At 44.5% G+C, this 118,889-nt stretch overlaps 3 protein-coding genes, 1 long non-coding RNA gene and 1 other non-coding gene across 17 annotated transcripts; 3 read left to right on the top strand and 2 right to left on the bottom strand.

Moving 5' to 3' along the window:
• Nucleotides 1–1,865: 1,865 nt before the first annotated feature.
• LOC747998 (high mobility group protein B3-like) lies at nt 1,866–3,435 on the top strand. Its single transcript, XM_054658037.2, has 2 exons — nt 1,866–1,959; nt 2,761–3,435. Exons 1-2 carry the CDS (start codon nt 1,887–1,889, stop codon nt 3,315–3,317), a joined length of 630 nt encoding a protein of 209 aa, XP_054514012.2. The 5' UTR covers nt 1,866–1,886; the 3' UTR covers nt 3,318–3,435.
• CLTA (clathrin light chain A) lies at nt 1,994–115,609 on the bottom strand. 9 transcript variants are annotated; one of them, XR_010148937.1, is made up of 10 exons: nt 115,192–115,572; nt 108,872–108,909; nt 107,364–107,481; nt 102,278–102,389; nt 41,203–41,356; nt 13,344–14,008; nt 12,258–12,350; nt 7,908–8,072; nt 6,042–6,157; nt 1,994–2,744 (listed from the first exon to the last, which is right to left on the bottom strand). XR_010148937.1 is itself a non-coding variant. In XM_001168687.7 (7 exons), exons 1-7 carry the CDS (start codon nt 115,406–115,408, stop codon nt 94,708–94,710), a joined length of 747 nt encoding a protein of 248 aa, XP_001168687.4. In that variant the 5' UTR covers nt 115,409–115,572; the 3' UTR covers nt 94,423–94,707. The 9 variants fall into 9 exon arrangements, 6 of the variants coding, with proteins under 6 accessions (XP_063644671.1, XP_001168687.4, XP_009454890.4 ...); XR_008537027.2 differs by lacking the exons at nt 1,994–2,744; nt 12,258–12,350; nt 13,344–14,008; XR_010148938.1 differs by lacking the exons at nt 1,994–2,744; nt 6,042–6,157; nt 7,908–8,072; nt 12,258–12,350 and adding an exon at nt 18,558–18,722 and having other exon boundaries at nt 13,513–14,008.
• On the top strand, nt 29,814–92,038 carry GNE (glucosamine (UDP-N-acetyl)-2-epimerase/N-acetylmannosamine kinase). 5 transcript variants are annotated; one of them, XM_063788598.1, is made up of 13 exons: nt 48,291–48,449; nt 56,633–56,713; nt 57,364–57,569; nt 60,291–60,742; nt 69,806–69,958; nt 72,658–72,870; nt 77,677–77,764; nt 79,328–79,538; nt 83,287–83,416; nt 83,791–84,012; nt 86,462–86,644; nt 88,183–88,299; nt 88,882–92,038. In XM_063788598.1, exons 2-13 carry the CDS (start codon nt 56,711–56,713, stop codon nt 89,115–89,117), a joined length of 2,214 nt encoding a protein of 737 aa, XP_063644668.1. In that variant the 5' UTR covers nt 48,291–48,449; nt 56,633–56,710; the 3' UTR covers nt 89,118–92,038. The 5 variants fall into 5 exon arrangements, with proteins under 5 accessions (XP_003312121.1, XP_063644670.1, XP_520577.2 ...); XM_003312073.5 differs by lacking the exons at nt 48,291–48,449; nt 56,633–56,713 and adding an exon at nt 29,814–29,902; XM_520577.8 differs by lacking the exon at nt 56,633–56,713 and having other exon boundaries at nt 48,264–48,449.
• On the bottom strand, nt 38,848–38,987 carry LOC112204508 (U4 spliceosomal RNA). The gene has a single exon (XR_002938141.1). It is a non-coding gene; the product is annotated as a U4 spliceosomal RNA (small nuclear RNA).
• On the top strand, nt 93,079–102,265 carry LOC134807743 (uncharacterized). The gene is made up of 3 exons (XR_010148939.1): nt 93,079–93,194; nt 97,923–98,030; nt 100,139–102,265. It is a non-coding gene; the product is annotated as an uncharacterized LOC134807743 (long non-coding RNA).
• Nucleotides 115,610–118,889: the final 3,280 nt, after the last annotated feature.

The following is a 118,889-nucleotide window of genomic DNA, read 5'->3' on the forward strand; positions in this document are numbered from 1 at the left end:
AGAAGTGACTTGCTCAAGGTCACATAACTTGCTAGTGATAATGTACCTACTGTTCAGCTTAGGGCTTTCGTTGATGGCGGGGGGGGGGGACAAAAACCATCTGTGTGAATTTTAGGAGGCACAATAAACTGACTATCAAGTTACTATTTTGATTTAACACCCAGAAAACAAATATACCAACGATGATTTATGTAGGAAAAATCCTGGTGCTATAGATTTCAGGCCTGTCCAAACATTACACTTCAAACAGATGCTTGACCCTGCAAAATAAAAGCTCATTTCATAGGCTTGGTGGTTTGTCAAAAAATCCTTCAACATGATATTTTGGCACACACACAAAAAAATTCCACATATCATGAGCAGAAAGTCTGAGCAGAGTTTTGCTCTTGTTGCCCAGGCTGGAGTGCAATGGCGGGATCTCAGCTCACCGCAACCTCTGCCTCCCAGGTTCAAGCAATTCTCCTGCCTCAGCCTCCCTGGTAGCTGGGATCACAGGCGTGTGCCACCACACCCAGCTAATTTTGTATTTTTAGTAGAGATGGGGTTTTTCCATGTTGGTCAGGCTGGTCTCAAACTCCCGACCTCAGGTGATCCGCCTGCTTTGGCCTCCCAAAGTGCTGAGATTACGGGCATGAGCCACCAAGCCCAGCCTGAATTTTTTTTTTTTTTTTTTTTTTTTGAGATGGAGCCTTGCTCTGTTGCCCAGGCTGGAGTGCAGTGGAGTGATCTTGGCTCACCACAACCTCTGCCTCCTGGGTTCAAGTGATTCTCCTGCCTCAGCCTCCTGAGTAGCTGGGACTACAGGCGCATGCCACCATGCCTGGCTAAATTTTTTTGTATTTTTAGTAGAAACAGGGTTTCACTATGTTGGCCAGGCTGGTCTCAAACTCCTGAACTTGTGATCTGCCCGCCTCAGCCTCCCAAAGTGCTGGGATTACAGGCATGAGCCACCGCACCCAGCTAGTCTGATTTTTTATTAAGATTTGTTTACTGAGAACCAAGGCTCCAATTACCCATTCACTCATTCTTAAATTTGTTCATTCATTCGCAAATGTTCCCTAAACATCCCTTAAGGAGCTTACTTCAGTGAAGGAGACAGAAACGTAAAAAGTGAATAAAATATATATGAGACTGATAAACTTAGTGTAAGAGTATAAATATATGTAAACGGATGAACTAATTATTATAAGTATAATAGGGTTGGGCACAGTAGCTCCTGTCTATAATCCCAGCACTTTGGGAGGCTAAGGCAGGAAGATCGCTTAAGTCCAGGAGTTCGAGACCAGCCTGGAAAACCTAATGAAGCCTTGTCTCTACAACAAAAGAAAAAGTAAAAAGTGGCCAGGCACAGTGGCTTATGCCTGTAATCCCAGCTCTTTGGGAGGCCAAGGTGGGCAGATCATTTGAGGTCAGGAGTTTGAGATCAGCCTGGCCAACATGATGAAACCTCGTCTCTACTGAAAATATAAAAATTAGCCAGACTGGGCACAGTGGCTCATGCCTGTAATCCCAGCACTTTGGGAGGCCGAGGTGGGTGGATCATGAGGTCAAGAGTTCAAGACCAGCCTGATCAACATGGTGAAACCTCGTCTCTACTAAAAATACAAAAATTAGCCAAGCATGGTGGCAGGCACCTGTAATCCCAGCTACTCAGCAGGCTGAGGCAGGAGAATCGCTTGAACCTGGGAGGAGGAGGTTGCAGTGAGCCAAGATCGTGCTACTGCACTCCAGCCTGGGTGACACAGCAAGACTCCGTCTCAAAAAAAAAAAAAAAAATTAGCCAGGCATGGAGGTGGCTCTCATGGAGGCAGCTAGCATGAGGCTAGGGAGCGCCGAGCCACGCGTCATGCCCTGCGCTACCCAGACTAGTGAACAATACAGTCAGGATGGCTAAAGGTGACCCCAAGAAACCAAAGGGCAAGATGTCTGCTTATGCCTTCTCTGTGCAGACATGCTGCAGTGGGATAATTAAGGAATCAGAAAGACTGAGGGGTTGAGGAGGAATTATTTAATTATTTAGGTGCACCGACCCAGTCGGATTAACATCCAAAGGACTGAGCCATGAACAAAGAGTCAAGCTACCTTTTAAGCATTTTGTGGGGCGGGGGGAGATCTGTGCAGGGGGAAGCATATTACAGAAGCAAGAAACAAAGACAGTTATTTAATTAAGACATGCATTACATCATTTCTTACTTTCCAAGGAACAACATGTTTTGCGACTTGAGATTATCTGCCTAGTGACCTTGCAGCTACACTGCTAGAGAAACAGAGTCTTCACAATGCCTGGGAAAGGGAGAGATACGGCTCACTAGCCACAGAAAAACAGGCAGTCAATTTTTAAAGGACTTTAGCTTTTTTTCTTTCTCAGGGAGAATTGGGTTTTCTTACATACAACTGAGTTTTTGCTTACACATTCTTTAATTTCTTTTTTTTTTCTTTTGAGACGGAGTTTCGCTCTTGTTGCCCAGGCTGGAGTGCAAAGGTGCGATCTCGGCTCACAGCAACCTCCGCCTCCCAGGTTCAAGCCATTCTCCTGCCTCAGCCTCTGGAGTAGCTGGGATTACAGGCATGCACCACCACGCCTGGCTAATTTTTTGTATTTTTAGTAGAGACAGGGTTTCTCTATGTTGGTCAAGCTGGTCTTGAACTCCGGACCTCAGGTGATCCGCCCGCCTTGGCCTCCCAAATTACTGGGATTACAGGCGTGAGCCACTGCGCCCGGCCTCTTTAATTTCTTTTAATTCCTGTTCCAATGCAGAGAAGAACATAAGAAGAAAAACCCAGAAGTCCCCGTCAATTTTGCAGAATTTTCCAAGAAATGCTCTGGGAGGTGGAAGACAATGTCCAGGAAAGAGAAATTTAAATTTGGTGAAATGGCAAAGGCGGATGAAATGTGCTATGATCGGGAAATGAAGGATTATGGACCAGCTAAGGGAGGCAAGAAGAAGAAGGATCCTAATGCCCCCAAAAGGCCACCATCTGGATTCTTCCTGTTCTGTTCAGAATTCCGCCCCAAGATCAAATCCACAAACCCCGGCATCTCTATTGGAGACGTGGCAAAAAAGTTGGGTGAGATGTGGAATAACTTAAATGACAGTGAAAAGCAGCCTTACGTCACTAAGGCAGAAAAGCTGAAGGAGAAGTATGAGAAGGATGTTGTTGACTGTAAGTTGAAAGGAAAGTTTTATGGCGCAAAGCGTCCTGCTAAAGTTGCCCGGAAAAAGGTGGAAGAGGAAGATGAAGAAGACGAGGAGGAAGAAGAGAAGGAGGAGGACGAGGAGGATGAACAAAGAAACTGTTTATCTGTCTCCTTGTGAATACTTAGAGTAGGGGAGCGCCGTAACTGACACATCTCTTATTTAATGTCTGTTGCCCTCATTAGGTTTAATTACAAAATTTGATCACCATCGTATTGTAGTCTCTCAAAGTGCTCTAGAAATTGTCAGTGGTTTACATGAAGTGGCCATGGGTGTCTGGAGCACCCTGAAACTGCACCAAAGTTGTACATATTTCCAAACATTTTTAAAATGAAAAGGCATTCTCGTGTTCTCCTCACTCTGTGCACTTTGCCGTTGGTGTGACAAGGCATTTAAAGATGTTTCTGGCATTTTCTTTTTATTTGTCAGGTGGTGTTAACTATATGGTTATTGGCTAGAAATCCTGGGTTATCAACTGTATATCTCTATAGTTTGTAAAAAGAACAAAACAACCGAGACAAACTCTTGATGCTCCCTGCTCGGCGTTGAGGCTGTGGGGAAGATGCCTTTTGGAGGGCCTGTAGCTCAGGGCGTGCACTGTGAGGCTGGACCTGTTGACTATGCAGTGGGCATCCATTTAGCTTTAGGTCGTCTTGTTTCTCTATATAGTGACATAGCATTCTGCTGCCATCTTAGTTGTGGACAAAGCGGGGTCAGCTGGCATGAGAAGTTTTTATTGTGTGTTTTTTTTTTTTTTTTGAGTAAAGTGGGGTAGTTTTTAAACAAACTGTAGAACTCTTCATTGTCAGCAAAGTGAAGAGCCACGGCATCAATGAAAGTTCAAGAACCTCCTGTACTTAAACACGATTTGCAACATTTTTTTTGTATGTTTAGAATGCTGAAATGTTTTTGAAGTTAAATAAACAGTATTACATTAAAAAAAAAAAATAGCCAGGCATGGTGGTGGGTGTCTGTAATCCCAGCTACTCGGGAGGCTGAGGTGGGAGGATTGCTTGAGCCCAGGAAATCGAGGCTGTAGTGAGCCAAGATCATGCCACTGTACTGCAGCCTGGGTGACAGAATGAGACCCTGTCTCAAAAACAAGCAAGCAAACAAACAAAAACTCTGAAAGAAGCACTAGCAAAGAATTATGAGAGCATCTGAAAGGAATAATAATAACTTTTTTTTTTTGAGACGGAGTTTCGCTGTTGTTGCCCAGGCTGGAGTTGCAATGGCGCGATCTTGGCTCGCCGCAACCTCCGCCTCCCGGGTTCAAGCGATTCTCCTGCCTCAGCCTCCCGAGTAGCTGGGATTACAGGCATGTGCCACCACTCCTGGTTAATTTTTCATATTTTTAGTAGAGACAGGGTTTCTCCATGTTGGCCAGGCTGGTCTTGAACTCCCGACCTCAGGTAATCCACCCGCCTAGGCCTCCCAAAGTTCTGGGATTACAGGCGTGAGCCACCATGCCCGGCCACAATAATAACTAACTTTTATTGGGCACTCACTATGTTCTAGGCATCTTCTAAATGCTTTACATGTATTAATTTATTTAATCTTTACAAAAACCCTATGATGTGAGTGGGTAGCACTCTTTTTAAAAAACTCAGGCACAGAGTGGTTTAATATTGAAGAGGGGGAAAAATAACTTTTTTTCCTGCCCTTCATAGTTCTTAGACAGGATGGACCTCTGTAACACAGGACACATAACAAGAGAAAAACAGGCCGGGAACAGTGGCTCACACCTGTAATCCCAGTACTTTGGGAGGCCTAGGCGGGAGGATTGCTTGAGCTCAGAAGTTTGAGACCAGCCTTGGCAACATGGCTGAGATGCTGCTGTCTCTACAAAAAATACAAAATAAAATTAACTGGGCAGTGGCAGGTGACTTAGTCTTAGCTACCTGGGAGGCTGAGGTAATAGGATCACCTGAGCCCAGGAGGTTGAGGCTGCAGTGAGCTGAGATTGTGCCACTACACTCCAGCCTGGGCAACAGAGCAAGATCCTGTCTCGAAACAAAACAAAACTCCAGAAGTTTAACAACATGTATACCTCCTATGTATCCATAGGAGATAAACAGAGAAAGGAGTAAACCTCAAAGAGGTGGCTTTGAATTCAGGGTTCAATACCATCATTTGCTGGACAGAGAAAGAAGGCTGTGGAGAAGGCTGATAATGAGGGAGCCGCCAGGAAAAGCAGAGTAAACAAGACTGAGGTTTGCTGCGCAGATTTAAGCCAGAGCCATCTCTACTGATGAGTTCCTAGTGATTTAGAATCATCCTGCTTTTCCTGGTACAGAAAGGAAGACAACTCTTACAAATGGAGACTTCCGGCCAGGCGTGGTGGCTCATGCCTGGAATCCCAGCAATTTGGGAGGCCAAGGCGGGTGGATCACCTGAGGTCACTAGTTCGAGACCAGCCTGGTCAACATGGTAAAACCCCATTTCTGCTAAAAACACAAAAATTAGCTGGGTGTGGTGTCATGCACCTATAGTCCCAGCTACTTGGGAGGCCGAGGCAGGAGATTGCTTGAACCCAGGAGGCGGAGATTGCCATGAGCTGAGATCACGCCACTGCACTCCAGCCTGGTGACAGAGAAAGACTGTCTCAAAAAACAAAACAAAACAAAAAAAAACAAATGGAGACTTCCTTTATGGATTAAATTTCCCTTACAAAAGGGTAATTTCTACTGTTTTCAGAGCTTCTCCTGTATCTGTAGCTTCTCAAAATCATCAGCTCAAAATAGTCCTTATGCTAAGGAGGCATATTTTGTGCTGGCATATGCTGGTCTCCTACAATAACTCGCCAAAGATCACAAAACTAATAAGCGAATTCTGGCTCCATACCTGTGTCCTGCGTCATCTCACTGCAGATCTTTACAGGACAAGGCAAGTCACTTGGTAACTTCTAATTAGAGGGATCAAGGAAGACTTCATGGAAGAGGCAGCATTTGAATGAAGCCCTGAAAGTAAAGTAAAAGAGCATTCCAAGTTGGGAGCGTAGATACAGAGATGCAAAAAGAAATGTTTGGGGGTAAGCATTTGGCCTGGCACAAGAAGGTGGAAAATATTGAGGGGGAGCTTGGACTCTCTGCTAAGTGTCTACACACTATTAGGAAGGTATTGAGAAGTCAAAGATTTTTTCTGAGCCCTTTTTTCTAGCCCTTTAATATAAAATAGCTAACACCTACGCCAGGCATGGTGGCTCAAGCCTGTAATCCCAGCACTTTCAGAGACCAAGGCTGGAGGACTGTTTGAAGCCAGGAGTTCAAGACCACCCTTGCCAACATAATGAGACCCCCATCTGTATATATATTAAAAAAATCAGGGCCGGGCGTGGTGCTCGCGCCTGTAATCCCAGCACTTTGGGAGGCCAAGGTGGGCGGATCACAAGGTCAGAAGTTCAAGACCAGCCTGCCTAATATGGTGATACCCTGTCTCTACTAAAAATACAAAAATTAGCCAGGCATGGTGGCAGGCACCTGTAGTCCCAGCTACTCGGGAGGCCGAGGCAGGAGAATCGCTTGAACCTGGGAGACAGAGGTTGTAGTGAGCCGAGATCACACCACTGCACTCCAGCCTGGTGACAGAGCGAGACTCCGTCTAAAAAACAAACAAACAAACAAACAAAAACACTAATGTCTAATATGGGGTGGTGGTAGAGGAGAAAAATTTCTGGTATCTATTCTAGAAGTGCAACTTCATTGAAAACACAAGACATAAGAACACTCAAAAAAATGATAGACAAGGTTAAAAATGTGATACAAGAGATGTTTCAAGGTTGTGCATGGCCAGGCGCGGTGGCTCACACCTGTAATCCCAGCACTTTGGGAGGCCGAGGCAGGTGGATCACGAGGTCAGGGGTTTGAGACCAGCCTGATCAACATGGTGAAACCCCGTCTCTACTAAAAATACAAAAATTAGCTGGGCATGGTGGCGGGTGCCTATAATCCCAGCTACTCAGGAGGCTGAGGCAGGAGAATTGCTTGAACCCAGGAGGCGGAGGTTGCAGTGAGCCGAGATTGTGCCACTGCACTCCAGCCTGGGCGACAGAGCGAGACTCTGTCTCAAAAAAAAAGGTCGTATGTGATTAATTGTTTAACAAACCACATGGTTTTGTAAATTTAAGGTTATATTAATTGTTTCTTTGGTTTGAATAGAGGGTTTGCAAGTAGAAGAAGAGTCTGGAAAAGGCTTTGGGCAGTTGAGACAGGTTTTGGAAGGAAGCTGCTATGGTTTGAATGTGTCCTCCAAAACTCATGTGTTGGAAACTTAATCCCCAATGCAACAGTGTTAGGAGGTGGGGCCTAATAAGGTGATTAGGTCATAAGCGTTCTGCTCTCGTGAATGGATTAATGTCATTTTTGAGGGAGTGGGTTAGTTATCTCTAGAGTGGGCTGTTTTAAAAGTGAGTTTGGCCTCCTTTTGCTCACTTGCCCTCGCTCTCTCTTGCTCTTTTGGCTTCCGCCATGGGATGACTCAGCAAGAAGGCCCTTGTCAGATGCTGGCACTTTGATATTGAACTTCCAGACTCCAGAACTGTGAGAAATAAATTGATTTTCTTCATAAATTTCCCAGTCTGTGGTATCGTGTTATAGCAATACAGAACAGATTAAGACAGAGGCCATAAATAATGGACGGCAAGCCCTATTGCCAAATGTGGGAATAAAACGGTTAATGCTGAAACTGACTGCCCAAGAACCCTCTCCTTACCTTCATAACGCCCCAGGGAGAGGAGAATCCCAGTAATGAGTGACTGGAAATAATAAACTGGCTCTGACAGGAGCCTAGGTGTCCAGATGTAGGCAGCTCCAGGCTGACTTTGTGGTTCCACAATCCAGAGTGAGAAAATTCCAAGGCTTCCTCCTAGACCACATCCTAAATGCATAAGAATTGCCAGAGAAAATTATCCAAGATATGGAAATGGGCAAAGGAGATTACTAGGTTTCCTTTCAATGGAATTGTTATTACTGCCTATTGGAATTTCTGGAATTTTTGGATTTTATAGGGTTGTGCAATTTAACTGATTTCTTATTGACCAGGTTATTTTATAATTTTGTAGGAAATGAAGTAAAATTGTAAAAAAAATCTGATGGTAAGGCAAATTCTTTTTTTTTTTTTTTTTTTTTTTTTTGAGACGGAGTCTCACTCTGTCACCTAGGCTGGAGTGCAGTGGCACGATCTCCGCTCACTGCAAGTTCCGCCTCCCGGGTTCATGCCATTCTCCTGCCTCAGCCTCCCGAGTAGCTGGGACTACAGGCGCCTGCCAGCACGCCCGGCTAATTTTTTTTTTGTATTTTTAGTAGAGACAGGGTTTCACCATGTTAGCCAGGATGGTCTCGATCTCCTGACCTCATGATCCACTGGCCTCGGCCTCCCAAAATGCTGGGATTACAGGCATGAGCCACCGCGCCTGGCTTGGTAAGGCAAATTCTTATCCATAGCAATGCAAATAAATTTTGTCTGATAAAGATACAATTGATTTCTCCTCTGCAGAAGAGAGAACACCAAACATTACATTTTATTGCACTGTAGGATATTAACCAGTTTTGCATCTATTTGCAAAACCATTTTATCTTTTCTCTTTGCCTCTCTGTTCCTCAAATTCCCTTTGAAATAATCTTAACATCTTACCAGTGCCCTCATTAATTGAATTGAATAAAATATTTGACCTGTGTTCATTGTAAATTTGCACAAAACTATGTTTTTGAATTTTTTTTTTTTTTTTTTTTGAGACAGCGTCTTACTCTGTCACCCAGGCTGGAATGCAGTGGCAGAATCTTGGCTCACTGCAGCCTCAACTTCCCAGGCTTAAGCAATCCTCCCACCTCAGCCTCCCTGGTAGCTGGGACCACAGGCTCATACCACCACATCTGGCTAATTTCTTGTATGTTTTGTAGAGATGAGATTTCACTATGTTGCCCAGGCTGGTCTCGAACTCCTGGCCTTAAGAGATCAGCCCGCCTCAGCCTCCCAAAGTGCTGGGATTAAAGGTGTGAGCCGTGGTGGCTCACGCCTATAATCCCAGCACTTTGGGAGGCTGAGTCGGGCAGATCACAAGGTCAGGAGATTGAGACCATCCTGGCTAACACGGTGAAACCCTGTCTCTACTAAAAATAGAAAAATTAGCTGGGCGTGATGGCAGGCTCCTGTAGTCCCAGCTACTCAGGAGGCTGAGGCAGGAGAATGGCGTGAACCCGGGAGGTGGAGCTTGCAGTGAGCTGAGATCATTCCACTGCACTCCAGCCTGGGTGACAGAGCCAGATTCCATATCAAAAAACAAACAAACTAACAAAAAAGGTGTGAGCCACTGCGACTGGCCCTTGTTTTTACATCTTAAAATATTATACTTTACATTGTTAATTCCTGCAGGTTTTCCAATATCTAGGCTAATCAGAAGAAAGTAAATGCCACAATTTTCACAAATGGACCAAAAGTAGTTTCCAGAAACTCTATCTGCAGTGCTTGTTGGCAACTCTGATAATTGTAATGGAGTTTTAAACAGACATTTTATGAGAATTAGAAAAGAGGGGGAAAAGCATTTACTAGGAACTGTATATTGCCAATTACTGTGCTAAATACACAGACGTTATCTCACTTATTCCTCAGAAAATCTTTGAGATCTTTGTCCTAATTTTGCAGGAATAAGCAGGAAATATTTGAGTAAGTATGGTAACACCCAACTGCAGATCAAGTCACATAAGTGGAAAATTACAATAATGGTTCATGAACCCTGGTGGTTAAAAGGGCATATCATAAAAAGGGTGGACAATTCAGTAAACATGTGAATGAAAGGACAACCAGCAAGATTAAAGTCATAAACAAGAAAAACTGGTGCCAGTGCTTGGGCGGGTGCTCTTAATTACATAGGCACAGCTTGAAGGCGTCTTTGTTTCTTTAGACCTCAGTTAGCAACAGATCTTCCCTCACACACCCACCTTCCACCCTCTGCTTCCCTTCCTGAGCAAGAGAGGGAATTTAGCATTCACTTCAGTGCCTGCCTTCCTACATCAAGACCTATGTACATACCAGGCAAAATGAACTCTTTAAGAATAAAAGAAAAAAAACCTATGTACTGTGATTCTCAAAAGGATTTGTACTCCATGGCCAGAAGGCAGCAAGAGTGACTAGAAGCTGATAGAAATGAGGTAGCCTCTTAGAAACAGAAAGAGAGTACGTCCCTCCACTGTATCTGTGATACTATCTAAAACACAAGATCTAGCCAGGAGTGGTGGCTCACACCTGTAATCCCAGCACTTTGGGAGGCCAAGGCAGGCAGATCACTTGAGGTCAGGAGTTCGAGACCACACTGGCCAACATGGTGAAGCCCTGTCTCTATTAAAAATACAAAAATTAGCCAGGCATGGTGACACACACCTGTAATCCCAGCTACTCGGGAGGCTGAGACAGGAGCATCACTTGAACCTGGGAGGTAGAGATTACAGTGAGCTGAGATTGCACCACTGCACTCCAGCCTGGGCGAGAGAGTGAGACTCTGTCTTAAAAAATAATAATAAATAAATAAGATCTGATGCAAAATGGAATAATGCTAACTTTTTTATTTTTTGAGACGGATCTGGCTCTGTTGTTCAGACTGGAGTGTGGTAGTGTGATCACAGCTCACTGAAACCTCAACCTCCTGGACTAAAGCAATTCTCCCACCTCAGCCTCCTGAATAGCTGGGACCACAGGTATGTGCCACCACACCTGGCTAATTTTTTATTTTTTGTAGAGATGGGGGTCTCACTATGTTGCTCAGGCTGGTCTTGAACTCCTGGCCTCAAGTGATTCTCCTGCCTTGGCCTCCTAAAGTGCTGAGATTAAAGGTGTGAGATGCCATGCTCAGCCAGCATAATGCTAATATTTAAAAGATTGGTTGTTATATTTTTCTCTATTTTTGCCTCTATACTTGATATATTTTATGAAAAATAAGTTTATTGTCAAGAAAAAGAAAATCTGGAGGAAAAAATATTTAAATTATTTAATTATTTGTCTTGATTTTGAACCCCCACCCCATAACAGAAGAGAGATGGGAAGGTAGCAAGGTGCCGGCTGCTTTTTTTCTTTTTCTTTTTTTGAGACAGGGTCTCACTTTGTCACCCAGGCTGGAGTGCAGGGGCACAATCTCGGCTTACTGCAGCCTTGGCCTCCTGGGTTCAAGGGATCCTCCTGCCTCACCCCACCAAGTAGCTGAGACCTGGGGCACCACCACACCCGGCTAATATCTGTTTGTTTTTGTAGAGAAGAGATTTCACCCAAGCTGGTTTCAAACTCCTGGACTCAAGCGATTCTCCTGCCCTGGCCTCCTAAAGTGCTGGGATTATAGGTATGAGCCACCACACCCAGCCTCCAGCTGCTTTTCTTTTCTTTTCTTTGTATTTTTTGTTTTGTTTTGTTTTTGAGATGGAATCTTGCTCTGTTGCCCCAGACTGGAGTGCAGTGGTGCAATCTTGGCTCACTGCAACCTCTGCCTCTGGAGTTCAAGTGATTCTCCTGCCTTGGCCTCCCAAGTTTAGCTGGGATTACAGGTATGTGCCACCATGCCCGACTAATTTTTTTGTATTTTTAGTAGAGACGTGGTTTCACCATGTTGGCCAGGCTGGTTTCAAACTCCTGACCTCAAGTGACCCACCCTCCTCGGCCTCCCAAAGTGCTGGGATTACAGGCATGAACCACCATGCCCAGCCTCCAGCTGCTCTTTTTTTGTTTGAGACAGAGTCTCGCTCTTGTCACCCAGGCTAGAGTGCAATGGTACGATCTCGGCTCACTGCAACCTCTGCCTCCTGGGTTCAAGCAATTCTCCTGCCTCAGCCTCCCAAGTAGCTGGGATTACAGGTACCCACCACCACACCCAGCTAATTTTTGTATTTTTAGTAAAGATGGGGTTTCGCCATGTTGGCCAGACTGGTCTCGAACTCCTGACCTCAAGTGATCCGCCTGCCTCGGCCTCCCAAAGTGCTGGGATTACAAGCATGAGCCACTATGCCCGGTCACCAGCTGCTCTTAACCACCCCTCAGGGACCTTGTGCTGCTCTTGCTTCTCCAGTCATGGGCTCTACCTACCAGCATCCGGCCTCCCTGGTCAGCATCCCTTTTTGTCTTCTACTTGACGGATGTCTTCTTCTCTTGGAAATTTTAGGACAGTTCATGGAGATCCTACATATACAAGATTTGCTGGCTTCAGCCACAAAGTTTCTTCAGGCCTGATTTCCTCCTCCAGCTCCTCAGTCCTGACTTCAGTTCTCACTCTACCCCTGCCACCTGTATCTTCTACTTCTCCTGTGTTTGCACGTTTTATTTTATATTCTCATAAACAGATTCCCCATCCATACACATACTGCCCAGACCAGTGCCTAATGGTTCTACAATTTATCAAAGAATATCTGCGGTTACCAAATCAGACCCTGGGGATGCCCGCATGGTTTCCCCAAGCAGCCAACTTGTTTCTGTTGTCACACTGCATTCCGGCAGGGCTGCCCAGGTCATTTGAAGGAATCTGGGCCTCCAGCAGCACTTGAGGGTGGCTCTGGGAAAGCAGCCTTCACTCTGCAGGGCGCCTGCTTGCTGAACAGGAAAGCCGGGGGCCTTCTGAGGCTGCAGTCAGAACCTGCTGGTGTGTTTTTTGTTTGTTTGTTGTTTTTTGAAATGGGGTCTTGCTTTGGTGCAGTGGTGCAATCATAGCTCACTGCAGCCTCGACCTCCCAGGCTCAAACAATCCTCCCACCGCAGCCTCCCAAGTAGCTGGGACTACAGGCATGCACCATCAAGCCTGGCTGATTTTTGTATTTTTTGTAGAGAAGGGGTTTCGAACTCCTGGCCTCAAGTGATCCTCCTGCATTGCCCTCCCAAAGTGCTGGGATTACAGGCATGAGCCACTGCGCCCGGCCTTGCTGATGTTGAACAGGTTTTGCCACTGCCTGGTACCATACTCGTGATGAGGGTGGCTGTTTTAGGGGAGCCCTGAATCAGCAGAGGGGACCAGTGCCTGCGCACAGAAGTCTTAGGGCACGTCCCAGCCCTTTCTTTTCCCTCAACATCTCCTGAGGAGCCTATAGTCACTCTGACACTGTCACAGTGCCTCTGGAGCCCCTCCTTTCCCTAAGTCCCATCCACAACTCCTTGGGACAAATGGTTTTGCATCACTCTCACCTGGCCCAGGTCTCCTTCTTGTCCATAGGGCTGTTATGACAGCCTTTGACGGACACCTCTCTGAGACCAGGTGCCATGCTTGACCTTTTCCTGAGCAGCTGATTTGCTTCCTGTCAATGGAAAGCAACGCAGCTGGTCTGGTATGTCTCATTCTTGATAAATCTCTTCGTTCTTTTGAACCCGCTGGCTCCAGGGATCACACTTCTTTCTGAAAACCTGAGTTGTTCCCATTGAACTTGCCAGCGGCCTTGTCAGGAGGTTTCTCTGTTTCAATTTTTAGTTCTCGGCTCCGTGAGGGATAAGACTGGAACACGATGCTGCAGCCCTGCTCTCTCCTCAGTGAAGGCTGAAGGTGTGTGACATGGAAGGTGAGAAGGTGGCACAGACGGGGTCGCTCCATGAGAGGAGGAGTGCAAGGAGAGAGGAGAGGCGGCCAGAGGGCTCAGACCTCCAGGACCCTCAGGGGAGGGGGCACAAAGATGAGCCAGGAAAAACCTTGAGAAGGAACAGCGCAAGGCCGGCTGGGGCCAGAGCCAAAGAGAGGGTCATCGGTCGCAGAGGTGGGTGACGGTCCTGAGCGCTCACTGCTGACTCTTAGGCGCCGCTGAGGGTATTGCACTCTCACCATTCAATGCCATGAAAGGGAGGGAGGAGGCAGCACTGACCTGCAGAGGGCAGGAGGGCAGAAAGAACTGGTTTGCGCTGGTTGTTTTTGTTTTTGCCACGGAGGAACATGTTGGTCCACAGAGGGGAAGCCTCGGGAAGAAAGGAAAACACTGAACATGCAAAAGGCGAAGGAAATGATTGACCAAGCCAAGTCCCCCTTGAAGGAGGGGCATGCGAAGGTGGGAAGTCGTTGTGTTAATTGAAGCAGAGGGTGATACCCCAGGGTGCACAGTCTGATCAAGTCTGATAAAGGTGGACAGAAGCTCCCAGCTCAGCCTAAAGGTGGCATCTCCTCAACTCCCATCCCCCAGTCTGAATCTTGGGATCTTAGCAGTGCATGGGCCTGGAGACCAAAGCAATGTTAGGAGAAGGATGAAGGCCTGTAGGGAAAATAAAAAGTGTGAGCGTGGCTGGCTTGCCCTGAGCCAATTTACTCATGGAGGTGCCTGGAAAGAGAACATGAAGGAAGAGAAAGAAAGAGAATACACACACACACACACACACACACGCTAGCCAAACCCACAGGGCAGGCTTTAGTCCATTTTTCCTGCAGTCACCTATAAGGGAGAATGAGATGAGAAAGCGAACACAAGAAGCCAGGCCCTAACATAGGTCCCTCCATGCCTTCTGACTTCCCTCCTGCCCACTGCACGGAGGCAAATGAAGAGTAGAAGAAAGCTTCCAGCGCCAGGCCTGGGATTGAGTGCACCTGACTTGGGTCCTCGGTAAATACACCTCAGAACTTCCTAAGTCATCGCTCTTCTCAGTCATGGGAGCAACTGGGGTCTGGGATCAGCACAAGTGCTCAAGAGCTTAGAACTGTGCCAGGCTGTTCTAACATAAAAAGGCACCCTCCATAGCTGCTGAATGCATGACTACTTGAATGTATTCATTATAATGTATATTTGTTATATATTTTTGAGACGGAATGTCTTCCTGTCACCCAGGCTAGCGTGCAGTGACATGATCTTGGCTCACTCCAACCCCCGCCTCCTGGGTTCAAACGATTCTCCTGCCTCAGCCTCCTGAGTAGCTGGGATTACAGGCACCTGCCACCATGCATGGCTGATTTTTGTATTTTTAGTAGAGACAGGGTTTCACCATGTTGGCCAGGCTGGCCTTGAACTCCTGACCTCAGGTGATCCACCCGCCTCAGCCTCCAGAAGTGCTGGGATTACAGGTGCGAGCCACTGCACCCAGCCCTAAATATCTCTTGAATGAATGACTAAATGTATTCACCGTGCATTGGAAAAAAAATATATGATTGGCATGTTAAACCCATGATTTCACAAATAATATTGGTTAGAAAAGGCTAAGTTTAAAAAAATGAATTGACTTAAAGTTGATTTCAAGAAAGATATAAATAGAACCTGGGAGGTTAAGTCTGCAGTGAGCCAGGCTCACACCACTGCACTCCAGCCTGGGTGATAGAGTAAGACCCTGTCTCGAAAGGAAAAAGAAAGAAGAAAGAAAGAAAAAAGAAAAGAAAGAAAGAGAGAGGGAGACAGAAAGAGAGAGAAAAAAGAGAGAGAAAGAAAGGAGAGAAAGAGAGAGATGGAGATAAAGAGGGGGGAAAATAAAGAGAAGAAAGAGAGAGAGAAAGAAGAAGAAAGGAGAAAGATAAAAAAGAGAGGGAGAGAGAGAGAGAGAAAAAGAAGGAAGAGAAAGAAAGAAAGAGAAAGGGGGAGAAAGAAGAAAGAGAAAGAAAAGAAAGAAAGAGAAAGAAGGAAAGAAAGAAGGAAGGAAGAAATAAGTAAAATAATATTACAAGCTGTGCTTGGTGCAGCATTGAGCCCGAGGTGCACTGTCTCCCCTCCTGCCTGCGTCACCCACAAGGGCCTACATCACCTTCTGCCTGGCTGGCAGAGAGGAAGGAAACTCGTTAAGTGTCAGATGGTGGATGTGCACTTTGCCTAGGTATCTCCTTCACCTGCTCCCAGCCCTCTGAAATTTATTCCTCCGGAAGTACTATCAACCTTAGAGAAGTTAACTTGTCCAAGATCAATCAACTGTAAATGGCAGAGACAGAATTCAAACTAAGCTCTGCTGACTTTAAAGCTTGCTCCTTTCACTGTCTTCCAGCCGAGTAGAAGAGAGCAGTCAGTGTATACAGCATTGTTCAGCTTGGGAGAGGAAGGACGAGGGAGTTTGCCTAGGAGTTTCCCTGTCTTTATGAAGTCAGTGGCTAGACCTTCTGCTGAGCTACTGTGGGGGAATTTGATAAGAAATCACCCTGATTGAAGCTTTTATCCTGTTCTGATAGAAAATTCAAAGAAATAAAAGCACTGGAAAGGGGAGACCCTTGGGGAGTAAATGTACCACCATCCATGACATTTTATGTTGGGACCAATCGATTTATCCATTGGGTATGTACTTTTACACTTATCCTCATATTTGAGGAAGGGACAAATTTTTATGACTTTCCCTTACTATAGAGATCTCTAACTCCTTGATACTCAAAGTATGGTTTGTGGACCAGCAGTAGGGTGACCAACCATCCCGATTTGCCTGGAGCTCTGAGATTTTCTGGGACAAGGGACTTTCAGTGCTAAAACTGAGGTAGTCCCGGGATGAGTTGGTCACTCTAACCAGCAGCACCAGCATCCCCTGGGAGCTTGTTAGAAATGGAGAATTCCAGGCTTACTGTATCAGAATCTGCACTTGAACAAGACCATATACACATTCAGGTCAGAAAAGCATTTCTCTAGGTTAAATATTGGTAGAGTGGGTTGAATGGTGGATGGGCTTTATCTAATCAGTTGAAGGCCTCAATAGAACAACCCCCTATATTAGTCAGGGTTTTCTATAGAAACAGAATCTATAAACTTAGTTTAAGGAATTGGGTCACACAATTGTGGGAGCTCGATGAATTCAAAATCTGATGGGGGAGACCCAGGAAGCAGCTGCGGTTCAAGTCCAAAGGCAGTTAGGCTGGAGACCCAGATGAGGTCCAAAGCCATATGCTGGCAGAATTCCCTTTTGCTTGGGGGAGGTCAGCCTTTTGTTTAATTCAGGCCTTCAACTGATTAGATAGAGCCCACTCACATTATGGAGGGCAATTCACTTTACTCAAAGTCCATCAATCTAAAGGCAAATCTCACCCCAAAACACCCTCACAGAAACATCCAGAGCAATGTTTGACCAAATATCTGGGTATCATGGCCCAGGTAATCTGACATAAAAAATTAACCGTCACAGAAATCCCTGGAACCTGTGTTATCTTATCTGAAAAAAGAGTCTTTGAAGATGTTAGAAAGGATCTTGAAATGAGGAGATTATCCTGGATTCTCCAAGAAAGCCCCCAACTTAATGACAAGTGTCCTTATAAAAGACACACAGGGCCGGGTGTGGTGGTTCACACCTGTAATCCCAGCACTTTGGGAGGCCGAGGCGGGTGGATCACCTGAAGTCAGGAGTTTGAGACCAGCCTGGCCAACACGGTGAAACCCTGTCTCTACTAAAAAAATACAAAAATTAGCTGGGCGTGGTGATGGGAGCCTGTAATCCCAGCTACTCAGGAGGCTGAGGCAGGAGAATTGCTCGAGCCTGGGAGGCGGAGGTTGCAGTGAGCTGAGATCGGGCCTCTGCACTCCAGCTTGGGTGACAAGAGTGAAATTCCATCTCAAAAAAAAAAAAAAAAAAAGACACACAGGCTGCCATGGTGGCTCACACTGGATCGCTGGAGGCTAGGAGTTCAAGGCCAGCCTGGGCAACATAACAAGACCCCCATCTCTATTTTATAAAAAGAGAGAGAGAGAGAAAGAAAGGAGAGACATATCAAAGAGATGAAGGCTGTGTGAAGGTGGAGAAGAGACTGGGGTAATGTGGCCACAAACCAAGGAAGCCAAGGAATGCCTCCAGCCACCAGAAACTGGAAGAGGCAAAGAAGAATCCTCCCCAAGAGCCTCCAGAGGGAGCATGGCCTGCCAACACCTTGATTTTGGACTTTTGGCCTCCAGAACTGTGAGAGAATGAATGTCTACTGTTTCAAGACACCGGTTCGTGGCAACTGGCTATGGGAGCCACAGGAAGCTAATACGACTGGGAAATGGCAAGAAGCTTGTCTACCTGACTTCTCTGCAGGGCAGTGGGTCCACACCACGCACTTGCACACATACTAGGAGGGAGGCCAGAGGCAGTCCTCGCTTCCTCAGGGACCCCTTCCTGCTGGTCTCCTCCCACCTCCTGCCCGGGTTCTGCTCTGCCACAGTAGCTCAGCTCTGTGTCCCCACCGCTAGCCGGCATCTCCTCCCTGCTCTGCACCACAGTCCTGTGTGCTTCACTCCGCAGACCCCAGGCTCCAAATATGTCATCTTTATTCTCTCTCTCACCCCAGGCTCCAAATATGTCATCTTTATTCTCTCTCTCAGATGTAGGAGGCCTTCATCCCTCACCTCAGCCCTGGGCCCACCTGCTGCCACTGTCTCTCAAGTCACAAGCATTTATTGTGCATCTGCTAGGAGTTGGGCACTTGAAGTGCTGGGGGCCCCTAGAAGTTCCTGCCCTTCAGAAGTTCACTGTCTGCTCAGTAATTTTCCATCGTCTCACCTCTCTGAAAACATCGCCTCTGGCCATTGATTTCCAGGAATCTGCTTAGTGCCTGCACCTCCTCCCCCTCACAGGATGCAAGGATACCTGTGTGTGGGATATTAGAGCTGAAATGTAACTGCAGAGTCTCTTTCAAAGGTGCACAGTTTCATTTGTTGGTCGTCACTGTGGAAAAAACCATATGCCAAATGAAAGTAAAGCAAGGGTCTGGGCGTGGTGGCTCATGTCTGTAATCCTAGCACTTTGGGGGGCCGAGGTGGGTTGATCACTTGAGGTCAGGAGTTTGAGATCAGCCTGGCCAACATGGTGAAACCCCCTCTCTACTAAAAACACAAAAATTAGCCGGGCATGGTGATGTGCCCCTGTAGTCCCAGCTGCTGAGGAGGCTGAGGCAGGAGAATTGCTTGAACCCAGGAGGTGGAGGTTGTAGTGAGCCAAGATTGAGCTACTGCACTCCAGCCTGGGCAACACAGTGAGACTCTGTCTCAAAAAAAAAAAAAAAAAAGAAAAGAAAAGAAAGTAAAGCAGGGGCTGAATTTGACATAAATAATGACAAATTATTATTTCATTAAAGCCACAGACCTAAGGCCTAGTCTTATTTGTATAAGAAAAGATAAGGAACAATGATGTTACATTTTCTAATCTAGAGTAGCTAAAAGTTTACATAAATGTTAACCCAGTACTAGAAAATGTGAGGATAGGTCTGATTCCATATCTTGCATCTTAAAAAAGTCATACTGTAAAATCTACTTCAATAATCAACATGTTTAATCAGTATAGATTTGTGCGTGTTTATCCCCGTGTTATGCTCTGTGAGTCCAAGAATAACTCATTCTATTGTGCTTTGCTTTATCACACCTTGCAGATACTGCACGTTTTACAAATGGAAGGTTTATGGCAACCCTGCCTGGAGCAAGGCTATCGGTGCCATTTTTCCAACAGCGTGTGCTCACTTCACGTCTGTGTCACATTTTCATCATTCTTACAGCATTTCAAACTTTTTCATTATTATAATTATGACTGTGATTATTATTTCGAGACAGGGTCTCGCTCTGTTGCCCAGGCTGGAGTGCCGTGGTGCGACCACTGTAGCCTCAACCTCCTGGGCTCAAACAATCCTCCCACCTCAGCCCCTTGAGTAGCTGGGACTACAGACGCATGCCACTAGTTTTTTAAATTTTTTTGTAGAGACAGGGTCTCATTATGTTGCCCAGGCTGGTCTTGAGCTCCTGGACTCAAGTGATCCTCCAACCTCAGCCTCCCGAAGTGCTAGGTTTACAGGCATGATCAGTGACCTTTGATGTTACTATTCTAATTGTTTTGAGGTGCCACAAATCGCACCCATATAAGACAGCAAACTTAATAAGTGTGCATGTTCCGATTGCTCAACTGACCAACCGGCTATTTCCCCATCTCTCTCCCCTCTTCTGTGGGCCTCCCTATTCCCTAAGACACAATAACATTGAAGTTAAGCCAACTAATAATCCTACAATAGCCTCTAAGTGTTCAAGTGAAAGGAAGAGTCGCACGACTCTCACTTTAAATCAAAAGCTACAAATGATTAAGCTTAGTGAGGAAGGCATGTCGAAAGCTGAGATCGGCCAAAAGCTACGCCTCTTGTGCCAGTTAGTCAAGTTGTGAATGCAAGGGAAAAGCTGTTGAAGGATGTTGAAAGTGTCACTCCAGTGAACATACAAATGATAAGAAAGCAAAACATCCTTATTGCTGATACGGGGAAAGTTTGAGTAGTCTGGATAGAAGATCAAACCAGCCACAACATTCCCTTTAGCCAAAGCCTAATCCAGACCAAGGCCATAACTCTTCAATTCTGTGGAGGCTGAGAGAGGTGAGGTTATCTATAGAAGAAAACTTGGAAGCTAACAGAGGCTGGTTCATCAGATTGAAGGAAAGAAGCCAGCTCTATAACATAAAAGTGCAAGGTGAAGCAGCAAGTGCTGATGTAGAAGCTGCAGCAAGTTATCCAGAAAATCTGGCTAAGATCACTGACGAAGGCGGCTGCGTTAAACAACAGATTTTCAATGTAGATAAAACAAACAGCTTTCTCTTGGATGAAGAGGCCATGTAGGACCCTCATAGCTAGAGAGGAGAAGTCAGTGCCTGGCTTCAAACTTTAAAGAACAGGCTGGCTCTCTTATCAGGAGCTAATGCAGCTGGTGGCTTTAAGTTGAAGTCAGTGCTCATTTGCCATTCTGAAAATTCTAGGACCTTTAAGAGTTATGCTAAAGCTGGCCAGGCGTGGTGGCTCATGCCTGTAATCCCAGCATTTTGGGAGGCCGAGGGGGGTGGATCACCTGAGGTCAGGAGTTTGAGACCAGCCCGGCCAACATGGCAAAACCCCATCTTTACTAAAAATACAAAAATTAGCCAGGCGTGGTGGTGCATGCCTGTGATCCCAGCTACTCAGGAGGCTGAGACAGTAGTATCACTTGAACCCAGGAGGCACCCGGGAGGCGGAGGTTGCCGTAAGCTGGGATCACACCACTGCACTCAAGCCTAGGCAACACAGCGAGACTCTGTCTCAAAAAAAAAAAAAAAAAAACATGCTAAAGCTACTCTTCTTGTGCTCTATAAATGGAATAGCAAAGCCTGGATGACAGCATATCTGGTAATTAGCATGGTTTACTGAATATTTTAAGCCCACTATTGACATTTACTGCTCAGAAAAAGAAGAAAAGATTCCTTTCAGAAAATTACCACCCACTGACAGTTCACCTGGTCACCCAAGGGCTCTGATGAAGATGTGCAAGGAGATGAATGTTATTTTCATGCCTGCTAACACAACATCCAGTCCATAGCCCATGGATCAAAGAGTAATTTTGACTTTCAAGTCCTATTACTTAAGAAATACATTGGCCGGGCACGGGGGCTCACGCCTGCAATCCCAGCACTTTGGGAGGCTGAGGCGGGCGGATCATGAGGTCAAGAGATCGAGACCATCCTGGCTAACATGGTGAAACACTGTCTCTACTAAAAGTACAAAAATTAGCTGGGCTGGGTGGCACACGCCTGTAGTCCCAGATACTTGGGAGGCTGAGGCAGGAGAATCGCTTGAACCTGGGAGGCGGAGGTTGCAGTGAGCCAAGATTGCGCTACTGTACTCCAGCCTGGGTGACAGAGCAAGACTCCATCTCAAAAAAAAAAAAAAAAAAAAAAAAAAGAGAAAGAAAGAAATACATTTTGTTGGGCCACAGCTGCCATTGATCTTGATTCCTCTAATGGATCTGGGCAAAGTAAATTGAAAGACTTTGGAAAGAATTAATCATTAATCATTCTAGATGCCATTAAGAACATTCATAGGAGAAGGCCAAAATATCCACATTAACAGGATTTGGGAGAAGTTGATTCCAACGCTCATAGTTGACTTTAGGGGGCTCAAGACTTCTGTGGAGGAAGTAACTGCAGATGTGGTAGACACAGCAAGAGAAGTACAGTTAGAAGTGGAGCCTGAAGATGTGACTGAATTGCTGCCATCTCACAATCAAACTTGAATGAAGGAGGTGTTGTTTCTTCTGAATGAGCCAAGAACGTCTTTTCTTGATGTGGATTCTACTCCTGATGAAGACGCTGTGGACATTGTTGAAATGACAACAGAGGATTTAGAATATTACATAACGCAGTTCATAAAGCAGTGGCATGGTTTGATAGGATTGATTCCAGTATTGAAGGAAGTTCTACTGTGGGTAAATGCTATCAAATAGTATCTCATGCTACAGAGAAATCTTTGGTGAAAGAGTCAATCGATGTAGCAAACTTCATCATTGTTTTATTTCAGGAAATTGCCACAGGCATTCCGATCTTCAGCAGCCACCACCCTGATCAGTCACCAGCCACAAAACTGAGGCAAGACCCTCCAGCAGCAAAAAGATGACTCACTGAAGGCTCAGGTGATCATTAGCATTTTTCAGTAATAAAGTATTTTACAAGACCAGTGCTCTAACCCATTAGCTATGGAGCCGTAATAAAGTATTTTAAAATTCCAGCGGGCACGGTGGCTCACGCCTATAATCCCAGCACTTTGGGAGGCTGAGGAGGGTGGATCACCTGAGGTCAACAGTTCCAGACCAGCCTGGCCAACATGGAGAAACCCCGTCTCTACTAAAAATACAAAAATTAGCCGGGCGTGGTAGCGGGGGCCTGTAATCCCAGCTATTCATTAGGCTGGGGCAGGAGAATCGCTTGAACTCATGAGACAGAGGTTGCAGTGAGCCGAGATCACGCTACTGTACTCCAGCCTGGGTGACACGGTGAAACTCTGTCTCAAAATAAATAAATAAATAAATAAGGTATATATGTTGTGCTGGGTGCAATGGTGGATGCCTGTAATCCTAGCACTTTGGGAGGTCAAGGCAGGTGGACTGCTTGAGCCCAGGAGTTTGAGACCAGCCTGAGCAACATAGTGAGACCCCATCTCTAAAAAAATACAAAAAATTAGCTGGGTGTGGTGACTCATGCCTGTACTCCCAGCTACTCAGGAGGCTGAGGTGGGAGGTTCGCTTGAGCCCTGAAGGCAGAGGTTGCAGTGAGCCGAGATTGTGCCACTGCACTCCAGCCTCGGCAACAGAGTGAGCCCTGTCATTAAGAAAAAAAAAACAAAAACAAAAAACGGCCGGGCGCAGTGGCTCATGCCTGTAATCCCAGCACTTTGGGAGGCCGAGATGGGCGGATCACGAGGTCAGGAGATCGAGACCATCCTGATGAACACGGTGAAACCCCATCTCTACTAAAAATACAAAAAATTAGCTGGGCGTGGCAAGCGCCTGTAGTCCCAGCTACTCAGGAGGCTGAGGCAGGAGAATGGCATGAACCCAGGAGGCGGAGCTTGCAGTGAGCCGAGATCGCGCCACTGCACTCCAGCCTGGGCGACAAAGCGAGACTCCGTCTCAAAAACAACAACGACAACAACAACATCAAGGCTGAACTGACCTTTAGCACCAAAGAGACCACTCTGTCTCTCCTCTCTCAGGTTTAACTTTCTCATAAAAATCTTACCCCCAGCCCATTTAAACTTAACTCACAATATATGCCTGGCACTATGCAAGACTCTGGAAATGTGAAGAGGAACAAAATAGCTATGGCTGACCCCTAGTTGGCCACAGTTTATAGTCTACCAGAAATAGTTATCAAAGTGTGGTCTGGGGACCTCGGAGGAGGGAGGGAGAGTCTTGGAGCCCTTTTGGGGCTGTGTGTGAAGCCCAAACTACATTCCTGTATTCATAATAATATAGCCAGTTCTCTTTCTTCATGGTAGTTATGTTCTATAAAGTTGCTGTGAATGCTGAATAAGTGAATACTGAATTATTACTCTTAAGGGAAATACAGGGTTAGGTTCCTAAAGCCTCTGGTCATTTTTGTCAACCAACCAATATGTAACTTTGTTTTCTGTGTATTTCTATTTAAAGATACCTTAACATGAGAGGATGGTGGCATGTATGCCATCTCCCATTCATGTTCCTACTTCCCTGGAAGGCTGAGATGATTTCTTATGCCTTCCAGGTTCTGATGAGATTAGGGCTTTATGCTGTGGCCCCCTCAGAATAGAGCTGCAGAATACTAAAGCCCTTAGCTGCAGCTAAGAATGAGCTTCTCGAAAGGGCGTCCCATGGCTTGCCTTGCAGTTATCTGACCCCTCTTGTTTTGGTGTTGTCCTTTTGGCGAGTAGGACAAAGACCATAGGAGCTGGCACCTTGAGCCACTCTTCCTTTTGCTGTTTACGTAAGTGCCAAACAGTCTGATCTAAAAGTAGCCTATTGTACCTTTCCAGTTCAACCAGGCAGGCCTTGTCCTTGCCCTCGTGTGTGCTCAACAGATAGGAAAGACCAAGAGGCAGGTATTAGATCAGCGTATTGCCTAGGCATTCTGCTCATTACTAGCCCATCTGACCCCTACATCTGCAGCCTGAAACCCAGTGATGAGAAAATTCTCCACGTTACAACCCTCATAAATGGCATTAATCTCTTCTAGAAGAAGATGGATTGCAAATGATTTTTAGATGTTCTTGTGGATAATACTTGCAGTATCTACACATTTAACGTTTGTTCATATTACCATCATTGCAGAACACGGGGGTAAAAAAGCTGCAAGTTGGAGAAGGAGTCTTTGCTTCTCCAAAGGAGACTTCTCTCCTCTTTTGCTCTCTCAGGAAAGAGGGGACTCTAAAGTAGTTCACTTACGGGTGGACCATGCAACATGGCTAAAAATGAGGCCTGCCCAGAGACCAAGGCTTTTCACAACTTCCTCTGTCATTCTGTGAAACTTAGTCTTAAACAGATCAGGGTTTTGCCTGGCTAAAAACTGTATTCTCTGCTTTATCTGAAGTGAAATGTATTTCTCCTGTTCCAGCCAGTGACCAATCCAACCATCTTATCCTGGAAAAAAAAAAATAAATTGTAAGCATCCTCAAGATGCATTCACTTTTGAAGTTTTATTATTTACTGGCTCACAAAGTAATAATGTACACTGTAAAAAAGTGTGCAAGGCCGGGCTTGTGGTGGCTCACGCCTGTAATCCCAGCACTTTGGGAGGCCAAGGTGGGTGGATCACGAGGTCAGGAGATCGAGACCATCCTGGCTAACATGGTGAAACCCTGACTCTACTAAAAATACAAAAATTAACAGGGCATGGTGGTGCGCACCTGTAGTCCCAGCCCAGCTACTCAGGAGGCTGAGGCAGGAGAATCACTTGAACCTGAGAAGCAGAGGTTACAGTGAGCCAAGACTGCGCCACTGCACTCCAGCCTGGCAACAGAGCGAGACTCCGTCTCAGAAAAACAAAACAAAAAAAAGTGCAAAATACAAAAAGTAGAAATAAGCACACAGAAAAATCAGTCTCGCATCTACAAGGAGGCAACAACTGTTAATATTCTAAGATACTTCCCTTAAGTCCTTTATGTATTTTTTTCCTTTACACAAGCACAACTCTATATGCGATCTTGTGCTTAGCCTTTTGATTCACATCATTTCATATTTCTCCATGATTTCACATTGTAAATATCATGTTGACTAACTGCATAGCGATTTGTGGATGCATCAAAATTTACCTAACTCTTCCTCAAACATGTGGCACGTAGGTTAAGAAGCTTGTCACTCTTGACACAAGCTATCTGAATGAGTGACAGACGGTACGGTGTGGTTAAAATAGCAGTGACTTTGCAGTCACATTTTTTGACCCATGTTTGAGATCTGGGTCAGCCACTTGTAACTTGTTTGTGTGACTTTAGGCAAACCACTTAATTTCTCTGAGCCTCAATTCCTTTCCCGGTCTATAAAATAGGACAGGTAACTTCTACTTCACTGAGTTGTTCTAAGTCAGGAGTGGACAGACTGTAGCTCAGCGGCCAATTCCAGGCCACTATCTGTTTTTGTAAAAAAAAGTCTCAAAGGCACACAGCCATCTCCATTCCTTTATACATCGTGTATGGCTGCTTTTGTACCACAAGGGCAAAGCAGAGAAGTTGTGACAGAGACATGGCCTGCAAAAATATCTGGCCCTCTATAGAAAAGATTTGATGACCCCTATTCTAAATAATGGACATGAAAGTAATTCTGTAGACAGAAAAAAGCCTAACCAAATGTGAAAGATTATTCATGGCAGAGCCTACAGTAGGTGCTCATTAAACATTTGTTCTAAGGATGTGTAGCTCAATGGAGAATTTTATTCACCAGAATCCCTGCAGAATGAGTTTGTGTTTGGGAGAAGCATGAAGGAGGAGGTGATTCAGAAGAGCATCAGGATGGGGTGAGAACCCTGTGCAGAGGGACAGAAAAGGAGATTTTTAACACCTGGGAAACTACAGGGACAAGGAGAACTGTGTGAAGATGTTTAGAAGCTTTCTGGATGATGCTCTGAATAAAACTCCTGTGCAGCCCAATTAAAGTAATCTACGGTAAACATCAACATGGTTCTTTAAGACTTTCAGAGCAAGACCAGTGTTTATTTAACTTCAACTCAATGTAGGGATTGGATCACAAGGAGTATAGCTTTCAAATAGATTATCAAATGGACAGAATAAAAATAACAGCTCAGGCTGGGCATGGCAGCTCACGCCTGTAATTCCAGCTCTTTGGGAGCCCAGGAGTTTGAGACCAACCTGGGCAACACAGTGAGACTTCATCTTTATATTTTAAAATAAGCTAATTAATTAAATAAAAATAAAAATGTCTCTGGGCATGGTGGCTCACGCCTCTAATCCCAGCACTTTGGGAGGTTGAGGCAGGCACATCACTTGAGGTCAGGAGTTTAAGACCAGCCTGGCCAACATGGTGAAACTCCATCTCTACTAAAAATACAAAAATTAGCTGGGCACAGTGGCATGTGCCTGTAGTCCCAGCTACTCAGGAGGCTGAGGCAGGAGAATCACTTGAACCCAGGAGGTGGAGGTTGCAATGAGCCAAGATAACGCGCCACTGCACTCCAGCCTGGGCAACAGAGCAAGACCTCCGTTTAAAAAAAGAAAAAAAAAATCAGCCCTAATATTGAATTTATAATACAAAATTTTAATTATTAGCACTCTCCCATAAAGCACAATGAAGAACATCTTATTTAATAAAAAGAGGATAATATTTCACTGAGCAAGCTGGGCACAGTGGCTCATGCCTGTAATCTCAGCCCTTTGGGAGGCCAAGGAGGGCAGATTGCTTGAGCTCAGGAACCTGAGCAACATGGCAAAACCTCATCTCTACAAAAAATACAAAAATTAACCGGGCATGATGGTGGGCTCCTTTAATCCCGGTTACTCAGGAGGCTGAAGCACGAGAATTACTTCAAACCGGGAGGTGGAGGTTGCTGAGCTGAGATCGTGCCATTGCGCTCCAGCCTGGGCGACAGAGCAAGACTCTGTCTTAAAAAAACAAAAAACAGGCTGAGCAAGGTGGCTCATGCCTGTAATCCCAGCACTTTGGGAGGCTGAGGTGGGAGGATCACCTGAGGTCAGGAGTTCGAGACCAGCCTGGCCAACATGGCGAAACCCTGTCTCTACTAAAAATACGAAAATTAGCTGGGGTGGTGGTGCACGCCTGTGATCCCAGCTACTCGGGAGGCTGAGGCTGGAGAATCACTTGAACCTGGGAGGCGGGGGTTGCAGTGAGCTGAGATCGTGCCACTCTACTCCAGTCTGGGTGACAGAGTGAGACTCTGTCTCAAAAAAATAAGCAAAAATAAATAAATAAAAACAAAAAACAATTTTAAAAAATGGTAGTAAGGTCAGACTTTTGATCATATATTTTTTTGAGTTCCCTAGTGCTATTCTGCCAATTTTTTCTATTGGACAGCTTTTTCTCCCCCATTGCTGATTTGTAAGCTCTCAAGTGAGGTCCTATAGGCAGTCTATGGACAGTATATTAAATACTGGATATTTTTGTTTATTTATTTATTGAGACAGTGTCTTGCCGTGTGGCCCAGGCTGCAGAGCAGTGGCAAGATCACAGTTCATTGCAGCCTCAAACTCCTGGACTCAAAGCAGTCCTCCCAGTTCAGCCTCCTGAGCAGCTGGGACTATAAGCATGTGCCACCAAGACCAGCTAATTAAAAAAAAATTCTTTTTGTAGAGATGGGTGTCTAACTATGTTGCCCAGGCTGGTCTTGAATTCCTGGCCTCAAGTGATCCACCTGCCTTGGCCTTCCAAAGTGCTGGGACTATAGGTGTGAGCCACCATGCCTGGATATTTTTATTGGGAGGAGGGGGTGTCTGTCAAGATTAACCAAGAGGAAGTGGAAAAGCATAACAATCATCCATGAAAACTGGCCAAGTGTTGCACACTTTTAGTTCCAGCTACTTGGGAGGCTGAGGCAGGAGGATCACTTGAGTCCAGGTCTAGCCTGGACAATACAGCAAGACCCCACCTCTAAAAAATACTATCCATGGATCCACTCCTTTATCTGCCTGAAAAAAGAAGGTCCTGCCCTGGCACACTTAGAAGTGCTCCCTCCTGCCTCTCTATAAAGATGGAGGAAGCAGAGAAGACAACTTTTTTTTTTTTTTTTTTTTTTTAACAGAGTTTTTAGTTAAGAGAGAAAAAAGAGCAGACTGGATGTGAGGAAACAGATGGGAACAAAGAGCAGAGATTTAACAAAAAATGTTGTTGAGGGTTATGTATACCTTTAACATATTTGAAAAATATAAGGGCCAGGAGTGGTGGCTCATGCCTGTAATCCCAGCACTCTGGGAGGCCAAGGCGGGTGGATCACCTGAGGTCAACAGTTCAACACCAGCCTGGCCAACATGGCAAAACCCCGTCTCTACTAAAAAATACAAAAACTAGCTGGGCGTGGTGGCACACACCTGTAATCCCAGCTACTCGGGAGGCTGAGGCTGGAGAATCGCTTGAACCCTGGAGGCGAAGGTTGTAGTGAGCTGAGATTGTGCCACTGCACTCCAGGCTGGGCGACAAGAGCAAGACACTGTCTCAAGAAGAAAAAAAAATAAAGAAAAATATAAGAAAAAAATGAGTTATTTTAGCATGGTGGCTCACACCTGTATTCCCAGCACTTTGGGAGGCCGAGGTGAGAGGATTGCTTGAACCCAGGAGTTCGAGATCGGCCTGAGCAACATAGTGAGACCCAGTCTCTTTCAAATAAAATAAAATAAAATAAAGTAGACTTCAGACCATGGTTGACTTCAAAATCTATAAACATACACTGGTTAACTAAGAATTTCTGTGCCTGTGGGGGATACCTTTTAGTATAGTTTCTCTTAAGTGGAATGTGAAGTTGTGTGGTAGATAAGGCTAGGCTGTTCCTGTGGTCAAATGAGCATTTACCAGTGAAATGGAGAGTTGTTTGATAAGTAGATCATCGGTCAGTATCCCTTGCTACCAATCTGGCTGTGAGAGTCCCTAAGCACCAAAAGCAAGATAAGAGCAAGACTCCATCTCAAAAAAAGAAAAGAAAAAAAAAGTTTAGAATTATGTATGTGTGAAAACAATGTGAAAAAAGACTTTTGTAGATTTTTGAACTACAAAAAAGACTTTTGTAGATTTTAAGAAACTCAGAAGAAAACTTTTTCTAGTGGAAAGTAAAATTATTGGATGGAATGGGAAATCCAAAACAGGGAAGTAACACTCAGACGCTGACTGACCACCTACTTTCGAGCTACTGTCCAGGAATATGAGAAGAATTCAGAGCCACATTTTTTTCTTCCTTTTCAGAGAGGTGGGGCTTAAGATTTAGTCTGGAATTCAGATGCCTATTGGTGACTGCTCCGTGGCAGCTAAACCAAGAAAACAGCTGCTCTGCTCATTATTTCAAACCACACTAGGGTACAGAGCTTGTGCTTCGGGATGGAAACCTATGGTTATCCGCAGAGGGAGTCATGCTTTCAAGGACCTCATGTAAGTAATTCGGAATTCAATAGAGCTTTATTATTGAAATTGCAATCAGAAAAAAAGGGGGGGAAAAGGAAAATTACAAAGAGGAAGAGGAAAGCTTTGGTTTTAAATCTATCAAATCCATCATTTTTAAAGACTTTTTTACTGCTAACTCAGTTTAGTCATTCTGTGGCTGCTACTTGCTTCTTAGTTACTGTGCCAAAATTCAGGGTCTTTCTGCGTCTCCAAACTGAAAGCTGAAATTGAACTCTTTTCTCCAGATTCCTGGCACTTTCATCAGATAAAGTGGGGTTCCTTTTACTTTTTGAGATCTCTGTTTCATAAATACAGTTTATTTCCAAAACATGCAATGTTTAACTATTTTGTTTCCTTCCCTTTTGAAACATGGCATGTAGAGCTGCCTGATTTGTACTTCTTTTCCCTCAGTTATTTAACTATTGACTGATCACATGATTGGGGTGGGTGCATTTACTCCAAGTTAATTAGTATCTAAGTCAAATAAAAAGGAAATTATCATGTTTATCAATATATAAATGCGACATATAGTGTGCTATACTATAGTGTAGTTTATTACACCTAATTTTTCATTGAGGCATATGGAAATCCAAATGTTTTAGGAAATCATCATCACAGTTCAATTAGGTGATTAAAATATATATTCAATTTAAAGATCATCTATAGTTAAGGAATGGCTTATACAAACGTGTGTGTGTGTGTGTTTAAAGACAGGATCTTGCTCTGTCACCCAGGCTGGATTGTAGTGGCATAATCATAGCTCACTGCAGCTTTCAACTCCTGGGCTCAAGGGATCCTCCTGCCTCAGCCTCCCAAGTAGCCAGGACTACAGACACAGACTACCATACCCGGCAAACTTTTAAATTTTTTGTAGAGACAAGGTCTTGCTACGCTGCCCAGGCTGATCTCGAACTCCTGGGCTCAAGTGATGCTCCTGGCTTGGCCTTTCAAAGTGCTGAGATTACAGGCGTTGAGCCCCTGTACCTGGCCTTATAAAAACTTTTCAATCAGATGATATTATTCCTGCAATTATTGCCAACACAGTTTACTCCTAGCTGTATCACCAATGCATACTTTCTATTTGCCTTCTTCAATGAGAATTTATTATTTTTATTTTTTATTAGCACACTTAAATTGAAATTCAAGGTCAGACTTTCTGAGCTTCTAGCTGGAACTTGTAAGTTTTTTTCCTCGTGTCATCAATAAAATCTGCTTAGAAATGGTTGTTTCTAGTTATGAAAGTAATAGTTGTTCTACTCATCTCTCCATCCATTTTTTTTGTATAACTGACTTTAAAAATATGACCTGAAATAATCATTTCATTCATTTGCCTAATGTTTGGTGGTTTCTATGGCCACACAAGCTCTGAAATACTCTATATGGCCTTTAAGTTATCTTCCAAGTTACTCTGCCACTTAATAATTCAATTATCTTTTCCAATATTCCTCAGTAAAACCTTTCTCCTGTCAGGCTGGTCTCCCCTGTATGTTATTCTCATGCCCATTTTATTGTCTTCAATCACATCATGTTCTCTCTTCCAGGAAATACTCTTTTAAAATGTAAAACTGATAGGGTTTTGTGGCACACTGAATGTGAGACAGAAAGGAGGTGCAGAGGTCAAGAATGCCTCCTAAGATCCTAGTAGGTGATAATACTATTCACTGAGAATGAGGACGGAAGAGAAAGCCCAGGTTTATAAGGAAGAAGAAAGCTCAATTTTGGACAAGCGGATTTGAAGTGCTTGTAGAACACATCCAAATAAAGATGTCCTATAAGTAGTTGAATATTTGGGTTTGGACCGAGAAGACTGGGATAGAAATTCACATCTAGGAATCATTTTAAATGATTGTGAAACCGGCCGGGTGCGGTGGCTCACGCCTGTAATCTCAGCACTTTGGGAGGCCGAGTCCGGCGGATCACGAGGTCAGGAGATCAAGACCATCCTGGCTAACACAGTGAAACCCCGTCTCTACTAAAAATACAAAAAAAATTAGCCGGGCATGATGGCGGGTGCCTGTAGTCCCAGCTACGCGGGAGGCTGAGGCAGGAGAATGGCGTGAACCCGGGAGGCGGAGCTTGCAGTGAAGCAAGATCGCGCCAGGGCACTCCAGCCTGGGCGACAGAGCGAGACTCCGTCTCAAGAGGAAAAAAAAAAAAAAAAAAGAATGTGAAACCATGCAAGTGGTTGAAGTCATGCTGGAGATACACTAAAATGAGATATAAGGAAGACTACAGAATTCTAGAAAATACTTTTATTTAGGAGTTTGAGAAAGTATGAGTCAGAGAAGTTGGAAGTAGGCAGGAAATCAGGTGTCTTGCAAGCCCAGGATGTAAAATATCTCAAGAATAAGGCAGTGACCAACAGTGTGAAAAAGAAGGGGTTAAGAGAAGAGAAGCCAGAGGGCAGAGAAGACTAGGTACATGGGCAGCTGGAAAAAGAGGGTACGTGGCCAGGAAAGCACCGCTAAATATTTAACAAAGGTGTAAGAGCCTGACACAATGGCTCACATCTCTAACCCCAGCACTTCAGTAGGTTGAGGCAGGAGGATTGCTTGAGGCCAGGAGTTCAAGATCAGCCTGGGCAACATAGTGAGACCCTAGTTCTAAAAAAATTACAAAAATTAGCCGGACATGGTGGCACATGCCTGTAGTCCTAGCTACTCAGGTGGCTGAGGGGAGAGAATAGCTTGAACCTAGGAAGTTGAGGCTGCAGTGAGCCATGATCCTGCCACTGCACTCCAGCCTGGGTGATAGAGTAAGACCCTGTCTCACACACACACACACACACAGTACCATAGACCGAAGCACCTGGGTTTCCGCAGAATTTTATGCCCCATTAAATTTAGTGATGTCTAACAGTCATTCAGTTGTCTAAGATTTAGACAGCTATTATGTGAAAAATATCATTAAAGAGTTCCAAATTGGCCGGACGCGATGGCTCACACCTGTAATCCCAGCACTTTGGGGGGCCGAGGCGGGTGGATCGACATCAGGAGTTCAAGACCAGCCTGGCCAAGATGGTGAGACGCTGTCTCTACCAAAACTACAAAAGTTAGCCAGGTGCGGTGGCAGGTGCCTGTAATTCCAGCTACTCGGGAGGCTGAGGCAGGAGAATCACCTGAACCTAAGCCGAAATCACACCATTGCGCTCCAGCCTGGGCAACAGAGTGAGACTCTGTCTCAAAAAAAAAAAAAAAAAAAAGAGTTCCAAATTGGCCAAGAGTGACAGTAGAACAGAGTCAGGGGCAGAAAAATCTGGTGAAACAGGTAGGGTAAGAAATGTCATTGGGTGCTTTGGGCTAAGAGTAAACAGTGTATTTCAAAACACGTAAAGTTTATGGAGTGTGGCCAGGCGCAGTGGCTCATGCCTGTAATCCTAGCACTTTGGGAGGCTGAGGTGGGTGGATCATCTGAGATCAGGAGTTCGAGACCAGCCTGGCCAACATGTCGAAACCCCGTCTCTACTAAAAATACAAAAATTAGCTGGGTGTGGTGGCGGGTGCCTGTAGTCCCAGCTATTTGGGAGGCTGAGGCAGAAGAATTGCTTGAACCCAGGAGGCGGAGGTTGCAGTGAGCCGAGATCGCACCACTGCACTCTGCCTGAGCCACAGAGTGAGACCTTGTCTCAAAAAAAAAAAAAAAAATTTATGGAGTGCATAATGTCTAGCACAAATTTGTGTCTCCAATGTATATCTTCCTCCAGATCCTCAATCTCATGGAAATGTTCTGTAGGTGCTACAAATTCAACATATCCAAAATTAAAGCTCATTATCTTCTCACCTACTCCAGCCCATCTCCAAATCTGCTTCTCTAAGTGCAGTGGTGCAATCTTGGCTCACTGCAACCTCCACCTCCTGCACTCAAGCAATTCTCCTGCCTCAGCCTCCTGAGTAGCTGGGACTACAGGTGCACGCCACCATGCCCAGCTTTTTTTTTTTTTTTTTTTTTTTTTGTATTTTTACTAGATGAGGTTTCACCACCACGTTGGCCAGGCTGGTCTTGAACTCCTGACCTCAGGTGATCTACCCGCCTTGGCCTCCCAAAGTGCTGGGCTTACAGATGTGAGCCACTGGGTCCGGCCCCTTCTCCACATTCTTATGATTCCAATCCTCTCATTCTCTATTTCCATTATTACCACTTTAGTTGAGGTCCTGAAATATTATTCCTAACTGGTTTCCCTTCTTCCAGTCCTTCCTCCTCTTCCCAATCCATCTTCTGTAGTTTTTTTTTTTTTTGAGGCGGAGTCTCGCTCTGTCGCCCAGGCTGGAGTGCAATGGCGCGATCTTGGCTCACTGCAAGCTCCGCCTCCCGGGTTCACACCATTCTCCTGCCTCAGCCTCCCTAGTAGCTGGGACTACAGGGGCCCACCACCACGCCCAGATAATTTTTTGTATTTTTAGTAGAGACAGGGTTTCACTGTGTTAGCCAGGATGGTCTCGATCTCCTGAACTCGTGATCCACCTGCCTCGGCCTCCCAAAGTGCTGGGATTACAGGCTTGAGCCACCACACCCAGCCATCTTCTGTAGCTCTAATTAAGCAAATCTGATCATGCCATTTCCCTAATTAAAAACTCTCCCGATTATAGTGAGGGAAAGTCTAACCTCCTTAGCATAACATCATGCAAGGCCCTTGCTGAACTGACCTTGCTCACATCTTGTCTGCATCTCCCAGTTACTTTCTGCCTCCACACATCTATCTCATAAGACCGCCAAATTTCCCACCTTGTTTTTAAATTCACCATGCTGTTTTATGCTTGACTTATTATAAAGATTGAGCAAGAGTGTTGTGTTACTACTATCATGAGCCTAGATGGTGGAGGATGACCGGTGCAGGCAGTTGAGTAGAAGCAATTTGGCCTAGCCAGAGAGAAAAGAACAAGGATGGCTAGGAATCTTTGGTAGAAGATGTGATCCTCCTTTGACTGAATGTTTATTGACTGTGTTTCTCACATAAGGTATGATTCAAGGAACTATGAGGGAGACAAGCATACCAAACAGGGCTAACTTCAAGGAATTTATGATCTGATTTTAAAAACATAGGTCATATATAGTGAGGTGACTAATATGACTGATTTTTCTCGGGTTCCTTATAATACATCAGATGTCTAATATTACAGTCACAAACATATACATTCAAAGATACCAGGTAATTCATCATAAGTATAACTAATAATAAGTTTGAGGTCAGGCATGGTGGCTCACGCCTGTAATCCCAGCACTTTGGGAGGCCGAGGCAGGCAGATCACCTGAGGTCAGGAGTTCGAGACTAGCCTAGACAACATGGTGAAACCCCGTCTCTAGTAAAAATACAGAAATTAGCCAGGTGTGATGGCAGGCGCCTGTAGTCCCAGCTACTTGGGAGGCTGAGGCAGGAGAATCGCTTGAACCCGGGAGGTGGAGGTTTCAGTGAGCTGAGATCGTGCCACTGCACTCCAGCCTGGGCAACAGAGCAAGACTCGGTCTCAAAACAAAATGAAACAAAAAGTTTGAGATGAGTAAAGACAAGTGCTCCAAGAATTCAGAGAAGGAACAGATTATTTTGGGATAGGGTGTTCATATTAGGTTTCACAATAGAGATGGCGTTTGAAACCTGATTGGGTGTAAGCAGCAGACAAGGAAGAGCCTTCTAACTTTGAGGAATGATACAAAGGTAGAGAAAGAACTCTTTGGGGCAGAAGGATCCAGGAGGGGAATAATGTTGGTAAGATCAGCAAAAGGTCAGGACCCTTAAATTGTGGAGGACCTTAAATGACAAACTTGTTCCCCTAGGCATACTTTATCTAGCAGGGAATGGGGGACCACTGAAGTTTTTCTTAAAGACTTAACGAGATGAAAGCAGCCTTTTAAGAAGATTTAATCAGGCAATAATGTGCAAGATAGATGAAAGGAGCGAGGGAATGCAGGCAGGAAGGACAAGAAGAAATAGAGTAATCCAGGTCTTTCTTAATTCCACTTATTTATTTTATTATTAAGAGATGGGGCCTTACAATGTTGCCCAGGCTGGACTCAAACTCCTGGGCTCAAGAAATCCTCCTGTCAGGCCGGGCATGGTGGCTCACACCTGTAATCCCAGCACTTTGGGAGGCTGAGGTGGGCGGATCACGAGGTCAGGAGATCAAGACCATCCTGGCTAACATGGTGAAACCCCGTCTCTACTAAAAATACAAAAAATTAGCCGGGCGCGGTGGCGGGCGCCTGTAGTCCCAGCTACTCGGGAGGCTGAGGTAGGAGAATGGTGTGAACCCAGGAGGCGGAGCTTGCAGTGAGCCGAGATTGCGCCACTGCAGTCCGGCCTGGGCGAAAGAGTGAGACTCCGTCTCAAAAAAAAAAAAAAAAAAAAAAAGAAAGAAAGAAATCCTCCTGTCTCAGCCTCCCAAGTAGGGATTACAGGCGTGCATGCACTACTGCACCCAGGTTAATAGTGGGCTTTGATGCCCAATTTTCTTGATTCTAAAACACTATTGATATAATAGTTTTTATAATAAAAAACTCTACATTAAATATTTACATTGATTATAAATATTGATTTTAGGTATATAAAATCATTAAACATCTCAGAATTAAGGAAATAAGATGATAAGATCTGAACTAAGGCCAGGTGCAGTGGCTTATGTCTGTAATACCAACACTTTGGAAGGCAGAGGCAGGAGGATCACTTGAGGCCAGGAGTTCGAGACCAGCCTGGGCAACAAAGCAAAACCCTGTCTCTACAAAAGTTTTGATAAATTAGCTAGGCATGGTGGCATGTGCTTTAAGTCCCAGCTACTTGGGAGGCTGGGGTCACAGGATCGCTTGAGCCCAGGAGTTTGAGGCTGCAGTGAGCCACAACCATACCACTGCACTACAAGCTGGGCTAGAGAGCAAGACCCTGTCTCTAAGAAAACCCAACAACCGGCCAGGCGCGGTGGCTCATGCCTATAATCCCAACACTTTGGGAGGCCAAGATGGGAGGATCACCTGAGGTCAGGAGTTCAAGACCAGCCTGGCCAATATGGTGAAACCCCGTCTCTACTAAAAATACAAAAATTAGCTGGGTGTGGTGGTGGGCGCCTGTAATCCCAGATACTCAGGAAGCTGAGGCAGGAGAATCGCTTGAACCTGGGAAGCAGAGGTTGCAGTGAGCTAAGATCACACCACTGCACTCCAGCCTGGGCGACAGAGTGAGACTCCGTCTCAGAAAAAAAAAAAAAAGAAAGAAGAAAGAAAACCCAACAACATAACTGAGATAACATTTTGAATTATTTGAAAGATTGAATGTTAAAGTCAGAGAGAGCGAAGATTAAAATATGACTCCATGATTTTGAGTCTGAATGAAAGTGTCAAGTTAGTACCATTAAAAGAAATAGCAAAGTCAACAGGATAAAATGAACTTTCATATATTGAGTTTGAAGTGAGGAACTATCTAGTAGGCAATTGAACATAGGGGCCTCAAGCTGGGAAGAAAGGCCAGGCTGGAGTATGTATCCTAGGAATTACCTACATGGAAGTGATAATGGAAGGCTTGAGAGTGAGCCAATTTCTGAAAGAATGAGTACGCAGAGGGGCAGGGGCAGGAGCTAATCATAAGAGAGTGTTCATGTTAAGGGGCAAGAGGAGGAGTAGGGACAAAAAACAAATAATTTGAAAGGTAGAATTATATTCATTCCAGAATAGGGGCATGAAAAACATGAGGAGAGAGAGAGGTTGAGGCCTTATGTTCATGCTTAGGCTTTTTTTTTTTTTTTTTTGAGACAGAGTCTCGCTCTGTTGCCCAGGCTGGAGTGCAGTGGCAAGAACTTGGCTCACTGCAACCTCCGACTTCCAGGTTCAAGCGATTCTCCTGTCTCAGCCTCCCAAGTAGCTGGGATTACAGGCACACAGCACCACACCCAGCTAATTTTTATATTTTTAGTAGAGATAGGGTTTCGCCATGTTGGCCAGGCTGGTCTTGAACTCCTGACCTCAGGTAATCCACCCACTTTGGCCTCCCAAAGTGCTGGGATTATAGGTATGAGCCACCACGCCCGGCCTGTGGGCTATTCTTCAGTTCCAGGAGTTCTGGACCAGTACCTTGGCTGTTTCCTTAGCTTATGTTGGGAAATAATAAAATTTCCCCAGAAGCGTGTTACTGATATTCAGCGCTGTTGATCTTAGCTAGTTCCTTTAAAGTCCAGAAGAACATACTTCCCACATAACTTTGTTTGTTTTTGAGATGGGGGTCTCACTCTGTCCCCCAGGCTGAGATGCAGTGGCATGATCATGGCTCACTGCAGCCTCAGCCTCCCAGGCTCAGGTGATCCTCCCACCTCAGCCTCCCGAGTAGCTAGTTACTCCAGGTGCATGCCACGATACCCAGCTAATTTTCTGTATTTTTTGTAGACATTGGGTTTCACCATATTGCCCATGCTGGTCTTGAACTCCTGGGCTAAAGCAATCCACCCGACTCAGCCTCCTAAAGTGCTGGGATTATAGGTATGAACCACCACACCCGGCTTCCCACATAACTTTTAATGAGAAGTTTAGAGCATAATTGTGTTGATCCAACATTTTATAAGAGAGTCAAAGTTAAAGGCAAACTAGTTTTTAACACATTTCCAGTTCTTCTGGAATGGCTGTGCCAATTAAACTTTCTGAATTTCTATTAGTCAGGGATGATTGAGCATTCTCTGACTCACTTCATTTCCCAAGCAGCCAAATAAGAAATAATTTATTAGTTTACAATATGATACTTTTTTTTTGAGATGGGGTCTCACTCTGTTGCCCAGGCTGGAGTGCAGTGGTGTGATCATGACTCACTGCGGCCTGGACCTCCCAGGCTCAGGCGATCCTCCCCCTTCAGCTTCCTGGGTAGCTGGGACTACAGGCAAGCACCACCATGCCCAGCTAAATTTTTAAAATATTTTTTGTAGAGACAGGGTCTTGCCATGTTGCCTAGGCTGGTCTCGAACTCCTAGACTCAAATGATCACAAAAGTGTTGGGAAGACAGGCGTGAGCCACTGCACTCAGCCTGGTTTACAGTATGATACTTTCAATTAGCAATAATCGCACCTTGGATAAACCTCATTGGCTACGATACTGCCACTGCACAAAGCTACAGTATGATACTTTCATAGCCCATAAAGAAAAAAAAATATATGTAATGTTCATATATATATATATTTTGTTTCTTTGTTTGTTTGTTTGAGACAGAGTCTCACTCTGTCACCCAGGCTGGAGTGCAGTGGTGTGATCTCAGCTCACTGCAACCTCTGCCTCCTGCATTCAAGCGATTCTCATGCATAAGCTTCCCGAGTAGCTAGGATTACAGGCACCTGCCACCACGCCTGACTAATTTTTGTATTTTAGTAGAGATGGGCTTTCACCATGTTGGCCAGGCTGGTCTCAAACTCCTGACCTCAGGTGATCCACCTGCCTCGGCCTCCCAAAGTGTTGGGATTACAGGCATGAGCCACCGCACTCAGCCAAAAAATATATTTTAAAATCCTGAGAAAAGGCAATATTTCACAAAAACAAAGTCATTATGTTAATTTGTACCTTTCTTCTATGATTGGCAAAGGAGCATAGGGATGGCTCACCACCACAGGTGCTCTAAAAAGCTGACTGGTCGGCATGATAAACTGATTCGTAATTGGGGCTACAAATAGTGATTAAATGGTCCTGAAATATAAATTTCAAAAAGATTATCTTCCAGTTATAAGTATCTTAATCAGTACATTTGTAAGTATCTTTCAATGTTATGCTCTTGCAAAGCTTAAGCTGATAAAGTTTAGGATATTGCTGAATTATTTTCAGCCAATATAATCTCTTTTTTTGAGACTGAGTCTCACTCTGTTGCCCAGGCTGCAATGCAGTGGCACGATCTCAGCTCACTGTAACCTTCGCCTCCCAGGTTCAAGCAATTATCCTGCCTCAGCCTCCCGAGTAGCTGAGATTACAGGCGGGGGCCACCACCCGGTTAATTTTTGTTTTTTTTTTTTTTTTGAGACGGAGTCTCACTCTGTCACCCAGGCTGGCGCCATCTCGGCTCACTGCAAGCTCCGCCTCCCGGGTTCACCCCATTCTCCTGCCTCAGCCTCCTGAGTAGCTGGGACTACAGGCGCCCGCCACCACGCCCGGCTAATTTTTTGTACTTTTAGTAGAGACGGGGTTTCACTGTGTTAGCCAGGATGGTCTTGATCTCCTGACCTTGTGATCCGCCTGCCTCGGCCTCCCAAAGTGCTGGGATTACAGGCGTGAGCCACCGCACCCAGCCTAATTTTTGTATTTTTAGTAGAGACGGGATTTCACCGTGTTGACCAGGCTGGTCTCAAAGTCCTGACCTCAGGTGATCCACCTGCCTCGGCCTCCCAAACTGCTGGGATTACAGGCATGAGCCACTACTCCTGGCCTCAGCCAATATAATCTTAATCCTTACATGCTTTTCCTGGGAGAAAAGAATTGCTTTCCCCATGTAGTGTAGCCTCATAAGGCTATTCTGCAACAGGAGCAATTTTCTTTTCTGGGGAGGCTATAAACAATCTGGCGTATGCAGTGATATCTGGTTTGTAAGGTGTGTTTTACCTCTGTATACTCTAGAGTAGGGGGTCCCCAACCCCTGGGCCATGGACTGGTACTGGCCAGTGTCTTGTTAAGAACTGGGCCGCAGGCCAGGTCGGGCGCGGTGGCTTATGCCTGTAATCGCAACACTTTGGGAGGCTGAGGTGGGTGGATCACTTGAGGTCAGGAGTTCTCGACCAGCCTGGCCAACATGATGAAACCCCGTCTCTACTAAAAATACAAAAATTAGCCAGACCGCATGCCTGTAATCCCAGCTACTCGGAAGGCTGAGGCAGGAGAATCACTTGAACTCGGGAGGTGGAGCTTACAGTGAGCCAAGAAGCCAAGATTGCGCCACTGCACTCCAGCCTGGGTGACAGAGTGAGACTCCGTCTCAAAAAAAATAAAAATAAAAATAAAAAAATAACTGGGCCGCATAATAGGAGATAAGTGGCAGGCAAGCAAGCATTACCGTCTACATTCCTCCTCCTGTCAGAACAGTGGTGGCATCAGATTCTCATAGAAGCACGAATCCTATTGTGAACTGCGCATGCTAGGGACCTAGGTTGAACGCTCCTTATGAGAATTTAATGCCTGATGATCTCAGGTGGAACAGTTTCATCCTGAAACCATCCCCACCCCCACTTCCCATGGAAAAATTGTCTTCCAGGAAACCAGTCCCTGGTGCCAAAAAGACTGGGGACCGCTGCCCTAGAGACTCTGGTAATTAAAAGTGTTGTGGCTGAGATACAGTATGGGGTGAGATACTTACCAGCTAGGGAAAGATATTTACTAAACAGGAATATCCAGCTTAATACGGTGATGAATTGCTCAGTTTATTCCACCTCTTGTTGATTTCTTCATGATATTGGCTTAGGGCAGAGATGGCACATACATGGCAACATCCTTGACTCCCTTCCATCTCCCTAGAAAACAACATGGCAGACATAACAATGTTACCGGGGGTCCTTGCTCCCAGAGCTCCCAACATGGTGGTGGGTCGCTTCCAAGATGGCAGCAAGCCTCTCGTTCTCTGACCTGGGGTTCTTGGCCCCACGGATTCCAAGGAATGGAATCTTGGGCCATGCGGTGAATGTTATAGCTCTATTGGAAGACGTGGGTCATGGAAGAGAACCGTGGAACCCAGCGACTAGTGTTCATCTCAATTAGGACGAACCCAGGCACTTGCCGTGCAGGAACAACGGCAAGCCTTCAGCCCGATCGGGAGCAGCAGTGGGCGCCTCGCTGGATCAGGAGCACAGCAGACACCCTGCCAGATCCGGAGGGGTGGAAGTCAGCGGCGGGTCTGCGACTGCGGCAAACAGCAGTGGTGGACAACGAGCGAAAGCTTAGCTCGAGCGGTAACAAACACGGTACAAACACGGACCAGAAGAGTATGCAGTTACAAGATTTAATAGAGTGAAAACACAGCTCCCATACAAAGGGAGGGGAACCAAAGAGGGTAGCCGTTGCCGGCTGGAATGCCTGGCTTTATATCCTGATCATTGTCCCTCCCACTGTGCTCTCAGGCAATAGATGATTGGTTATTTCTTTACCTCCTGTTTTTGTCTGATTGGCATTTTAGTGAGCTCTCTTTACTACCTGATTGGTCGGGTGTGAGCTAAGTTGCAAGCCCCATGTTTAAAGGTGGATGCAGTCACCTTCCTAACTAGGCCTAGGGATTCTTAGTCGGCCTAGGAAATCCAGCTAGTCCTGTCTCTCAACAGCACATACTCTTTTCCAGTAAACTCTAGCCCCAGAGTCATTTTTGACACAGTTCTCCAGGCAGCCACCATCAATCGGTTGGAAGTGGGGATCGAAATAAGGTTGGGGATTCTCCCTGGCTCACAGTTTTACTGTTAGTATCTTCTGAATGCAAGGAACAGGGCATCTTTTTTAAAAAGAGGATTTAGGCCGGGCACGGTGGCTCATGCCTGTAATCCTAGCATTTTGGTAGGCCAAGGCAGGCGGATTGCCTGAGCTCAGGAGTTGGAGACCAGCCTGGCAACATGACGAAACCCCATCTCTATAAAAAATACAAAAAAACTTAGCCGGGCATCGTGGTGCCTGCCTGTAGTCCCAATTACTTGGGAAGCTGAGGCACAAAAATTACTTGAACCTGGCAGGTGGAGGTTGCAGTGAGCCAAGATAGCACCACTGCACTCAAGCCTGGGTGACAGAGTGAGACTCTGTCTCCAAAAAAAAATAATAAAATAAATAAATAAATAAAAAGATGATTGAAGGATACATGTAGATTAAAATCAGAAAGTTGTTCAGGATTCAAGTCAAGTCAGGGCCTGGATTCTCTCCCTATGGCCTCCCTGTGCTACCTCTCACAGCATATCTGTGACTATGTTTTTAAGGTGCCCCATTTTCCTTTCATTTCCAACTGGCCAGTCCTCTCCGTATTCCCCAGTCCAGATGTTTCAGAGAGCTACTTTAACATGCACATTAGCTAATTACCATTGTCACTATTAGCTAGCCACAGGCTTGGTGCCAGGTTTTTTCATGGGTCATGAATAGGCAGCTTTTGAGGAGGCAGCCTATGGGCACAGGTGATATTTTCTCTCTTTCATTTAGTGACGGTTTTTACTTTATGAAAATTTGAAATTCAACTGTGCTGCTTAGGTATTTATTAACACTTCAATAAAAACTTTAGGAAAAATTTGTGCCAAATAATGTCCTTTTCTTTTTTGAAAGCATCACTAAACTAATACATCAGGAGAATGCCATAGAGATTAGACCTTGATTTTAAAGAAGATGTCTTCTAAAATCTCTTAAGACCTTGATGTGAGCCATTCAGAGAGATGTGGGCTGGATAATAGAAGAGTTATGTGAACTCTTAACTAATGGAACAACTTAACCAAAAAATGATGACTGTAGGTCGGGCGCGGCGGCTCACACCTGTAATCCGGGCCCTGGCCGAGGCGGGCAGATCATTTGAGGTCAGAATTTTGAGACCAGCCTGGCCAACATGGTGAAACCCCGTCTCTACTAAAAATACAAAAATTAGCCGGGCGCGGTGACACATGTCTGTAATCCCAGCTCCTCGGGAGGCTGAGGCAGGAGAATTGCTTGAACCCAGGAGGCAGAGGTTGCAGTGAGCCGAGATGACGCCATTGCACTCCAGCCTGGGCAACAGAGTGAAACCCTGTCTCAAAAAAAAAAAAAAGTGATGGCTGAGATGAACCTTGAGATAGGTTTCTGTTATAAAGTGCAATGCTCTAGTTAGTATAGAGAGGAAACACTGGGTGGTAGTAGCTAAGCAAGTGGGATCAAGGGCTGGGCTCTTCTGTTTAACAGCTGTGCAACCTCAGGCAACTTCGCCTTCTGTATTTTGGTCTTTTTGTCTGTAAAGTAGGGGGTATATACAGAATTTACATCTTAATGTTGTTATGAGTACTGATGAATATAGATACATCAGTTTAGAATAGTTTAGGCTATTTTAGTTTAGAAATGTTTAGGCTACGAAATACACGGGTAGAATTTACAGAGAGGCAGAGTACTTTAAAATAATTAAATCAGCAAATAAAATAAGACAAGTCTGTTACAAGAAATGTTCCCAAAGTGGCCAGATAAGCATCTGTCAGGGGCGCTGTAGGAAGGTCTCCCACTCTGATGAGAAGGTTAGATTAGAGGATCTCTTAAAGCCTAGGAGTCATTGATAGCCTAGTTATGCCCTGAATGCTTGAAGTTATATTTATGCTTATGGAGTAATCTCTAGAAAAATCTGATTTTATTATACTACAAAGCCATAAGTAATTTTTTTGCAACTTGTAGAGTTCTCAGACTAAAGTCAAATGAAACCAAATCATACAAACCAAACTTAACTAGTGACGATTTTTGGTATGTCAATTCACAATGTTAAACAGTAAAGTAACAGAAATCCAGAAATGTAATATTATTTACCCATAGGAAAGTGATCTCAAAAAGCCAAGAGAAAATGCCTCCTAAGGGTCCTTGCTGCAATTTGATCTCAAGAAAGCAGAGAAGAAAATTCTAAAAAGATTATTTCATTTAAGGTTAAATGATTATGGAAATATAAAATTCTCAGTGTTGATCAAACACAAAACTTGCAGGTGGCTTAGAAAGTGCATACAATTCTCAAAATGTATTCCCTACCGTTAAAGGTATTTATATTTATAGTTACATTTTTCTAGCTATATTAAGCATTATTTTTAAAACACATTACAGTAAAATACACATAAAAGGTACATATATATTACGTATATAATTTGAGTTTTTACAAACTAAACACACCTATGTAATCAGCACCCAGATTTTAAATTGTTTTTGAAGTTAATTTTTCTTACCTTTCAGGAAGAAAAATTTAACGTTCTATTCTGCATATTTGGAGGTACACTATGTAACTTTAAAAGCAACATACCCATCTTGACTTCAAGTGACTTTCTTTTTTTTTTTTTTGAGATTGAGTCTAGCTCTGTTGCCCAGGCTGGAGTGCAGTGGCGCGATCTCCACTCACTGCAAGCTCCGCCTCCCGGGTTCACGCCATTCTCCTGCCTCAGCCTACCAAGTAGCTGGGACTACAGGCGCCTGCCACCACACCCGGCTAATTTTTTTTGTATTTTTAGTAGAGACAGGGTTTCACAGTGTTCGCCCGGATGGTCTTGATCTCCTGACCTTGTGATCCACCCGCCTCGGCCTCCCAAAGTGCTAGGATTACAAGCTTGAGCCACCACGCCTGACCTGACTTCAAGTGACTTTCAATACCTCTTGTGGTAGGCAGAATAAATAGCTCCCCAAAGATATCCACATCTTTTTTTTTTTTTTTTTGAGACGGAGTCTCACTCTGTCGCCCAGGCTGGAGTGCAGTGGCACGATCTCGGCTCACTGCAACCTCTGCCTCCTGGGTTCCATTTATTCTCCTGCCTCGGCCTCCCAAGTAGCCGGGACTACAGGCGTGCGCCACCATCCCCGGCTAATTTTGCCTTAGTAGAGACGGGGTGTCACCATGTTGGCCAGGCTGGTCTCGATCTCCTGACGTCGTGATCCGCCCACCTCAGCCTCCCAAAGTGCTGGAATTACAGGAGTGAGCCACCGTGCCTGGCCTAGATATCCACATCTTAATCCCTGAACCTGTGACCATGTTTCCTTACTTGGCAAGAGGGACTTTGCAGATGTGACCAGGACTTTGAGAGGGAAAATTATCTTGGACTATTGAATGGACCCAATGTAATCACCGGGGTCTTTTTAAGTGAGAGAGGAAGGCAGCAGAGTCACAAAAGATGTGGCAAGGGAGGCAGAAGTCAGAGGTGCCATGTGCCAAGGAATGTGGGCAGCCTCTAGAATCTGGAAGGGGGAAGAAAATGAATTCTCCCTGGCAGCCTCCAGTAGGAAGGCAACCCAACTGACACCTTGATTTTGGTCCCTTGAAACCCATTTTGGATCCTTAACGTCCAAAACTGTAGGATAATACATTTGTGGGTTTTTTTGTTTTTGTTTTTGTTTTGAGACAGAGTCTCGCTCTGTTGCCCAGGCTGGAGTGCAGTGGTGCGATCTCGGCTCACTGCAAGCTCCGCCTCCCAGGTTCATGCCATTCTCCTGCCTCAGCCTCCCAAGTAGCTGGGACTACAGGCGCCCGCCACCACGCCCGGCTAATGTTTTGTATTTTTAGTAGAGATGGGGTTTCACCATGTTAGCCAGGATGGTCTCGATCTCCTGACCTTGTGATCCGCCCGCCTCAGCCTCCCAAAGTGCTAGGATTACAGGCGTGAGCCACCGCGCCTGGCCAATTTGTGTTATTTTAAAGACCCTAATTTTGTGGTAATTTGTTACAGCATATGTGAAACTAATACACCATTTATAGTCTGGTGAGTCTGTCTTCAGATTCATATATCTCACTGCACATTTAATAGCTTCATGTGGCTCACAGGCATCTCAATCATAACATGCCCTAAATTAAAACTTTACTTTTTTCTTCCCAAACCAGGTCACTCTCCCAGCCTTTCTCATCTTAGTACACAACCAACCACCCAATTCCTAATGGCAGAAACCTGGAAGTCATTTCTTTCTTTCTTTCTTTCTTTCTTTTTTTTTTTTTAAGAGATGAGGTCTCGATCCAGCACCCAGGCTGGAATGCAGTGGTTTGATCGAGCTCACTGTTGCCTGGAACTCCTGAGCACAAGCGATCCTCCCCCCTCTGCCTTCAAAGTGCTGGGACTGCAGGTGTGAGCCACCACACCTGGCCGGGAGGTCATTCTTGAGTCTTTTTCCCTGTCATCCCCTTATATCTAACCTATAATTAAGTCTCATCAATTTTACTTCCAAAATAAACATCATATCCATCCACTTCAGTTGAGTTTCACTGCTACCAATCCATTCTCCACAGAGCAGCCAATGTGATTTAAAAAAGAAATCTGGGCCTGGTGTGGTGGCTCATGCCTGTAATCCTAGCACTTTGGGAGGCCAAAGTGGGCGGATCACCTAAGGTCGGGAGTTTGAGAGCAGTCTGGCCAACATGGTGAAACCCCCGTCTCTACTAAAAATACAAAAATTAGCCGGGCATGGTGGTGTGTGCCTGTAATCCCAGCTACTCGGGAGGCTAAGGCAGGAGAATTGCTTGAACCTGGGAGGTGGAGGTTTCAGTGAGCTGAGATCGTACCACTGTACTCCAGCCTGGGCGATAGAGTGGGACCCTGTTTCAAAAACAAACAAACAAACAAAAAAGAAATCTGATAGCACTTCCTTGCAAAAATCCCTTAATGTCTTTTCTTTTGTGGCTAATGTGACCTTTTCGTGGCTCCAAGCTAGCCACAGGAGAACTAAGAGTTCATAAGTATTTTACAAATTAGAACTTCATTATTAATTGAAATGCATCACAAACTGCAGTTTGATGAGATTTGAAATTTGCTGTACAGCAAGAAATCTCAATGAACTGTTAGACTTAGTTTCACCTGTGGTAAATTTTTAATGGTTGTAAAAAAAAAGATGTTAATATTTTGTATCATCAACTTCATTCAAAGTTTCTTGTCAATGGTGACTCAGGAATCTGTTGCCCAGGTTGGTCTCGAACTCCTGGCCTCAAGCTATCCTTCCCACTTGGCTTCCTAAAATGCTGGGAGTGACTCAGAGATTTGAAAGGGTCATTAAAAAGTCTTAAAGCCTGATTCGGTGGCATGGTCCTGTAGTCCCAGCTACTCAGAAGGCTGAAGCCAGAAAAGATGGCTTGAGGCCAGGAGCTCGAGTGCTGCCTGGACAACATAGTGAGACCCTTGTCTCAAAAACAACAACAACCCAAAGTTTTATTTATCTTCAGGAGCTGCGCAAGCCCTTTACCACCGCCACGTTTCTCCCTGGATGTCCCTAGGCCTCGGGACTGGCTGGGAGTTCCCTGTAGTGGAGGCCGCCGCTGAACTGATTATAAAGATGAGACAGGCTCTGCCATGCCTTGGTCATCAATTCACACTCCACCAGTGTCTTCTAGCAGTCACGGCAAGGGTTAACGTCAGGGACCGCTGTGGGGTGGCCGCGCTACACGACAGTATAGTTGCGGTCCTGGTTTATGAAATAACTGAGGGAACGAGAGGCGCAAGAAATCCCTCCTTGGGTGCAAGACCAAAACAACTACCCCGCGGGAAGACTCGGGCTTCAGTGCGTGTGTCGCCAGTGGAGGAGGACGCTTCGGGGCGGGAGCACAGGCTGGCAGGACAGCCCCGCAGCAGCTCCAGCGCGGCAGAGGCCATGGAAGATGCTCCGCTGGTCAGCACCCTGCCTGCGCCTCAAAATACCGCCGGGAAGGTGGGGGACGGGGACGGGAGCAGCCAATCACGCCAGCTCTCTCGGGTGGCGTCAGGGCGCGATCGCGGATTCGGCACTCCGGGTGGGCGTGGCTGGGCGAGCGAGGAGTGGGGACAAGGTCGAGCGACGAGTCATCTATCCGCGCGCCCGAGCGCGGAAACCGAGGGGCAGGCTCGCGCTCTGCCTGCTTCGTGGCGCTTGGTTCGTCCCTCGCCCGAGGAGCGCGGTGGCGGCGTGGGAGGGAGCCTCTGACGGCGTCTGGTGAGAGCCGCGCGGCGGCGGGGGACTCCGGCAGAGCAGCATCCTGCCCACCCCCAGGGCCGCCTCCCCCGGCCTCCTGCCCCAGGCCTCCCCTCCCAGGCCGCTTTCCACCCCACCGCGCCCCGAGGCCCACACTGGACCCGGCTCTCGCCCAATGTCCTGCAGGCCTGCACCATAGGGCACCTCTTTGGCCCAATTCAGGGCTCCGCCGTGTGGCTCGGGGTGGGCCCTGATGAGCAGGGGAGGGGATGTAGAGGGAGGCCCAGGTTGACTTGTCCCCTGGAACAGTGCTGTCCAATCAGGGGGGATGCTGACTGTCCCGTTAGGAGCGGGGCGGGGCGAGAGAGGGTGGAGAACTGCCTGGCAGGCGAGCTGTCCTGGCGTGAAAAGGCTGGGCTAAAAGGTCCCCTCCCTGCTCTGAGTCTACATTCTGAGTCTGGGCTTCCTTGTATATTTGAGAAGCGTTAATTCCCCGCCCTCACCCCAATTTTTTTTTTTTTTTTTTGAGACTGAGTCTCGCTCTATCGCCCAGGCTGGAGTGCAGTGGCGCGATCTCGGCTCACTGCAAGCTCCGCCTCCCAGGTTCACGCCATTCTCCTGCCTCAGCCTCCCGAGTAGTTGGGACTACAGGCGCCCGCCACCACGCCCGGCTAATTTTTTGTATTTTTAGTAGAGATGGGGTTTCACCATGTTAGCCAGGATGGTCTCGATCTCCTGACCTCGTGATCCGCCCACCTCGGCCTCCCAAAGTGCTGGGATTACAGGCGTGAGCCACCGCGCCCGGCCCCTCCCCCCAGTTTTACGCTTGTAAAATTGTTAGAACACAAGAACGTATTTTTTACTACTCTGGTAGGAGGGGTGGGGTACAGTTTCGCAGTATAGGTAACTCGTTAACCCAACTGTAGGAGCGCCGCAGTTGAAGCCAAACCGAATTATAGCGTCGGAATGGGGCCCTGACTTTCAGACCGCTTTATATAGCTCTTTCCTTCTTACTCCTTTGAGTCCCATCCTCATTGCACTGATGAAAGGGCGATTTATCATGTTTTCGAGGAAGATTTGTACTCATGGATGTTTATGGAATGAACAGACACAGGGCAAACACTGGGTGTGGGACAGTGTTCTGAGCGCTGAAGTCATTCAGACAAGGGTTTGATTTTCGGTTCTCTCAATGATGAACTTGGGTTCAAGTAATTCTCCTGCCTCAGCCTCCCAAGTAGCTAGGATTACAGGCGCCTGCCACCATGCTCGGTTAATTTTTGTATTTTTAGTAGAGACGGGGTTTCACCATGTTGGTCAGGCTGGACTTGAACAGACATCAAGTGATCCGCCCATCTCGGCTTCCCAAAGTGCTGGGGTTACAGGCGTCAGCCACCGCGCCTGGCCAATGATTAACTATTAAACTGTGATTTGGGGCAAGTAAATTATTTTCTCTGTGCTTCCTGTCTGTAAAACGGGGCTAATACGAGGGCTGTGAGGATGAAATGAGTTAATACGTGTGAAGAAACCTATTAGCACAATGTTTGGCACTTCAGAAGCGCTCAGCAAATGTTTACTGTTGTTTCCTCTGTTCAGTGACTGCTTGACCCAAGTGTTCATTATTTTTAGTTGATAGCCTTAAAAATATTCTCTTCACAAAGAACTCTTTCCACGGTTGAGTGGGACATTATTTTTCTGGAAAGGGTTAATCACCTTTTGTCAGCATTTATAATGGACGGTCTTGAGAGAATGCAGAAAGTAGTCTTTAAGAATTTGGGTTTCTGCCGGGCGTGGTGGCTCACGCCTGTAATCCCAACACTTTGGGAGGCCAATGCAGGCGGATCACCTGAGGTCAGGAGTTCAAGACCAGCCTGGCCAACATGATGAAACCTCATCTCTACTAAAAATACAAAAATTAGCTGGATGTGGTGGCGGGCGCCTGTGATCCCAGCTACTCAGGAGGCTGAGATAGGAGAATCGCTTGAACCCGGGAAGCGGAGGTTGCAGTGAGCCGAGATTGCACCACTGCACTCCAGCCTGGGCGACAGGCTGTCTGTCTCAAAAAAAAAAAAAAAAAAAAAAAAAAGAATTGGGTTTCTCTGGCTGGGTATGGTGGCTCATGCCTGTAATCCAAGCACTTTGGGAGGCCAGGCGGCGGGCGGATCACCTGAGGTCAGGAGATCGAGACCAGCCTGGCCAACATGGTGAAACCCCACCTCTACTAAAAATACAAAAAAATTAGCTGGGCATGGTGTCACATGCCTGTAATCCCAGCTACTTGGGAGGCTGAGGCAGGAGAATCGCTTCAACCTGGGAGGTGGAGGTTGCAGTGAGCTGAGATCATGTCACTGCACTCCAGCCTGGGCAACAGAGCGAGACCCTGTCTCAAAAACAAAAACAAACAAACAAGAATTGGGTTTTTCAGCGATTGCCAGTGAGTTCAAGATGAAGGCAAACTTGTCCGAAAACTATCATCTATCTGTCTAACATCTATCATCCATCCATCTGTCACCTATTATTTGTTTTTCTGTCTTTCTTTTGGTGGCTCAGGTACAATTATAGAATTGAAGAGTGAAATGGATGCAAGTATTCAGTCCCACCTTCTGACTTTCTGAGCTCTGTGCTGGACAATGCACCTACTTCATAATGTTCATTTAAAAGATTGCTTGTTTTTATTTTTTTATTTAAATTTTAATTTTTTAAAGATAGGGTCTCACTCTGTCACCCAGGCTGGAGTGCAGTGGTCCTTTTCCAATTCGTACTATAGTTTCTTTCAGGGAAAAGAATTATATAGCTGGGGAACACATATGAGAAGACTTTTTGCTATTTAGCCTCTTGTGGCTTTTAATTTACATTTTTAATTTTTGTGAGGCAAGGCCAAGGCAGATGACTTGAGGTCAAGAGTTCGAGAACAGCCTGGTTTAGTTGAAACCGCGTCTCAACTAAAAAAATACAAAAATTAGCCAGGCATGGTGGTGTGCGCCTGTAATCCCAGCTACTTGGGAGGCTGAGGCAGGAGAATTGATTGAACCCGGGAGGTGGAGGTTACAGTGAGCTGAGGTCGCACCACTGCACTCCAGCCTGGGCAACAGAGTGACACTCCGTCTCAAGAAAAAAGAAAAATACTGTGAGGCAAAACAAATCATTCATGGTTTGTCAATTTATATTTATTTTACAAAGAACAGTAAATGTTCCATCCGGCAGTACTAAAATGCCTCGTACTTACCAGTTACTCAAAGGTTATTCTACCTAAACTGAGAGCAAGCTGGCCATATGAGTAAACTGAAAAATAGAACAATGTTACCTAAGGCCAGGTTTACAGACAAGCTTGCCTTCATCTTGAACTCACCGGCGATTTGAGAAACCCAATTCTTTTTTTTTGAGATGGAATCTCACTCTTGTTGCCCAGGCTGGAGTGCAGTGGCAGGATCTCGGCTCACTGCAACCTCCGCCTCCCGGGTTCAAGTGATTCTCCTGCCTCAGCCTCCCCAGTAGCTGGGATTACAGGCGCCTGCCACCATGCCTGGCTAATTTTTGTATTTTTAGTAGAGATGGGGTTTTGCCATGTTAGCCAGGCAGGTCTTGAACTCCTGGCCTCAGGTGATCCGCCCGCCTCGTCCTCCCAAAGTGCTGGGATTACAGGCGTGAGCCACTGCGCCCGGCCGAAACTCAATTCTTGAAAGCAGCTTTTTGCATTCTCTCAACTCAAGACTGTCCATTGTAAGTACTGATGAAAAGTGATTGCCTCCTTACAAAAGGAAATTTACTTGCCCCAGGCTGGATTTAAATTTTAATTTTTTTAAAGATAGGGTCTTGCTCAATCTTTCAGGCTGGAGTGCGGTGGCATGATCATAACTCACTACAGCCTCAAACTCCTGGGCTAAAGTGATCTTCCTGCCTCAGCCTCCCAAATAGCTAGGACCGCAGGTGTGCACAACCACACTCAGCTAATTAAAAAAAATTTGTTTGTAGAGACAGGAGTCTTGCTATGTTGCCCAGGCTGGTCTTGAACTCCTGACTTCAAGGAGTCCTTCTTGCCTCAGCCTCCCAAAGTGCTGGGATTACAGGCATGAGCCACCATGTCCAGCCAGATTTCTTGTTTTTATTTATTTATTTATTTATTTTGAGACAGAGTCTCACTCTTTTGCCCAGGCTGGAGTGCAGTGGTGCGATCTCAGCTCACTGCAACCTCTGCCTCCTGGGTTCAAGCGATTCTTGTGCCTCAGCCTCCCAAGCAGCTGGGATTACAGGCACGTGCTACCATGCCTGGCTAATTTTTCTTTTTCTTTTTTTGAAATGGAGTCTCGATCAGTCTCCCAGGCTGGAATGCAATGGCGTAATCTCGGCTCACTGCAACCTCCGCCTCCCAGGTTCAAGCAACTCTCCTGCCACAGCCTCCTCAGTGCTGGGATTGCAGGTGCACGCCACCACACCCTGCTAAGTTTTGTATTTTTAGTAGAGATGGGGTTTCACCATGTTGGCCAGGCTGGTCTCCAACTCGTGACCTCAGGTGATCCGCCCACCTCAGCCTCCCAAAGTGCTGGGATTACAGGCATGAGCCACTGTGCCCAGCCAAAGTTGAATGTTTTTGCTAAATTTTAGGGCTCTTATAACTCTTTGTATATTTGAAAAGCTGATGGCCAGCAATTTCCAAAATTTTGCACTTTTAGATTTGATATTTCCAATATCTTTAAATGTTCTCATTCTACCATTTGAGTCATAATTAAAAGCATTTTAAAAAGTAAGATTTGTGGCTGGGCGCGGTGGCTCATGCCTGTAATCCTAGCACGTTGGGAGGCCGAGGTGGGTGGATCATGTGAGGTCAGGAGTTTGAGACTGGCCTGGACAACATGGTGAAACCCCATCTCTGCTAAAAATACAAAAAAATTAGGTGGGTGTGGTGGCGGGCACCTGTAATCCCAGCTACTCAGGAGGCTGAGGCACAAGAATCTCTTGAACTGGGGAGGTGGAGGTTGCAGTGAGCCAAGGTCATGTCACTGCACTCTAGCCTGGGCAACAGAGGGAGACTGTATTTAAAAAAAAAAAAAAGTAAGCTTTGCCCCAACAGTTTATAGAATATGTTACCAATTTTGTAATATACGTTGTGTATGTGTGTATGTATACACATACATACATCATATATATACACATCATATATATATATTTAGATAGAGACTTATTCTGTTGCCCAGGTTGGAGTGCAGTGGCACCATCTCGGCTCACCGCAAGCTCCGCCTCATGTGTTCGTGATTCTCCTGCCTCAGCCTCCCAAGTAGCTGGGACTATAGGTTTGTGCCACAACACCCGGCTAATTTTTTTTGTATGTTTAGTAGAGATGGGGTTTCACCATGTTGGCCAGGCTGTTCTTGAATTCCTGACCTCTCGTGATCCACCCAGCTCGGCCTCCCAAAGTGTTGGGATTACAGGCGTGAGCCATATATTTATTTATATTATCATAGTTTATCCATGGAAGGACAGATAAGAAACCAGTAACTGTTTGCTTCCAGGGAAAAGAACTAGCTAGCTGGGGAACACAGATGAAAAGACTTATTGCTACTTAACCTCTTGTGACTTTTCAATCTTAAACCATGTGAATATACTACCTGATCAAAAATTGAGTTAATTAAAATTATTTTTTAAAACCTCCCCTTAAAAAGGCATTTTACCTTAATTTTATTTTTAAGATTTAACTTCTTTCCTTGAAAAAGCTTTGACTTTTTAAGGTTTTTTAGGTTTCTAGGTAACATTGTTGTATTTTTCACCATTTATTTATATGGCCAGCTTGCTCTCAGTTTAGGTAGAATAACCTTTGAGTAACCTGGTAAATAAGCATTTTAGTACTGCCAGATGGAACATTTACTGTTCTTTGTAAAATAAATACAAATTGACAAACCATGAATGATTTGTTTTGCCTCAGCAAATTAAATATTACCAACAAATTTTTCAGCTCAAATTTGATCACTGGAAGAAGGATTATGTACAAGAACACTTACGACAACCATTTTTGGAAGAATATTTTTGTCTCTTTAAAGATTAGATAGTGCGGCCACGTGCGGTGGCTCATGCCTGTAATCCCAGCACTTTGGGAGCCTGAGGCAGGTGGATCATGAGGTCAGGAGTTCGAGACCAGTCTGGCTAGCATGGTGAAACCCCATGTCTACTAAAAATAGAAAAAATTAGCCCAGCATGGTGGCGCATGCATGTAATCCCAGCTACTTGGGAGGCTGAGGCAGGAGAATTGCTTGAACCCAGGAGGCGGAGGTCGCAGTGAGCCGAGATTGCGCCACTGCACTCCAGCCTGGGTGGCAGAGCAAGACTCTGTCTCAAAAAAAAAAAAAAAAAAAAAAAAAAAATCAGATAGTGCTTGGGTCTTCTGAATATAACTCTCTTGGCGGAATGCCCGTTTCGTTATATTGTAAGTGTTTGCCATTGGGTGAAATTAGCTTTTACTGGGGATTATAAATTCAGAGTGGACCTAATGATGGGACCGTTTGCATGGTCACAGAATTTTAGCCTAAGAGAGTGTTGAGGTACCAACAGCAGAGGGCTACTGATGGAATTTCCAGTGAATTTCAGAGTTTACCCTCATCTAAAGGATGGCACCCCTAGAATTGGAATCCTTACTGAAGTGTCTCTGGATTCCTGATTACAAGTTCTAAATATTGATACACTTACTGAAACATGAACATTGAGATCAGAGTCCATGAGGTGAAATTTTATGTTGATTTAGAGAAGTTTAACATGTTCCAAGTCTGGCTCAGTGGTGTATGCCTGTAGTTCCAGCTACTTAGGAGGCTGAGGTGGGGGGATTGCTTGAGCCCAGGAGTTCCAGGCTGCAATGAGCTATGATCGTGCTTGTGAATAGCTACTGCACTCCAGCTTGGGCAACATAGCAAGATCCCATCTCCAAAAATGTAAAAACTTTTTAAAAAATTCCATAAAACAAATCTCTTATTCCTTGCCCCTGATTTTACTTTTTGAATGGAGGGTATAGCATGGCAGGGAGGGATGAGCGAGCAGTGGAGCTGAGCAATAGTGTATCTGTGAATGGGAGGGCCATAACGCTCAGAGCGAGGCAGCAACTGAGAAACGTGGGGGAGGAGGACCTGAGGTTTGTGTGAAGCCTTTCCAGAAAAGATGACACTTAGATTGAGTTTTGAAGGATGAGTAGAAGACCAGCAAGGAGGAAAGGAAGTTTTAGGAAAAAGTAGGTGGCATCTATAAAGGTACAGATATACGGAGATTCACTAGTTGAACTGGAGGCAGTTTGGTATGGCTGGCACTTTGGCACAGAGAAGGGTAATTTTAGGCAGGGAAGAGATGGTGGAAAGGAAGATCACTTTGAAAGTTTGTAGGAGGCCGGGCGCAATGGCTCATGCCTGTAATCCCAGCACTTTGGGAGGCCGAGGTGGGCGGATCACTTGAGGCCAGGAGTTCAAGACCAGCCTGGCCAACATGGCAAAACCCCATCTCTACTAAAAATACAAAAATTAGCTGGGCATGGTGGTGGGCACCTATAATCCCAGCTACTCGGGAGGCTGAGGCAGGAGAATTGCTTGAATCTGGGAGGCGGAGGTAGTAGTGAGCCAAGCTTGTGCCACTGCACTCCAACCTGGGCGACAGAGTGAGACTTTGTCTCTAAATAAATAAGTAAGAAAGTTTATAGGAGGCAGGCAAACCACTTGACAGCTGTTAAGATCGTCCAGACCTAAAATGAGGGACTGGACTAGGGGAAGTCCTTGTACGGATGAAGAGGAGGAGATAGATTTGAAAGATATTTAGGGGGTGGAATTGACAGCATTTTGGAGATGTGGGGTGAAGAACAGAAAAGACAAGGATTTGAAGGCATTTGGATGAATGAAATTGCATAACTCAGAGAACAATTGAGGAGGAACAGGTTCCGAAAAGAAAATGAGTTCAGTTTGGGACACTGACTTTAAGGTGTTTATAGGACATACAGCAGGAGATATCTGATAGGCATTTGGAGTTGTCAGTTTTGTTGGCACTGGTGTGTAGGTACTAATGAGGGCTTGAAGGTCAGGTTTTTATCTTACTCATCTTTCTCCTGCCCAGCATTAATCACAATACCTTGTATTTAGTAAGTGTATAGTGTGAGAGTGAATAGACTGTGTTCCTTATGAGACATGATCTTGAATGTTGGGGCAGTAATTTTCCCTCTCAAGACCTGTGTTTCTCTTTCTATAAAGTGATGGAGTTGAACTAGATCAGTGGTTCTCAACAACTGATTTTGCAACAACCTACTATGTTGGGCTCATCTGTGAGTTATGGCAAGTAATTTTTAATAATAAAGAGCTGATATTTCCTCACCTTTTAAACAAGAGCTGATTTATATCACTCCTTCTTAATGGCATTCCAGTGTGTTTTCTTGAGTGTGAGAGGATGGGGTGGTGTTACAGTTAGTTTGCTGGAGTTTCTTCTTTTTTTTTTTTTTGAGATGGAGTCTCTCTCTGTCACCCAGGCTGGAGTGCGGTGGTGCGATCTCAGCTCACTGCAAGCTCCGCCTCCTGGGTTCACGCCGTTCTTCTGCCTCAACCTCCCGAGTAGCTGGGACTACAGGTGCCCGCCACCACGCCCAGCTAATTTTTTTTTTTGTATTTTTTAGTAGAGACGGGGTTTCACCACGTTAGCCAGGATGGTCTTAATCTCCTGACCTCGTGATCTGCCCACCTCGGCCTCCCAAAGTGCTGGGATTACAGGCGTAAGCCACCACTCCCAGCCTTGGAGTTTCTTAACTCTGGATATACCAATGGGAGAGTCACACATAAGTGGAGGTGCAAAAAAAGATTAAGAATCACTGTACTAAATAGTGGTTAAGGACTTGAAACTGAAAATTTCTATTTCTGATTTAGAGAAGTTTAAAGTTTAGTTATATCTAGGAGTTATTCTGATTATAAAGTTTTTGTTTTGGCAATTTCAGGAACTCTATTTTAAGAACCTCTCAAAACGAAACAAGCAAATCATGGAGAAGAATGGAAATAACCGAAAGCTGCGGGTTTGTGTTGCTACTTGTAACCGTGCAGATTATTCTAAACTTGCCCCGATCATGTTTGGCATTAAAACCGAACCTGAGTTCTTTGAACTTGATGTTGTGGTACTTGGCTCTCACCTGATAGATGACTATGGGTAAGATGAAAGCATTTTCTTATTCTTCATTGCAACAGTGTGCTAGAAGGAGCTTGGGTTTTGTAGCCATATGGGCCCAGCTTCAAATTCCTGTTCTGCTGCTTAGTTTTTATGTGGCCTTAGAGTAGTCACTTAGCATCTCTGAGCCTCAGTTTCCTCATTATATAATGTAGTGAAAACTCATATTGTAAATTATTGTGAGGAATGGAGATCATGATATAGAGCATCCATCACAATGATGCCGCTTAGTAGATGATTGATAAATGGTAGCTATAAATAATATTACTGTTTGTTATTAGTTGTTACATTCAAACAAATGCCACTTATAAATACATATTGTATGAGTATAATAATGTGATTCCATGTAATCTGTTTTGTGAGCTGTAATGGCAATCTTTAAAACTGGTTTATAGGCCAACAGCATATAAAGTAGTAGATATGGAACAAGATTTTAAAAATCTAATCTGCAAGGTAAAGTAGAGAGTTACATTACTGTCACCATTGACATTTATTTTGCTGACATTAGGTTTGTTATTAATCACAGGCTACATTTTAAAAGTGAAAGTTGGGCTGGGCACGGTGGCACACGCCTATAATCCCAGCACTCTGGGGGGCTGAGGTGGGTGGATCACCTGAGGTCAGGAATTTGAGACCAGCCTGGCCAACATGGTGAAACCCTATCTCTACGAAAAATACAAAAAAAAAAAAATTAGCCAGTTGTGGTGGCGCATGCCCGTAGTCCTAGCTACTCGGGAGGCTGAGGCAGGAGAATCACTTGAACCCGGGAGGCGGAGGTTGCAATGAGCTGAGATCACACCACTGCACTCCAGCCTGGGCAACAAGAGTGAGACTCCGTCTCAAAAAAAAAAAAAAAAGCAAAGGTTGAATAATCTGAGAGAACAAGGCGTATTACATACATCTTGATGTATGTAATAAAAAGTAATTTAGTGCACCCTTGTGGCATGAATATATTAATGCAGTCTCCAAAGAGGATCACAAATACAATACTGTATCTGAAAGAACCTTGCGTTAAAATAAAATTGTCCTTTTCAGACTATTCTTTAAAAACAAGGTGGGAATTTGCTACTAGGAAATACTTAAAAGAGTAGAGAAGAAACTTAATGGATAGCTCAGGGATCCACAGATTTTTTTTTTTTTTTTTTTTTTTTTTTGAGACGGAGTTTTGCTGTTGTTGCCCAGGCTGGAGTGCAGTGGCGTGATCTCGGCTCACTGCAACTTCCACCTCCCGGGTTCAAGTGATTCTCCTGCCTTAGCCTTCCGAGTAGCTGGGATTACAGGCATGCGCCACCATGCCCGGCTAATTTTGTATTTTTAGTAGAGACGGGGTTTCTCCATGTTGGTCAGGCTGGTCTCAAACTCCCAACCTCAGGTGATCCACCTGCCTCGGCCTTCCAAAGTGCTGGGATTACAGGCGTGAGCCACTGCGTCCGTCCAGATTTTTTTTTAATATAAAATGAATTCTGGCTATTTAGGAGCATCCTCTCAGTAGAACAGAAATTTTAGCTAGAGCCTGAGATGAAAGTTTGAGTGGGTTCTTTTACTGCTCTGAGAAAGCTTTGACAGGAAGACTAGTGGAAGAGAGGCTCTCGGGGAAATGGTAGTAGGTTTTTTATCTGCCTACCACAGTTACCAAGGGTGGAAGAATAGTGTTTATCTGATGAGACCGTTAAATAGGAAATTTGACTAGTACTTAATGAAAATGCATGTTTAAGGTACATTCTAACACAAGAAATTGGTTGCTTCTTGGGAGAAGAATTGGATGACTGGGAGACAAAAGTGAGAGACTTTTCACCATGAAATGTTTTCTTAAAGAAAAAAGGTTTGGCCAGGCACGGTGGCTCACACCTGTAATCCCAGCACTTTGGGAGGATGAGGCGGGCGGATCACGAGGTCAAGAGATTGAGACCATCCTGGCCAACATGGTGAAACCCTGTCTCTACTAAAAATACAAAAATTAGCTGGGCGTGATGGCACACGCCTGTAGTCCCAGCTACTCGGGAGGCTGAGGCAGGAGAATTGCTTGAACCTGGGAGGTGGAGGTTGCAGTGAGTCAAGATCGCACCACTGCACCCCAGCCTGGGCGACAGAGCGAGACTCTGTCTCAAAAAAATAAAAAAAAAGGGTAAAGAACATTTTCCCCTAAGTGTATATAAAAAGTGCTGACCACTGTTAAAAGTTTAGTCTCTTTCTTCCTAATAAAAAAATTCTCTGGCCGGGTGCAGTCGCTCACGCGTGTAATCCCAGCACTTTGGTAGGTCAAGGTGGGTGGATCACCTGAGGTCAGGAGTTCAAGACCAGCCTGGCCAACATGGCAAAACCCCATCTGTACTAAAAATAGAAAAATTAGCTGGGTGTGGTGGTACATGCCTGTAATCCCAGCTACTCAGGAGGCTGAGGCAGGAGAATTGCTTGAACCCGGGAGGCAGAAGTTGCAGTGAGCCTAGATCGCGCTACTGCACTCCAGCCTGGGCAACAGAGCAAGACTTCATCTCAAAAAAAAAAAAAAAAAAAAAAAAAAAAAAGAATCTTAATCAGGCTGTTTACACTTATGGTCTATGCTTTTTATGTTTGTAAGTTATACTTCAATTTATTTATTTTAATGTTTCTCACTTCAGAGTTGGTGTTAGATTGCTTTTCTTGTATGTTACGGCTCTGTGTTTAAGAACATGTTCTTATATCTTTATTTCTTCCCGGCTTTAGAAATACATATCGAATGATTGAACAAGATGACTTTGACATTAACACCAGGCTACACACAATTGTGAGGGGAGAAGATGAGGCAGCCATGGTGGAGTCAGTAGGCCTGGCCCTAGTGAAGCTGCCAGATGTCCTTAATCGCCTGAAGCCTGATATCATGATTGTTCATGGAGACAGGTTTGATGCCCTGGCTCTGGCCACATCTGCTGCCTTGATGAACATCCGAATCCTTCACATTGAAGGTGGGGAAGTCAGTGGGACCATTGATGACTCTATCAGACATGCCATAACAAAACTGGCTCATTATCATGTGTGCTGCACCCGCAGTGCAGAGCAGCACCTGATATCCATGTGTGAGGACCATGATCGCATCCTTTTGGCAGGCTGCCCTTCCTATGACAAACTTCTCTCAGCCAAGAACAAAGACTACATGAGCATCATTCGCATGTGGCTAGGTACGTGTCTCAGACGTTAGTCAGTCTAATGGCTGTTTTTGTCAGAAAATGTTCCGTCTATTTCAATCCTTTTGGAAACTATTATGGATAGAATATTCTGTTAGCAATGAGAAGGCCAAGGTTTTAGTTCATAGACCTTGCCCTGTGGTATGACTTTACCTCTCTGAGGTTTACCTTTTCTGTAAAATAGGCTTAGTGGATTGAGTTTTAAAAATCTCTGCTATATTTATAGAATGGAATGCTTTTAATCCATTAAATATATTAGTTATAAGAACGATCCTAATATGTCAAAAGGGGGAGCTATAAAATTATAAGTGTAATATGCCATTTCATTTTATTTTATTTATTTTATTTTTTGAGATGGAGTCTTGCTCTGTTGCCTAGGCTGGAGTGCAGTGGTGTGATCTTGGCTCACTGCATCCTCTGCCTCCCAGGTTCAAGTGATGCTCCTGCCTCAGCCTCCCAAGTAAGTATGTGGGATTGCAAGCGTGGACCACCACGACCGGCTAATTTTTGTATTTTTAATTTCACCACGTTGGCCAGGCTGGTCTCGAACTCCTGACCTCAAGTGATCCGCCCACCTTGGGCTCCCAAAGTGCTGGGATTACAGGTGTGAGCCACTGCACCCAGCTGTAATCTGCCATTTTACTAAAAACTGTAATAATGGAATGGTTAGGAAGTATGTACACCAAGTCATTTATTATATTTATTTCTGGTGTGGGATTATGGGTGTTTTTATGTTTGATTTTCTGAATTTTTTTTTTTTTTTTTGAGACAGAGTCTTGCTCTGTCATCCAGATTGGAGTGCAGTGGCACAATCTCGGCTCACTGCAACCTCCACCTCCCAGGTTCAAGCGATTCTCCTGCCTCAACCTCCCGAGTGGCTGGGATTACTATGCCTGGCTAATTTCATATTTTTAGTAAAGACAGGGTTTTTCCATGTTGGCCAGGCTGGTCTCGAACTCCTGACCTCAGGTGATCCGCCCACCTCAGCCTCCCAAAGTGCTGGGATTACAAGCGTGAGCCACCGTGCCTGGCCTGATTTTCTGAATTTTTTTACTACATTGGCAAAATGGTCATTTTTTTTTTTTTTTTTTTGAGATGGAGTCTTACTCTGTTGCCTAGCCTGTAGTGCAGTGGCTCAGTCTCGGCTCACTGCAACCTCCACTTCCCAGGTTCAAGCGATTCTCCTGCCTCAGCCTCCTGAGTAGCTGGGGTTACAGGCGCACACCACCACACCCGGCTAATTTTTTTTTGTATTTTTAGTAGAGACGGGGTTTCACTATGTTGGTCAGGCTGGTCTCAAACTCCTGACCTCATAATCCGCCCATCTCGGCCTCCCAAAGTGCTGAGATTACAGGCATGCGCCACCGCGCCTGGCTCATTTTTATTTTTAATGCTTTTCTTATAGAATTGTTGGAATACTCAGATTATGAATGTTGGAAGCAGTAAGCCATAAGTACTTATTAATATAAGGGATTATGATGATTATTATTAAAAAGCAAAAGTCATAGTTGTAGCCTTAGAGTATATCTTTGTAAATAAGCCCTATGTTCCAAAATTTTTATTGTTCAGTGCTCTAGCTTCCTAGAAATTATCTTTTGCTAATCAGAGGTAAAAAAATCCAAGTTTACAAACAGAATGTCAGTTGGTTAATTTATAGTAAGAGTACTACCTAGGGGACAAATTAGGACTAATAATCTATTTAGGACCTTTCATTTCTAAGAGGCAGATCTATTGAATTATAAAATTAATGAACAGAAAATTGATTTGGTTGGGTCAGGTATGGTGGCTCACCCTGTAATCCCAGCACTTTGGGAGGCTGAAGAGGGAGTATTGCTTGAGCCTAGGAGTTACAAGGCCAGCCTGGGCAACATAGCAAGACCCTGTCTCTACAAAAAATAAGAAAATTAGCTGGGCGTGGTGCTGTGTGCATGTAGTCCTAGTTACCTGGGAGGCTGGGATGGGAGGGTCACTTGAGCCTGAGTAGTTGAGGCTACAGTGATCTGTGATTACACTGCTGCACTCTAGCCTGGGTGACAGAGTAAGACCCTGTCTCAAACAAAACAAAACAAACAAAACAAAAAACAATAACAAAAAAAAAACACAGAAAGAAAAAGAAAATTGAATAAGCAAAGAGATTTTGTATATTTTTAATCTAGATTACATTACACCAGGAAAGGAATTGGGCTTTCCTGCTATATAACGTAATCCATTCTACATATTTCTGTTGTTCAGTCTGGAGTGCAATGGTGCAGTCTTGTCCTCCTGGGCTCAAGTGATCCTACCACCTCAGCCTCCTGAGTAGCTGGGACTACAGGCATGTACCACCATGCCCAGCTAATTTTTAAAAATTTTTTGTAGAGATGGGGTCTCACTATTTTTCCCAGGCTAGTCATGAATTCCTAGGCTCAAGCAATCCTCCTGCCTCGGCCTCCCAAACTGCTGGGTTTATAGGCATGAGCCACCGCACCTGGCCCATTCTAAATATTTCTTATGCTTGGACAGATTTGTAATTATCAAGGGATCGTCTAGATAATGCTGGTGGAACAACCTTCTGTCTCTTCAGTCTCTCCTTTTAGTATGCTTCCGATGAAACACTCTTGGATTCTGTTCTAATTATACCATTAGCTCTCTAGGTATTCTGGAAAACTTGTATCACTGAAAAACTTGTAATGAATAGAAAATAATAATGTGCCAGATGTGGTGGCACATGCCTGTAATCTCTGTACTTTGAGAGGCCAAAGTGGGCAGATCACTTGAGCCTAGGGGTTTGAGAACAGCCTGGGCAACATGGTGAAACTCTGTCTCTACAAAAAATACAAAAATCAGCCGGGTGTGATGGTGTGTGCCTGTAGTCCCAGCTACTCCGGAGGCTGAAGTGGGAGGATTGCTTGAGTCTGGGAGTTCAAGACTGAAGTGAGCCATGATTGTGCCACTGCACTCCAGCCTCGGTGACAGAATAAGACCCTGTCTCAAAAAAACAAAACACTAGTTTTGGCCAGGTGCAGTGGCTCATGCCTGTGACCCTAGCACTTTGGGAGGCCCAGGCAGGTGGATCACTTGAGGTCAGGAGTTGGAGACCAGCCTGGCCAACATGGTGAAACCCCATTTCTACTAAAAATACAAAAATTAGCCAGGTGTGCTGGCACATGCCTGTACTCCCAGCTACTCAGGAGGCTGAGGCAGGAGAATTGCTTGAACCCAGGGAGGTTGCTGTGAGCCGAGATTGCACCACTGCACTCCACACTCCAGCCTGGGTGAAGAAGCGAGACTCCATCTCAAAAAAAAAAAAACAAAAAAAAACCAAGCATAAAACCCAGGCCAGATGCGGTGGCTCAAACCTGTAATCCCAGCACTTTGGGAGGCCACGGCGGGCAGATCATGAGGTCAAGAGATTGAGACCATCCTGGCCAACATGGTGAAACCCCATCTCTACTAAAAATACAAAAATTAGCTGAGCATGGTGGCGCACGCCTGTAGTCCCAGGTACTTGGGAGGCTGAGGCGGAAGAATTGCATGAAACCCAGGAGGCGGAGGCTGCAGTGAGCCGAGATCGCGCCACTGCACTCCAATCTGGCAACAGAGCGAGACTCCGTCTCAAAACAAAAAACAGCAAATAACCATTAGAAAGCAGAATGTAGCAAAATTGAATTGTACTTGTAGGGCTTAAAGTCCTATTTGGGACAATTTAAGCAGTTCTTTATGAAAAGAAGGACAACAGAACAGCTAAAATTGCTTTTTTTTTTTTTTGGTCTTTAAACCAGTGAAAAAGAAAACTCAAGACAATGAGGCAGAGCCATCCACCACTGGGCAGTAATACATTTTATATAAAACCTGTGCCTGCTTCTTGATGTGCAACTTCTTTTTTTTTTTTTTCTTTTTTTTGAGACAGAGTCTTGCTCTGTTGCCAAGGCTGGAGTTCTGTCACCTAGGCTGGAGTGCATTAGCGCAGTCTCAACTCACTGCAACCTCTGCCTCCCAGGTTTAAGCAATACTCCTGCCTCAGCCTCCTGAGTAGCTGGGACTACAGGCGCACACCACCACACCTGGCTAATTTTTGTATTTTTAGTAGAGATGGGGCTTCATCATGTTCGCCAATGACCTCAGGTGATCCGCCCTCCTCAGCCCTCCAAACTGCTGGGATTATAGGCATGAGCTACCGCACCTGGCCTTGATATGGAACTTCTCATGCTATCACTCTGCTTACAGGAAGATAGGGTTGGGTAGGCCATATATAACATTGCAGCTTTGTAACCAGAGTGTTAATATATAACAATCTTAATTTTAAAATTAGCAATGTTAAAAAGGCATGTTAAATTCCTAATAATGAAAGGCATATCACAGTAAATATACGACTTTACAACAGAAAACAAAATGCCTTTATGGAAAGGATTTATGAAAGGGCTGAGGCTGCTGAATTACGGATAGATACAAAGACTGGTAATAATATCAGAAGTGCCAGGTGGAGAAGCAGGTGCAAACTTTGTATGAAATGTATTATTGCCAGGGATGAGTTGCTCTGGCTCATTGTCTTGCGTTTTACTTTTCCCTGGTCTAAAAAGACTTCTAGTTTTTGCTACTTTGCCATCCTTCTTTCATAAAGAAACTGTTGCCGGGCACAGTGGCTCGCGCCTGTAATCCCAGCACTTTGGGAAGCCGAGGCGGGCAGATCACAAGGTCAGGAGATAGAGACCATCCTGGCCAACATGGTGAAACCCCATCTCTACTAAAAAATACAAAGATTAGCTAGGCGTAGTGGCATAGGCCTGTAGTCCCAGCTACTCAGGAGGCTGAGGCAGGAGAATTGCTTGAACCCAGGAGGTGGAGGCTATAGTGAGCCAAGATCGTGCCACTGCACTCCAACCTGGGCGACAGAGTGAGACTCTGTCTTAAAAAAAAAAAAAGTAAATGAAACAAAAAGCTGGTTCTTTGAAAAGATAAATAAAACTGTTAGACCATTGGCAAGATTAACCAAGAAAAGAAGGGAGAAAATCCAAATAACCTCACAAAGAAATGAAACAGGAGATATTACAACTGACACTACTGAAATACAAAAGATCATTCAAGGCTACTATGAACACCTTGACACACATAAACTAGAAAACCTAGAAGAGATGGACAAATTCCTGGAAAAATACAACCCTACTAGCTTAAATCAGGAAGAATTACATACCCTGAACAGATCAATAACAAGCAGCAAGATGGAAATGGTAATTTAAAAATTACCAACAAAAAAAATTCCATGACCAGATGGATTCACAGCAGAATTCTACCAGACATTCAAAGAAGAATTGGTACCAATCCTTTTGACACTATTCTACAAGATAGAGGAAGAAGGAACCCTCCCTAATTTATTCTGTGAAGCCCCCATGACCCTAATACCAAAACCAGGAAAGGACATAACAAAAAAAACAACAGGCCAATATACTTGATGAACATAGATGCTAAAATACTTAACAAAATACTAGCTAATCAAATCCAACAACATATCAAAAAGATAATCCACCATGATCAAGTGGGTTTCATACCAGGGATGCAGGGATGGTTTAATGTATACAAGTTAGTAAATGTGATGCACCACATAAACAGAATTAAAAATCACATGATCATTTCAGTAGATGCAGAAAAAGCATTCAACAAAATCCAGCATCCCTTTATGATTAAAACTCTCAGCAAAATCAGCATACAAGGGACATACCTTAATGTAATAAAAGCCATCTATGACAAACCCACAGCTAATGTAATACTGAATGGGGAAAAGTTGAAAGCATTCCCTCTGAGAATTGGAACAAGACAAGGATGCCCACTCTCACCACTCCTCTTCAACATGGTACTGGAAGTCTTAGCCAGAGCAATCAGACAAGAGAAGAAAAGGGCATCCAAATCAGTAAAGAGGAAGTCAAACCGTCACTCTTTGCTGACAATATGATTATTTACCTTGAAAATCCTAAGGGCACCTCCAGAAAGCTCCTAGAACTTATAAAAGAATTCAGCAAAGTTTCCGGATACAAGATTAATGTACACAAATCAGTAGCTCTTCTATACACCAACAGCAACCAAGCGGAGAATCAAACCAAGAACTCAACCCCTATTACAACAGCTGCAAAATTAAAATAAAATAAAATAAGTAAAATAAAATAATAAAATGAAATATAAAATAAAATAAAATACTTAGGAATATACCTAACCAAGGAGTCAAAAGACCTCTACAAGGGATATTACAAAACACTGCTGAAAGAAATCATAGGCTGGGTGCAGTGGCTCACACCTGTAATCCCAGCAATTTGGGAGGCCAAGGCGGGCAGATCATTTGAGTTCAGGAGTTTGAGACTAGCCTGGCCAACATGGTGAAACCCTGACTCTACTAAAAATACAAAAATTAGCTGGGCATGGTGATGTGCACCTGTAGTCCCAGCTACTTGGGAGGCCGAGGCAGGAGAATCGCTTGAACCTGGGAGGCGGAAGTTGCAGTGAGCCGAGATCGCACCATTGCACTGCAGCCTGAGCAACAAGAGTGAGACTACATCAAAAAGAAAAAAAAAAGAGAGAAAAAGAAAGAAAGATAGAAAGAAATCATAGACAACATGAACAAATGGAAACACATCCCATGCTCATGGATGGGTAGAGCTGATACTGCGAAACACATCCCATACTCATGGATGGGTAGAGTTGATATTGCGAGAATGACCATACTGCCAAAAGCAATCTACAGATTCAATGCAATCCCCATCAAAATACCACCATTATTCTTCACAGAATTAAAAAAATAATTCTAAAATTCATGTGGAACCAAAAAAGAGCCCATGTAGCCAAAGCAAGAGTAAGCAAAAAGAACAAATCTGGAGGCATCACACCACCTGATTTCAAACTATACTATAAGGCCATAGTCACCAAAACAGCATGTTACTGGTACAAAAATAGGAATATAGACCAATGGAACAGAATAGAGAACCCAGAAATAAACCCAAATACTTACAGCCAACTGATCTTCGACAAATCAAACAAAAATATAAAGTGGGGAATGGACACCTTTTTCAACAAATGGTGCTGGGATAATTCGCTGGCCACATGTAGGAGAATGAAACTGGATCTTCATCTCTCACCTTATACAAAAATCAACTCAAGATGGATTAAGGACTTTAAGATCTGAAACTATAAAAATTCTAGAAGATTACATGGGAAAACCCCTTCTAGACATTGGCTTAGGCAAGGATTTCATGACCAAGAACCCAAAAGCAAATACGATAAAACAAAGATAAATAGCCTGGACCTAATTAAACTAAAGAGCTTTTGCACAGCAAAAGGAATAGCAGAGTAAACAGACAACCACAGAGTGGGAGAAAATCTTCACAATCTATACATCTGACAAAAGACTAATATCCAGAATCTACAATGAACTCAAACAAATCAGTAAGAAAAAGTCCCATAAAAAAGTGGGCTAAGGACATGAATAGACAATTCTCAAAAGAAAATATACAAATGGCCAACAAACATATGAAAAAATGCTGAACATCACTAATGATCAGGGAAATGCAAATCAAAACCATAATGCGATACCGCCTTACTCCTGTAAGAATGGCCATAATCAAAAAATCAAAAAACAGTAGATGCTGGTGTGGATGTGGTGATCAGGAACACTTCTACACTGCTGGTGGGAATGTAAACTAGTACAGCCGCTATGGAAAACGTGTGGAGATTCCTTAAAGAACTAAAAGTAGAACTACCATTTGATCCAGCAATTCCACTACTGGGTATCTACCCAGAGGAAAAGAAGTCATTATTTGAAAAAGATACTTGCACACGCATGTTTATAGCAGCACAATTCACAATTGCAAAGTCATGGAACCAACCAAATGCCCATTAATCAACGATTGGATAAAGAAACGGTGGTGTGTATATATATGTGTGTGTGTGTGTGTGTATCTATATATATATATTTATATCTACATCTATATATCTATGTGTGTGTGTGTATCTATATATATCTACATCTATATATCTACATCTATATCTGTATCTATGATGGAATACTATGCAGCCATAAAAAGGAATGAATTAACAGCATTTGCAGTGACCTAGATGAGACTGGACACTATTATTCTAAGTGAAGTAACTCAGGAATGGAAAACCAAACATTGTATGCTCTCACTGATATGTGGAAGCTAAGCTATGAGGATGCAAAGGCCTAAGAATGATACAGTGGACTTTGGGGACTTGGGGGGAAGAGTGGGAGGGGGCAAGGGATAGAAGACTACAAATATGGTACAGAGTATACTGCTCAGGTGATGGGTGCACCAAAATCTCACAAATCACCACCAAAGAACTAACTCATGTAACCAAATACCACCTAATACCCCAATAACTTATGGAAAAATAAATAAACTTAATTAAAAAAATAAGTAAGTGGAGCTCACTTTCAGTTTTATGGGATAATATAGGCCCTATTGGTAAATACCTTGCGTTGTTTGACATAGCACTGTCAATCTAAACTTTTTACATTTTAAATTTTTGCTGAGGAGCCGTCCTTGGGATCCCAGCCTAGGGATGAGCGAAACTCTCCTAGTCCTTTAACAGAGTTAGAAACACTTGCCACTTGATGAATCTGGTAGGTGATAGTACAGGAAAGCTCCTGTGCATTCTAGGAAATATGTTTAATGCTTGTTCAGCCTCAAAATGCCCTGATATGCAACATATTATTATTCATTGATATTGCTGAATATTCACTAAAAACATTAGTTAGAAATTGGGAAGAGTCACATTTTTTGAGTGCTTTGGAATAGTTTGGGTTTTAAAACAGTGAATTTCTAGTGCCTGCTATTTAAAGTTATGTTTGTGGCAGCATGTCTTTGTAAAATGTTAAGTTTGCTGAATACTTGGATTTGTTGCTGTAAATCCTTATCATTTGACTCTAATTTGGATGCCCTGTTCACAATTTGACAAACTGTTTCTATCGTAGAATTTTTAAAAGCACAGACTTAGAGTCTTGCTTTCAGAATTTGCTTCTTTCTCTTTTAAGATTCTTAACTAATGAAGCAATGTGGTTTGATTTTCTTTAAACAGGTGATGATGTAAAATCTAAAGATTACATTGTTGCACTACAGCACCCTGTGACCACTGACATTAAGCATTCCATAAAAATGTTTGAATTAACATTGGATGCACTTATCTCATTTAACAAGCGGACCCTAGTCCTGTTTCCAAATATTGATGCAGGTAATTGAACTTGAAAATGAAATTATGCCACCTACTTTTTCCAATTTTATGTTTCTATTACTTCTTTTAACTGCCTTCCTATCTTGCTCATCTTATCATTGAAGGGCACTCTATTCTGAAATGCATTCCAATTTTCAAAGGATTACCAATTTTGCTATAACTCAAAAAGTTTGTAATGTTTTTGCCAAGTCCAGTAGAAACTTAATAATAAAAAGTCTGTCTACTGTCTACTTTAGTCTCATGTTTAGTACTAATATTTTCCCTCCAGTTTCCACCAGTTAAGAAACTGCAGAAGCCAAGAGACATAAATCTTAGAAGTTGAAGTGAAAGATGGCCGGGCACGGTGGCTCATGCCTGTAATCCCAGCACTTTGGGAGGCCGAGGCAGGCAGAACACTTGAGGTCAGGAGTTCGAGACCAGCCTGGCCAAGATGGTGAAACCCTGTCTCTGCTAAAATACAATAATTAGCCAGCCACAGTGGTGGGCACCTGTAGTCCCAGCTATTCAGGAGGCTGAGGCAGGAGAATCACTTGAACCTGGAAGGTGGAGGTTGCAGTGAGCCGAGATCATGCCACTGCACACTAGTCTCAGTGACAGAGTGAGACTCCATCTCAAAAAAAAAAAAGTTGAAGTGAAAGAATCTCTAGAAAAGTAGTGATTCCACTATCCACAGTAAAATAGCCACTAATATTTTTTCTTGCTTTCTTTCATATTTATGTTAGCTATACCTTAAAGTAATCTTGAGCTGAAGCAGTTTAAATCTGGAGTCCCCAGCCAGTCCCAACCGGTTCATCCTCAAGCCTGCCCTGGCTGATCACTTGCTTACCAGTGGATGGTACTATAGATTTTGGTACTGCTGAGACCTTAGGCGAGTTAATGGGGGTGTGAGATATTAATGAGAAATGTCAGAACATAGCCTAACACTGAAGAATTTCCAAACACTGGTTATCGTTAGCTGACACCACTCATTGTTGAGTTCTTAGGCTTTTTTTTGGTAAAGGAGGCAGAACCCGTTCTCTGCAATGTCAAGATATCACCAGCTTACTCTGAAAGAACCTCTGTCTTAGTATTCCCTTGAAGAATCTTTTCTGTTAGGGAGAACAAAGTAGGATATTAGTTGGAAAAAAATTTAAGAATACCCAACCCAGATTTTTTCCAGGTAATGTATCAATATTTCAAAAATGTTAATATTTATTCTTTTCTGACCTTTAAATTTTTTATAAATATGTGTAATGTAACTATGTATCATTCTCGTTCAGCATTCATTGTCAATGATATATTCTGTTTATAATACACTTTCCTGGCTGTATATACTTTAGAATTAGAGGTATTTTTTTTCTATGAAAGTAAAGGGTCCCAGGTATATCTAAGTCATGGCTGCCACTTGCCTCTACCCTCCACAGGGTTTTTGATAAGCTATACACAGGGAACAATAGGAAAATAAGAATCAAGGCATCACTTTATCATTATCTGGCTTAGTGCCCTGTTCCCCAGTACAGGACTCCCTCCGGAAAATGGATTATTGAAGCCTTAAGCCAAAGAGGGGCTTTCAACTGAATCGAAACCTGAATCTTGGAATAGTAGTGGTGCCTTCTGGTCTGCCATGTACTACAGTTTGAGTATCCCTAATCAAAAAATCTGAAATCTGAAATGCTCCAAAATCTCAAACTTTTTGAGCACCAATATGATGCTCAAAGGAAGCGTTTATTGGAGCAGTTGGATTTTGGATGTTCAGATTGGGGATGCTGATCTGGTAAGTATTACAGAATAAGAAATATTTCAAAATCCAAAAAAACTTGAAACCCAAAATATTTCTGGTCCCAACCATGTCAAATAAGGGATGCTCAACCTGTACAATAATTACAGATGATGCTCTGGCAAGACTGTATATAGAGAGAAGTGGCCAGGCCTTCTCCAGGGAGTTAGACCCTGAGTCCATTTACCTACCTGGCAACACAATGAAAGTTAAAAAAATTGAGAACCATGCATGCACAGCTTTGGTTAAATGAGTGGCACCTGCCCAGTGGTAAGCATGGTGTGGTCAGACCTCTGCCTTCTAACCAGTCAGGTTAGCAATTTTCCTCCCTAGGTATGGGGTAGTTAGGAGAGGGTCAGTTGAGAGGCAAGCAGAGGGACATTAAATATTGCCTCCCCTTCATGTATCTTTAAATTTGTATTAAGTCATGCAGTTAAAATAGAAGCCACAGTTATCAGAATCTATGTGTATTTTCTTGGAGTTTAGTTCACATAAATGGGAGTGCTATCCCACCGAGTTCTTGTTAGTGTAAAGGTGAGTGTAGCTGGGCAGAGGCTCTCTCATCAGCTTGGTGTGTGGAGCCTGAGAGGGTTCCATTTGGGAACTCTCAGGTTAAGAGATACAGGCTGTTGGCCTGTCTTTAGCCTCTTAATTGTTGTTCAAGGTAAAGGCTTTTACTAGGGCATTGATAAAAGTTATTTGCTTTGCCTAGTTCTGTTTGAAAAGTCCCAACTGCTGCTTTTTGAGTTCCTAGATGAGTGAAGCAGAGGACATTTTAGATATCCATCATTCATGAAAAAGCCAGTAGTTAAAATTACTATTTCCCTAATAACTGATGTGAGGTTTTTTTAGGGAGATTTCTTTACGTGGGCTATACTTGCCAATGAAAATGGTTTCTTTATCTCACAAACCATTTACCAATTGGTTCTTTTCATTTTCATAGGGAGCAAAGAGATGGTTCGAGTGATGCGGAAGAAGGGCATTGAGCATCATCCCAACTTTCGTGCAGTTAAACACGTCCCATTTGACCAGTTTATACAGTTGGTTGCCCATGCTGGCTGTATGATTGGGAACAGCAGCTGTGGGGTTCGAGAAGTTGGAGCTTTTGGAACACCTGTGATCAACCTGGGAACACGTCAGATTGGAAGAGAAACAGGTATTTACCTTTGCTCATACTTCAACTGACTAGGCTTTATACATACATGAGTTGTTATAAGGTATGCATATATCAGTACTGAGCATATATTTTGTGAACAAGTGAGTGAATGAGGTTAATAACCAGTTGAAGCCTAAAATCTATAGTCGATAAATAGCACACAGTGATTACCAAATATTTTAGATCTCTACTTACATTTTATTGTCTTTGTAATATCAATTAGCACTAAGTGGTTCTTTCTTTTTTTTTTTTTGAGATGGAGTCTCGCTCTGTCGCCCAGGCTGGGGTGCAGTAGCGTGATCTCGGCTCACTGCAAGCTCCGCCTCCCAGGTTCACGCCATTCTCCTGCCTCAGCCTCCCAAGTAGCTGGGACTACAGGCGTCAGCCACCAAGCCCGGCTAATTTTTTGTATTTTTTAGTAGAGACGGGGTTTCACTTTGTTAGCCAGGATGGTCTCAATCTCCTGACCTCGTGATCCGCCCACCTCGGCCTCCCAAAGTGCTGGGATTACAGGCGTGAGCCACCGCGCCCAGCCTAAGTGGTTTTTAATTATGGTCTTTCATGGCTGTGTTTAAGAGAGAATGTGGTTGAATGTTTCATGAATATATGAATGCTAGTCTTTTATTTTCTGGGCCTAATGTAGAATCCCTTCAGTCAGTACTTTAGAGTATGGTAGTTCTAAGTAAAGTGCCCCTTAAGTATAAGTAGGATTATTATTAATGAATTTGCTAACTGAGCTAGGTCCTGTTATTAACATTAGTTCAAGTTCTAATCCTGTTTACATGCAGTGGAATTTAATGGAAGCTGTAATGGAAAAGTGTGTATCATTAAAGGAAAAAGAACTGGACTAGAACCAAGGAGATGAGTTCTAGCTCTGCTCTTTCTCCAGTTGTTCATAATTGCCACCTTTCTGTTATATTTAGATCTTCTTCCCTTCTCATTCCCAGCATATTACTTTACTCCCCACTTCATAGAGAAAATGGAAGCCATGAGATGGAAATTCTTTCAAATTCCTCAATTAATTTATTTAGAAAATATTTAGTAAACACCTACCATGTACTAGGCACTGGGATTTGGCAATAAACTAGACCAAGAAGAGCTGGGCTCTCGTGCAACTTACATTCTAGTGGGAGAGGAGATAGATGATAGACATACACAAAAGAAATAAGAAAAATATCAGGAATTCTATATGCTGTGCCTGCTGTAACACAAGGTATATGATGGACTCCATTAGATTGGTTAAAGGAAGCCCTCTTTAAGGAGATGACACCTAAGCTGAAATCTGAATGACAAGGAGTCAGCTATGTGAGGATTGGGGAGAGGCAGTGGCAACAGCCAGTGTGAGGGCCGGGACGTGAACTTGGTGTATTTGAGAAATGGAAGCGCTATTGTGGCTGTAGAGTAGTGAGCAAGAGGCAGAGTGATACAGGTGATGTTAGAGAAGGAAACAGATGCATGTAAGCCAGGGTAAGTCATTTGGAATTTTTTCTAAGTGTAATGGGAGGGAATGACATGACAAGAGTTGCATTTTGGAAAGATCACTCCGGTTGCTAATATACAGAATGGAATGTCAGGGGTGGGGGCAAGAATAAAAGCAGGGAGACCAGTAAGGGGGCTGATTCAGTTGCTCAGATGAGAGATGATAGTGGCTTTGATGAAGTATTAGAGACGGAAAAAAGTTAGATTTGGGTCTTGTTATAGTACTTGCTGATGCTTGGATGTGGAGGTGAAAGGAATCAACAAGGAAGCCTAGATTTCTGATTGGGCAGTGATATGCTGGGAATGAGAAGGGAAGAAGATGTAAATATAACAGAAAGGTGGCAATTATGAAGAATTGGAGAAAGAGCAGAGCTAGAACTAATCTCCTTGGTTCTAGTCCAGTTCTTTTTCCTTTAATGATACACACTTTTCCATTACAGCCTAGATTTCTGATTGGGCAGTGATATGGGGACACTGAGGGAGGAACAGATTTGGGGAGGGATTGAATTAAGAGTTCTCTTATAGCTATGTGAAGTTTGAGATGCCTATTAGATATCAAAGCAGACATGGCTAGTAAACAGCTAGATAGTTCCAGGAAGAGTTAGAGTTGGAGATAGAAATTTGAGAGTCATTGGTATAGAGATGATGCATAATTGGTTGTCAGTTTGGCTGCTATAACAGAGACCCTAAATAATAGTGGCTGAAATAAGTTAAATGTTCTTTCTTTCTCAGTGGATGGCAGCTCCACAATCATCAGACTTAGCCCCCATCTATTTTCTTAGTGGTTGCTCTAGCTATTGCTTGCAAGTCTCTGTTTTAGCCTTTGGAAGAAGGAAAAGAGAAGATGCCTTTCCCTTTAAAAGCAAGACCTGAAAGTTGCAAATCTTTCTTCTCACATCCATCAGAACTTAGTCACATGGCCACATCTGGCTGCAAGGCAAGCTGAAGAATATAGTCTTTTTTGTTTGTTTGTTTGTTTTGTTTTTGTCTGAAATGATACTGTTCTGTTGCTCAGGCTGGAGTGCAGTGGTGTATTCATAGCTCATCGTAACCTTGAATTCCTGGGCTCAAGTTATCCTCTCACTTTAGCCTCCCCAGCCATGCCTGGCTAATGTTTTTACAAAATGTTTTGTAGAGACAGGGTCTTGCTTTGTTGCCCAGGCTTGTCTTAAACTCCTGGTCTCAAGTGATCCTTCCTACCTTGGCCTCACAAAGTCCTGGAATTATGGATGTGAGCCATTGTGCCCAGTCTGTGTTTTGTTTGTTTTCTTTCCTTCTTTCTTTTCCTTCCTTCCTTCCTTCTTTCTTTGTCTTTCTTTCTCTTTCTCTCTCTCTTTCTTTCTTTTTTTTTTTTTTTAGTGAAGCAGTGCTGGGGGAGGAGGAACTGGTTGTGATCAATTAGTTGTAAACACCAGCCAGAATATAATCTTTGGCTGGGGATCAGATGCCTGGCTAAAAATTCTGTTTCTAGTATGAAGAAAAGATATTGAAGATAATGGCACCAGCCATAGATAGTATTTAAAACCCAGGCCAGGTGCGGTGGCTCAACACCTATAATCCCAGTGCTTTGGGAGGCCAAGGTGGGATGATTGCTTGAGGCTGGGAGTTCGACCCTAGCTTGGGTCAAGATAGTGATATTTTATCTCTACAAAAAAATTTTAGCATGAACCCAGGAGGCGGAACTTGCAGTGAGCCAAGATCGCGCCACTGCACTCCAGCCTGGGCAACAGAGCGAGACTCTGTCTCAAAAAAAAAAAAAAGATAGTGATATTTTATCTCTACAAAAAAATTTTAAAATTAGGTGGACCTGGTAGCATGCGCCTGTGGTCCTAGTTACTCAGGAGGCTGAGGTGGGAGGATCACTTGAGCCCAGGAGTTTGTTACAGTGAGCTATGATCGTGCCACTACACTCCAGCCAGGGTGACAGAGCAAGACTCCGTCTCAAAAAAAAAAAAAAAAAAAAAAAAGACTTGTAAATAGGGCAGAGAATGGAGCCCAGGACCAACCTCTGGAGCCCTTCAATCTTTAGAGTTCTGGTGAAGAGGGAAGGGCCAGCAAGGAAGACTGAAGAGGAACACCAGTGAGGTTGGAGGGAAACAAGGAGAGTGTGCTATCTATAAAGCCCCCAAAATAAAATGTTTTAAGGACGGGGTGGTGAATACTGCTGAGTTCATTTAAGATGTGAAAGGACAGCCATGCACAGTGGCTCACGCCTGTAATCCTAGCACTTTGGGAGGCCAAGGCAGGTGGATCACTTGAGGTCAGGAGTTCAAGCCAGCCTGGCTAACATGGTGAAATGCCATCTCTAAAAATACAAAAATTAGCCAAGCGTGGTGGTACACGCCTGCAATCCCAGCTACTCAGGAGGCTGAGGCAGGAGAATCATTTGAACCTGGGAGGTAGAGGTTGCAGTGAGCTGAGATTGTGCCACTGCACTTCAGCCTGGGCAACAGAGCAAGACTTTTTGTCTCAAAAAAAAAAAAGTGAAAGGAGAATTGAACCATATGCCAACATGGTCTCTGTACTTTTTGCCACTACACTTAAATAAACGTATATAAATGTGCATGCCCATCCATCCTTTCCTTCTTACCTTTTTTATAGCAGGGTGTGGGCATGGGTATGGGTGTGGGTGTCTCTCCTGCCTGTCCACTGCCCATCCTTCTACCTGTGTTTTCAATCCCAACCACTCCTGCCTTCTCAGGGACCTATCCATGAGTGATCTTTTCTCATCCTTCTTTATTTAACCTCCTCATCATTTAAACATGCCTAAGCCTCTCGCATCTTAAAAACAAACAACACAAAACAACTCCTTTCTTGACCCCACACCTCTCTCCAGCTGTTACTCGTCCACTCTTCTCTTCTTAGCCAAACCCATTGAACAGTGTGGCCATTTTCGCTAGATTTACTCCCTCATATTGGTCAGGAAATGTCTGGAGGGAAAGTGACTGCCTGACCAGCCAAGTGAACCACTGGCTGAGTAGATGGAAGGCAGGGCAGGTTGAAAGAGAGTGAATCTCATAGATGACTAGGCAAATGGTAAGTGGATGCCAGGTTAGTCTACCTTATTTATTTTAATAAACAAAAACTTGATTTGTTCTCCTTGGGAATAAAGGACCCTAGGGCCCTTAAGTGTTTGATGTACTGAAATCTTGCCAAGAGTACTTTAAAAGGTATAAAGTAGAAAAGTTGAATTTTCCCTAACAAAAGACTTAACCTGAAGTCAGCTGGATTTCAGGTCTAATTATGAGCATAGTACACTGATAATTTCTTTATTCTTTGGATATTTCCACTTCCAAATCCTTGTAATGTGTCACTGGTTTTACCTAGGGGAGAATGTTCTTCATGTCCGGGATGCTGACACCCAGGACAAAATATTGCAAGCACTGCACCTTCAGTTTGGTAAACAGTACCCTTGGTGAGTATAAAACATTCTTTGTTGAGTGATTTAAAAGGGGAGCTACCTTCAGTACCATTTTAGAGCTACAATCACTGTTTAATCATCCTAACAGAGCTTTCCTTCTTATGCCTACGGGCCCCTAGTTGCTGGGGAGACAGGGATTGCTAATATCATACCCACTATTACTGTTCCAAAGGTTCCAATGTAGAATACATATTTTCTTTCTTTTTTCTTTTTTTTTTTTTTTTGAGATGGACTCTTGATCTGTTGCCCAGGATAGAGTGCAGTGGCGCCATCTCAGCTCACTGCAACCTCCGCCTCCTGGGTTCAAGCAATTCTCCTGTCTCAGCCTCCCAAGTAGCTGGGATTACAGGTGCGCACCACCACGCCTGGCTAATTTTTGTAATTTTAGTAGAGATGGGGTTTCACCATGTTGGGCAAGCTGTTCTCAAAACTCCTGACCTCAGGTGATCCGCCTGCCTCAGCCTCCCAAAGCGCTGGGATTACAGGCGTGAGTCACTGCGCCCAGCCTTATTTGTTTCTCTTAATTAATACAACACTTTTGCTACACTTATTTAACCTTCTTTGGCTTTCTATAAATATTAGAAAATAATGTAACTGATTTTTTTTAAAAAGTCTAGTTCAGCTTTTTAATTAATTTTGACCACCCTCCTTTCTGTTTCAAATCGATGAGATTTCCCTGTATTTGAATATTTCTTTCTGAAAATAATTTTGTTTTCTCAGAAATATAAAGATAAAAACTAAAAAAAGCAAAAAAATACAGGCACTTAGTTACAATGTTGCTGAAGAGATCTAGATATTATTTTATATAAAATTTTTTTAGTTCTGTATAATTATGATTTATAGTTTTTAACTTTTAATTGACAGATAAAATTGTATGTATTTATTGTGTACAACATGATGTTCTGAAGTATGTATATCTTGTGGAGATGTTATTTTATTTCTTTTTTGTTACTGTTGGTTGTTTTTTTTTTTTTTTTTTTTTTGAGACGGAGTCTTGCTCTGTCATCCAGGCTGGAGTGCAGTGGTGCGATCTCGACTCACTGCAACCTCCGCTTCCCGGGTTCAAGCAGTTCTCCTGCCTCAACCTCCTGAGTAGCTGGGATTACAGGCACCCACAACGCCTGGCTAATTTTTGTGTTTTTAGTAGAGATGGGGTTTCACCGTGTTGGCCAGGCTGATCTTGAACTCCTGACTTCAGGTGATCCGCCAGCCTCGACCTCCCAAAGTGCTAGGATTACAGGTGTGAGCCACTGCACCCAGCCTATTTATTTCTTTAAACATGATTTTTAAAATTACTTTTTGTAGAGATAGAGTTGCTATCTCTGTGTTGCCCAGGCTGGTCTCAAACTCTTGGGCTCAAGCAATCTTCCTGCCTCAGCCCCCCAAAGTGCTGGGATTACAGGTGTGAGCCACTGTGCACGGCAGGAAGATGTCACTTTAGGAAGAAGCATGAATTATTTTTACCTGAAGTCTCAGTTTCCATTATATTATACCCTCACTACCATTTAACATGTATGGCAGAAGCATATAATTTAATTGACTTTTTGTATATTGCAGTTCAAAGATATATGGGGATGGAAATGCTGTTCCAAGGATTTTGAAGTTTCTCAAATCTATCGATCTTCAAGAGCCACTGCAAAAGAAATTCTGCTTTCCTCCTGTGAAGGAGAATATCTCTCAAGATATTGACCATATTCTTGAAACTCTAAGTGCCTTGGCCGTTGATCTCGGCGGGACGAACCTCCGAGTTGCAATAGTCAGCATGAAGGTAAAATAACTCCTAAACTCCTAACTTTATATCCCATATGAGCGATTGATTTTTTTTTAAGTATATATAGTTGGAAGGTAAGACTAGAAACATACACAAGAGCTTGTAATCATTTGCTGATAGTATTGACTTATGGATCCTTTACAATGTTTGTCTCACTATTTTACTGATCATTAACATTTCAAAGAAGTAAATTCTTTGGGAATCCAAGACGGTAGACTTGACAGCGGGAAGACCCCTTTAGGCATCAGATCGGGCTTTTGCCACCCAAAAGACCTGAAATTCTATACTTGGTAACAGCCTGGAGTGTGGAGTATGCTGATTACTATCACTGCCCAAGTGAGGGGTATCAGCAAATGGTGAAGGGAGCTGCCTCTTCTCTAGAATGTGATCAGTTGTGTGGATTTTCCATTTTGCATTTTTACAGTTCTGCTCTTTATTGAGTATAGCATACCTTCAATCTGTTAACCAAACCATCACCCAGTGTTGACAGGTGAGAGAACATTCATAAAAATAACAAACTGTTCATGTTAAAGTGATCTCTAATGACTTAGAATAAACCTACTAGAAAAATCTTTGTTTGAAATAGTGTGAGTGTATAAAGCTTCCAGAGACGATGAGAAATAGCAAAGATTTTAAATGTAAAGTTGTAGGAAATTTATTAATACCATTAGGTCAAATAAGGAAAGCAAAACAAAACATAATTTTCTCAAGAAAAGCCAAGAGGCCTCCCTTATAAATACTCTTTTAAAAACTAATAGAAGGCTGGATGCAGTGGCTTATGCCTGTAATCCCAGCACTTTGGGAAGTCCAGGTGGGCAGATCACTTAAGGTCAGGAGTTTCAGACCAGCTTGGACAACATGGTGAAACCCTGTTTCTACTAAAAATACAAAAAAAAAAAAAAAAAATTAGCTGGGCATGGTGGCAGGCACCTGTAATCCCAGCTACTTGGGAGGCTGAGGCAGGAGAATCGCTTGAACCCAGGAGGCGGAGATTACAGTGAGCCAAGATCGCACCACTGCACTCCAGCCTGGGCAACAGAGTGAGACTCCATCTCAAAAAACAAAACAAAAACTAATAGAAGAATAGTTTCTTAACAGAAAGATGATTTATTCCATATGAAAGGCCAACATCTTTTTCAATGGTGAAATTCTAGAGGCATTCCCATTGACATCAAGAAGAAAAGAAAGATGTTTTGTGCAGCATTATCTCACATAATTTTGGAAGTTATGAGGGAATAAAGGAAGGAATAGCAAAAATGGAGATTATTGATAGGGTAAAACAAAAAACATTATTAATAGACAAAAAAATGCTTGGCTCCCACCCTGGACTGGTTAAATTAGAGTCTCTGGGGTTGGGGGCCAGGCATCGCTCTTCGTTAAAAGCTGTCCAGGTGATTCTGATGCACAGCGAAGATTGAGAAGCACTACTCTAGATTTTTTATTCTCTTAATTTAAAAAAAATTTTTTTTAGAGACAAGGTCTTCCTATGTTTCCCAGACTGGACTCAAGGTCCTGGGCTTAAATGGTCCTCTGCCTCAGCCTCCCAAGTATAATAGCTAGGACCACAGGCACATGCCACTGTGCCCAGCTCTAGATGTATTTTTGTTTTTTGAGACTGAGTCTTGCTCTGTCGCCCAGGCTGGAGTGCAGTGGCGTGATCTCGGCTCACTGCAACCTCTGCCTCCCGGGCTCAAGTGATTTTTGTGCTTCAGCCTCCTGAGTAGATGGGACTACAGGCTTATGCCAGCATGCCTGGCTAATTTTTGTATTTTTTGTAGAGACAGTGGTTCACCATGTTGCCCAGGCTGGTCTTGAACTCCTGGGCTCAAGGGATCTGCCAGCCTCGACCTCCCAAAGTGCTGGGATTACAGGTGTGAGCGACCGTGCCTGACCTAGATTTATTTTTAATGACAATCCTAGTGACAGCTCTAACCCTGTATTTGAGATATAAAAATCCACTAATAACAAAATAATATAAGTGGAAAGAGAGATCTTATTCAGAACAACAACAAAAACTCCTAAGAATAACTGAAACCAGGAACGATGTAATCTATATAAAGAAAATTCTAAAACTTTACTGTAAGACATAAAGCCTTGAAAAAAATGCCCTGGATGGAAGTGCTGATTATTTTTAAGATGTCAGTGTTTTCCCAATTTGATTTATAAGATCAACATAATCTAGTAAATATTTCAATGGTATTTGTTTTACATTTAGTAAAATTATTGTAAATCACAGTGGAATTTCTCAAAGTTTAACATTAAAAGTACAAAAGTCAGTTGTGCAAAGAAAAAATATAAAGACAAGTAATCAGGAGGGACTATCCCTGTTTGGTATTAAAACATATCAAAAAGCACAGTAATTTGTTTTATTTTTTTGAGACAGGGTTTCACTCTGTCGCCCAGACTGGAGTGCAGTGGTGTGATCTCGGCTCACTGCAACCTCTGCTTCCTGGGTTCAAGCGATTCTCCAGCCTCAGCCTCTCAAGTAGCTGAGACTACAGGCGTGTGCCACCACGCCCAGCTAATTTTTGTATTTTTTATAGAGATGGGATTTCCTCTTATTGCGCAGGCTGGTCTTGAACTCCTGAGGTCAAAGTGATCTACCTGCCTCGGCCTCTCAAAGTGCTGGGATTACAGGCGTGAGCCACCACGGCCGGCCATACAATAATTTAAACAATGTGGTATTTCTGCCAGCCAGGATGGAAATTTACCCTAAGGAAATAGAGTATCCAGACCATCACTGAATTTAGTTACAGGAGATGATTAAAGCTCAGCTACTTAGTTGCCTCAGTGTTTTTTTGTTTTTGTTTTTGAGAAAGGGTCTCACTCTGTTGCCCAGGCTGGAGTGCAGTGGCGTGATCTCAGCTCACCGCAGCCTGAACTTCCCAGGCTCAAGAAATCCTCCCAGCTTAGCCTCCCAAGTAGTTGGGACTACAGGCATGTGCCAACATGCCTGGCTAATTTTTTGTAGAGAGGAGGTCTCACTGTACCTCCCAGGCTGGTTTTAAACTCCTGGGCCCAAGCGATTCTCCCGCCTTGGCCTCCCAAAGTGCCGGGATTACAGGCGTGAGCCACTATGCCCGGTCACCTCAGTAAGCAAGAAAGTTTTGTCAACCTGAAAGAGTAAACTATGGTCTTTTAATGAACTAGGCTCAAATTAGCGAACATTGAACTTAAGCTTAAGAAAGGGGCCCAGCCGGGGGCAGTGGCTCACGCCTGTAATCCCAGCACTTTGGGAGGCCGAGGCGGGCGGATTGCTTGAGGTCAGGAGTTTGAGACCAGCCTGGGCAGCATGGTGAAACCCCATCTCTACTAAAAATACAAAAATTAGCTGGGCGTGGTGGCAGGCACCTGTAATCCCAGCTACTTGGGAAGCTGAGGAAGGAGAATCGCCTGAACCTGGGAGGTGGAGGTTGCAGTGAGCTGAGATCGCGCCATAGCACTCCAGCCTGGGCAACAGAGCGAGAGGCCATCTCAAAAAAAAAAAAAAGAGAGAGGGGCCCATCTTGCTACCTGTGGAGTTGTCATTGCTTCAACAGCCCCATATTAGGACAGATTACAGGAACTACTTGAGCTTATCCCAGGGCTGGCCCAAGCCAGGCAGTGGGTCCTTCCCCAAGCAGTCATCTAAGACTGCGGGGCCATCCTATAGCAGTGTCTGATTTGTGATGAAAAAGATCACAACACTCACAATATGCTGCTTAGCTAAGACCAATGAGACAGAACTTGTTGTTTTCTCTTTTAGGGTGAAATAGTTAAGAAGTATACTCAGTTCAATCCTAAAACCTATGAAGAGAGGATTAATTTAATCCTACAGATGTGTGTGGAAGCTGCAGCAGAAGCTGTAAAACTGAACTGCAGAATTTTGGGAGTAGGTAAGATTGTAAATTATAAATCCAAGAAATGCTCATTTTAATGTACAAAATTTACTAAGTTGTGATGCATGCCTGAGCATCAAGTCAGTGTCTGCCCTGTGCATAGATGGCTCTAGGTGCTGTCTGTGGGCCCCAAGCATGGGGACTTCCTGGGACACCAACAAGCATTAGGAGAGAAGCACTGACAGTTCTAGAAATCTTTAAGGTGCTATGGCTTTAATTCACAACTGTCTAATATTTCCTTGCAGTCCTTGGTAACGTTTGTCTTGGGAGATCTGGGGTGAATGAATCTGTGTTCTTAAGACAAGAAAGTCAGCACACTTTCCTGAGATTGCTCATCAGCATTATTTCCTTGTGTTTGTGGTGGAGCGCAGGCATTTCCACAGGTGGCCGTGTAAATCCTCGGGAAGGAATTGTGCTGCATTCAACCAAACTGATCCAAGAGTGGAACTCTGTGGACCTTAGGACCCCCCTTTCTGACACTTTGCATCTCCCTGTGTGGGTAGACAATGATGGCAACTGTGCTGCCCTGGCGGAAAGGAAATTTGGCCAAGGAAAGGGACTGGAAAACTTTGTTACACTTATCACAGGCACAGGTAAGAGGGGTAGGGGGAGGTTGGTTCAGGAGCTAGAATGTATATTGGAGCATGTCTTCAACATGGTCAGGTGGTTACAACTCTGCCTTAGCCTTCACTTCCTGCATGACTAGAGCCTGAAGGTGAGCCACATGTGGCCTTTTCTGAGCATGTGCCCAGCCTTAGACATGCCTGTGGCCTTCTAAATTCCAGGAACTTGTCAGAGCTATTCAAAGCTCTTATTTCCCAGAGCTTCTCATTTCCCAGCTTTTCCTCCCAGTCTTTTTGGTTAGTGTGTTGGATGCCCCAGCTGTTATCCTTTGCCCTAGACAGCACAGACTAATACATTTTACCTTGAAATGTTTTTGATAAACATCCTTCATGTAACCCCCTCAGCACTGGGATAGTTCCTAGTTAGTTGAGATGAAAGCAGGCCCTTTGAGGTGGTCCTCCAGGGAGGTGACAGGCAGGTCAAAACAAACAACCACAATTTTTTGAAAATAAGTTCGTCCTGCCCCGTCAGGTACTGGTATCCATTACTGTTTCTGTACACCAGTACTGGGAGTGTGGACTGTTGTTCAAGGTCACCACCAAGCTGGAGAGTGGGTGATGGGACCAGGGTAGGTTACAACACCAGAAAGTTCTCTTATCAAGATTCAGCTGGTTTTGTTTTGTTTTTAGACAGGGTCTCACCATGTTGCCCAGGCTGGTCTTAAACTGCTGGGCTTGAGGGATCCTCCTGCCTTGGTCTCCCAAAGTGCTGGGATTACAGGCATGACCCACTGCACCTGGCCCTGGTTTTTGTTTTTCTTTTTTAAATTAAGCATTCCTCTGTTTGTTGCAAACTTTGGTTAGTTTCCAGAGTTCCAAAAAGGTTGATTCTGACATTTTTACCAGTTTTTTCCTCGCTTTAGTGGCATAATGGACCTTTGGAGTTCCCTGCTCTGTCATTTTTTTATGACATCCCAATTTGTTACTTTTGTTTTTTTACTCTATTTTATTTTTGTTGTATATATTTTAAGTGTATAACTTGATTTTTAAATGAGGAAACAGACTTAGCTAATAAGCGGTTAAGCCAGCATCTGATACAGATATGTCTAACTTCAAAACTTGTATGTGCTTAAACTCTACATTACACCACTATCCCTTTAAGCTCATGTACTTATTTATTTATTTATTTAGAGAGTGAGTCTCACTCTGTCACCCAGGCTGGAGTGTAGTGGCGCAATCTCAGCTCACTGCCTCCCAGACTCAAGTGATTCCCCTGCCTCAGCCTCCCAAATGGCTGAGATTACAGGAATGTGCCACCACACCCGGCTAATTTCTGTATTTTTAGTAGAGACAAGGTTTCACCATGTTGGTCAGGCTGGTCTTGAACTCCTGGCTTCAGGTGATCTGCCTGCCTCAGCCTCCCAAAGTGCTGGGATTACAGGGGTGAGCCACCACACCCAGCCTAAGCTCATGTACTTTAGCTCATGCTCATCCTCTTTTAGTTCCAGACACAGTTTTAGCAAACTTGGATACCATTTCCTGGCTCAGAGCAGTGACTAAGCTGTAAATCAGAGGGCTAGGGGTTGAGGAATAAGTGCCCAAGAAGTGACAGATGGCAAGACAACCCTTAAAAGCAGAGCCTTCTCAGGCACAATACCCTTTACTCCTTTGTAACTGCTAAACGCCATAACAAAAGACAGTCACTGATATTTATAATTATTGAATCACAGATTTTTAGACATGGCGGCATCAAAAAAGGCAAAATCATTATTTCATATTTTCTGCTTCAGGAAGCAGGTAGTGTGTGATACATTTTAAAAGACTTATCTTGGGTATTCCTCAGAGCAGAGCCTGAGACAAGGATTTAGGTACAGGTATGGTTTTTTGGAGGTGACCACAAGAAGCAGGAGGGTGAGTGGGAAGAATGAAGCAGAGCAGGAAGAAAGCCATTAAGGATATATTAACATTATTGAAGTTGACTTGAGGGCAAAGGGGGCTGAACTCCACCAGCACCTCCTAAGAAGCCTGCAGAACAGCATCCAGAATTGTCCTGTGGATCTGCTGGCTCCTGCCTTGCCTCGGTTGCAGGTTGCCCCTGGGTGCTGTGCCTGCGTGGCTGAGTAGGCTCTTGCTTCAGTGTTGGAGAAAGCCTTGGTGCAGAAAGATGGACAGTGTGTGCTGGGCCAGGGGGTCTGCTACCCACAAGGTGGGCATGCATTTTCGCTGCACTGTCCCCACAGCTGTGTTTGAAATCACAGTGACCCAAGCAGATGGGTCACAGGGCATCAGAGGATCTGCTAAAAACATTTCCATCCAAAATGCTGCCAGAGAATGCTTTGATGCCTAGTGGGCTTCAGCTGTCTAGAGAAGTATCTACAGACCCTCACATGCCAAAGCTCTGCTAAATAGATGAGGCGTTGTGATATCATAGTTTTGTTTCAGGTAAAGCACCCTCAGTGATTTCTATCCCTCGCTGTAGGAATCGGTGGTGGAATTATCCATCAGCATGAATTGATCCACGGAAGCTCCTTCTGTGCTGCAGAACTGGGCCACCTTGTTGTGTCTCTGGATGGGCCTGATTGTTCCTGTGGAAGCCATGGGTGCATTGAAGCATACGCCTCTGGAATGGCCTTGCAGAGGGAGGCAAAAAAGCTCCATGATGGTTGGTGTCCCTCTCTCGAGGAATTAAGTAACCAAATAGTAGACAAGTACTTCAAAGTGGAAATTCCAAAGACAGCTGAACACTGAAGCCAGAAGTTTCCCCCTTTTCACTTCTTAGGGAAAGAGCAGGGCTCCCTCGCACTAAAACTGCACAGTCTTCTTGGCTGACCCATATTGCCACTCTTCCTCCCCAGGGGTGGTGGTGGACAGAGGTCTAGAGTTCCAAGACAGCAGGGAAGATTTCCTTCAGTTTTGTTTTCTCAGCCAGTATCACAGGGAGGGTACTTAATACACATTTTAATGAAGAAATAAATGGACAAAACATGTTATGTATATATCACACATACATGCACTGTATGTGTAGTATATTTGTGCTTCATACATAAAAACAGTGTAGATTTTTGGCCCCCAAAACCAATTTGTGAGCATATGCTGAAGGAAAAGAGATGGGGAATGGAGGCCGAGAGTGCAGGAGAGAAGCGTATAGAGCCCTACAGTAGGGTTCTGAAGAGGTGGGAAGAGATGAGCTGCAAAGCCAGGCAGAGGGTCCACGAGAGGGCATGGCGAGCCGAGATGATGGGTGTATGGGACAGGAAGCAAAAAGGTAGGGGATCACTGCCTGGTGGTGCCCCCTATGAGAGAGGTAAGAAGTATGCTCGTCTGTTGGCAGTGGGGGTAGAAGGACTGGGAAGGTGGTGAAGGTATAGAAAAGCACAGTCAGACAGAATGGGTGAGAGCTGTGAGGGCCCAGGGGAGACAGGAGACCACCAGTTGATGTCTAGGTAGCAGTTTGCACAGCTGGGGATTTTTCTCCTTCAGGATCCAGATATTCTAGCAGATTAGTAGGAGGCAGATTGATCTGAGTTGGTGACGGGCAGAAGACAAGGACTATAGATAACCACAGAAATACCTGCTGCTTATTGAGCATTTACTGTGGCCAGCACTTAACTAAATACTTTATGTCCATGATCTCATTCCGTTCCTCAAATAACCCTGCCAGGGGAGGCACTACTGGCCTCATCTTCTAGGAAGGAGGAATGTGTAGAGGTGAGGTGACAGGCATGGGGTCATGCAGCTGGGAGTGGCAGAGCTGGCACTGACCCCAGGCCTGTGTCTGTTCCTCAGCCACTGTGCCTCGCTGCCATAGAATGTGTGGCGCTGGCAGATGGCACAGCATTGTGTCTGGGATGAGTAAGGAAGGAGTGAATGTGGGAGGAGGGTGATAATTTGGAGAAAAGAACACTTCAAAGACTGTCTGCTACTGGAAGTGAGAAGTGAGGGAGCCAGAGGGGTAGGAGGCTGTCGTTAGACTTGAGGTTTTTCCAGGAAGATAGGTTCTGGGTTATGTACAACCAATTAGCAAGAGGGTAGCAAAGGCTTTAGGGGCAGTGTATAGAGATGTTTGTGAACGATAAGCTTTGCAATTGTGAAAAGAAAACACCGTCTTCCCATGTAGGGGCTTGCTTTCCACAGGCCCAGTGGTGAGCTTGGCCTCCCCACAGCTCATTAGTGACTGCTTTTCCTTCTCACTCTGTTCAGAGGACCTGCTCTTGGTGGAAGGGATGTCAGTGCCAAAAGATGAGGCCGTGGGTGCGCTCCATCTCATCCAAGCTGCGAAACTTGGCAATGCGAAGGCCCAGAGCATCCTAAGAACAGGTGAGCATGTGGCTGCAGGTGGCTGTGCTGCAGGGGGTGGCCTCAGATATCATATGGCCCAGCCCGGCCCCAGAAGAGACCCTGCTTCCCTAGGGACAGGTGCTTTGCAGTGTCTGTTCAGAGGTTTCTTTCCTAATTACTCAGAGGTAAAAAGGGAATTGCATTCAAGGTATTTGGCAGCATTGCCTTTTTCAGCAGGTGGTTGGTTTGGTTTGACAACTATAAAAATGCTCCTTTCATTTTACAGGAAATTTAGAGAAATATAGGACAGTTGTAAGAAAAAATATCACTTAGTTTTCCCATTTGGAGGTATCAACTATTAATATTTCCTTCGAGTCTTTCTATTCATTTTTTTGCCTAGTGGAGATGATGTGGTACACCCAGCTTTTTCCACTTGAGGCTGTCACATGATCATTTTCTCATATTAAGAATCAACCGTGAACTGCTTTTAAAACACTGCCTCCCACTGCATGCCGTGGATGTTCTTTAACATTTCTGCTGCTGGCTCTTTTCTGCCTTCCTCTTTGGTATTTTGATTTTGGCTTCTCTCAGAAACTCATTTTAATTTTTGTCTCCCTATAGCTGGAACAGCTTTGGGTCTTGGGGTTGTGAACATCCTCCATACCATGAATCCCTCCCTTGTGATCCTCTCCGGAGTCCTGGCCAGTCACTATATCCACATTGTCAAAGACGTCATTCGCCAGCAGGCCTTGTCCTCCGTGCAGGACGTGGATGTGGTGGTTTCGGATTTGGTTGACCCCGCCCTGCTGGGTGCTGCCAGCATGGTTCTGGACTACACAACACGCAGGATCTACTAGACCTCCAGGAACAGACATGGACCTTCTCTCCAGAGCTCCTGAGTGGAATCAAGTTCTTGTCTTTAGGATGACCGTTTCTTAACAATCAAATCTGGTATTGAACTGCAGGTGACTTTGGCAGAGAAATGTTTTCACTTTTGGTCTCCTCTTCCAGAGTCACCTTTCCCCACTCCTATTTTTGTAGATGCTATTCTTTCTGATGTCTTCTTACTAGGGGTCATTTTAGCTCAAACCCTGTAAGTTGCAGTCACAATTTTCTGTGCCAAAGTAGCTACAATAATAGAGAGGAAGCCTTCTTAGAACTCTGCTTACTAATGTATTAATACCACTGAGACCTTCAGGCCTTGCCTGGGATATCACTTCATCCTGAAGTTTGCATTAATAATCCTTCCAGGCCGGGCACAGTGGCTCACGCCTGTAATCCCAGCACTTTGGGAGGCCGAGGCGGGCGGATCACGAGGTCAGGAGATCGAGACCATCCTGGCTAACATGGTGAAACATGGTGAAACCCCGTCTCTACTAAAAATACAAAAAATTAGCTGGGTGTGGTGGCGGGTCCCAGCTACTCGGGAGGCTGAGGCAGGAGAATGGCATGAACCAGGGAGGCGGAGCTGGCAGTGAACTGAGACCGCACCACTGCACTCCAGCCTGGGTGACAGAGCAAGACTCCATCTCAAAAATAATAATAATAAATAATAATAATAATAATAACAATAATAATCCTTCCAGCTGGGTGCAGTGGCTCACGCCTGTAATCCCAACATTTTGGGAGGCCGAGATGGGCGGATCACCTGAGGTCAGGAGTTCAAGACCAGCCTGGCCAACATGGTGAAACCCCATCTCTACTAAAATACAAAAATTAGCCGGGCGTGGTGGCATGTGCCTGTAGTCCCAGCTACTCGGGAGGCTGAGGCAGGAGAATTGCTTGAACCCGGGAGGCGGAGGTTGCAGTGAGCCGAGATCATGCCACTGCACTCCACCCTGGGTGACAGAGCGAGACTCCGTCTACACACACACACACACACACACACACACAAATCCTTCCTCCTCTAACCCCAAACTAAGATCACAGAAGGTGATCCAGTCAGAGAAGAGAGGGAAATCTTACCAGGAAGGGCTTAAGTACACTTTTTTAAAACAGCTTTATTGTTTTTAAAGCCTACAATTTGATAAGCCTTGACATATGTATACCTGTGAAAGCATCACCACAATCAAGACATTGGACATATCTATCACTCCCCCATCTCAGATATCCCCCCTAATCCTGGATACCATTTGTTGAAAGATGTTATTACTCTAGCTGAACTTACAAGAGACTTTAGACCAGGGATCTAAATTACAGTGGCCTTAGTAACCTTGTCCTTATCTTCTTAGGACAGCTGAGAAGCCACTGGGACTTAGAGCCTTTAAAAGGAGATTAACTGTCCCAAAAGGATCTTTGCTACTGACCAGCAGACACTTCTTCCTTCAGTAGCCTTTCATACTGTGTTGAGTAACACCCTAGGGTGTCCATTAAAGTTTTGAGTTTTACCTAGAGCCCAGAGCCATGAATCAGGATTCTGTCTACATGATTCGTGTTTTCATTGGTGTCAAAATACAAAAGCCAAAGTTCTGGCTATGAATTGTTAACTTGGAAGAAATACTAACTGCCACCACTTATTAAGTGCCTACTGTGTGCCAGGCTCTGAACTAGGTGCTTCATATACATTATCCTAAATTCTCTCAACATATGAGGTAGGTGTTTTAATTTTTATTTTATAGAACTTGGTGTGTTTGACTGTTAAGCTATGGGGCTAGAGAGAGGGTTTGATCCCAGGTCCCTCTGTGCTTTTTCTGCTGAGCCACACAACCTCTCATTTCAAAAACACTTTCAAAATGCTAACATATTCTAATTCACTCTAGGCCACCAAAAACTTTAATACTAATATCTGATTTGTAAATGACTTAATGTATCCTTGACCCTATCAGCTGAATGTAATCAAATATTCCTCTCTGCTGTGAAATTTTACCAGTATAGTATTTGGTCTAGTGACAGGTGTTCTACTTTTTTGAGACGGGTCTCACTCTGTCACCCAGGCTGGAGTGCAGTGGCTCAATGCAACCTCCGCCCCCCAAGTTCAAGTGATTCTCCTGCCTCAGCCTCTTGAGTAGCTGGGATTACAGGCACATGCACCACGCCCGGCTGATTTTTTTTTGTATTTTTAGTAGACAGGGTTTCACCATGTTGGCCAGGCTGGTCTGGAACTCCTGACCTCAGGTGATCCGCCCGCCTCTGCCTCCCAAAGTGCTGGGATTACAGGTGTAAGCCATCACACCTGGCCCTAGTGACAGGTTTTTATGGGTACTTTTAGATGATCTAAAAAATCATGTGCATATATCTTTCAGATTTTTATTTTGGGAAAATGAAGGTTTCTACAACATATTGTTTCAGTGTTCAAATAAACTGAAGGAATCAACATTACATTTGAACTATATCCTTCCTAGTGGGTTAGTGTGAAAAAGAGTTTGGCTGATTCCTAAAACTCTGCCAGCCCTGCAGTAATCTCCAGGGCCTGGTTATTGTTCAGACATTCCATGGTGATTCCTGGGAAGGAAGCTTGGCTGCTCAGTTTCTGAGTCTGGGGTGAGATAATGTTCTGGGAAGGGACATCTGTTCTTTGGTGTAATCTCTCATGGTGAAATCTGCTCTGTACATCAGACAATTGCATTGCTACCAAGTTTCATACCAAATATTTGAAAGGATGGTATTGAATCTAAAACCAAATATTAGTTTTTATTAAACTCATGGGAAGGCTAATATATTCCAACATAAATTATTACATATGGTTAAGTAATTGCATGTTAATTTATTTTAATGTAAATATTTGTTACTGTTCTGAGCCAAATTCTAAAGAAAAAATAAATACATTTCCTTGTTGAAATCCTGTTGTATTTTGTTTTGTTCGTAACTCATTAGCCAAAAGCATTTTCCTTCCCAGAAGAGATTTAATTGTTGCACTGCTTACGTTTTGAAGGTTATATAACTTCCTTAAGGCCTCTAATATCATTGCTTTCTTAACCAAAAAAAGTCTATTAATAGAAAGCATGGCTGGGCATGGTGCCTCATGCCTGTAATCCCAGCACTTTGGGAGGCTGAGGCAGAAAGATTGCTTGAACCCTAGAGTTCGAGACCAGCCTGGGCAACATGCCAAATCCCCATCTCTACAAAACAATACAAAAAAAATTAGCCAGGCATGGTGCAGTCTCAGCTACTCAGGAGGCTGAGGTGGGAGGATCACCTGAGCCCGGGAAGTGGAGGCTGCAGTTAGTTATGATCATGCCATTGCACTCTAGCCTGGGCGACACAGTGAGACCCTGTCTCAAAAACAACAAAAACAAAACATTGCTATATATAACAACATTGAAAATTTGGCATAAAAAAGCAAAGTAGCCCCCAAGAAAGAGGTTTGAAACTAAGTGTTAAGCATTTACTGAGTCCCTAGACACACTCCCTCTTTTTATGAGGCCCCATGTGGGTCTCATACAGGCATTAGAAACAATCCCAAATTACTATTGCTGTGTAACCTCAAAACTGAAGAGCTTAAAACAACAGTAATTGTTTCACGTCGTGGTTTCTGTGGGTCAGGATTTGGGAAAGGCTCAAACTTGACAGCTGTAGCTCAAGAGTATCCTGCACTTGTAGTTGTCAGCTGGAATAGCACGAGGCTGGCTGGCCAGGCATCTCCCAATGTGTGTGGTTACAAGGTCTCTCAGGTGGCCTCTCTTTGTGGGCTAGTTTGGGCTTCCTCACCACATGGGTAGCTTCAAAGGTAGAATTTTTTATGAGGCGGCTCAGGGCCACCAGCTAGTTGTTCCAACAAATCAACCATCAGCAGCACTGCCTTTTATGACCTAGCCTTGGAAGTCATCCCAGCATCACTTTTGTCACATTATTCAGTCACCTCTCCATCTAGAGAATGTCACAGATTTTGTTGACATTTAAAATTGCCACCTCCCACCTCAAGAAGCCCAGCTGGTGTGGGAGGCAAGACTGGTCCAGACGATGGCACCAAGACTACCAAAAATAAGCTGTCCCAGGTAGATGGCCATGGGAGTTCAGGGGAAGGGGGGTGGCCTTTGAACTAGTTCTTAAATTGCATTTTGACATTTGGAATGGGATGAGCAGGTCCCGTAGGAACAAAAGTCTGAGAACAATGATTGCTTGATTGTAATCAGATTTGACTAACGGGGGAGGAATAAGCAGAGGCCAGAAATGTGGGCCAAGTCAAGGAAAGCCCAACTAAGCTTGGAAACGGGGAGGTAGCAGGAAAAGTAATGAAAGCTCCTTCCAGCCAAAAATAATTAACATTGAAGAGATAGTGGCCTTTCCTTCTTGGCAATGGCAACACCTAACCCCCATCCTGAGCATAGTATTACACTTTACCTCAATCTCCAGTTTGGAAGTACCAGGTAGTTATAAGCAGATTACTGAAATATAGCTTTAATAATTGCTTGGAACATCACCTAAAACGAGCCAGGTACTATGCCAGGTTCTGAAGGCAGATAATGAACTTACTGGTGTCTGAACAAAGCACGGGCTCCTGGAAACACCTGTGGTAGATCAGCATGGTCCAGTGCAGCTTTCTGCGACCATGGACATGTTCTATAACCTGTGCTATCCAATTCGAGTGCCACCTAACCACATATGGCTACTGAGCACATGAGTTGTGACTAAGACTAGAAATGTATTTTAAATTCATTTAAATAGCCACATGGGCCTGGTGAATACTGCATTGGACAGCACAGGTCTAGAAGGATTTGACAAGAGAAATATGAACCAAGTGCTTGGGATGGCACAGAACCCAACATGTGCTACAGGACTCAACAGTAATGGGGCTAGCCACACATGAATGCCGTCCTGACTCAGGCTTACTGGCCGGATCCAAAGGAGTCAAGGTCCTACTAGAGTCTACGTGCCCCACAGACTCCTGCCGAAATATACTATCCAAGACCCTAAACTGAGGGACACTGGCAAGCAAGAGCCCATCTGGGAGAAAACGACTAGGTTGGTGAGAGGATTCACAGCTGTGTCTTAGGTAGATAATGAGGGGGTTAACCTTCAGCCACTAAACTCCCTTCTCAAATTAAAATTTCCACAGGATCCCACTCTAGATCCCGGTGCTATCTTAGTTCAAGGCAGGGCTGTGTGCCCAGTGGCTGTGCCTCCTCAGCCCTAGAAATTTCAAGGAAATTCCTCCTGGAAATTCCTTCCAACCTCACTCCAAACTACAACACATCTTGAGGTCAATAAAGAAGCTTCACATAATACAGTTTGAAACAGAAATTTATTCTCAGAATAATGCACAGAAGCACAGGTTGAGGCTACTCTTGGGAAGCTTCCCTCCCCTTCCTCTTCCTCCTCTCCCTCCTCTCTGAATGCCAGGGAGAACACAGTTGAAGGAAGGAAACATGCAATCACAAACAATGAACAACTCTAAAGACAAAAAGGTTTGGTCCAAAAGAACTCAACATAATTAATCCAATGACTGTGAAGAGCTTCACTGAGTAGGATTAAGATATTGCAGATGTAGTGTTTCCACAGGGTGGCTCTTCAGTGCACCAGCGGGGCCTGCTTGAGGGAGATGAGGACTGAGCGCATGCGGGAGACATCTTTGGCCTGCTTGCTAGACTTGGGGTTAAAGTCACACAGCCGGGCCACCCGTTCCCACTCAGTGCCTGGGGACGACTCGTCAATGTCATTTACAAAGGCTTCTTCTGCTGCCCTGGAAGCAACAACAAAATATGTTGGTTTATGTAGAACCCCCTTTGAGCAACCTGGTGGCTGCCTTGCTACACAAGCAACTGCCTATTTGTCCCTTTCTTAATGACATTCTGGCTTTCCCAAGATAACAGCCCCTGGCCCAGGTCAGACTCAGGTAGACACGTAGCTGGCTCTCCTAGGCACAGGGTGCCCAGACCGCTGTGTAAAATGTTGGAATACAGGTGTTTGGTTCAAGGCTCACTATGTCTCTCTGTCTGTCTCTGCTCCTGTGGAGCATTAATAAAACAAGTCCTTAGCCAGCTACACACTGCTTTTATTAATAAGAACAAAGCAGCAGGCTGATCAAGAACTTGAGTAGTTTATGCTGGGCTGTACTGAATTTCAAGGAAATTTAGAGACTTCTAAAAAGCCCACAGATCATTGCACAATAGCCTCTAGATTTATTCCTAAGGCTGGAGAGAAACGGGGCAGATCAAAAGGAATTCAAGACAAAGCTCCCATGCTAGCAAGCACTAGAGACTAAAGCCATTCTGGAAGGGGGTTTGTTAGGACATTCTCCAGTTCAGCCAAAAGTTTGCCATTTTCCCTCCAGCCAGGTGCCTTGGGGCCACTCAGGGCACACTGGCAGGAGAGCCAACGTGAGTTGCTTTTTGGCAGGATGCTGCTCCAACATTCTTTCACATCAAGGTCAGCCCACCCCCAGTTCGGAATTAACTGGTGGGAGCTACAGCCGGAAAGGACAGCGGTAAGACACACTATATTCATCTACTCCAACAAGCATCACGGGCAAAGCAAAAGCAATGGAGATGACTGGTCTGTGGGGACGGAGGGGTGGCACTATCACAGGGATGGCTGTGGCAAACACCGCTGAAGCCCAGAGCCACTACAACACTGCGACTTCATGGCACACACAGTTAGGGGCAGTGAGAAAGGTTTACTTAACTGTTCTAGGCTGTAGCAAGGATGGTTTATGTTTGTGCTTAAAGGTGAAGAGAAGAAAAGAAACGAGAGAAACTTTAAGTCAGATATAGAAAATGAGAATGAGCTCAATGCAGATGGTCAGTAAGCTGGACATGCCCCTGCCACTCTATCTGTGCTTGGGGACGTGCAGCTGGCTTTGCTGGCCACCCAGCTGCCCAGCAAAACCAGACTCGACCTTTCCAGTCTCCATTTCTACTCCAGAGAGAATGTGCAGAAATCAAATCAAACACCACCTGTAAGTCCAGCATTTCACAAGTCTCACTGCAAATGCATCTGGGGGCCCAGGAAACCCAGTTCTGTCTTCTAAGGGGATGAACATCTCAAGGTCATAGGCCCTGAGAGGCTCTACAGACCTGAGCTCATCGCCCACCTTCCACAGGTTCCTCTCCTCTTCCATTCCACCCTTACTTCTCATGTAAAGCCAGCCCTAATTTTTAAGGAGGAGACAATGAGAACTGTTTCCAACTCTTCAGCAATACTGCTTTGATAAAAGAAATCCTTAAAAAAAAGAAAAAAGAAAAAAAGAAAAAAAAAAGAATAAGAAAAACACCTTCTCCAGAGAAGATGCAGGTTTCTTTTAGGGGGGTCAGGGGGAGAAGCCCAAGTGGCCCGTATCAAGACACTTTGACTATCCTGATCTCAAAGCTGGGGGCTTCCCTGTGCTAGGAGACAGGACATCAGAAGCTGACCACTAAATAGCAATTTCTGACATGCAAGACCACAGAGGAACAATTATAGACACCTACTGGAGACAACCCCCTCTGCTCTGGACTCTTCTGCCTGAGGGAGAGGCAAACGACCCCACATTGTTTGAATGAACCAAGTATGGAAAATGCTGCCCCACAGCTCTGATTTTGGCAATGCAAGGTGCTGCTGCTCACTGGCTCCTAACCTCCTGGGACTGCCACCTGCTCCCAGGTGGGGAAACCTCCTTCCCACCTGAGGCAGGCAGGCAACAGGGCATGGCAGCAGTGATGGCAGCCAAGAGCAAGAGAGCAGAGTTCCCCCGAGCCTCAAACCCTTCCCAGATAAGATCGCAAATGACACATTTTGAAAGCAAGTTAGCTTTCTTCCCTCCAAAACCCCAAATATGAAAAATGGCCATCAGAGGATGCAGGGAGTCACAAATCTGGAAGATTCATCAACAAATCATACCCCGCTTATCAATTCTTAGGCAGCCCCCAAAGTGCCAATTTGAAATAATTTAAAAAGCAAAGCAACTTGTGACATAAAAGGAGCATTAACTCTAAACAAAAGTAGAAAGAATCAGATGTAGAAAAAGGAATTAGTTTTGCAACATACACATAACCAATCACGTCAGCGAAGGGTTGTTTGTAGAAAGCTTCATCTGCCACCCTAGACAGCAAGAGGTCCAAAAGGCAGGCAAGCAGGCAGGAAAAAAGAGAGAACATTGAGAAGCAGAAACATCTAAAATCCACAATTGAGGTACAACTGTGCTCTGAGGAGCTGCTCCCAAGGCTCCTTCCTAACCCCCGTGAGGCTTCCAGCGCTGGAGACTTCAGCAGGCCTGGTTTCCCGCTGGCCTTCCCACGTGGGGACTGCTCCACGACAGAGCAAGCACTGCCAACTTCATCCCTTTGGCTCACCCCAGCAACACGGGCATTTATTAAGCACCCAATCATGGACTAAGCCCTTTCACATACATTATGTTGATTCAATCCTTAACTGTTAACAACCTATGACTGTTCTCACCCCCACTGTACAGATGAGGTAACTGAGGCTTAGAGATGAACAACTTGCTCAGCTACACCACAGTGGCAGCATTCAGGACTCACAACCAAGGCAGCCTGGCCCTAAGTCCAGGGCTCTTTCTACTGTATAGTCATGCTTCTTCCCTGCTGTATGTGCCCAGAAAGCCACGCCACCTTCCTGTTTCAGTTAATGTCACTGGGCAGGAATGCTGCCAGACACCAGATGCGCTAGGACCCAAAGCCAGTTTTATCTTGGATTATCTAACTACTGCTTCCCCACACTGTCTGGGTGGGATACACTTCCAGAATCCTGGGAACACATATGGTCATTTTAAAATCTCAACCTTACAGGAAAAAACGGCTGGAGGTGAGTGGTCTGGTGGGAAGAACACTGGACTAGGATCCTGGCCCTGGCTTCTGTTGTTCCTGAATATGGCTCTCTCTCTACTCAAGAAGCGGGTACAGTTTCTGAATATTTTTATACCAGACTCAATTGGCTTTGATAAGGTGCAGCCCAGAATCCAGAACTTCATCCCTTCTTAACTCTCAACATGGCAGGGCTCTCAGACAGGAAGGAGGGGGCAGACTGGGTGGATAAATTTTGACAGCAGGGGCCAGGCTGGCTTTGACTCTGTTGTCCTCGACTGACTCCCTGGGCTCTGCCAGCCCACTCTTCTCCACTGTGGCTGGACGTGGAACCTCCCTCATGGAGTCTTACCCTGTCCTTTGTCAAGTCGATTTGGGGTGGGCAAGGGGAAAGACATTTTTCAAGGATAATCATGCCTGGTCATTAAGCTAACCTCACATACTTATTTGAAGGCAAATTCTAGTAATTTTAAGTTAATTTTTAAGCTCACACATGCCCTTCCTTCTTTCCCATTTTGTTTTATACACAGGAGGTGTTTTGTGGAAATTTAAAGAAAGCAAAAAGAGCAGGCTGATTGTAACTTAAAGTGACTCAGCAGGAAAACAGAGTTGTTTGTGGGCAGAATGAGTGGGAGGAAAAGGCAAGGCAGGCTGGCTTATAAACCCATAACCCTTTTAGTTTACACAAAGGACTAAACCTGATCGATTTCAACTTGGGTTTCCCTCCACAAGAAGGGTAGAGGTTTCATGACTCCTGTCAAATCATCACTAAGACAACAAAAGTTTGAATGTCAGGCTCTTGCTCCTTTGCAGCTAGCCCAAGACCAAAGAGCTCCTCAGTGACAAGCACATCCCCTGTCAAGGTTGCAGGCCCAGAACAAACAGAAAATCAGACACACACACAGGTGGCCCTCTGCTTATTTGTCCTTCGCTTGAAAGTAGCAATCCTCAGCCAAGGCAGGAAGGGGCTCAGGGAGGCTTAGGAGAGGGGAGGGAAGAGGAATACCTGACCTAGGACAAGCTCTGGAGGCACGAATACAATGCAGAACTTCATTCCATAAACAGCCTCAAAGTGGGCACAGAAAAAAATGTTTGCCATCTCTGAGAACTGTGGGTTCCCCAAACCTTCTCAAGCCTTGAAAGAGCTGACAAGCACAAGTGCTACCTGTAATAGGGGAAATGTTCTGGGGTTGTTCTTGATGAGCAAACTCATCCAGCTGCAGGAGTCAGTCACTGCTCTGGCTGGCTGGCTATGAAAAGGAAATTCTTTTCCATGGCTGTCACTGAATAATTCACAGCTCTTGTACTGTGACACTTAGGCCTCAACTTGGGATAAAAGAAGGGAGATGCAGTCTGGGGACTGACAATAGAGTACAGCACACCCACCCCCAGTGCAGTGCCAGGCACGACGTGCTCCTAGTGCTTTGGTGACCCAGTGGTGAGGCAGCTGGAAGGCAGGAGGCCTGAGGATGCTCTCACAATTAACTGGATGCCCTTCCTGTCTCCGACTTTCCTCTTTCAAACTTCTCATCTTTCTGCCTTATCTCTCGGGTCCCCTTAACATCCAGCTACTGCAGAAGTCACCCAGAGAGAATCATACTTGCTTGAAATCAGCACCCCGTTTTCTTTTTTCTTTTCTTTTTTTCAGACTGAGTCTCGCTCTGTCGCCCAGGCTGGAGTGCAGTGGCGCAATCTCAGCTCACTGCAACCTCTGCCTCCCGGGTTCTAGTGATTCTCCTGCCTCAGACTCCCGAGTTGCTGGGATTACAGGCACACACCACCACACCCAGTTAATTTTCGCATTTTTAGTAGAGATGGGGTTTCACCATGTTGGGCAGGCTGGTCTCAAACTCCTGACCTCAAGTGATCTGCCCGCCTCAGCCTCCCAATGTGCTGGAATTACAGGTGTTGAGTCACGGTGTCCGGCCCCCATTTTCTTTTCTAAAAATATTCACTCTTTACCCATAGACAGATAACAAGGATGAATTACTTTATACATCTAAATGGGACCTATTCCTTTGAACTCTAAAGTTTAGAGTCAAACATGGATGGAGAGGGGGAGTAGTCAGCAATATAAAAATCTCCAGGGGAGGGTGTAGACCCTTGGAAGAAGTCCCCCAAAGTGACTCTCAAATGGCTCCCACCTCCAACCAGTGAAGAATCACTGGAATAAACTGTAAAAACCATCTCTTCTGTCCTAGAGCCCTGGTGACAATGGCTAGTGTGCCGCTAGCGTTATGCTCTCAGAGTCAGCCCTGTGCTGCAAGGTTCCCACAAGGCAAGTGACCTGCTTCCTAAGCAGCTCTACATTCTCAGTGAGCGGTGGGGAAGTTCCTTCTCTCTGGAACTTAAGAGGTTCATCTGTGAGACCAGCTTACCCAGCATTCTACAGTTCCAAGTACAGAAAGGTACCAAGGCCCAAATTCAATGCCTGGAGGGACTAAACTTTTAAGACTGAGCTCCTAAAAACAGGTGTCATGGCCAGGCACGGTGGCTCACGCCTGTAATCCCAGCACTTTGGGAGGCCAAGGAAGGCAGATCACGAGGTCAGGAGATTGAGACCATCCTGGCTAACACAGTGAAACCCTGTTTCTACTAAAAACAGAAAAAAATTAGCTGGGCATGGTGGCGGGCACCTGTAGTCCCAGCTACTCGGGAGGCTGAGGCAGGAGAATGGCGTGAATCCAGGAGGTGGAGCTTGCAGTGAGCCGAGATCGCACCACCGCACTCCAGCCTGGGCGACAGAGCAAGACTCCATCTCAAAAAAAAAAAACAAAAAAAAAAAAACAGGTGTCATTACTCCCTCTGAGAACAACGGATTCTGTATACAGAGAATATCCCTTTCTTGACAGTTCAGCAAAACTTCCTTGAAAAAAATTTCTGCAACAGAAAGGCTGTTACCAACATATTCATTATCTAAGTTTGAAAACTTGTGTTAAGTTCTTGACGCATCACAGACCCAGAGCGGGGAGGGTCGGCACGGCTACAGTACTTCAGACTAAACTTAAGTGCTGGGGTCGCAGGCTGGGGGAGTTCTCAGGGCTCGCAGGGTGCTTGCACACAGTCCCCACTCAGCTTTACCGATCTGAACTTCCACCTGGGAGAAAATCATCTTGAGGGAGCAGAGGACACAGGAGCCTGGACCTGTCAGCACCACCTACTGACCACAGGCTCCACAACAGCCCCACGTAGCTGATGGAAGCCATCACCACTGGCAACCCAGCCTGCACACCAGAGAGCAGTCCCACAGAACTCCACATGGAACCTGACAGGCACTCCTTGAGCACACCGCCCCCAGAGGAAAGTGACCAGGACACAGGCTCAAGCCGGAATCCAATGAGCTGAAGGGCTGCTAGCATATAAAAGAGAGTCCAACTGCTCTGTCATACTGGACCCACAATAGCACTGGCTGGCTGGCAAAGCCGTTAGCTCTCTCTCCTGCCACATCTCTGTCTAACAGAGCTGCCAGAGACAAGGGCACTTAACCCAACCTGCTTCCTGCCTCTGCATACGAGAACCCAAGGCTCTACCCTGAAAATTAAAAATATCCCCAGGCTCGGTCTGGCCCGTTTATACACTGAAGTGAATGGATTGACTATTCAGTGAAAGTTGGGCTCTGAACCTGCCTGCCCTGAGGGAAGCAACACCACATATCCTCTCTTTGCTGCTTCCAAGAAGGGCTCTAAGTGTAGGGCATTAAAGCCCAGCTGCTGGTGAGTAGTGATATGAGAATGAAAGCGTTTTTCTCCTCACAACTCCTTAACCATCAGTAACTAAATAAAATCTATTTCAAACAGAACATTTTTAAGAAGTCAATTCGAGACTTTTTAAGGCACAAATAAGTACCCACAGAACCCTCAATTCTAAAATAATCATGTTGGAACATCCTTGGCTGCCTAACTACAAAGCACATATTCCTGCCAACGGACCCCTTCATGAAGTGGCTTTCAGGGGGCAGGGCTATATTGAGGAGACTCAACATGACCAAGTCTATAATCATATCCAAAGTAACTAGATCTGGGTGTATTCATGACACCCAGCTTTCGTTTCAGGGTTCCATGAAAAGTAACTTTTCCCTTGGCTGAATCACACCATTACAGGTTATGCATATTAACCAAACTCTCAGAGAGCTAAGCTCACTACAATTGGGATGGCTAAACAATAGGGTGAATTATGCTCACAAGACCCGAGAGACTTGCAACCTGTTTCAAGCACTTTCTTTAAAAACTGCAGACATTTCACACTAAAGGAGGCAGAAGCCAAAAACCTAGACTGGATGCTGAGAATGGATTTGATTCAATTTTGGAAAACAAAGTGTGCTACAACCACCACGGACTGACCTGTTGTTTGCTTTTGTTTTCTGTAGCTGCTCGTCCTGTCTTGCATACCATTCTTCTAGCTCCTTTATTGCCTTTTCTTTCCACTCTGCTTCTTGCTTCCGAGAATTGGCATCTTTGAAGGGAGAGAAGAGAAAGACAATACAATTGAGGCAAAGTGCAAACTGAAGTTCATCAGTTTATTTTGGTCTTACTGAACTTGTGGTGGGTGCAGGTCCATGTCTGTGTGCCTGTTGGGGGAGTAGAGAGGGGAAGATAAACTTCTGTTTTCTCTGTTTGCACAACCAACTCTGATTTCAGTGCTTCTATTCCTGCCTGGTCTTTCCCACAGTCCTATTCCTGGTCTTATCCCAGTCCACTGACATCTTAGTGGGTCATTAGTTTTGTTTTGTCTTGTTTTGGGCAGAGCAAAAGAGAAGGGTGTATGTGGAAATACTGACTTCTATTATTAATAGGAAAAAAGCCTTCTGGGCACCAATTGGGGGAGAAACAATTATAGATGATTCTTTACCAATGCTGCCAATATTAGTTCATAGTAGGGTATTCATCTTAATCGTTTACCTCTTCTCCCAAACTAGTCCATATTCCAGGTTTGACAATGGTTTTGTGGAACACAAGGTGGCACTCTCATAACTAAATATGGTAGAAGCACTTCTGTGAGGCAGGGTGCTATTAGGACAATTACCAAAGGTAGAGATGATTCAGGAACCAGAGAATGATAGAACACAGAATATTAGCACTAAAGAGGACCACAAAGCATCTACTCCTACTTGGTCTGCAGTGTGTTTGTGGCAGAGCCAGGGCAGAGCTACAAAAGAAACTCCACTGGAGAGAAGTGCAGGGGGTAGAGGTATGGGATCATTGTTAACAGTTAACCTAAAGGTTCTAGAAATGACAGCAAGAAAATGCATACCTAGCAGGTTTGCTAGATTGGATTCTCAAACATGAAACATGAAGTTTCTGAGGACTAAATATGGTTTTCTCTAAGACACTAAGCTGAAGAGACATACATCAGTAGATAGTGAGAGATAAAGAAATACATGCCGGCTGCTTGTGGTGGCTCACGCCTGTAATCCCAACACTTTGGGAGGCCGAGGCAGGTGGATCATCTGAGGTTAGGAGTTTGAGACCAGCCTGGCCAACATGGTAAAATCCTGTCTCTACTAAAAATACAAAAAATTAGCTGGATGTGGTGGTGCATGCCTATAATCCCAGCTACTGGGGATTACTGGGGAGGCTGAGGCAGGAGAATCGCTTGAATCTGGGAGGCAGAGGTTGCAGTGAGCTGAGATCGCACCACTGCACTCCAGCCTAGGCAACAAAGTGAGACTCTGTCTCAAAAAAGAAAAAAAAAAAAAAGAAACACATGTCATAGCTACTGAGGCAGCTGACACTTGAAGTTAACCTGATACTTCACTTTAAACAAGTTCTTCTGTCTGGCAGGTGTTTTATAGACATCTAACTCAATCTTTACAACAATCCCAAGAAGGTAAACTCTGATCCCATTTTCAGCAATGAGAAAAACTAAAGCTCAGAAAGTTTGAGTGAATTTCCTAAAGGTTATAGTAAGTGACAGAGCCAAGATTCAAACCCAGATCTGGCTGTAAAGCTTACACTTTGCTTACCTCATTATGCTTCCTCCAAAGGGAGGGACAGAAAGGGAGGCAAGCCTAGAAATAATCACAAAACGTGATCACCAGTGATCTGGACAGAGTTTTGAAAGTGCAGACCAAGAGCCCAAACTGTAATTAGTGTCTTTGAGAAGGAGAGTAGATAGCAGTAGCGGTGTCAAGTAACTACTAGAAGGGATGAAAAATGAAGTATTCTTGGGCATTTTTAGGGCCTTTGCAAGAAAGGTCTTACAGTAACAACCTGCAAAAGGCTGTGTGTAACTATAAGAAAAAGCCTAATAGCAGCTAGAAACTCCCCCAAGTTTCAGGTTAGTAGGAACGTTCATCTCGGTATCTAATTTGTCGGAAGGTGATCTGTCGTTCAGAAGAATCATTTTCTCAGATTTTTCACTGATGACTCTAAAGTATATACAGTAAACTTTTTTTTGTTTTGTTTGAGATAGGGTCTCGCTCTGTAGCCCAGGCTGTACTGCAGTAGTTCTATCACAGCTCACTGCAGCCTCAATCTCCCAGGCTCAAGTGATCCTCCCACCTCAATCTCCTAAGTAGCTGGGACCACAAGCGTGCACCACAACCCCCAGCTAATTTTTTTAGTAGAGATAGGGTCTCACTATGGTGCCCAGGCTGGTCTTGAACTCCTGAGCTCAAGTGATCCTCCCACCTCAGCCTCCTAAAGTGCTGGGATTACAGACCTGAGCCACACCACCCAGCCTCTACAGTAAACATCTAATACGTGTCTATCCATGGCATGAAGTACAGATGTGGAATGGAAGATTTAGCTATGCTGCAATGAGAAGCTGTGGGCTGGAAGTGCCATGTGACAATACCTAATTCAAAATGTAAGGCCCCCTTTTCAATCATGGTGAAATTACTTCCAAATAATTACCTTTTTGATTGGACAGTATTTTCTTTCAATGTATTTTGATGTTAACATTTACTATACATTAGGACTAAAATATAAAATTTATCTCTGAAAAATGAATTTAAATAAAAATGGTGACCTGCTGAACAGACTGTGGTTACTGCATAAAATAGTACATTTAAATTGGTCTTCTGGCTTTTGCAGCTTTAGTGCCACTGCAATACTAATTTAGAATTCTTCCCCTCAGAGGATGAAGAGGAAGAGTCCCCTTAGAGAGCAAAGCACATTCACAGGTGCCTTCCCTTCTGGCCACCCTTGTTACTGGTCAGAGAAAAGAAAATTACTTGAGAATGTAGCCAGCAGCTAGGCTGAAAACCACTGGCACCAGTTCTCTATTTTTAGCACCACGTGCTTTCTCACAGTTTTTGCAAGGAAAAAAGGTGAAATTGAAGGAACACCTTGTTCATGAACCAAGTGAATTCAATTCAGTTGGAATGCAAGGCCAAATGTTGTACTTCTCTCAAAAAAAGCACTTTGAATTAAGAAAACAGCTCATAAGAGTATTCCCCAAGTACCCAATTTCATAATTGAAAAATTAAATCTTTCCAGACACCAAAGTAGACTCTCTCCATGGAGAAGAAAAACTGCTAGAGCTTGGTAAAACAGAAAAGATAAATTTGGGTTCTGTAACATGAAAAATACTACAGCAGTACTAAGACCAGCTAAATCTTGCCTCTAAGCATACTCAAGAGACACAAAGAACAAGCAAGGACCAAAGCTGTTAGGACCTATTTTCATCTTCCTACAGCTCCACTGTCCAATATGGTAGCTACTAGCTACATGTGGCTACTTCAATGTAAATTTATTAAAATTAAAGAAAATTTAAAATTCAGTTTCTCAGTCACACTTGAACTGTGAAGCCACACTTCAAGTACTTAACAGTTACATGTGGTTAGTGGCTACCATACGAGACAGCACAGATACAGAATATTTCCACCAAAGAAATCACTAATGAATGGTGCTATAAAGGTTCAAATACTAAGTGTGTTCTTTGTTCTGAAAGCCACCTAAATTGGACTAGAGAGATAAAAGGACTAGAGAGATAAATGAGTTGGCACTAATTGGCTGTGTCATCTGGGTCATGTCCCTTCCTATTTCTGGGTGTCAGTTATCCCATCTGAAAAATAAGGACTCATGTTTTCACTAGTTCAACAGTTCCCAAGAGGGAATAATACTGCTGACGTTGTGGTTACATAGGAGAATGTCATTATTTCTAGGAGGTGTACATTGAAATATTTAGACACGAAGTATATGATGTCTTTATCTTAAAGTAGGTCAGCCAAAACAATTTGTGTGTATGTCTAAAACATATCATTTATATAAAGATAATCCATTAATTACTGAATCTGGGGGTGCACACGTTTATTTTCCTCCTTTCAATTGTTCTGTAAAGTTGAGAAAAGATGAATCTTAAAGTCAGCTGATTAAAAAAAGAAAAAGAAAAAACAAAGAAAAGGCCACAATGTGGATTATATCCTCACACTCTGCATACTTCTCCAATCCACCATGTACAGACACAAGTCTCCCCTGATCATGAACCAACAGGTGACACTCCTTGTACACATCTCTTTATCAAAGGCCAGGCTGTGTGGCTAGATGGCCACGCACATTAAATGTTTAGAAAGCAATGTGGCTGATGGGGATGGGTAGTGACTTTGAAGCAAGGCAGACTTCAGCTGAAATTGTGACTCTTACCATTCCTTAGCTGAATATTCCAAATACTTATTCTACCTCTCCTCCACTTTTCTTACCTGTAAAATTGTAAAACTTACCTTACAGAGATATTAAGGTAGGAAAAACAAATTGTACATTTTTTCCTAACATACCTCATTTTCCTCGTGTTACTTTAAATTCATTCAGCCTTCAAATGAAAAATGGAGGCCGGGCGCGGTGGCTCACGCCTGTAATCCCAGCATTTTAGGAGGCCAAGGTGTGTGGATCACAAGGTCAGGAGATCGAGACCAACCTGGCTAACACGGTGAAACCCTGTCTCTACTAAAAATACAAAAAAAAAAATTAGCGGGGCGTAGTGGCGGGCGCCTGTAGACCCAGCTACTCAGGAGGCTGAGGGCAGGAGAATGGTGTGAACCCGGGAGGCAGAGCTTGCAATGAGCCGAGATCACGCCACTGCACTCCACCCTGGGTAACAGAGTGAGACTCCATCTCAAAAAAAAAAAAGAAAAAAGAAAAAAGAAAAATGGACTGTTAAAGTCCACGGACATAGGAAACTTGAATCCTTCAAGTTTATAAAGCACTCTATAAACACCACCTGAGGCTACTCTTGAGGTCAGGAGCAGCATCACTATGCTCTTCCTGTGAGAGGATCTTGGGGATCTCCGGCTACCCTACTCCTCACACAATGGCCTGTGATTAGGCATCTCTGTGCAGGTAGCCTTGTAACCTTCAGGCTGAGAAGATATCTTCCCAAAGACCAGACAATGACACTGGTTAATGTGAGCTAAAAAGGAATAAAAGTAGAGTCCAGCTCAACTACTCCACTGAAAACAGACACCAAAACACAGCAGGGATTCCTTACCAAGGGCTTCCAAGCGTTCCATTTGTTCTTCTCTCCATTTACGGATACTTTCAGGCTCTGACTGCAATCGATCCACTTGTGAAATTGCTGCATAACTGTCTGTTGGACCATTACTTTCCTTAACACAAAACACAATTGTGCTATATTAATACCAAAAATTCCTTCCTAAAATGCACTTCACCTGAGTTAGAACCCCTGGTTCTGTTTTTTTTTTTTTTTTTTTTTTGAGACAGAGTTTTCACTCTTGTCGCCGAGGCTGGAGTGCAGTGGCACGATCTCGGCTCACTGCAACCTCCACCTCCCGGGTTCAAGCAATTCTCCTGCCTCAGCCTCCCGAGTAGCTGAGATTACAGGTGCCTGTGCCTGGCCTATGTGGTTGCTTTTTTTTTTTTTTTCTGGGGTGGGGGAAGGGGGGACGGGACAGGGTCTTACTCTGTCACCCAGACTGGAGTGCAGTGGCGCAATCTTGGCCAACTGCAACCTCTACTCCCCGGGTTCAAGCAAATTCTCCTCCTGCCTCAGCCTCCCCAGTAGCTGGGATTACAGGCACATGCCACTACCGCCTGGTTAATTTTTGTATTTTTAGCAGAGACGGGTTTCACTGTGTTGGCCAGGCTGGTCTCGAACTCTTGACCTCAAATGATCCACCCACCCCAGCCTCCCAAAGTGCTGGAATTACAGGCGTGAGCCACCGTGCCGGCCTGTGTTGTTGCTTTTAAGGTAATCCTTTAACATTTTACAAAAGCCGCCATTGTTGTTAGAAACCGGTTCTGCAGTGAGCCGAGGTTGCGGTGGCTCTGGCGGGGTGCAGTGGCTCACGCCTGTAATCCCAGCACTTTGGGAGGCCAAGGCGGGATGGTCACTTGAGCCCAGGAGTTCAAGACCTGCCTGGCCAACATGGCGAAACCCCATCTCTACTAAAAATACAAAAAATTAGCCGGGCGTGGTGGCATGCGCCTGTAATTCCAGCTACTCAGGAGGCTGAAGTGGATGAATCGCTTGAACCCAGAAGGTGGAGGTTGCAATGAGACAAGATCGTGCCACTGCACTCTAGCCTGGGCGACAGTGAGACTGTCTCAAAAAAAAAAAAAAAAAAAAAGACTCAAATAAATGTTAATCTTTACAAAATTATTCCATATGCCACTCACTGAACTAAGGAATATTAATATTACCAGGTTAACCTAATCAGACTATAAACAAAGATGGAAGGAGAATTATTTAAAGTATTAGTATTAACTTACTGCACTTAACACAGTATCATTTGAATGGTGATTTCTTTAGAATAAAGGTGATAACACTAGGGGCAGGTAAATAACATTTTTAAACAGTTCTCTTTTTATCAATGCTACCTCTCTTTAAATCTTTCCACTTTGGTAGATAACACACCAGCCAGTAATACATTCAGGAAAGTCAAAGGACTGGGGTTTCTTTCTAGGTCAGTCAATTAAAATCACAGGAAAGGAAGATTCCCAATCACTATCAATGAACAGAATCAGAGTACTCTGTACCTGGTAGTATTCACCATTCATTACTCCATCAACAGCATCTGCAAGACATAAGATTTTGGTCTATCAATAAAGACTGGTCAAACACTGGGCCAAAGGGTTGTACAGTAGAATACAGCATCATATGCTGTATGAACCTTGAGCTACTAAATGCTATCCCTGTGGTAGGTGCTATATACAACAAATAAAACCAAGATGTGCTTATATACAAATTTCACCAAAATGTGTACACATCTGTCCTTAAGCTCCCAAGTCCAAAAGCTTTTGATTTTATTTTCTGTTTTCTATTTTACAGTGGTAACAAATGGAAGACTAGCAGAAAGAGAACAGTGTTTCTCTATGAAAGTTCTGCAGGAGGGAAAAAAAAAAGTATGGCCTGGAATCACCCATAATGAGCAGAGACCTGCAGCTTCATCTTTGAGACAGTCTTGCTCTGTCGCCCAGGCTGGAGCAAAGTGGCCCAATCATGGCTTACTGTAGCCTCGACCTTTTGGGCTCAAGCAATCCTCCCACCTCAGTCCCCACAGGAGCTGGGATTGCAGGCATGCGCCACCACGCCTGGATAATTTTTCTATTTTTTTGTAGGAAGGGGGTTTCGCCATGCTGCCCAGGCTGCTATCGATTTCCTGGACTCAAGCGATCCACCCGCCTCGGTCTCCCAAAGTACTGGATTACAGGCATGAGCCACCATGCCTGGCCTCTCATATTTTTCTTAATTTTCCTAGTTGACTTTTACTCCTATATGTCAGTACAAAAATGAGTTTCTTATAGTTTGTCAGTGGCCTTTTACCACTTTAAGCCATGTGCCACCTACCTATGTAGTTTTTTAAGCACTTTATAAAGTTTTGGAAATATGAAGTTTATCAAACTAGTGAAAGCATGGGGGAAGCATATTCAATTTCACCTCTGTAATAAATTCCTTGGTGTAGAATTGCTGGGTTACAGCTGGGCGCGGTGGCTCACACCTATAATCCCAGCACTTTGAGAGGCCAAGGTGGGAGGATCACTCGAGGCCAGGAGTTCGAGACCTGCCTGGCCAACATGGTGAAACCCACCTCCATATACTAAAAATACAAAAATTAGCCAGGGTGGTGGCACGAGCCTGTAATCCCAGCTACTCAGGAGGCTGAAAGAGGAGAATTGCTTGAACTCGGGAGGTAGAGGTTGCAGTGAGCCAAGATCGCGCCACTGCACTCCATCCTGGGTGACAGAGCGAGACTCCATCTCAAAAAATAAAAAAAATAAAAAAATAAAAAACAAAGAAAAAAAAGGAATTGCTGGATCACAGGATATGTATTTTATTTTATTTTTTTTTTGAGAGAGAGTCTTGCTCTGTTGCCCAGGCTAGAGTACAGTGGTGCAATCTTGGCTCACTGCAACCTCTACCTCCTGGGTTGTTCAAGTGATTCTCTTGCCTCAGCCTCCTGAGTAGCTGGGACTACAGGCGTGAGCTATCATGCCCACCTAATTTTTTTTGTAGTTTTAGTAGAGACGGGGGTTTCACCACGTTGGCCAGGATGGTCTTGAACTCCTGACCTCAGACGATCCACCCACCTCAGCCTCCCAAAGTGCTGGGATTACAGGCATAAGCCACTGCGCCCAGCCAGGATATGTATTTTTTTATTTTTTTTGAGACGGAGTCTCACGCTGTTGCCCAGGCTAGAGTACACTGGCGCGATCTCGGCTCGCTGCAACCTCCGCCTCCCAGGTTCAAGTGATTCTCCTGCCTCAGCCTCCCGAATAGCTGGGATTACAGGCACATGCCACCATGCCCGGCTAATTTTTGTATTTTTTAGTAGAGACGAGGTTTCACTATGTTGGTCAGGCTGGTCTCAAACTCCTGACCTCAGGTGATCCGCCCACTTCAGCCTCCGAAAGTGCTGGGATTTCAGGCGTGAGCCACCGCACCTGGCCCAGGATATGTATTTTAAAGACTTCTAAAACTCTACCCACTTGTTCCTATTAGTCTACCAGTTTATATTACTACTAGCAGCACAAGTGCCCCATTTCTTAGACCTTCCCTGATACTAGGGACTGTGCTTGATCATGTTTTAAAACTTTTGCTAATTTGATAATGGAAAAAAAAAAAATTCATGGTGGCTTTGTTGTGCCAATCTTATTTCCAGTGAGGTAATCACATACCCGACACCTGATTTTCTTCTTTACTGAATTTTCTGAGTTTGCCTATTTTCCTGCTATTTTTTGATCTCTAAGTATTTGCTCTCTAATAGTCAAATATTTTCCCTAGTTTCTCTTTTGATTTGGTTTATGGTATTTAACACTTGGAACAACTTAATTTGTGTATGTAGACATGATCGACTTTTTCTTTATGATTTCTGTATCTGCTTTTATGCTGAAGGCCTTTCCTATTATGAGATAGACAAATACTCACTTTTCTTCTTTTACTTTTTAAATGTCTCTCTTTAATCCACCTGGAATTTATTTTTGTGTAAGACAGAAGAGTGAGATAGTTTTAAATCCTAGATCCTACAATGGCTAGTCTGGCCAGGCCTACATTATGGTTAATATAGTACAATTGACGTAACAACTATCCACTAATATAGTCCAGCCCTGGGCTGGAATATGAGAGACTTTGATCACTACTCCATATACAAAACAAGAAGCAATCCTCATCCCACATCTCCTTAAAAATCACATGCTGTCTGAAGGCTCCTCCAGACCCACTGGCATCTGCTTTCCTCTTTATTAGTTACTGTATTACTGCACTAACATTCTTACAAGAATCAACTGGCTCAAGCCAAGGGATCGTCTGTTGCTGTGGAAACATGCAGAAAGGACATGTAGGGCCTTGACTTACTACAACAACTAAACTAAGCAACACGATGCTTCAGAAGGAAACTTTCTAGGGCCTTTCAGGAACTCCAGACAGAAAAAGGGCCAGTTTTCAAAAGTGAAAGACTGTCCCAAACCCACTTTCAACTTTCCACATTCCAGAAACATTTGAAGTCAAGCAGACCTACGTTTGAAGCTGCACTTGAGCCATTTATTACCTTGCTACCTTAGGGACACTGCTCAACTTCCACACTGATCCATTCTCATCTGAAATATGACACTACCACTTAACCTGTGGAGCTACTGCTGGGATCTGAAAGTGTACCTGGTATACAGCAAATGTGCAGTACAATTAACTATCATGCATGAGATTTCCCTAAACTTCCCTCCACCACTGCTACCAATAAAATTACTTCTCCAGAAAGCTTCCCTTTAATTCATCCATGTCTCTTTCTTCTCCTACAAGAAATCACTTGTCACCGGGTGCAGTGGTTCACGCCTGTAATTCCAGCACTTTGGGAGGCCAAGGCGGGTGGCTCACCTGAGGTCAGGAGTTTCAGACCAGTCTGGCCAACATGGTGAAACCCCGTCTCTACTAAAAATACAAAAAGTTAGCTGTGCATGGTGGTGGGCGCCTGTAATCCCAGCTACTCGGGAGGCTGAGGCAGGATAACTGCTTGAACCCAGGAGGCGGAGGTTGCAGTGAACCGAGATCGCACCACTGCACTCCAGCCTGGGTGACAGAGCGACTGCCTCAAAAACAACAAAACACCATAATAGTGCCTTACTGCTGTACTCTCTGTGGCTTGTCTCTCCTGTTCTCTTCCCCGACTCAGCCCTCATGATTGAGAGCTTTTCAACAGCTCCACTTGTGCTGCCTCCTTCATGACCACCTGTTCTTCCTCAATATCCCCCACAGCTGGTTACCTCAATATCACTTCACCCAGCTGGTTTCTTCCTGCCTCTAAACCTACGTCTCTTTTCTGGATCTCTTAACAACCAAAGGAGTCATCCAAGGCTTAGCCCTAACCCCTCTGGTTTTTGCCTGTGCCCATCCTCCATAGACGCTTTCCGCAAGGCTGGGGCCAGTTTATTTTCCTCTCATCAATCTGTCATAGCTGACTGCCTATATATCTCTGTATAATACATCAGAAAGAGAGCTCCCGCCTAAAACCTCTCAATTTACTCAGTACACTTCAAAGCCTAAAGGCCTTGTAACTCCTTTCTCCCACTAATAGTAGCTGGAATTCACTAGATACTTATATATATAACTGTAAGCACTTTATAGACACTCTTTAATGTAATCCTAAAGACGCCACATAGCATTATAAATTATATTATGCAACTTTTACAAAGGAGAAAACTGAGGCCGGGCAGTGGTGGTAGTTATATACATTGTCTGAGATCACAAAGCTAAACTCACACTCAAGCAGTTTAGGAAAGCATAGAATCTTAACCACTAGAGCATATCTTTAAAAAAAAAAAAAAGAAGGAAAAAGAAAACTAAGAGAGAAAAAGTGTCCAATCAGTTCTCTAAACTCCAAAGGAAATGCTGACCACTGCATATTACCAACTTCAATTACACTGTCAGGAATCTGGCTTTAAGTCACCAAATGCTTAGTTCACTAAGAAAGTCCCTCATAGGAACTAAGTCAGCAACCATTTCTTTCCTTCCCTTTGCTGAAGGCTTGATGCACAAAGGACCGAGTATCCAACTCTATTCTCTCCCTTTTACCTTCCCTAACTGCCCGTCACCAAGATCTGTCAGTTCTACATAGGACCCTTGGATCTGACATTTTTGCCCATTTCTTTGTCAAACGTGAGCATCTACTACATGTCAGACACACTGCTAGGCAGTGGAGATAAAACAGTAAGGGTAACACTGTCCTTGAATCAGGACAATCTTCCAACTACAGATCTTGGGTTCTGCTTCTCCCAAATCTGTTCCACCTGGGACAGCCACAGCTGCCTGTCTCTTATCGCACCACACCCCTGCTAAAACAACTAAACACTGCAACAGAATGTGGTATATTCTAAGAGTGGGTAGACTTGGGGCTCAGCTATTAACTCGTGCTTTTTTAAGCAAGTCATTTCTCTCTAGGATTGCTTCTCTTCTATTAAATGAGGAAGGTAAACTAAGGGTCTAAGAAGTCAATTTTAAAATTCTCAGACAAATGTTAGAGACCACCCAATGAAAATATCTCCTAATCACTTAAGGCCAACTTCATCTCGCAATCACAGCCTAGTTTAGTCCAACCTACCCGCTATAAAGTTGTATATTCGGGCATATTACATGTTCCCACTAAGTTCTTACTGGGGGACTGATTTGCTTAAGGAAGCAACATGGTGCAGTCAAAAACTCAAGAGGCTGCAAACTAGCAGCACACCCACCAACCCATCCATCAAAAGGTTCCGCCTGGCTGGCACAGTAACTTGAGACTGCTGGATCTGAATGCCTTTACACAGAGCACTACTATAGTGCAGCAAAGCCTCAGTCTCCAACACTTCTACTGTCTCATGTCAAGCCAGCTTCTCTCGTATATGTTACCTACCTGGCTCCTTAAGGTTTGAATTTAGGGTAGACACTACTCCTATATGCCCCAGTAGTGCCCTATTCTCCCTTAGTTGGAATTTTTTAAGTGAATGAAAAGCCGTATTTCATTTCTTCTAGCTAAATTTCCTACTTCTTTGTATTATTAAATAGGTCTTTTCCACTCATGATCCTAAGCATCACACACAGGTTAAGGCATCCAAAGGTCAAACTGCCATCCTACCTGCCCCATTTTTACTTGAGTTTGGCTGAGAACATTCTCTATTCACCTCTTCATCCCTCCCTGATTGGTTTAGGCTAATCTTGGGTTCTGCTTAGGCAATATTGCCTACCAAAGCTGTTCCCAGAGGAAGAGCTCCAGAAGTCCTAGCTGTAAATCAGTCGCTCAACGACAGCAAACTCCTACCGCGCTTGGCAGTTCTTTCTCCAGACCTAGATCATCTTTCGAGTTCCCTACTCCCTCCTTCCTCCTCGTAATCCAACACTCTGTACACCTTAAGTGCTTAAATGCTGAACTGCATTGCTACTTTTGTTTGTATCTCTCAAAAACGATATTTCCATTCTTATTTTTTTCTGCCCTCCTTTTCTAATAACTGGAGTTCTGTGCTCGGCTCAGACTTGCTTATAAGTCTGGAAAAACTGCGCCAATGCGGTTGCTTCAGAGACCGGACTAAAGGCACAGCAAATGCTTAATGAAAAGTTGCTGAATTGAACGGGCTTCTTCCGGCTCCGGAGCCTGCCACCCTACACTTGCTTTCTCGCTCCGCCCGCGCCCAGAAGCACTCAAACATGCTGAGAACCGAACAGGCTTCTCGAGCCTAGGTTTCTGAATGTCTGGGCCAGGGTCTCGTTTCCTGTTTGCACTGCTCCCTAACCTCCTAATTCAGCAAGGAGCACGAGTCACACAGAAGCTCTCGGACCCACTGTGGACCGAGTTTCCAGACACGTCCTCTCGCCCCAAACGCGCCCGCACTCTCACCCGGACCCCCCGGCGGCTCGCCGTGCGGCTGGGGCCCGGGGGTGCCGCCGTCCAGGATGGCGAAGGCCTCGTCGTTCTCGATGCCCGCAATCTCGCTCTCTTGCTGCGCCAAGAAGGCCGCGGCAGGGTCTTCTTCGCCGGCGCCGGCCAATCCGTTCCCCAGCGCGGGACCGCCAGGGGCGCCGGCAGGGGCGCCGAACGGATCCAGCTCAGCCATGGCGGGCAACTGAACGGCACGGACACCAACGGTGAGAGAAAAAACAACCGACCCACCGACACCACGCCCGGCAGCCACCGCTGTGGTGCCGACTGGGAGAGGAGGACAAGCGCCAGGAGGGAGACGGGTAAAGCGGAAGCCCTACCCGTGTATCCGGTCGGTCTAGGCGGTGTTGCAGAGCCGAAAAGGGAACAACCAATCAGAGGACAACAATGGTTCAGGAGCTACCCAATCAGCAAGTGGAGGGGCGGGCCCCCTAAAACAACTCGTGACTGGGGTAGGGCGGGAGGTGAGGGAGGTGAGCTGCGCGGGCCCCGGGAGGCGGAAGTGCTGCCTGACAGGGAGCGTCCTACCCACCCCGTCTGCTGGAGCTGGACTGACCAGGGACGGCCACCCCTGAGGGGACTCTAGTGCTGCACTGGGAGGTGAGGTGAAGTTAGGGCGGCGACGATTGGCCGATTACTGAAGAGGCATGCCACTTAGGCTTTCTGAACCTCAGTTTCCTCATTCGTAAAATAGAAACAAGAATCCTGCTCTTGCGCCCCCTCCCGGGATTATTAGAAGATTGAATCCTAAAAAAGAAGAAGAAGAAGAAGAAGAAGATTGAATCCTTTTATGGATTTGAGGGTCCCTGGCTTTATAAATTTAAAATATTTAATTCTTTCAGCCAGCCTGGATTATTTGCTCCCTTAGAGCCCATAGATTTACTGTAATTGATTCAGTCCACTCCGATTTTTCTCGCCCATAAGTATTTTTATTTAAAAATGAATATATCTTATCTTCTTCAACGAAGCACTTTTGCAGCCATTACGTCTTTTCGGAGCTAGACAGAAGTTACTAAACCTGGAAAATTCCTTAAGGATCACTTGCTTCAAAGGGAGACACGGTGGCCCTGCTGTTCAAGGGGCGTCAGTGACCCAGAGAGTCAGTGACCAAGAGGAAACGCCTGTCTCCTGGGGACTTCCAAGATACTAGCTACAGTCTCTTATATTTACACCTTTCCTCCCTAAGGACAGCAGGAAAAAGAAAGTTCCGTGTTTCTTTTTAAATCAGGGAGATGTTAATAGCTACATGGCTCATTTTGTCTACACCACAGAAATAACAGTGGTTCCAGTTAATCATGCTCATGTTGAGGGGGAGTGCTTATGCAGGGGCCACCAGAAGACCCCTCTCCTTCACTACCACCACCACCACCCTAAGAAATGAAGAGCCAAAAAAAGAAACCAAAAAACCAGAGGTCAACAAGAAGCTTCCAGAGGTAGTCAGCAGGGGACAAGAAAGTGTTTTTATAAAAAACGCACATATCTTTGATGACAAAAAAAAAAGGGATAGCTATGAAGGAAAAATGAAGCAAATAAAAATTATTTAAAGCATATATTTACTTAAAGCATAATTTTAAAGTCATTTAAAGTATGAATCTTAGGAAAGTGTTGAAGAAAAACATTTAAGAAAGTTAAAATGTTAGGGTCTGCAATTGATTCTGTTTCCCCTTGTCTGTTGTTTTATGCTCATCCCTAACATACATTGGCAACAGTGCATGAAGTATTTTCACATTAGCCTTGACATAGTCTCATGAGGAAAAGAGGGGCAGGGACTACTATGAGAGAGCCCAAGGAAGACAACTTTTAGTTGCTCACAACAGTAGTAGCTCCGGAACAGACAGCATTCTTTCTGGGGAAATGCATGACTTTGGGAGAAACTCTCCTGTGATTCCCTTGCTAGAGGAGGCATTACATATTATGCAAAAGCAACAAACAAGTATACACTCAAAATTGGAGGAATAGCTGATGTGTTTACGGATGATTTCACAGAGGTGGCTTGGAGCTCAGTTTTGAAATATGGGGAACATTTAGAAGAGTCAATAATGAGGGTCTAATGTTAGTGTCATGTAAAAGTTCAGAGGTGGGAAAATGTTTAGCATGTTTTGGGGACAGTGAGTAAATTAGTTGGAGTCTGAAGAGCTCAGCAAGATGAATAATTGAAGGAAAATCTGGGGACAGATTCCGGAGCCCTGAAAGCAGTCCATGTTAAGGAATCTTAATGGCAATAAGGAACCATAGAAGGTTTCAGATAAAGGAATGTTTTGATCAACTGCTGCTTAGGAGGTTAATCGGGTCCCTGGGTGCAGGATGGATGGGGCAGAGGCTGTGGGCAGAGATGTCAGGAGTGACATGATGAAGGTCTGGGCAGGGCAGAGGTATGGAGCTGAGTGGGGAGCGTTGATGGAAAAGCGGGTCCCAGTAGGGAAGTGACTAACTTGGTGACCGACCAGAGGTACGGGCTGGGAAAAAGGCAAGGGGAAAGGATGGGGTCATAAATCATGAATCTGTGAAATTGCCAGAACCATTAGTTTGAGGGCTTTGGAGGAGCTCAGGTGATTGCTGGGAGACAGAAGATTTAGAAGATGTCCAGGAACTAGAAGTGTGTAGCCTGCCATGATCCCTGGTGGACTGAACAAAGGTGGGTGGGCAATGGGAATAAAAGACGAGACAAAAGAGTATATTTGGAAGAAGGGGTCAGGGGGCACTTTGCCTCTAGTGGATAAGGGCCCTGAGTTTTACACATCCCTCCGTATTTCTTAGGCAAAAGAGAGCGAGAAAGGGGGGGTGATTGTCGGTAATTGTCAGTTAGAGGTTTGGTTCACAGCAGGCTTGCGAGACTGCATCTTTTGAACAATAGGCGCTAGATTTCTTAGATAACTTCAAGGAGCCCTGCACCAAGGAGTGATGTCCATCAGCAAACCTTTTGGTGGCAGGTGCAGTGTGTTTGCTCACATCCTACATTCATGATAAACAGTTTGCTGTTTGATCATATAGCCTCCAGTGGAATGCTGAGTTGGTCACGATCCCTTTGGCCTTTTCGGCTCCCAACGGAAGTGTGTATAGGAGAGAGTGGGACCACAGATGGAGACTAGAGAGGGAAGGACTGTGGCCTAAATCTTGGAGGATGGCTATATGTGAAGGAGGTAGAGGGGTGGGTCAGAGAGATTGGAGAGGGTTCAGTTAGAGCTGGGTGATGGAAGTCAAGGAGAGTTTGCAGAAGGAAGGAGTGACTAGCAGAAAGGTGAAGAATGAGAGCTGAGCAGATCTCTTGGCCATCAAGTTCCCTGGTCACCTTGGTGAGAGAGATGTCAGTGAATGCCAGGAGTGGAAATCAGTTTGCACTAGGTTGAGGGATGGAAGCATAGTGGACATCTGTTGGTTCTGCCTGCCTACATCTAATTCCCTTTGTTCTGATACCAGCACTCCAATATTCCTTTGGGGAACCATTCTTCCTCATTTTCAGTTTTGTGGTTTGGATTGAGTGGACCACCCCCATGTGACCCAGGCCTGGCCAATTAGAACATCCCATTCCCTGCCCAAATGATTGGGAATGGACAAGTGAGTCAAACCAGGCTCATGAGGCTCAATTCCAGGACTGTTACTAGAATCTTAGGGAAAGAGCTAACTCTTTCTGCTGGAGCTGACAAGCAGGCAAAGTG

This window comes from Pan troglodytes, chromosome 11 (genome assembly GCF_028858775.2).
Source record: "Pan troglodytes isolate AG18354 chromosome 11, NHGRI_mPanTro3-v2.0_pri, whole genome shotgun sequence".
Lineage (NCBI taxonomy): Eukaryota > Metazoa > Chordata > Mammalia > Primates > Hominidae > Pan > Pan troglodytes.

Bases quoted from the DNA above. Each gene is read 5' to 3' on its own strand.
- LOC747998 (XM_054658037.2), top strand. From the start codon at position 1,887: ATGGCTAAAGGTGACCCCAAGAAACCAAAGGGCAAGATGTCTGCTTAT. The intron at 1,960-2,760 runs GTGGGATAATTA...TCCAATGCAGAG, and splicing joins CTCTGTGCAGACATGCTGCA to AAGAACATAAGAAGAAAAAC.
- GNE (XM_003312073.5), top strand. From the start codon at position 29,852: ATGGAAACCTATGGTTATCCGCAGAGGGAGTCATGCTTTCAAGGACCT. The intron at 57,570-60,290 runs GTAAGATGAAAG...TCCCGGCTTTAG, and splicing joins CACCTGATAGATGACTATGG to AAATACATATCGAATGATTG. The intron at 88,300-88,881 runs GTGAGCATGTGG...GTCTCCCTATAG, and splicing joins CCAGAGCATCCTAAGAACAG to CTGGAACAGCTTTGGGTCTT.
- CLTA (XM_001168687.7), bottom strand. From the start codon at position 115,408: ATGGCTGAGCTGGATCCGTTCGGCGCCCCTGCCGGCGCCCCTGGCGGT. The intron at 108,910-115,191 runs GTGAGAGTGCGG...TATGTCTTGCAG, and splicing joins CGAGCCGCCGGGGGGTCCGG to ATGCTGTTGATGGAGTAATG. The intron at 97,216-102,277 runs GTCAGTCCGTGG...CTTGCTGTCTAG, and splicing joins AAAACAAAAGCAAACAACAG to GGTGGCAGATGAAGCTTTCT.